This window comes from Ranitomeya imitator, chromosome 5 (genome assembly GCF_032444005.1).
Source record: "Ranitomeya imitator isolate aRanImi1 chromosome 5, aRanImi1.pri, whole genome shotgun sequence".
NCBI lineage: Eukaryota > Metazoa > Chordata > Amphibia > Anura > Dendrobatidae > Ranitomeya > Ranitomeya imitator.
In genome coordinates, this window is record NC_091286.1 from 359,096,156 (window position 1) to 359,240,334 (window position 144,179).

The following is a 144,179-nucleotide window of genomic DNA, read 5'->3' on the forward strand; positions in this document are numbered from 1 at the left end:
TTCGGTTAGGACCTTAAACTTTGTCGCTTGGGTTCATCCATACTAGCAAAGAGTCAATGATGGGCCACATGTTGTAGGAAGTAACAAGCACTAGGTCTCACTGTGCAGGGATATAGAATCCAGCACAAATTAAAGGACACGTTTTTGTCTTTGCTTTGGGCTTCTTATTTTTTCCATGTATGCCTCTGAGCAGCGACAACTTTATTGAATCTCACTTTTCTATCTAACCATAAATGGTCACAAGTAGGGTTGAGCGAAACGGATCGGTAATTTTCATAAGTCGACGACTTTTGGCAAAGTCGGGTTTCGTGAAACCTGACCCGATCCCTGTGTTCGGTCGGCCATGTGGTACGCGACCTTCGCGCCAAAGTCACGTTTCATATGATGCGTTCAGCGCCTTTTTTCAGCCAATGAAGGAGGACGCAGAGTGTGGGCAGCGTGATGACATAGTTCTCGGTCCCCACCATCTTAGAGAAGAGCATGGCAGTGATTGGCTTGCTTTCAGCGGCATCACAGGGGCTATAAAAGGGCGTGCACGCCGACCGCCATCTTACTGCTGCTGATCTGAGCATAGGGAGAGGTTGCTGCTGCTTCGTCAGAAGCAGGGATAGCGTTAGGCAGGGAATATAAACCCCCAAACCGCTTGTCCACTGTCCGACACCACCTTTTCTTTGCAGGGACAGTGGAGTTTTTTTTTTGGTGCATCAGCTCTGTAGCTTATTAGGCTGCCATATAAGGCTCCCTGATAGCTGCATTGCTGTTTGTACGCCGCTGTGCAAACCAACTGCTTTTTTCAAAGCACAAATCCTGTTGTTCCTTCCTTTCTGCACAGCTATCTTGTTTGTTTGTCCACACTTTTGTGTGCAGCAGTCCTTTTTATTGCTGCCTGCCATACTTTTCTGAGATTACTGTAGGGAGATAGTAATTGTAGTACAGTCCTCTTTTTTTATATACTGTATCTTCAAGCCACTTTATGCCCCTGAAACTGTGTTGTGTGAAACAGTGGGCCTGTATTTTTCTGCACTGTCCCACACCTAAAAATTGAGATTCATATTGTCAATCAGTGCTTCTTTGCCTGTCCAGTCTGTTGTATCTGTCAGTCATTTTGTGCCACAGAAACAATACTGTAAAACTGTGGGCCAGATTGATTCACTAGTCTCCCAAAAAAGAAGGGGAGATTAATATTGGCAAATCTGTGCATCTGTGCCAGTCCAGTCTGTGGAATCGGTCTGTCATTTTGTGCCACTGAAACACTACTGTAAAACTGTGGGCCAGAATGATTCACTAGTCTCCCATCCCCCCCAAAAAAGAAGGGGAGATTAATATTGGCAAATCTGTGCATCTGTGCCAGTCCAGTCTGTGATATTGGTCTGTCATTTTGTGCCACTGAAACACTACTGTAAAACTGTGGGCCAGAATGATTCATTAGTCTCCCATCCCCCACAAAAAAGAAGGGGAGATTAATATTGGCAAATCTGTGCATCTGTGCCAGTCCAGTCTGTGGTATCGGTCTGTCATTTTGTGCCACTGAAACACTACTGTAAAACTGTGGGCCAGAATGATTCACTAGTCTCCCATCCCCCCCAAAAAAGAAGGGGAGATTAATATTGGCAAATCTGTGCATCTGTGCCAGTCCAGTCTGTGGTATTGGTCTGTCATTTTGTGCCACTGAAACACTACTGTAAACCTGTGGGCCAGATTGATTCACTAGTCTCTCATCCCCCCCAAAAAAGAAGGGGAGATTAATATTGGCAAATATATGCCAGTTCAGTCTGTGGTATCGGTCTGTCATTTTTTGCCACTGAAACACTGCTGTAAAACTGTGGGCCAGATTGATTCACTAGTCTTCCACCCCCCCCCCAAAAAAAAGGGGGAATTTATATTGGCAAATCTGTGCATCTGTGCCAGTCCAGTCTGTGGTATCGGTCTGTCATTTTGTGCCACTGAAACACTACTGTAAAACTGTGGGCCAAATTGATTTACTAGTCTCCCATTCCCCCCAAAGAAGAAGGGGAGATTAATATTGGCAAATCTGTGCCAGTCCAGTCTGTGGTATCGGTCTGTCATTTTGTGCCACTGAAACACTACTGTAAAACTGTGGGCCAGATTGATTCACTAGCCTCCCATCCCAAAAAAAAAGAAGGGGAGATTAATATTGGCAAATCTGTGCCAGTCCAGTCTGTGGTATCGGTCTGTCATTTTGTGCCACTGAAACACTACTGTAAAACTGTGGGACAGATTGATTCACTAGTCTCCGAAGCCCCCCAAAAAAGAAGGGGAGATTAATATTGGCAAATTGGTGCATCTGTGCCAGTCCAGTCTGTGGTATCGGTCTGTCATTTTGTGCCACTGAAACACTACTGTAAAACTGTGGGCCAGAATGATTCACTAGTCTCCCATCCCCCACAAAAAAGAAAGGGAGATTAATATTGGCAAATCTGTGCATCTGTGCCAGTCCAGTCTGTGGTATCGGTCTGTCATTTTGTGCCACTGAAACACTACTGTAAAACTGTGGGCCAGATTGATTCACTAGTCTCCCATCCCCCACAAAAAAGAAAGGGAGATTAATATTGGCAAATCTGTGCATCTGTGCCAGTCCAGTCTGTGGTATCGGTCTGTCATTTTGTGCCACTGAAACACTACTGTAAAACTGTGGGTCAGATTGATTCACTAGTTTCCCATCCCCCCCAAAAAAGAAGGGGGGATTAATATTGGCAAATCTGTGCATCTGTGCCAGTCCAGCCTGTGGTATCGGTCTGTCATTTTGTGCCACTGAAACACTACTGTAAAACTGTGGGCCAGAATGATTCACTAGTCTCCCATCCCCCACAAAAAAGAAAGGGAGATTAATATTGGCAAATCTGTGCATCTGTGCCAGTCCAGTCTGTGGTATCGGTCTGTCATTTTGTGCCACTGAAACACTACTGTAAAACTGTGGGCCAGATTGATTCACTAGTCTCCCATCCCCCCCAAAAAACAAGGGGAGATTAATATTGGCAAATCTGTGCCAGTCCATTCTGTGGTATCGGTCTGTCATTTTTTGCCACTGAAACACTACTGTAAAACTGTGGGCCAGATTGATTCACTAGTCTCTTATCCCCCCCAAAAAAGATGGGGGGATTAATATTGGCAAATCTGTGCATCTGTGCCAGTCCAGTCTGTGGTATCGGTCTGTCATTTTGTGCCACTGAAACACTACTGTAAAACTGTGGGCCAGATTGATTCACTAGTCTCCCATCCCCCCCAAAAAAGAAGGGGAGATTAATATTGGCAAATCTGTGCACCTGTGCCAGTCCAATCTGTGGTATCGGTCTGTCATTTTGTGCCACTGAAACACTACTGTAAAACTGTGGGCCAGATTGATTCACTAGTCTCCCATCCCCCCCCAAAAAAAGAAGGGGGGATTAATATTGGCAAATCTGTGCATCTGGTCCTGTCTGTGGTATCGGTCTGTCATTTTGTGCCACTGAAACACTACTGTAAAACTGTGGGCCAGATTGATTCACTAGTCTCCCATCCCCCCCAAAAAAGAAGGGGAGATTAATATTGGCAAATCTGTGCTAGTCTAGTCTGTGGTATCGGTCTGTCATTTTGTGCCATTGAAACACTACTGTAAAACTGTGGGCCAGAATGATTCACTAGTCTCCCATCCCCCACAAAAAAGAAAGGGAGATTAATATTGGCAAATCTGTGCATCTGTGCCAGTCCAGTCTGTGGTATCGGTCTGTCATTTTGTGCCACTGAAACACTACTGTAAAACTGTGGGCCAGATTGATTCACTAGCCTCCCATCCCAAAAAAAAAGAAGGGGAGATTAATATTGGCAAATCTGTGCCAGTCCAGTCTGTGGTATCGGTCTGTCATTTTGTGCCACTGAAACACTACTGTAAAACTGTGGGACAGATTGATTCACTAGTCTCCGAAGCCCCCCAAAAAAGAAGGGGAGATTAATATTGGCAAATTGGTGCATCTGTGCCAGTCCAGTCTGTGGTATCGGTCTGTCATTTTGTGCCACTGAAACACTACTGTAAAACTGTGGGCCAGAATGATTCACTAGTCTCCCATCCCCCACAAAAAAGAAAGGGAGATTAATATTGGCAAATCTGTGCATCTGTGCCAGTCCAGTCTGTGGTATCGGTCTGTCATTTTGTGCCACTGAAACACTACTGTAAAACTGTGGGCCAGATTGATTCACTAGTCTCCCATCCCCCCCAAAAAAGAAGGGGAGATTAATATTGGCAAATCTGTGCACCTGTGCCAGTCCAATCTGTGGTATCGGTCTGTCATTTTGTGCCACTGAAACACTACTGTAAAACTGTGGGCCAGATTGATTCACTAGTCTCCCATCCCCCCCCAAAAAAAGAAGGGGGGATTAATATTGGCAAATCTGTGCATCTGGTCCTGTCTGTGGTATCGGTCTGTCATTTTGTGCCACTGAAACACTACTGTAAAACTGTGGGCCAGATTGATTCACTAGTCTCCCATCCCCCCCAAAAAAGAAGGGGAGATTAATATTGGCAAATCTGTGCTAGTCTAGTCTGTGGTATCGGTCTGTCATTTTGTGCCATTGAAACACTACTGTAAAACTGTGGGCCAGATTGATTCACTAGTCTCCCTTCCCCCCAAAAAAAGAAGGGGGGATTAATATTGGCAAATCTGTGCATCTGTGCCAGTCCAGCCTGTGGTATCGGTCTGTCATTTTGTGCCACTGAAACACTACTGTAAAACTGTGGGCCAGAATGATTCACTAGTCTCCCATCCCCCACAAAAAAGAAAGGGAGATTAATATTGGCAAATCTGTGCATCTGTGCCAGTCCAGTCTGTGGTATCGGTCTGTCATTTTGTGCCACTGAAACACTACTGTAAAACTGTGGGCCAGATTGATTCACTAGCCTCCCATCCCAAAAAAAAAGAAGGGGAGATTAATATTGGCAAATCTGTGCCAGTCCAGTCTGTGGTATCGGTCTGTCATTTTGTGCCACTGAAACACTACTGTAAAACTGTGGGACAGATTGATTCACTAGTCTCCGAAGCCCCCCAAAAAAGAAGGGGAGATTAATATTGGCAAATTGGTGCATCTGTGCCAGTCCAGTCTGTGGTATCGGTCTGTCATTTTGTGCCACTGAAACACTACTGTAAAACTGTGGGCCAGAATGATTCACTAGTCTCCCATCCCCCACAAAAAAGAAAGGGAGATTAATATTGGCAAATCTGTGCATCTGTGCCAGTCCAGTCTGTGGTATCGGTCTGTCATTTTGTGCCACTGAAACACTACTGTAAAACTGTGGGCCAGATTGATTCACTAGTCTCCCATCCCCCACAAAAAAGAAAGGGAGATTAATATTGGCAAATCTGTGCATCTGTGCCAGTCCAGTCTGTGGTATCGGTCTGTCATTTTGTGCCACTGAAACACTACTGTAAAACTGTGGGTCAGATTGATTCACTAGTTTCCCATCCCCCCAAAAAAAGAAGGGGGGATTAATATTGGCAAATCTGTGCATCTGTGCCAGTCCAGCCTGTGGTATCGGTCTGTCATTTTGTGCCACTGAAACACTACTGTAAAACTGTGGGCCAGAATGATTCACTAGTCTCCCATCCCCCACAAAAAAGAAAGGGAGATTAATATTGGCAAATCTGTGCATCTGTGCCAGTCCAGTCTGTGGTATCGGTCTGTCATTTTGTGCCACTGAAACACTACTGTAAAACTGTGGGCCAGATTGATTCACTAGTCTCCCATCCCCCCCAAAAAACAAGGGGAGATTAATATTGGCAAATCTGTGCCAGTCCATTCTGTGGTATCGGTCTGTCATTTTTTGCCACTGAAACACTACTGTAAAACTGTGGGCCAGATTGATTCACTAGTCTCTTATCCCCCCCAAAAAAGATGGGGGGATTAATATTGGCAAATCTGTGCATCTGTGCCAGTCCAGTCTGTGGTATCGGTCTGTCATTTTGTGCCACTGAAACACTACTGTAAAACTGTGGGCCAGATTGATTCACTAGTCTCCCATCCCCCCCAAAAAAGAAGGGGAGATTAATATTGGCAAATCTGTGCACCTGTGCCAGTCCAATCTGTGGTATCGGTCTGTCATTTTGTGCCACTGAAACACTACTGTAAAACTGTGGGCCAGATTGATTCACTAGTCTCCCATCCCCCCCAAAAAAAAGAAGGGGGGATTAATATTGGCAAATCTGTGCATCTGGTCCTGTCTGTGGTATCGGTCTGTCATTTTGTGCCACTGAAACACTACTGTAAAACTGTGGGCCAGATTGATTCACTAGTCTCCCATCCCCCCCAAAAAAGAAGGGGAGATTAATATTGGCAAATCTGTGCTAGTCTAGTCTGTGGTATCGGTCTGTCATTTTGTGCCATTGAAACACTACTGTAAAACTGTGGGCCAGATTGATTCACTAGTCTCCCTTCCCCCCAAAAAAAGAAGGGGGGAATAATATTGGCAAATCTGTGCATCTGTGCCAGTCCAGTTTGTGGTATCGGTCTGTCATTTTGTGTCACTGAAACACTACTGTAAAACTGTGGGCCAGATTGATTCACTAGTCTCCCATCCCCCCAAAAAAGAAGGGGAGATTAATATTGGCAAATCTGTGCCAGTCCATTCTGTGGTATCGGTCTGTCGTTTTGTGCCACTGAAGCACTACTGTAAAACTGTGGGACAGATTAATTCACTAGTCTCTCATCCCCCCCAAAAAAGAAGGGGGGATTAATATTGGCAAATCTGTGCATCTGTGATAGTCCAGTCTGTGGTATCGGTCTGTCATTTTGTGCCACTGAAACACTACTGTAAAACTGTGGGCCAGATTGATTCATTAGTCTCCCATCCCCCCCCAAAAAGAAGGGAAGATTAATATTGGCAAATCTGTGCACCTGTTCCAGTCCAGTCTGTGGTATCGGTCTGTCATTTTGTGCCACTGAAACACTACTGTAAAACTGTGGGCCAGATTGATTCACTAGTCTCTTATCCCCCCCAAAAAAGAAGGGGGGATTAATATTGGCAAATCTGTGCATCTGTGCCAGTCCAGTCTGTGGTATCGGTCTGTCATTTTGTGCCACTGAAACACTACTGTAAAACTGTGGGCCAGATTGATTCACTAGTCTCCCATCCCCCCCAAAAAAGAAGGGGAGATTAATATTGGCAAATCTGTGCACCTGTGCCAGTCCAGTCTGTGGTATCGGTCTGTCATTTTGTGCCACTGAAACACTACTGTAAAACTGTGGGCCAGATTGATTCACTAGTCTCCCATCCCCCCCAAAAAAGAAGGGGAGATTAATATTGGCAAATCTGTGCTAGTCTAGTCTGTGGTATCGGTCTGTCATTTTGTGCCATTGAAACACTACTGTAAAACTGTGGGCCAGATTGATTCACTAGTCTCCCTTCCCCCCCAAAAAAGAAGGGGGGAATAATATTGGCAAATCTGTGCATCTGTGCCAGTCCAGTTTGTGGTATCGGTCTGTCATTTTGTGTCACTGAAACACTACTGTAAAACTGTGGGCCAGATTGATTCACTAGTCTCCCATCCCCCCAAAAAAGAAGGGGAGATTAATATTGGCAAATCTGTGCCAGTCCATTCTGTGGTATCGGTCTGTCGTTTTGTGCCACTGAAGCACTACTGTAAAACTGTGGGCCAGAATGATTCACTAGTCTCTCATCCCCCCAAAAAAAGAAGGGGGGATTAATATTGGCAAATCTGTGCATCTGTGATAGTCCAGTCTGTGGTATCGGTCTGTCATTTTGTGCCACTGAAACACTACTGTAAAACTGTGGGCCAGATTGATTCATTAGTCTCCCATCCCCCCCCAAAAAGAAGGGAAGATTAATATTGGCAAATCTGTGCACCTGTTCCAGTCCAGTCTGTGGTATCGGTCTGTCATTTTGTGCCACTGAAACACTACTGTAAATCTGTGGGACAGATTGATTCACTAGTCTCCCATCCCCCCCAAAAAAGAAGGGGGGATTAATATTGGCAAATCTGTGCATCTGTGCCAGTCCAGTCTGTGGTATCGGTCTGTAATTTTGTGCCACTGAAACACTACTGTAAAACTGTGGGCCAGATTGATTCACTAGTCTCTCATCCCCCCAAAAAAAAGAAGGGGAGATAATTATTGGCAAATCTGTGCTAGTCCAGTCTGTGGTATCGGTCTGTCATTTTGTGCCACTGAAACACTACTGTAAAACTGTGGGCCAGATTGATTCACTAGTCTCCCATCCCCCCCAAAAAAGAAGGGGGCATTAATATTGGCAAATCTGTGCACCTGTGCCAGTCCAGTCTGTGGTATCGGTCTGTCATTTTGTGCCACTGAAACACTACTGTAAAACTGTGGGCCAGATTGATTCATTAGTCTCCCATCCCCCCCAAAAAAGAAGGGGGGATTAATATTGGCAAATCTGTGCATCTGTGCATCTGTGCCAGTCCAGTCTGTGGTATCGGTCTGTCATTTTGTGCCACTGAAACACTACTGTAAAACTGTGGGCCAAATTGATTCCCTAGTCTCCCATCCCCCCAAAAAAGAAGGGGAGATTAATATTGGCAAATCTGTGCCAGTCCAGTCTGTGGTATCGGTCTGTCATTTTGTGCCACTGAAACACTACTGTAAAACTGTGGGCCAGATTGATTCACTAGTCTCCCATCCCCCCCCCAAAAAAGAAGGGGAGATTAATATTGGCAAATCTGTGCATCTGTGCCAGTCCAGTCTGTGGTATCGGTCTGTCATTTTGTGCCACTGAAACACTACTGTAAAACTGTGGGCCAGATTGATTCACTAGTCTCCCATCCCCCCCAAAAAAGAAGGGGGGATTAATATTGGCAAATCTGTGCATCTGTGCCAGTCCAGTCTGTGGTATCGGTCTGTCATTTTGTGCCACTGAACCACTACTGTAAAACTGTGGGCCAGATTGATTCACTAGTCTCCCATCCCCCCCCAAAAAAGAAGGGGGGATTAATATTGGCAAATCTGTGCATCTGCGTCAGTCCTGTTAGTGGCATATTTGTCAGCCACTGTCTGCCACTGAAACTGTGTACTGTAATACAGTGGGCCTGATTTTCCCTCCACTCTCACACACCTATAAAGGGAGATTTAAATTCACAACAATTTTGCGTCCACCTCGTAACTGGTTTTACAATACCAAATTACGTTTGTTAGTTTGGTAACATATTTCCAAGAATGAGGAAGTCTGGTGGAAGAGGTCGTGGCCGTGGGTGGTCATTGCCAGCTGGTAATAATGGTAGTGGTGGTGGAGCATCAGGTGATCATGGGAAAAGCAACATTGCACCTAAATCTCGAGGTGTTCAGCCACCGTCATCGTCTGGCTACACAAGGCCTCGAACGCTCCCTTTTCTGGGAGTAGGAAAACCGCTTTTAAAGCCGGAGCAGCAGTAACAAGTTTTGGCTTTCCTTGCTGACTCTGCCTCTAGCTCTTTTGCCTCCTCTTCGGAAAGTGCAAAATATAAAAGCAGCGCGTCGTCAGTGGATGTTCCCGGTCAGGGACAAGTCGCTTCCTTGCGTTCTTCCCCCAGAATAACAGAGAAGGATGCGTTAGGCGACACAACGGGTTACTCCATGGAGCTCTTTACACATACCGTTCCTGGGTTAGAAAGGGAAATTGTTAACAGGTCATGCCCATTACAAGATGAATCGGACATGGAGTGCACAGATGCACAGCCACAGCCAGACTCTTATGCTGTTCCTTTGATTCAGATCACAACATTGCCCTCGCAGTGTACTGATCCAGAATCTGACCCAAATGAGACTATGGAGCCCTTCACGAACGCTATAGCACCGGCTTACACGGTGACACAGAGGAAGGTGCACAGGACATAGAAGAGGAGGTCATAGATGACCCAATTCTTGACCCCGATTAGCAGCCATTGGGGGAACAGGGTGCAGCCGGCAGTAGCTCTGAAGCGGAGGAGGAGGAGCCGCAGCAGGCATCAACATCGCAACAGGTTCCATCTGGCAGGCCAGTATCTGGCCAAAAACGTGTGGCAAAACCAAAACCAGTTGTAGGACAGCGTGGTCATCCGGTTAAAGTAGCTCAGTGTGCAATGCCTGAAAACGTGTCCAATAGTAGGAAGAGTGCAGTCTGGCATTTTTTTAACCAACATCCAAATGATCAGTGCAAAGTCATCTTTAAGAAATGCTCAAGGACCTTCAGCAGAGGTCAGAATGTTAAAAGTCTAAATACAAGTTGCATGCGTAGACATTTAAACACCATGCACTTGCAAGCCTGGACTAATTACCAAACGTCCCTTAACGTTGTTGCACCCTCTGACAATGAAGCTAGTCAGCAACACTACATCCCTTCCCTCACTGTAAGCCCAACGTTTACCACACCACCTGCAGCAAATGTGGAGGTTTCGTCGCAAGGCCAAAGCAGTCAGGGAATCGCCAGGTTCTTGGTAGGAAACAGTGTATGTAGGCCAAAAGCAAGAATACCATCACCAACCCTCTCTCAGTCTGCCATGTCCACCGGCACCCACGCTAGTTCCACCATATGCAGCTCTCCAGTCCAGCTCACCCTACAAGAGACTCTCGTTAGGAAAAGGAAGTACTCATCCTCTCATCCACGTACACAGGGTTTGAACGCCCACATTGCTAGACTAATCTTGTTAGAGATTATGCCCTACCGGTTAGTTGAAAGCGGAGCTTTCAAAGCCCTGATGGACTACGCTGTACCACGCTACGAGATACCCAGTCGACACTTCTTTTCGAGAAAAGCCATCCCAGCCCTCCACCAGCAAGTAAAAGACCACATTGTCCATGCACTCAGGCAATCTGTGAGTAGAAAGGTGCACCTGACAACAGATGCATGGACCAGTAGGCATGGCCAGGGGCGTTACGTGTCCATCACGGCACACTGGGTTCATGTGGTGGATGCAGGGTCCACAGGGGACAGCAATATTGGGACAGTTCTGCCTGGCCCACGGTCTAGGAAACAGTTGGCTGTAGGCGTTCGCCCCTCCTCCTCCTCATCCTCGTTCTCCAGCAGAAGCGAGAGCTCATCCACAGACCGCAGTCGCATGACCACTCCATCCGCAGCTGCCACTGTTGCACACGAGGTGTCCCATTATGGAACAGCTAGTGACAAGCGTCAGCAGGCTGTATTGGCAATGAAGTGTTTGGGCGACAACAGACACACCGCGGAAGTTCTGTCTGAGTTCTTCCATCAAGAAACTCAGTCATGGCTGGGCAGTGTACATCTTGAGGCAGGCAAGGTAGTGAGTGATAATGGAAGGAATTTTATGGCTGCCATAGCCCTTTCACAACTGAAACACATTCCTTGCCTGGCTCACACCTTAAACCTGGTGGTGCAGTGCTTCCTGAAAAGTTATCCGGGGTTACCCGACCTGCTCCTGAAGGTGCGCAGACTTTGCTCGCACATCTGCCGTTCGCCCGTACTCTCCAGCCGTATGCAGAACCATCAGTGATCTTTGAACCTTCCCCAGCATCGCCTAATCATCGACGTTGCAACAAGATGGAACTCCACACTGCACATGCTTCAGAGACTGTGCGAACAGAGGCGTGCTGTTATGTATTTGTAAAAGGATACACATACACAGGCAGGCAGTTGGATGGCAGACATGGAGTTGTCAGGTGTGCAGTGGTCGAAGCTACAAGACCTCTGTCAAGTCCTTCAGTGTTTTGAGGAATGCACACAGCTGGTTAGTGCAGACAACGCCATAATAAGCATGAGCATCCCCCTAATGCATCTGCTGATACAAAGTTTGACGCACATAAAGGAGCAGGCGTCTGCAGCCGAGGACGAGGGAAGCCATGATGACAGTCAGCCATTGTCTGGTCAGGGAAGTCTACTGGACGAGGTGGCGGGCGAAGAGGAGGAGGACGAGGAGGATAATGGGGATGAGTATTTTTTGGATGAGGAAGCTTCTCAGGGGTGCAATAGAAACTGGTGGCGTTGCAAGGCCAAGTTCAGGGTTTTTGAGGGAGGCAAGTGACGTTGATTTGCCCGAAAGTGCTCCTCAACCCAGCACAAGCAGTGAATGCCTTGCGTATCCTACAAAGGGACCCCGCATTATAAAAATGATGACCGATGACGATTACTGGTTGGCCTGCCTCCTGGATCCACGCTATAAGGGGAAACTGCAAAACATTATGCCACATGAGAACCTTGAACAAATATTGGCAACCAAACAAGCAACTCTTGTTGACCGTTTGATTCAGGCATTCCCAGCACACAGCGCCGGTGATGGTTCTCACACGAGCTGCAGGGCACAACAGGGCAGAGGTGTTAGAGGTGCACAAATCAGAAGTGGCGTTGGACAGAGGGGTTTTCTGACCAGGTTGTGGAGTGATTTCGCAATGACCGCAGACAGGACAGGTACTGCAGCATCAATTCAAAGTGACAGGAGACTACATTTGTCCAGTATGGTTACTAACTATTTTTCCTCCCCTATCGAAGTTCTCCCTCACCCGTCATTCCCATTTGATTACTGGGCATCCAAAATAGACACATGGCCAGAATTGTCAGAATATGCATTGCAGGAGCTCGCTTGCCCAGCAGCTAGTGTGCTATCAGAAAGAGTATTCAGTGCTGCTGGTTCAATACTGACCAAAAAAAGGACTCGTCTGGCTACCCAAAATGTTGATGATCTAACCTTCATTAAAATGAACCACTCATGGATTTCTAAATATTTTGCCCCACCTTTCCCGGCTGACACCTAGCTTTCCTTTAAAAATGTCTTGCTTTTGGACTGGTCTTACTGAGTGTTCCAATTTCTCCATTTGCAGCTGCTGTATGTCCAGCATACGACATGTTTACACCTCCCTAAATGGGCTGACTCCCCCCTCGTGGCCGTGGTCTCGCCAATTGGCGGAAGCACCAGTGAGAGTGCCTTTTTTTCTGAAGAGGTGGGTGTGCCCACTTTTGGTCGACGCCACTGGCACCGGGTCCCTCATAGTACAATGAAGTGTCTCTGGTGGTGGTGGCGCGCACCCAACCTCAGACACACCGTTTTAACATTAAGGGCCTTGGGCCAGTACCGCCGAGCATGAGAGAGTGCCCCCCCAGCTCAATCTGTGCTCTACCACTTGCAAAATTATCTGTCAGTGCTCCACCGCTGTTTAGTCTATGCGGTGAAATCCTTCAATGCCTGGCACTGACAATACCAATTTGTTGACATGTATGATGCTACTTAAAATATTCAGTGGCCTTGTCCTACATTTACACCAGTAAATACTTTGCGCCAAATAACAATGTCTGAAAGTCATCAGGGGAGCCCACCCCTGTACCTAAGTATGCCACCCTTTTTTTTGTTTGTTTTGTTTTTTGCGAGACATTAACATCTATGTATTATTTTGGAGTACTAACTGTGTCAGACACTCCTTCCAATTGTCCTCTGCTGACCACACCAATGCTGCCTGTGTACCCCTGGAACCTATTTAAAAGTGCATAGAGCCACCTTTTTTATGTTAGGCCTACTAAGTCTGTCTGCGGTCCCTCCTTCCAATAGACCTCCACTTACCACACCAATGCTGCCTGTGTACCCCTGGAACCTATTTAAAAGTGCATAGAGCCACCTTTTTTTATGTTAGGCCTACTAAGTCTGTCTCCGGTCCCTCTTTCCAATAGACCTCCACTGACCACACCAATGCTGCCTGTGTACCCCTGGAACCTATTTAAAAGTGCATAGAGCCACCTTTTTTATGTTAGGCCAACTAAGTCTGTCTGCGTTCCCTCCTTCCAATAGTCCTCCACTGACCACACCAATGCTGCCTGTGTACCCCTGGAACCTATTTAAAAGTGCATAGAGCCACCTTTTTTTATGTTAGGCCTACTAAGTCTGTCTGCGGTCCCTCCTTCCAATAGACCTCCACTGACCACACCAATGCTGCCTGTGTACCCCTGGAACCTATTTAAAAGTGCATAGAGCCACCTTTTTTATGTTAGGCCTACTAAGTCTGTCTGCGTTCCCTCCTTCCAATAGTCCTCCACTGACCACACCAATGCTGCCTGTGTACCCCTGGAACCTATTTAAAAGTGCATAGAGCCACCTTTTTTTATGTTAGGCCTACTAAGTCTGTCTGCGGTCCCTCCTTCCAATAGACCTCCACTGACCACACCAATGCTGCCTGTGTACCCCTGGAACCTATTTAAAAGTGCATAAAGCCACCTTTTTTATGTTAGGCCTACTAAGTCTGTCTGCGGTCCCTCCTTCCAATAGACCTCCACTGACCACACCAATGCTGCATGTGTACCCCTGGAACCTATTTAAAAGTGCATAGAGCCACCTTTTTTATGTTAGGCCTACTAAGTCTGTCTGCGTTCCCTCCTTCCAATAGTCCTCCACTGACCACACCAATGCTGCCTGTGTACCCCTGGAACCTATTTAAAAGTGCATAGAGCCACCTTTTTTTATGTTAGGCCTACTAAGTCTGTCTGCGGTCCCTCCTTCCAATAGACCTCCACTGACCACACCAATGCTGCCTGTGTACCCCTGGAACCTATTTAAAAGTGCATAGAGCCACCTTTTTTATGTTAGGCCTACTAAGTCTGTCTGCGGTCCCTCCTTCCAATAGACCTCCACTGACCACATCAATGCTGCCTGTGTACCCCTGGAACCTATTTAACAGTGCATAGAGCCACCTTTTTTATGTTAGGCCTACTAAGTCTGTCTGCGGTCCCTCCTTCCAATAGTCCTCCACTGACCACACCAATGCTGCCTGAACTGCTTTTAGTCCACTTTATTATTTGGGCCTATATCTGTGTTTCCTCCTCATCCTGCCCATTGCCCAGCCAGTGCTAGATGAGTCTGCTGGTACATTGACCCAGACCGCTACATTCCCCTTGCACGATACACAGCCAGATTCTGACCCTGCTGAAAGTGAGGTTCCCCTTCCCGCGTACTATACCACCTTACATGGGGACAAAGAGGAAGGTGCAGATGAAAGTGCAGGTTCCATCATCAGGTGGGGGGATACTCATTGTCGACGTCACTGGCCCAGGGCCCCTCATAGTACGCAAAAGTGTCGCTGCCGTGGGAGGCGCCCCCGCCGTGCAAACACACCGCCGTACTTTGAGGGGTTTTGTGCCAGTACCAATGCGAACGAGTGGGCCCCCCCTGCTTGCTCAGGATCACAGCACTTGCAAAGTTGAAATACTTACCTCTCCCTGCTCCACTGCCGTGACGTGGTCCACGTTTCCTGGGCCCACTAAATACTTGAACCAACCATACCACCCACAACTTTAGCCAAATGACCCCCAATTTCCAATGCCTAACTATTATTATAAGGTAAATTAAGATTGACAAGCTTCAGTACCAAGAATGGATGTTTTTGCCATTAAAATGGGCACTGTAGGTGTTTTACTGGCCTCCACTCACTGCCGACTATGCTTCCCCATTGACTTGCATTGGGTTTCGGGTTTCGGTCGATCCCCGACCCCGACTTTTCGCGATAATTGGCCGATTTCACTCGACTCAACTTTTGAGATAGTCGGGTTTCGCAAAACCCGACTCGACCCTAAGAAAGTAAAAGTCGCTCAACCCTAGTCACAAGCAAAAAGGAGTAAACTTGTTTGAGTAGAATTGAATTCTTGAATTTACCAAAAGGGTGTAAATTCCAGAAACCAATTTTTTTGCAATTCAGTCTAGTCTGCATAAATTTTGCAAAATGACTGCCAGCTTTTCGTTGTTTTGCTGAATTGTTGTAACGAACGGAAGTGGAGGCACAGGTGGTGAAGTTCACATTCTTTCTTTTATTGATAAATCTGCGGGACCTCAGGACCACGGTCAGGGGGACTCCGAAGGGGGCGTAACTACGTGAGCCCCAGACACCCGTAGTAAGTCATCTCGAGCACATTAGGACACAACTCCTGTCCAACATGGGCACAAGAGTCTTTCCCAGGGGAAGCTCACCAAGATTAGACTACTTTCACACTAGCGTCGGCCCATCGCATCCTGTGTTAATGCAGCACAACGGGGGCAGCGGATGCATTAGTACAACGCATCCGCTGCCCCATTGTGAGTTGCGGGGAGGAGGGGGCGGAGTTCCAGCCGTGCATGCGCGGTCGAAATGGCGGACACAACGCACCAAAAAACGTTACAAGCAACGTTTTTTGGTGCACGACGGTTGCGACGTGTAGCAATGCGTCGCAATGCTTCACTAATACAAGCCTATGAAGAAAAAACGCATCCTGCAAACAACTTTGCAGAATGCGTTTTTTCTGCAAAACGACGCATTGCGACGTGCGTTGTACGACGCTAGTGTGAAAGTAGTAGCCTTAGGCTATCAGACTGAGGCTATGGGCACCAACCTGGGCAGCTTGATGATGTGCTGCGGTTCTTCCTCAGAATCAGGAGGCAGGAACGCTCTAGAGAGTGCATCGGCTTTAAAATTCTTGTCAGATGGATGAAAATGAAGGACAAAATTAAATCGGGCAAAAAACAAGGCCCAGTAGGCCTGGCGGGGATTCAGCCTCTGAGTAGATTCGAGATAAGCAAGGTTTGTATGATTGGTGAAGATGACAACCTCATGGACTGCTCCCTTGAGGAGATGTCGCCACTCTTGCAGAGCCAATTTGATTGCCAACAATTCTCAATCTTCCAGGAATAGTTCCTTTCAGAAGTGGAAAAGACCTTCGAGAAAAAAACACAGGTTACCATACGACCGGTAGACGACTTCTGGGTGAGAACCGCTCCAGCACCTATGGAGGAAGCGTCAACCTCAAGAGAGAATTGCTTATGCGAGTCCAGTCAATGGGGAACAGGTGCGGAAGAGAAGGCCTGTTTTAGAGAAACAAAATCTTCCTCTGCCTCGAGAGTCCAATCTTTGCCGTTTGTGCCTTTCCGGGTCAAAGCCGAGATGGGTGCTACCTGGGTAGAGAAGTGTGGAATAAATAAACTGTAGTAGTTGGCGAATCCCAGGAACCATTGTATGCCTTTCAGCCCGGATGGACGGGGTCACTTAAGGACGGCGGACACCTTCTCGGGATCCATCTTCAACCGAGTGGACAAAACTATATAACCAAGGAAAGGCAGATAGGATTGTTCAAAGAGGCATTTTTCATATTTGACATAAAGTCTGTTCTCCCTAAGTCTTTGTAAGACCTGATGTACTTGCCTCCCGTGTGAGGCTAGGTCTTCAGCAAAGATCAGGATATCGCCCAGGTAAACATCAAAACAAGAATAAAGCAGATCTCTGAAAATGTCATTTACGAATTCCTGGAAAACTGCAGGTGTATTACTTAGGCTGAATGGAATTATCAGGTATTCGTAGTGTCCATCCCGGGTGTTAAAAGCTGTTTTCCACTCCTCTCCTTTACATATATGAGATGATCTTTCATATTCAGATCATATCCATATGATCTCTCATATCCCTCTGAGATCCAGTTTAGTGAAGATCTTGGCCCCTCTGAGATTATCAAACAACTCTGAAATAAGAGGTAATGGGTACCTGTTCTTTACTGTGATCTGGTTCAGCCCCCTGTAATCAATACAGGGCCATAGAGATCCATCTTTTTTCTTCAAGAAGAAGAATCCTTTCCCTGCCGGCGAAGATGACTTCTGGATAAATCCTCTGGCCTGGTTCTCCTGGATGTAATCAGACATGGCCTGAGTCTCAGCTTAAGAAAGAGGATAGATTCACCCTCGAGGAGGAGATGTTCTGGGGAGCAGATCAATCAGACAGTCATACGACCTGTGCAGATGTAGTCTCTCTGCTTCCTTTTTCCTGAAGACATCAGCGAAAGTGCAGTAAGAGCAAGGAAGACCCAGCAGGGCAGTAGGCTGGACTGGAGGTGGAACAGATTGAACAGGGATGATACACCGGTCTGAGCAGGAGTCCCACCAGCGTGGAACCTCTCCCATTTTCCAATTTAAGACTTGTTCATGCATCCGGAGCCAGCATAGACCTAAAAGCAAGGGGTGAGACAAACCAGGCGACACATAGAAATGGATTCTTTCCGACTGCGTTAGACCTACCCAAAGTTCCACTGGCACAGTCTGGAACCAAACAGGCTGCAACAGATCTGGAAGATGCTGGACTGGTATCAGTCCATGACCTCCTGCTGAAAGAGCTTCCCAGCGGCTCCAGAGTCCAGGTGACAGAGTTCCGAAAATTTTATCATGCCGAAAGACACGGAGACCGTTATTTGCAGTGATAGAGAGAGATGTTCCTTACCTAGGGTAGCCTCTCCTACAGACCTATGCACTGGAGTTTCCCGACTTCTTTGGGCAGGAGCGGATCTGATGCTCTGAACTGCCACAGTAGAAACAGCTCCTTTCCAGGAGACTTGCCTCCTGGCGGTGGTTGGCCATGCTTGCTTAATCCACCTCCATAGCCTCGGGAGAAGAGGATGAAATCAGGAAGGCTGCAGGTTTTGGAGAACTAGAAAGCAGGCGGTAGGGCCTCTTATCACATTTAATCTCCTTGGAGTGTTCCTGTAACTGTAGGTCTATCCGGACTGCCAGGGAAATCAGGTCATCCAGAGTTGTAGGCATGTCCCCTCCTGCCAGCTCATCCTTTACTCTTCCCGAAAGACCTTCCGAGAAGGCGGCCACCAAGGCCTCCTTGTTCCAGGATAACTCAGATGAAAGGGTATGAAATCGAACAGCATACTGAACCATTGTAAGAGCCTCCTGGTGTAGCCGAAGAAGAGCCGAAGCTGTCGATGTGGCACGACCGGGTTCGTCAAAGGTCCTGTGGAATGCTTCTAGAAAACACTGGAGATTAGTAACCAGAGGATTCCCTCTATTCCACAGTGAATTCAGCCAGGCAAGGGCCTCTCCAGCAAGGTGAGACATAATGAAGCCCACCTTGGCCCGATCAGAAGCAAACATATGCCCCAGGAGTTCAAAGCGCAGCGTGCACTGGTTAATGAACCCCTGACACTGGATGAGGTCGCCATGGAAGCAAGTGGGGGCTGCCAGATAAGGACCTTTACTTTCTATGCAACTAGATATCTAGATGCCGGTAGCAGAGACGGGTACAGTCGAATAAATCAGGGAATCCATATGGGTAGACAAGTTGCACAGGTCGTGATCTTGTCTTGTTGATCCCTCAAATGGGTAACCTCTTGACATAGCTCCACGGCCGGAGGTGCCTGGGATCCAGTTGGTTCCATGGCCGGAGCAATCTGTAATGAGTGGAAGCGGAGGCACAGGTGGTGAAGTTCACATTCATTCTTTATTGATAAATCTGTGGAACCTCGGACCACGGTCCAGGGAGCTCCAAAGGGGGCGTAACTAGGTGAGCCCCAGACACCCGTAGTATGTCCCCTTAAACAGGGTCAGAATGGAATGCCTGGAGGACACGGGTGCTACCTTCAATTAGACCCCAGACACGTGGCAGCTGTCCCAGTGGGACAAACGGACAAGCAGAGGTAGCATATGTCATGGAGCTGACTGGTGGATTCTGGGTGTTCGGGTAGGAGCTGACACTGTTGATACTGGTGTTGACCAGAGGGTCGGATGGCTGAATGGCGAAATGTGATGGAACTGGCGTAGACAGAACACACGTTGTCCAGGATAGCCGGGTAGCAGGCAGATCACAGTCTGCGGAGACAGTGTAACTGGATACTGGCAAAACACCGCAGAAGCTAAGCACACACTCACTGAAACCGTAAGCTAGCAACAGAGGATACTTGTTGCTACTGCAGCCTCCTTATGGCAGAGGGGCTTGAAATAGTAATCACTAACATGCCATTGGTCAGAAGTACTTTTGAAAAATGCATGCTGTCTCTTTAAGAGACCGGGAGCGTGTGCACGCGACCTAAGCACTCTACCTGAGGGTCTGCTGGGGGGAAGAGAGGAAGCAGGGGCTGCAGCAGGACAGAGTGAGGACAACTTGGGCAGTTCCTGCACGTTAGACATTCACGTGTAGCAAAATATATTGAAAAAGAAGAAGACAATTAGACATGAACGAATCGATCTGCAGAAGATCAAATTCAAATCAAATTTCCTGAAATCTTCGGTTCCACACAAATTTGAGTAATCTGGGATTCAGCGAAAACTAAAAATTCCCAACACAATTTCACACATGCAGCACACTTAGAGGGCTAATGGTGTCAGGTTTGGCAACGCGAGACTTCCACATAATTCCCTGATGCTATCTGATCACAAGGTGTAGCACTGCCAATCAAGGAGGCTATCACAATCAGTTTAACATATATACGGACAGGACAAGGAGTGCGATGTTATGATTGTACTGTGTTTGGATGGATGGGAGCACTCAGAGCAGACAGCATTGGGATAAAAAAGATACTTAATGCAATTGTAGTGTACTACTTCAGTGCTGATGTGCCAGATTGAAAATGGGAGTAATAGTCCCAGTCTGTGAATAGAAATCTAAAATTTTGGTAATTTACAGTGAACTGATGTAGTGTTTCATCATTACCACTCATTTTAACGGTTGTAGGGGTTTTACTCGGGTGCGACAGGAGGGAAACAGGAGGCTTGTTCTTTTAAAAGTTCATGGTGGTTTTTTGCTTCATAAACCCCAGAAGTAAAATGTGCAAGCACATGCAAAAATGCAAGCAAATGCCTGTTTCCACAGCATTTTTTATCCGCATCATCTTACCCATGATGGCAAAAAAACGCTGCAGCTGCGTGTGCATGCGTTTGTATGCGTTTTTGCATGCGTTTGCATTGTTTGCGCAAGTGATTTCATAATACAATGCTTTTAAAGAAGAATTTCCTTGACACAAGACACACACAATGGGTGTGTCTCATGGGATATCTATATATAGACACACTGCACAGATGAAATCCTCATCTTTTGATGCTGTATCCAGCTGCATGATGGATCTTAGCATGGAGAGCTTCAATCTTAATCATGATTTGTCATTGAAATTGGATTTTACTTTAGCTTGTGAAGAAGAAAGAAGAAGAGAAAGATGGAGAAGACGTCGTCATCACTATTGGCAGCACCCCATCGTTGAAGTCCGAGAGAGCTGTGGAGTCTACCACTCATTGTACACTCAGCTGCGTGAAAACCCTGAGAAATTTTTCGATTACATGAGAATGTTGGAAGAGAGCTTCAATGAATTGCTGCTACATGTCCGAGGATCCATCACCAAGCAGGACACACAACTACATCGAGCAATTCCTGCTGAGGAACGTTTTTTGGTGACCAAAAGGTGCGCAATTTTGAAAAAGAAACACCTAAAAGCCATGTATTGATTCTTTTTCCAATTTTCTGTTCCGCAGATTCCAGGCTACCAGAGAGACCTTATCATCTCTACATTTTCAATTTCACATTGGAGTGTCCACCCTTTCTGGGATTGTTGGAGACACCTGCCGTGCTTTATGTGACGTTCTGCATGAAGAATTCCTCCCCTAACCCACAACTGAACTCTGGCTGGAAAATGGTGCAAAATTTCTGGACATTTTCAATTTTCCAAACTGTTTAGGGGCTGTGGACTTCAAACACATTCGGATTATGAAACCAGCTGGAAGCGGATCCGAGTATTTCAATTACAAAAAATACTTTTCGATTGATCTCATGGCGATTGCAGATGCAGATGGACGTTGGCTCATTTCTTCCCTGTCTCACAACCTTAAACAGCTTTTCAACACTTTCAATTGTCTACTCCGTCTCTCAGCACCTCTCATTTCTGCTGAAGACTTTGCCTCTTTCTTTAAGCAGAAGATTGATACGGTCAGAGAAAGCATTGGCTTGCAGCCCCCAATGCCCCACTTACCTGCTCAACCCTGTTCCTCCAAAAGCAACTTCTCCAGCATGACAGAAGATCAGCTCTCCACCCTCATGTCAAGATCACATCTCACCACTTGCACGCTTGACCCACTCCCGTCCCACCTCATTCCTAACCACGCCATAGTCTTCATCTCAACCCTAACACACCTCTTCAACTTCTCATTTACAAGTGGTTCTTCCCCTCATCCTTCAAGCATGCCAAGATCACATCCATCCTCAAAAAGCCCTCCCTCGACCCATCCTGTGTGTCTAGCTAGCTATCGCCCAATATCTCTTCTCCCATATGCCTCAAAACTACTGGAACATCCTGTCCATCTTGAACTGTCCTCCTACCCCTCCTCCTGCTCCTTCTTTGACCGGTTACAATCAGGCTTCCGACCACATCACTCTACTGAAAGTGCCCAAACTAAAGTCACCAATGACCTACTAACTGCCAAGGGCAAGCGACACTATCCTGTCCTCCTTCCCCTGGACCGGTCTTCTGCCTTTGACTCTATTGACCATTCCCTCCTGCTACAGATTCTCTCATATCTTGGCATCACAGACTTGGACCTATCCTGGATCTCGTCATATCTAACAGACCAAGCATTCAGTGTCTCCCTCTCCCACACCACCTCCTCACCTCGCCCCCTGTCTGTTGGTGTTCCCCAAGGCTCATTCCACCTTCTTCTACACCTTCGGCCTGGGACATCTCATAGAATCCCACAGTTTTCAGTATCATCTCTACGCCGATGACACGCAGATATATCTGGACCCTATCTCACCTCCTTACTCACCAAAATCCCGCAATGTCTGTCTGCTATTTCAGCTTTCTTTTCTGCTCGCTTTCTGAAACTGAACATGGACAAAACAGAATTCATCATCTTTCCCCCTTCTCACTCTACCCCTCCACCAAAGTTATCCATCAATGTCAATGGCTGCTCACTTTCCCCAGTCCCACATGCTCGGTGCCTCGGGGTGATCCTCGACTTTTCCCTCTATCAAGCCTCATATCCAAGCCCTTGCCTCCTCCTGCCGACTCAAACTCAAACATATTTCCCAGATCCGTGCATTCCTTGACCATGAAACCACAAAAATGCTAGTGAATGCCCTTATCATCTCCCACCTCAATTACTGCAACCTCCTACTCTCTGGCCTCCCCTCTAACACTCTGGCACCACTCCAATCCATCCTACATTCTGCTGCCTGACTAATCCACCTGTCACCTCATTATTCCCCAGCCTCTCCTTTCTGCCAAGCCCTCCACTGGCTTCCTATTGTCCAGAGGGTCAAGTTCAAAACCCTTACTATGACATACAAAGCCATCCACAGCCTGTCTCCTCCATACATCTGTGACATTATCTCCCGGTACTTACCCACATGCAACCTTTGATCCTCTCAAGATCTCCTTTTCTACTCCCCTCTTATCTCTTCTTTCCACAACCGCATACAAAACTTCTCATGTGCTTCCCCAAACTCTGAAATTCTCTACCCCAGCACATCAGACTCTTGCCTACCACAGAATCCTTCAAGAAGAACTTGAAGACCCACCTCTTCAGACAAGCTTACAATCTGCAGTGATCCTTAGTCTGCTGAACACCACACAACCAGCTCTACCCTCTCCTAGTGTATCCTCACCCATCCCCTGTAGACTGTGAGCCCTTGCATGCAGGGTCCTCTCTCCTTCTGTGTTATGTTTACTGTGCTTGTCTATATTTGCCGCTTCTCAAAGGTAAAGCGCCATAGAATAAATGGCGCTATATAAATGTATAATAATATAAAAATAATTTGGACAAGGAAATGACTCCCAGACTTTCAAAAACTCAGTCATGGGCCAACATTTGTATGGTAACGATTTCAATTTTCCACAGCCATGACCTCTTCTGAACACTGAAGGACCGCCAATGATGTTTGTTGTGGTTGGGGATGAGGTGTTTCAAATGTGTGCCAACCTCATAAAACCATACTCAAGTCTGGTCTTGAATCACACTAAAAGGATTTACAACTACCGACTGACAAGGGCACGAAGAACTGTGGAGTGTGCCTTTGGATTGCTGGTATCTAAATGGTGCATTTTAGCTACAGCTATCCATCTTAAAATTGAGACAATTGATGACATTGTAAAAGCGTTTGTTTTTATGCACAATTAAATCCTGGCAAAAGAGCGACCTCACCTTATACTTGAGGAACCTGTTAATACTACATTGCAGGATTACCAAGCTCACCCTCTGAGGACTACAGTGGGAGTTGCCCAAATGAGGGATAAGGTGGCTACCTACTTTGTTTCGGATATTGGATGTGTGGCATGGCAAGACGAAATGGTTTAACCGCTAAGTAAAATGTACCTGTAATGTTATGTACCTGTACTGTTTGCTGACTTTAATACTAACACCTTGCCTGTAACTTTAATAATAAACACCTTGACTGTAACACCTGTAATACTTCACTCAACAATACACACATGTTTAAATAAAGAGATAACAAAAACACAGGGAGACAGGTATTGTGAAACAAAATAATTTTTAGTAACAAAAATAAAAACATTTTGAAATTTTAGAAATAAATAAAAAAAGGAAAATAATGGGCTTTACTTTTTGGGTCTGCGGGAGGGAGTTACATTGTGGACCTGGGGGTTGTCGGGCTGTGATGGTAGGCTAGGAGTGATTGGGGAATTTATTAAAAGGGAAGTGGCAGTCCATTGGAGGATTGGGTCAGACACATTGGCAGAGGATACATTGGGGAAGAGGACACATTAGGAGATGAATACAAGTTGGGAGGGATTGACATATTGGATGGAAGAGAACCAAGGGAAGCTGTGGACAGACTTGAAAACAAAGACACATTCGGAGGTGAGGGTGGAGGTGGTGATTAATGTTTCTTCACTACTTTTCTTGTCCTAGCCTTTGTTTTGCTGGTTCCTCAGCATTTTTTTCCTGTTCCTGGGGTGCTGAACTCGGCTGCGTGGTGGAAGTTGAAGGCTGGGCTTCTGCACTCAGATGCGTGGTGTAAGTTGAAGGCTGGGCTGCTGAACTCAGCTGCATGGTGGAAGTTAAAGGCTGGGCTGCTGCACTCAGATGCATGGTGGAAGTTGAAGGCTGGGCTTTTGCACTCAGATGCATGGTGTAAGTTGAAGGCTGGGCTGCTGAACTCGGCTGCGTGGTGGAAGTTGAAGGTTGGCCTGCTGCACTCGACTGCATGGTGTAGATGGGTAATTTAGGAACAGTCCTAATGTCCAGTGGTGGTGGATAGGTCACTTGTTGAGTAGACTTCCTGGCAAGGCATCTGTGGACTTCCTGGAAAGTGTGTTCAATTGAATGAACCCACTATCCAATCTTTCTACAACCGCCTTCATCCCATCCTGGAAGACCGTGAATAAACTCGGTTATGACTGTCCTCTCCCAGGACCTCTGCTGCTGGTGAGCAGACTCAAGTAAAGTAGTGGCAGAGGGCAGAAAGAGGGGAAAACCAGATGAATTAGCTACCTGTTCCCCTGCCTGTGAAGTCTGCCTGGTTGCTCCATCGCTGATGAACGATTAGGAATGGACCTGTTCGTTGGCTGGTCGATGAGAGGTTGCTCCAACAGAGGACGATCCAGGTTATGTGGTGCTGCTCAAGGTTCTGTGTGGAAAATAAATGAAAAACATTAGGGAAAAAAAGTTTAAATAATAGTAAAACAGCACAAAAGATACTCACGTTCACTGAGTAACCGCAGGCCTCAGAAATGAAAGCAGATGATGGTACTTATATTTTCGGGTTGTTTGAGCAGAACCACTTTGAACCCGAATCTCATCTCTCACGTCCATATTGAAGCGATCCTTCATCGAATGCCAATGGACTTTTATTCTCTTCACTGTGAATGGGAAAAAAAGGAAAAAATTTATTGTAAAACAATGCACTTACATTAACAGGTTTACTGCCGCGTCAGACCACATTGCAATTCCTTTCTGGCATGTGGCGTGGCAGGGTCCCAATCAGCTAGCAGCGATCTTGCTACTTCTTCCCAGAGTCGTCGAATCAATGCTGAGTCAGAATGGTGACGATCACGGGGGTCCCAAAACGCTGCTCGCTCTTGCACAGATTGAATTAGTTGGTCGTTATCAATGTCTGATTTGCTTTACTCATGGTATGGAACCTATAAAGAAAGTAAAAAAAGTAAGTAAAACTGAAATGAAAACAAATTCAATTAGAACTCTGATAAAGACTATTTACACCCCATCTTTCCTCCTCAGAAACCTGAGGCTGATGACCTTGGAAAGATTAATTTCCACTTGACTGCTCCTGCTCTTCCACACTGGAAGGTACCTGTAAAGAAAATCCATGATTGACTACATGGGTAATATTGCCAGTCAATACATACCAATTAAGATATCAAATGTGATTACATAATCGGTGTCATGTCCACTCTCGGAAACTTCACTGGAGGACATGTTGCAATAGCAGGCAGCAGTCAAGTGAAACACTAGAAAAAAGAACAGATTAGACAAATTAAACTTGTTAAGAGCCAAACACAATGTAGCCAAAAAAAACCCACAATGGACACCAATACTTACATTACAGGCAGTAGTCCAACAGCACAGCAGTCAGGCAGCACAGAACAAGGACAGCAGTACAACACCAGGACGGACCACAGCACAGCATCAGGACGGCAGCACCAGGAAGGTATCACCAGGAAGGCAGCACAAGGACAGCAGCACCAGGACTGCAGCACCAGGAAGGCAGCACCAGGATGGCAGCACCAGGAAGGCAGCACCAGGAAGGCAGCACCAGGAAGGCAGCTCCAGGAAGGCAGCACCAGGACAGCAGCACCAGGACGGCAGCACCAGGATGGCAGCACCAGGAAGGCAGCACCAGGATGGCAGCACCAGGAAGGCAGCACCAGGATGGCAGCACCAGGACGGCAGCACCAGGACGGCAGCACCAGGAAGGCAGCTCCAGGAAGGCAGCACCAGGAAAGCGGCACCAGGATGGTAGCACCAGGATGGCAGTCGGGGACCAGAGCAGCAAACAGTCTAAAAGGAATTAAAAAAAATTAATACAGAGTACAGACTGCAAAGAAAGACAGACATTTTCGAAGCTTCTATACTTACATAAAAAGTCTTGTGCTTGCATCCAGAGTAATGAAATTACTGTGTCCTCACCCCCTTTTATACCCGTTTGTTTTAGAAGTAGCTGAAACCAGTTCCTGGACATAATCAGTCTGAAGTACCTATGATTATCAAACGTATGCGTACGCATGTCCTTGCATAACAATGCGTTCCCATATACAGTAAAGCGTTGTTTTGACGCACTCCATCAGCAATCATTCGCATTCGCATGGCTGCGCATAATTGACGCCTCAAAAAATGCAACATGCTGCATTCGCCGCACACCTTGAAACAACGCTTGCATACGCATCCGCATGCAAACGCATGTCCTTGCGTACACCATGTTAAAGATATGTATGCATCATGCATGCAGATCTATGCGGATCTACGCTGCTCACAGATACGCTAATCTTAAACCATCCTTAGTGCTTTCATGCACTAGAGAAAATACTCCGGGTTACATCACAGAGACAAGCCATCTCTGTGACATATACCTCCCATCCACCATGCCACCATTAGCCACACTACACTGTGAATTAATACACCCATGATATATGGCAGCACCTTAACCCCTTCCCGACCCATGACGCCACGTAGGCGTCATGAAAGTCGGTGCCAATCCGACCCATGACGCCTATGTGGCATCATGGAAAGATTGCGTCGCTGCAGATCCGGTGAAAGGGTTAACTCCAATTTCTCCCAATCTGCAGGGACAGGGGGAGTGGTAGTACAGCCCAGGGGGAGTGGCTTCACCCCCCCGTGGCTACGATCGCTCTGATTGGCTGTTGAAAATAAAACTGCCAATCAGAGCGATTTGTAATATTTCACCTTCTAAAACTGGTGAAATATTACAATCCAGCCATGGCCGATGCTGCAGTATCATCAGCCATGGCTGGAAACACTGGTCTGCCCCCCCCCACCTCACCGATCCCCCCCCGTCCTCCGATCAGTCCGGTACACTGCTCCGCTCCCCTCCGTCCTCCTGTCCGCTCCCCCGTGCTCTTGTCCTCTCCCCTGTGCTCCAATCCCACCCCCGTGCTCCTATCCAACCCCCTGCACTCTGATCCACCCCCGTGCTCCGATCCACCCCCCTGTGCTCCGATCCATCCCCCCATGCTCCGATCCACCCCCCCATGCTCCAATCCACCCCCCACACTCCGATCCACCCCCCCCTCCCGTGCTCCCCCCCACCCCATAATACTTACCGAGCCTCCCGGGGTCCATCCGTCTTCTCCATAAATGCCGCCATCTTCCAAAATGGCGGGCGCATGCGCAGTGCGCCTGCCGAATCTGCCAGCAGGCAGATTCGTTCCAATGTGCATTTTGATCACTGTGATAAAACCTATCACAGTGATCAAAATAAAAAAAGCAGTAAATGACCCGGGGAGGGGGATCTCCCCCATAGGTAGGGAAAATAAGAAAATAAAGAATTTTTTTTTCCACTAAGTTAGTTAGGAGTTAGAACTAGGGTTAGGGTTACGGTTAGGGTTAGGGTTAGGGTTTCGGTATGTGCACACGTATTCTGGTACTCTGCGGATTTTTCCGCAGCGGATTTGATAAATCCGCAGTGCTAAACCGCTGCGGATTTACGACGGATTTACCGCGGTTTTTCTGCGCATTTCACTGCAGTTTTACAACTGCGATTTTCTATTGGAGCAGTTGTAAAACCGCTGCGGAATCTGCAGAAAGAAGTGACATGCTGCGGAATGTAAACCGCTGCGTTTCCGTGCAGTTTTTCTGCAGCATGTGTACAGCGATTTTTGTTTCCTATAGGTTTACATTGAACTGTAAACTCATGGGAAACTGCTGCGGATCCTCAGTGTTTTCCGCAGCGTGTGCACATACCTTTAGAATTAGGCTATGTGCACACGGTGCAGATTTGGCTGCGGATCCGCAGCGGATTGGCCGCTGCGGATTCGCAGCAGTGTTCCGTCAGGTTTACAGTTCCATGTAAACCTATGGAATACCAAATCCGCTGTGGCCATGGTGCAGAAAATACCGCGCGGAAACGCTGCATTGTATTTTCCGCAGCATGTCAATTCTTTGTGTGGATTCCGCAGCGTTTTACACCTGTTCCTCAATAGGAATCTGCAGGTGAAATCCGCACAAAAAACACTGGAAATCCGCGGTAATAATGATTATTAATTTTTGAGGAAAGAAAACGTATTTATTATTTTCACGGCTCTGCGTTATAAACTTCTGTGAAGCAATTGGGGGTTCAAAGTGCTCACCACACATCTAGATAAGTTCCTTTCGGGGTCTAGTTTCCAAAATGGGGTCACTTGTTGGGGGTTTCTACTGTTTAGGCACATCAGGGGCTCTGCAAACTCAACGTGACACCCGCAGAGCATTCCATGAAAGTCTGCATTTCAAAACGTCACTACTTCACTTCCGAGCCCCGGCATGTGCCCAAACAGTGGTTTACCCCCACATATGGGGCATCAGCGTACTCAGGAGAAACTGGACAACAACTTTTGGGGTCAAATTTCTCCTGCTACCCTTGGGAAAATAAAAAATTGCGAGCTAAAATATCATTTTTGAGAAAAGAAAATTTTTTTTTATTGTCATGGCTCTGCGTTATAAACTTCTGTGAAGCACTTGGGGGTTCAAAGTGCTCACCACACATATAGATTACTCTCATATAAGAAGAAAGGAGCGCACTACCTGGACGTTAGATGCGGGTGAACTTTATTCCAAAAGCATAAAAAACATCTTCACGACCGGGGGTGCTGTGAAAAGAGTGCGGCAAAGCTAGACGACGGCCGTTTCGCGCCCGACCGGCGCTTCAACGGGTCACTGACCGCCGTCGTCTAGCTTTGCCGCACTCTTTTCACAGCACCCCCGGTCGTGAAGATGTTTTTTATGCTTTTGGAATAAAGTTCACCCGCATCTAACGTCCAGGTAGTGCGCTCCTTTCTTCTTATATGAGATTCATCGTGGCTGTTTTCTAGTGGAGTTTCGCACCCAGGACTGGGCTTCGCCTTCAAGACACAGGTGAGCGGTTCCCACAGTATCATTGGCGGTGGTGCCGCCCGGCTGTTTTCTTTTTTGGTTACACATATAGATTAGTTCCTTTGGGGGTCTAGTTTCCAAAATGGGGTCATTTGTGGGGGATCTCCAATGTTTAGGCACACAGGGGCTCTCCAAACGTGACATGGTGTCCACTAATGATTGGAGCTAATTTTCCATTTAAAAAGCCAAATGGCGTGCCTTCCCTTCCGAGCCCTACCATGCGCCCAAACAGTGGTTTACCCCCACATATGGGGTATCAGCGTACTCAGGACAAACTGAACACCAACATTTGGGGTCCAATTTCTCCTATTACCCTTGGCAAAATAGGAAATTCTAGGCTAAAAAATCATTTTTGAGGAAAGAAAAATTTATTTTTTTATTTTCATGGCTCTGCGTTATAAACTTCTGTGAAGCACCTGGGGGTTTAAAGTGCTCAATATGCATCTAGATAAGTTCCTTGGGGGGTCTAGTTTCCAAAATGGGGTCATTTGTGGGAGAGCTCCAATTTTTAGGCACACGGGGGCTCTCCAAACGTGACATGGTGTCCGCTAAAGAGTGGAGCAAATTTTTCATTCAAAAAGTCAAATGGCGCTCCTTCCTTTCCAAGCCCTGCCATGCGCCCAAGCAGTGGTTTACCCCCACATATGAGGTATCAGCATACTCAGGACAAATTGGACAACTACTTTCGTGGTTCAGTTTCTCCTTTCACCATTGGGAAAATTAAAAAATCGTTGCTAAAAGATTGTTTTTGTGACTGAAAAGTTAAATGTTCATTTTTTCCTTCCATGTTGCTTCTGCTGCTGTGAAGCACCTGAAGGGTTAATAAACTTCTTGAATGTGGTTTTGAGCACCTTGAGGGGTGCAGTTTTTATTATGGTGTCACTTTTGGGTATTTTCAGCCATATAGACCCATCAAACTGACTTCAAATGTGAAAAAAATGGTTTTGTAAATTTCGTTGTAAAAATGAGAAATCGCTGGTCAAATTTTAACCCTTAAAACTTCCTAGCAAAAAAAATTTTGTTTCCAAAATTGTGCTGATGTATAGTATACATGTGGAAAATGTTATTTATTAACTATTTTGTGTCACATAACTCTCTGGTTTAACAGAATAGAAATTCAAAATGTGAAAATTGCGAAATTTTCAAAATTTTCGCCAAATTTCTGTTTTTATCACAAATAAACGCAGAATTTATTGACCTAAATTTACCACTATCATGAAGCCCAATATGTCACGAAAAAACAATCTCAGAAACGCTAGGATCCGTTGAAGCGTTCCTGAGTTATTACCTCATAAATGGACACTGGTCAGAATTGCAAAAAACGGCCAGGTCATTAAGGTCAAAATAGGCTGGGTCATGAAGGGGTTAATAGCTGTTCTTTTTTTTACACCATGCCAGCAAGCATGATGTGAAAAACAGTCATTGCAGATTTCACAGCTAACTCTGAATTGAAAGGTTGCTTCAGATTATAAGTGAAAGGGCAATCCCAGTTTTCAGATCCATTTTTTTTCTAAAGAGAAATCTCCCAATTTCTGGAATTTAAACATAAATGTTTATCTACAATAGTGTGCAGGTTGCATGAGCCTCTTTCACAGTTTCAATAGTCTATTTAAATTAGTCTATTGCCTCATATCCATTACTGAGCATGAACACACATGTAACAACTTCAAAACCTTGGGTTTTCGCTTAAATTATATAATTTTTCATTTGGGTTTAAGGTCATTACTTAAAAAAATAAAATAAAAATATTAAAACTACAATAAGAAGTTAAAGTTTTGCAACTGTTTGACTAATCATATAGGAGCCACAAAAATTCTGCCTGTTGTTGATTCATATTACTTTTCATGCATGTACTTACTGTATGTAGTAACCTCTTTATTTTGCATTAAGCTTTGTATGTCAGGCGTAGGAGATTGTTAACTCAAAGATTGGTTAAGCTTGTTAACAAAATTTATATGCAAACTAAACAATTTACCTTTGTCCAAAATGTATGTTATTCCCCTGATGAAGCTGCGGTCCACGCAGCGATACGCATGGGGTTGGCTCCCAGACCATCTGCTTGATCCTTAGGCACATCCCTTCAAGTGATATTATGTACCTCTTTACATAGGCATTTCTTATTGGCCACTGCCACCAATCCTTCCTCTTGGTATACTTTATGCGCTCATATCAAGCTGTCTCTCTTATAACAGCCTTGGCCTTTTACTATTGGTATTTCAGGTACTATCTCCTCATTGTACGCCTTATCTATGATCAGCTCAGGTCTTGATTTTTTTTATTAATATTAATAGACCTTTATTACTGCTGGATTTGCTTGTTGCACGTTCACTACTCCGCCATACGGTGCATCATTATTGTCTCATTTTTTGCTGTATACTGCCATTTTTTTATTTCTCATCGCACTCATAAATGTCATATCGGCATTCGGGGCTGGGACCGGATTGTCATATAGTAACATAGTAACATAGTAACATAGTTAGTAAGGCCGAAAAAAGACATTTGTCCATCCAGTTCAGCCTATATTCCATCATAATAAATCCCCAGATCTACGTCCTTCTACAGAAGCTAATAATTGTATGATACAATATTGTTCTGCTCCAGGAAGACATCCAGGCCTCTCTTGAACCCCTCGACTGAGTTCGCCATCACCACCTCCTCAGGCAAGCAATTCCAGATTCTCACTGCCCTAACAGTAAAGAATCCTCTTCTATGTTGGTGGAAAAACCTTCTCTCCTCCAGACGCAAAGAATGCCCCCTTGTGCCCGTCACCTTCCTTGGTATAAACAGATCCTCAGCGAGATATTTGTATTGTCCCCTTATATACTTATACATGGTTATTAGATCACCCCTCAGTCATCTTTTTTCTAGACTAAATAATCCTAATTTCGCTAATCTATCTGGGTATTGTAGTTCTCCCATCCCCTTTATTAATTTTGTTGCCCTCCTTTGTACTCTCTCTAGTTCCATTATATCCTTCATGAGCACCGGTGCCCAAAACTGGACACAGTACTCCATGTGCGGTCTAACTAGGGATTTGTATCTTTTTAATTGTTTTTATATTCACCTGTTTGCTGTGTCAGTATTAATAAAATCGATTCATATATCTTTTATACTGGAGTGTGCACTTTTAATTAGGTAGTCCATCTCTCCTTTTGGTTCCAAAATGTATGCACAATATGTCTCAGGCAAAGTACGTGGCAGGGCAATACAAGAAGAAACAAATATCACCAATGAGAATGTGATTGCTGCTAGTAGCAGCTCTAAAGGTACCGTCACACTAGACGATATCGCTAGCGATCTGTGACGTTGCAGCGTCCTCGCTAGCGATATCGTCCAGTGTGACAGGCAGCAGCGATCAGGCCCCTGCTGTGCTGTCGCTGGTCGGGGAAGAAAGTCCAGAACTTTATTTGGTCGCTGGACTCCCCGCAGACATCGCTGAATCGGCGTGTGTGACACCGATTCAGCGATGTCTTCACTGGTAACCAGGGTAAACATCGGGTAACTAAGCGCAGGGCCGCGCTTAGTAACCCGATGTTTACCCTGGTTACCATCCTAAAAGTAAAAAAAAACAAACACTACATACTTACCTAACGCTGTCTGTCCTCCAGCGCTGTGCTCTGCACTCCTCCTGCTCTGGCTGTGAGCGTCGGTCAGCCGGAAAGCAGAGTGGTGACGTCACCGCTCTGCTTTCCGGCCGCTGTGCTCACAGTCAGTACAGGAGGAGTGCAGAGCACAGCGCTGGAGGACAGACGGCTGTAGGTAAGTATGTAGTGTTTGTTTTTTTTTACTTTTAGGATGGTAACCAGGGTAAACATCGGGTTACTAAGCGCGGCCCTGCGCTTAGTTACCCGATGTTTACCCTGGTTACCAGCATCGTTGGTCGCTGGAGAGCTGTCTGTGTGACAGCTCTCCAGCGACCAAACAGCGACGCTGCAGCGATCCGGATCGTTGTCGGTATCGCTGCAGCATCGCTAAGTGTGACGGTACCTTAATTTCACCTTAGTGCCGGCAGTAGTACCAAACATAAATCACAATTGGCCTTCATTACCTTTGGTAAATGTATTAGCAAGAGGGAAGTGGGGGGCATAAAGAAATATATTTCCTACCCTTCTTCTCAATCACAGGAGAATGATGTAGCCCCTGACAGCTAATCCATCAGCTGGAGTCAGCGTTCTGCTGAGACCACCTCATGCCCCGTGATATAGAAGGGTTAATAGTTTGCCTTTAAGTGCCTTTTGCCTTTAATTGTTAGAATTACTAGAATCTGTTGATGCAGTAGTCTGATGGTCTCCACTTCAAGGAGACTACCCTTCTTATCATGTATGTTCTCAATAGTCAGTCACAACATGTTATTTGGTACGTGAGAAAATAAAGGTCAGTATGACCCTGGGTGATGGTGGGGGCTACATGAATTGCATTGAGAATTACATTTGTTGTAAATGGTATAAAATATTGCTTCTTGCTCTATTACTTCAGATAAAAGTAACTTGCTCACAGGATATGTGTGAGGTGTCTTTTTGTCTCCAAGCGCGCTTGTAAAATGACGGGCGTAACTCACAATTTGGTCTCACTGGTGATCTGTCAGCTGACATTGGTCAGAACGAAAACAGCTATAACACCCGCAATAACGGTTATTGTACACAGTGTTATGAATGTAACACACGCTCACTCATGGGTAATGGAAAAAGGAAAGACCTAATACAGGGAGATGCCACACGCACACCCAAGCGGTCCCTGTATATAACCAGGGGAAGAGTCCTCAGGGGAGAATTTGCATATTCTTTGATAAGTGAAGAGTCTCCACGAGCTCAAAGAACACTGGATTTTGGCCGTTGCAGCTGAAATTTAGCACATTTTTCACCATTTTGATATCTCTTTAACAATAAGAACATGGAAGAGCCGTTTGGTTAGCTGCATTTCTTGCTACATGTTCACAGACTTACCAGTGGAAAAGCCAAACATCACATGCCAGAAATGCAAACTTGTGTCCCTGTTGGAGGAAAAGTTGCAAAATCTAGAAGAAAGGTTAGCTACATTGAAAATCATTAAGGAAGATGAAGAGTTCTTAGACAGAGCAGAATTATCTCTTCATGTTCAGAAAGAGAAGAAATTCGAAGTACACCTGAAGAAACAGAGGAATGGAAGCATGTGACCCAGAGAAGCAGGAGGATCGAGAGGAATATAGCACCCATACAGCTCAGGAACCAGTACCAGGCTCTCACGCATGAGAACGACAAATAAATACATGAAGATAAGACTTTGCCTACAAAGAACAACCTTGGACGCCCTCTGAGTCCTTCTGGATGGAGAAAGAAAAATGTTGTGAAGAAGAAACGGAGTTGTGGTAATGGGGCATTCCCTGTTGAGAGGATCAGAGGCCACAATCTGCAGACCGGATATAACCTCAAGAGAACTGTGCTGTCTTCCAGGTGCAAAAATTAAAGATGTGTCTGACAGGATATCAGGACTCTTCAGACCTACAGATGACTACCCATTCCTGCCAATACATGTGGGCACAAATGACACCACAAGAAATGACATGGAAACCATCTGCAGTGACTTTGAAAACTTAGGTAAGAAAGTGAAAGAGCTGGGAGCGCAGGTAGTCTTTTCTTCCATCCTCCCAGTGGATGGCCATGGAACAACGAGGTGGAATAAGATTCTGCAGGTGACCAACTGGCTACATCGATGGTGCCATCAACAAGGATTTGGATTTCTGGATCATGTAGTGAATCACCTATACGATGGACTACTTGCTAGAGATAGAGTGCACCTTACAAAGACTGGAAAACATGTATTTGGAAGTCGCCTTGCTACACTCAACAGGAGAGCTTTAAACTAGAACAATGTGTGAAGGGAAGCAAAAGGCCAGAAAAAGCCATACACCTGACTAGGGTTGAGCGAAACGGGTCGTTCATTTTCAAAAGTCGCCGACTTTTGGCAAAGTCGGGTTTCATGAAACCCGATCCGACCCCTGTGTGGGGTCTGCCATACCTGGCTGATATTACTGCAGGGAGATAGTAATTGAAGGACACTCCCTGTTTTTTTTTTTTTTTTTTTGTGGGAGATTAAGATTGACATTTCTGCTAGAGTGCCATCCCTGTCTGTGTCATCTCTCACTCAGTGGGCCATAGAAAGCCTATTTATTTTTTTGCTTGATTTGGGTTATAAAATCTACCTGAAAAAATCACTACATCAATCAGTGGGAGAAAAATATTGGCCTCAGGGCTTGTGTGCCACTCTTGACTCCTGTGTGTGCCATCTCTCACTCAGTGGGCCATAGAAAGCCTATTTATTTTTTTGCTTGATTTTGGTTCTAAAATCTACCTGAAAAAATCACTACATCAATCAGTGGGAGAAAAATATTGGCCTCAGGGCTTGTGTGCCACTCCTGACTCCTGTGTGCATCATCACTCACTCAGTGGGCCATAGAAAGCCCATTTTTTTTTTTGCTTTATTTGGGTTCTAAATTCTACCTGAAAAAATAAATAAATCAATCAGTGGGAGATTAATATTGGCCTTTGGGCTTGTGTGCCAGTCCTAAGCGTGCCATCTCTCTCTCTCAGATAGTGGGCCATAGAAAGCCTATTTATTTTTATTTTTTTTTAATGGGTTTATAAATTTTCCCTGGGAAAAAAAAAAAAAAGTGGGAGATTAATATTGGCCTCTGGGCTTGTGTGCCAGTCCTGAGCGTGCCATCTCTCTCACAAATAGTGGGCCATAGAAAGCCTATTTATTTATTTTTTTTTGGTTTTATAAATTCTCCCTTAAAAAAAAAAGGGAGATTAATATTGGCCTTTGGGCTTGTGTGCCAGTCCTAAGCGTGCCATCTCTCTCTCTCTCAGATAGTGGGCCATAGAAAGCCTATTTATTTATTTTTTTTTTTAATGGGTTTATAAATTTTCCCTGGAAAAAAAAAAAAAAGTGGGAGATTAATATTGGCCTCTGGGCTTGTGTGCCAGTCCTGAGCGTGCCATCTCTCTCACAAATAGTGGGCCATAGAAAGCCTATTTATATTTTTTTTTTTGGTTTTATAAATTCTCCCTTAAAAAAAAAGGGAGATTAATATTGGCCTTTGGGCTTGTGTGCCAGTCCTAAGCGTGCCATCTCTCTCTGTCTCTCAGATAGTGGGCCATAGAAAGCCTATTTATTATTTTTTTTATTGGGTTTATAAATTTTCCCTGGAACAAAAAAAAAAAGTGGGAGATAAATATTGGCCTCTGGGCTTGTGTGCCACTCCTGACTCCTGTGTGCGTCATCTCTCACTCAGTGGGCCATAGAAAGCCTTTTTTTGTTTTATTTGTTTTCTAAATTCTCCCTGAAAAAATCATTTTATTTTCTTTGGCTTCTAAATTCTTCCTGAAAAAATCATTTTATTCTATTTTTTTTTTCCTAAAGTCTCCCTGAAGAAAAAAAACAAAAAAAACAAATCAGTGGGAGATTAATATTGCCCTTTCTGCTTGTGTGCCAGTCTTGACTCCTGGGTGTGCCATCTCTCTCTCTCTCTCTCCAATTGTGGGCCATAGAAAGCCTATTATTTTTTTAGCTTGATTTGGGTTCCAAAATCTACCTGAAAAAATCACTACATCAATCAGTGGGAGATAAATATTGGCCTCTGGGCTTGTGTGCCACTCCTGACTCCTGTGTGCGTCATCTCTCACTCAGTGGGCCATAGAAAGCCTTTTTTTGTTTTATTTCTTTTCTAAATTCTCCCTGAAAAAATCATTTTATTTTCTTTGGTTTCTAAATTCTTCCTGAAAAAATCATTTTATTCTATTTTTTTTTTCCTAAAGTCTCCCTGAAAAAAAAAAAAAAAAAACAAATCAGTGGGAGATTAATATTGCCCTTTCTGCTTGTGTGCCAGTCTTGACTCCTGGGTGTGCCATCTCTCTCTCTCTCTCCAATTGTGGGCCATAGAAAGCCTATTATTTTTTTAGCTTGATTTGGGTTCCAAAATCTACCTGAAAAAATCACTACATCAATCAGTGGGAGATAAATATTGGCCTCTGGGCTTGTGTGCCGCTCCTGACTCCTGTGTGCGTCATCTCTCACTCAGTGGGCCATAGAAAGCCTTTTTTTGTTTTATTTGTTTTCTAAATTCTCCCTGAAAAAATCATTTTATTTTATTTGGTTTCTAAATTCTTCCTGAAAAAATCATTTTATTCTATTTTTTTTTTCCTAAAGTCTCCCTGAAAAAAAACAAAACAAAACAAATCAGTGGGAGATTAATATTGCCCTTTCTGCTTGTGTGCCAGTCTTGACTCCTGGGTATGCCATCTCTCTCTCTCTCTCCAATTGTGGGCCATAGAAAGCCTATTATTTTTTTAGCTTGATTTGGGTTCCAAAATCTACCTGAAAAAATCACTACATCAATCAGTGGGAGATAAATATTGGCCTCTGGGCTTGTGTGCCACTCCTGACTCCTGTGTGCGTCATCTCTCACTCAGTGGGCCATAGAAAGCCTTTTTTTGTTTTATTTGTTTTCTAAATTCTCCCTGAAAAAATCATTTTATTTTCTTTGGTTTCTAAATTCTTCCTGAAAAAATCATTTTATTCTATTTTTTTTTTCCTAAAGTCTCCCTGAAAAAAAAAAAAAAAAAAACAAATCAGTGGGAGATTAATATTGCCCTTTCTGCTTGTGTGCCAGTCTTGACTCCTGGGTGTGCCATCTCTCTCTCTCTCTCCAACTGTGGGCCATAGAAAGCCTATTATTTTTTTTAGCTTGAATTGGGTTCCAAAATCTACCTGAAAAAATCACTACATCAATCAGTGGGAGATAAATATTGGCCTCTGGGCTTGTGTGCCACTCCTGACTCCTGTGTGCGTCATCTCTCACTCAGTGGGCCATAGAAAGCCTTTTTTTGTTTTATTTGTTTTCTAAATTCTCCCTGAAAAAATCATTTTATTTTATTTGGTTTCTAAATTCTTCCTGAAAAAATCATTTTATTTTATTATTTTTTTTTCCTAAAGTCTCCCTTAAAAAAAAAAAAAAAAAATCAAATCAGTGGGAGATTAATATTTACATTTGTGCTTCAGTGACAGTCCTGCGTGTGTGGCATCTCTCTCATTTGTTGCCACTAACAACAGAGTGTGTAACATTGTGCCTGATTTTCGTTGTGGTCTCACTCACCTGTAAAGGGGTAGCTAAATCATACTGAAGTTATAGCTCACCGTGCAATTTGTGTGACAGCAACAAATACCGTTAGTTTGTTTACATTTTTAAAACAATGAGGAAGTATGGTGGAAGAGGTCGTGGCCGGGGGCGTTCATTGTCAGTTGGTAATGAGGGTAGTGGTAGTGGTGGAGCATCAGCTGGTCGTGGGAAAAAAAATATTGCACCTACGTCTGGAGCTGTGGAGCCAGGTTCGTCGTCTGGCTACACAAGGCCTCGAACGCTCCCTTTTCTGGGAGTAGGAAAACCGCTTTTAAAGCCGGAGCAGCAAGAGCAAGTTTTGGCTTATCTTGCTGACTCAGCCTCTAGCTCTTTTGCCTCCTCTCGTGAAACTGGTAAATGTCAAAGCAGCGCGTCGTTAGTGGATGTTCACGGTCAAGGACAAGTCGCTTCCTTGTCCTCTTCAGCAAAAACAACAACAGAGAAGAATGCAGCAGGCGACACAACGGGTTACTCCATGGAGCTCTTTACACATACCGTCCCTGGCTTAGAAAGTGAAGCAGTTAACAGTCCATGCCCATTACAAGTTGAATCTGACATGGAGTGCACTGATGCACAGCCACAGCCAGACTACTATGCTGGTCCTTTGACTCAGACCACAACATTGCCCTCGCAGGGTGCTGATCAAGAATCAGACCCTGATGAGACTATGTTGCCCCATCACGAACGCTATACCACCAACCGACACGGTGACACAGACGAAGTTGCACACGAGCTACAAGAAGAGGTAATAGATGACCCAGTTCTTGACCCCGATTGGCAGCCATTGGGGGAACAGGGTGCAGGCGGCAGCAGTTCTGAAGCGGAGGAGGAGGGGCCGCAGCAGGCATCAACATCGCAACAGGTTCCATCTGCCGGGCCCGTATCTTGCCCAAAACGCGTGGCATAGCCAAAACCTGTTGGAGTACAGCGTGGCCATCCGGTTAAAGCTCAGTCTGCAATGCCTGAAAAGGTATCCGATGCTAGAAAGAGTGCAGTCTGGCATTTTTTTAAACAACATCCAATTGATCAGCGCAAAGTCATCTGTCAAAAATGTTCAACTACCTTAAGCAGAGGACAGAATCTGAAAAGTCTCAATACAAGTTGCATGCATAGACATTTAACCACCATGCATTTGCAAGCCTGGACTAACTACCAAACGTCCCTTAAGGTTGTAGCACGCTCGGCCAATGAAGCTAGTCAGCAACGCAACATCCCTTCCGGCAGTGTAGGGCCACCATTTTCCGCACCACCTGCAGTATCTGTGCAGGTTTCTTTGCCAGGCCAAAGCAGTCAGGGTCAGGGAATCACCAGTTTCGTAGTAGGAAACACTGCATCTAGGGCACCGGTGGCAACAATACCATCTCCCACCGTCTCTCAGTCTGCCATGTCCACCGGCACCCCCGCTAGTTCCACGATCTCCAGCTCTCCAGTCCAGCTCACCCTACATGAGACTATGGTTAGAAAAAGGAAGTACTTAGCCTCGCATCCGCGTACACAGGGTTTGAACGCACACATAGCTAGACTAATCTCGTTAGAGATGATGCCCTACCGGTTAGTTGAAAGCGAAGCTTTCAAAGCCCTGATGGACTACGCTGTACCACGCTACGAGCTACCCAGTCGACACTTTTTTTCCAGAAAAGCCATCCCAGCCCTCCACCAGCATGTTAAAGAGCGCATCATCCATGCACTCAGGCAATCTGTGAGCACAAAGGTGCACCTGACAACAGATGCATGGACCAGTAGGCATGGCCAGGGACGTTACGTGTCCATCACGGCACACTGGGTAAATGTGGTGGATGCAGGGTCCACAGGGGACAGCAAGTTTGGGACAGTTCTGCCTAGCCCACGGTCTAGGAAACAATTGGCTGTAGCCGTTCGCACCCCCTCCTCCACCTCTTCGTCCTCCTGCAGAAGCGAGAGCTCGTCCACAGACCGCAGTCGCACAACCACTCCATCCGCAGCTGCCACTGTTGCACACCAGGTCTCCCATTATGGGGCAGCTACTGGCAAACGTCAGCAGGCTGTATTGGCTATGAAGTGTTTGGGCGACAGCAGACACACCGCGGAAGTTCTGTCCGAGTTCTTGCAGAAAGAAACGCAGTCGTGGCTGGGCACTGTAGATCTTGAGGCAGGCAAGGTAGTGAGTGATAACGGAAGGAATTTCATGGCTGCCATCTCCCTTTCCCAACTGAAACACATTCCTTGCCTGGCTCACACCTTAAACCTGGTGGTGCAGTGCATCCTGAAAAGTTATCCGGGGTTATCCGACCTGCTCCTCAAAGTGCGTGGACTTTGCTCACATATCCGCCGTTCGCCCGTACACTCCAGCCGTATGCAGACCTATCAGCGTTCTTTGAACCTTCCCCAGCATCGCCTAATCATAGACGTTGCAACAAGGTGGAACTCAACACTGCACATGCTTCAGAGACTGTGTGAACAGAGGCGGGCTGTTATGTTTTTGTGGGAGGATACACATACACGGGCAGGCAGTAGGATGGCAGACATGGAGTTGTCAGGTGTGCAGTGGTCGATGATTCAAGACATGTGCCAAGTCCTTCAGTGTTTTGAGGAATGCACACGGCTGGTTAGTGCAGACAACGCCATAATAAGCATGAGCATCCCCCTAATGCGTCTGCTGATGCAAAGTTTGACGCACATAAAGGATCAGGCGTCTGCAGCTGAGGAAGAGGAAAGCCTTGATGACAGTCAGCCATTGTCTGGCCAGGGCAGTGTACAGGACGAGGTAGCGGGCGAAGAGGAGGAGGAGGACGAGGAGGATGATGGGGATGATTATATTTTTAATGAGGAAGCTTTTCCGGGGCCACTGGAAATTGGTGGCGCGGCAAGGCCGGGTTCTGGTTTTTTGAGGGACACAAGTGACGTGGATTTGCCTGAAACTGCCCCTCAACCAAGCACAACCGCAGATTTGAGAACTGGAACTTTGGCCCACATGGCGGATTATGCCTTACGTATCCTCAAAAGGGACACACGCATAACTAAAATGATGAATGATGACGATTACTGGTTGGCCTGCCTCCTTGATCCTCGCTATAAAGGCAAATTGCAAAATATAATGCCACATGAGAACTTGGAACTAATATTAGCAACCAAACAATCAACTCTTGTTGACCGTTTGCTTCTGGCATTCCCTGCACACAGCGCCCGTGATCGTTCTCACACGAGCTGCAGGGGCCAGCAGACCAGAGGAGTTAGAGGGGCAGAAATCAGAAGTGGCGTTGGCCAAAGGGGTTTTCTGACCAGGTTGTGGAGTGATTTTGCTATGACCGCAGACAGGACAGGTACTGCAGCATCAATTCAAAGTGACAGGAGACAACATTTGTCCAGTATGGTTACAAACTATTTTTCATCCCTTATCGATGTTCTCCCTCAACCGTCATTCCCATTTGATTACTGGGCATCAAAATTAGACACCTGGCCAGAATTGGCAGAATATGCATTGCAGGAGCTTGCTTGCCCGGCAGCTAGTGTCCTATCAGAAAGAGTATTCAGTGCTGCAGGTTCAATACTAACAGAAAAAAGGACTCGTCTGGCTACCCAAAATGTAGATGATCTAACCTTCATTAAAATGAACCACAACTGGATTTCGAAATCTTTTGCCCCACCTTGCCCGGCTGACACCTAGCTTTCCTATGAAAAGGTCTTGCCTGTGGACTATTCTGAATGCCTTTTCCAATCTCGTAATTTTCTGCACCTGATTGTCCAGCATACGACATGTTTACACCTCACTAAATGGCCAAACTCCCCACACGGGGCCGTGGTATCGACACTTGGCAACAGCACCCGTGAGAGTGCAGTTTGTCTGAAGAGGTGGGTGAGCCCGCTTTTGGTCGACGGCACTGCCACTGGGTCCCTCCTAGTACAATAAAGTGTCTCTGGCGGTGGTGGTGCGCACCCAACGTCAGACACACCGTTGTAATATGAGGGGCCCTGGGCCTGTACCGCCGGCCACAAGACAGTTTCCCCCCACCCCAGCTCAAACAGTGCTCTACCACTTGCAAAATTATCTCACAGCTCCACCAATGTTTAATCTATGCGCTGACATCCTTCAATGCCTGCCACTGACAATACCATTGTATTGACATTTTTGTTATGTTAGGCCTTCGATGCCTGTCTGTGGTCACTCCTTCCACTAGGCCTCCACTGACCACACCACTGCTGCCCGTGTACCCCTGTAACCAATTTAAAATTGCCTACAGCCATGTGTTATTATTTTAGGCCTTCGATGCCTGTCTGCGGTCACTCCTTCCACTAGGCCTCCACTGACAACACCACTGCTGCCCGTGTACCCCTGGAACCAATTTAAAATTGCCTACAGCCATGTGTTATTATTTTAGGCCTTCGATGCCTGTCTGCGGTCACTCCTTCCACTAGGCCTCCACTGACCACACCACTGCTGCCCGTGTACCCCTGGAACCAATTTAAAATTGCCTACAGCCATGTGTTATTATTTTAGGCCTTCGATGCCTGTCTGCGGTCACTCCTTCCACTAGGCCTCCACTGACCACACCACTGCTGCCCGTGTACCCCTGGAACCAATTTAAAATTGCCTACAGCCATGTGTTATTACTTTAGGCCTTCGATGCCTGTCTGCGGTCACTCCTTCCACTAGGCCTCCACTGACCACACCACTGCTGCCCGTGTACCCCTGGAACCAATTTAAAATTGCCTACAGCCATGTGTTATTATTTTAGGCCTTCGATGCCTGTCTGCGGTGACTCCTTCCACTAGGCCTCCACTGACCACACCACTGCTGCCCGTGTACCCCTGGAACCAATTTAAAATTGCCTACAGCCATGTGTTATTATTTTAGGCCTTCGATGCCTGTCTGCGGTCACTCCTTCCACTAGGCCTCCACTGACCACACCACTGCTGCCCGTGTACCCCTGGAACCAATTTAAAATTGCCTACAGCCATGTGTTATTATTTTAGGCCTTCGATGCCTGTCTGCGGTCACTCCTTCCACTAGGCCTCCACTGACCACACCACTGCTGCCCGTGTACCCCTGTAACCAATTTAAAATTGCCTACAGCCATGTGTTATTATTTTAGGCCTTCGATGCCTGTCTGCGGTGACTCCTTCCACTAGGCCTCCACTGACCACACCACTGCTGACCGTGTACCCCTGGAACCAATTTAAAATTGCCTACAGCCATGTGTTATTATTTTAGGCCTTCGATGCCTGTCTGCGGTCACTCCTTCCACTAGGCCTCCACTGACCACACCACTGCTGCCTGTGTACCCCTGGAACCAATTTAAAATTGCCTACAGCCATGTGTTATTATTTTAGGCCTTCGATGCCTGTCTGCGGTCACTCCTTCCACTAGGCCTCCACTGACCACACCACTGCTGCCCGTGTACCCCTGGAACCAACATCAGAAAATATAAAAATAAGTATTTTGCTTATAAAAAAGAAAATACTGGAGAGATATCAAATGCAGACATTTTAACATTAAAAACAAACACATACAACAAAAATCTGGTACAGTACTAAAAATGGCCACCAGCTACAATAACTTTCTCCTGCAAGTAGTTAACTGAAAGGTTTTTTCAATTTTAAACACAGATATGGCATCCACCGAGTGTTGTCCTGTCGCGTCTTCTTTATATTATTGCCAAGAAGATGCAAAACAATGAAAATAATAAAATCATTATTTACCAAAAAAATAGAGTAAGTCAAAACCACATTGCAAATAAACATTCATTACAAATAAAGAAGCAGGGCGCGTCCGAGGGTGAGTATATACCTAATAAGAATATAATCACCCTCGGACGCGCCCTGCTTCTTTCCGACAGCCTTCCTTCCTAAGAATCAGCCCTTCCGTGGTGTAGAGAGAGGGTTTGTTACACTCCAAGGTGTTCCCCAGGTTGCCTTTCCTGAGCTTCGATCTTCCGGCTCTCGTTTAGTAGTTGTTGGAAACTACGCTGCATTAGGCCTACAAATTGGGTATGGGGTGTAGAGAGATGGTGTGTTACACTCCAAGGTGTTCCCCAGGTTTCCTCTCCATTGCTTCGATCTTCCGGCTCTCGTTTAGTAGTTGTTGGAAACTACGCTGCATTAGGCCTACAAATTGGGTATGGGGTGTAGAGAGATGGTGTGTTACACTCCAAGGTGTTCCCCAGGTTTCCTCTCCATTGCTTCGATCTTCCGGCTCTCGTTTAGTAGTTGTTGGAAACTACGCTGCATTGGGCCTACAAATTGGGTATGGGGTGTAGAGAGATGGTGTGTTCCACTCCAAGGTGTTCTCCAGGTTGCCTTTCCTGAGCTTCGATCTTCCGGCTCTCGTTTAGTAGTTGTTGGAAACTACGCTGCATTAGGCCTACAAATTGGGTATGGGGTGTAGAGAGATGGTGTGTTCCACTGTAGAGAGATGGTGTGTTCCACTCCAAGGTGTTCCCCAGGTTTCCTCGCCAATGCTTCGATCATCATGCTCTCGTTTAGTATTTGTTGGAAACTACGCTGCATTAGGCCTACAAATTGGGTATGGGGTGTAGAGAGATGGTGTGTTACACTCCAAGGTGTTCCCCAGGTTTCCTCTCCATTGCTTCGATCTTCCGGCTCTCGTTTAGTAGTTGTTGGAAACTACGCTGCATTAGGCCTACAAATTGGGTATGGGGTGTAGAGAGATGGTGTGTTACACTCCAAGGTGTTCCCCAGGTTTCCTCTCCATTGCTTCGATCTTCCGGCTCTCGTTTAGTAGTTGTTGGAAACTACGCTGCATTAGGCCTACAAATTGGGTATGGGGTGTAGAGAGATGGTGTGTTACACTCCAAGGTGTTCCCCAGGTTTCCTCTCCATTGCTTCGATCTTCCGGCTCTCGTTTAGTAGTTGTTGGAAACTACGCTGCATTAGGCCTACAAATTGGGTATGGGGTGTAGAGAGATGGTGTGTTACACTCCAAGGTGTTCCCCAGGTTTCCTCTCCATTGCTTCGATCTTCCGGTTCTCGTTTAGTAGTTGTTGGAAACTACGCTGCATTAGGCCTACAAATTGGGTATGGGGTGTAGAGAGATGGTGTGTTACACTCCAAGGTGTTCCCCAGGTTTCCTCTCCATTGCTTCGATCTTCCGGCTCTCGTTTAGTAGTTGTTGGAAACTACGCTGCATTAGGCCTACAAATTGGGTATGGGGTGTAGAGAGATGGTGTGTTACACTCCAAGGTGTTCCCCAGGTTTCCTCTCCATTGCTTCGATCTTCCGGCTCTCGTTTAGTAGTTGTTGGAAACTACGCTGCATTAGGCCTACAAATTGGGTATGGGGTGTAGAGAGATGGTGTGTTCCACTGTAGAGAGATGGTGTGTTCCACTCCAAGGTGTTCCCCAGGTTTCCTCGCCAATGCTTCGATCATCATGCTCTCGTTTCGTAGTTGTTGGAAACTACGCTGCATTAGACTACAAATTGGGTATGGGGTGTAGAGAGATGGTGTGTTCCACTCCAAGGTGTTCTCCAGGTTGCCTTTCCTGAACTTCTATCTTCAGGCTCTCATTAAATTGTGGTTAAACGGAACAACTGCATTTGGCGTACTAGTTGGTTTGGGGCCTACTATCGGTGTCTGCCGCTCCTTGCTGTTCTCCTGGTTTCCTGTCCTGAAATTCCGTTTTCAGGCGCTCGTTAAGTAGTTGTTAATGTTAGACTGCATTTGGCCTACTAGTTGGGTTGGGGCCTACTATCGGTGTCTGCCACTCCTTGCTGTTCTCCTCCACTGAACAAAGCTGTGCCGCCTGTTTACTACTGTTGCCAATTTTGAACTGCATTTCGACTACTTACTGATTTGGGCCTACTCTCTGTGTCAGCCTCTCATTCCAGTTGTCCTCCACTGCAATGCCCCCTGATTAGTCCTGTGTTACCAATTTTGAACTGCATTTAGCCCACTTTATTCTTTGGGCCTATATCTGTGTTTCCTCCTCATCCTGCCCATTGCCCAGCCAGTGATAGATGAGTCTGCTGGTACATTGACCCATAACGCAACATTTCCCGTGCACGCTACACTGCAAGATTGTGACCCTGCTGAAAGTCAGGTCCCCCTTCCCGCATACCATACCACCTTACACGGGGACAAACAGGAAGGTGCAGATGAAAGTGCAGGTTCCTTCATCAGGTGGGGGGAGGAATACTAGTTGGCGACGTCACTGGCACAGGGCCTCTCATGGTACGCAAAAGTGTTGCTGCCGGTGGGAGGCGCCCCCGCCGTGCAAACACACCGCTGTACTTTGAGGGGCCCTGTGCCAGTGCCAATGCCAACGAGTGGGCCCCCCCTGCTTGCTCAGGTTCACAGCACTTGCAAAGTTGAAATACTTACCTCTCCCTGCTCCACTGCCGTGACGTGGTCCAGATTTCCTGGGCCCACTAATTACTTGAACCAGCCCTACCCACCACAACTTTAGCCAAATGACCCCCAATTTCAAATGCCTTCCAATTATTATAAGGTAAATTACGCTTGACAAGCTTCATTAAGAAGAATGGATGGTTTTGACATTAAAATGGGCACTCTAGGTGTTTTCCTGGCCCCCACTCACTGCCGACTATGCTGCCCCATTGACTTGCATTGGGTTTCGTGTTTCGGTCGATCCCGACTTTACGTCATAATCGGCCGATTTCACTCGACCCGACTTTTGAGATAGTCGGGTTTCGCGAAACCCGGCTCGACTCTAAAAAGGTCAATGTCGCTCAACTCTACACCTGACAAATACTATTGAGAACTCTGCTATTAGAAAAGGAAATGAAGAACAAGACAAAAAAATCTAAATAATAAAAATATTGGAGAGTTTCTATGTGAATGCACAAAGCATGGGCAACAAACAAGGAGAATTGGAACTACTAACGCAGGAAAATAAATATGATGTCATTGGAATCACTGAAACTTGGTGGGATGATATACACATGATTAGAATACAAGGCTAGAAGGATACAACTTATTTGCAAGAAACAGATTTGATAAACGAGGAAGGGGTGTCGCATTGTATGTTAGAAAGGCATATATCTGCACAGAGACTGAAGCTTCAGAGACTGGAAGTTCTGTGAAAACTGTTTGGGTAAGAATACAAGTAGAGAACAATAGAAAGGACACCATTGTAGGCATTTACTACAGGCCGGCAGTGCAAACTGAAGATATGAATGAACTCTTTATGCATCAAATGGCCAAGTTCTCCAAAAAAAATGACATAGTTGTCATGGGAGATTTCAACTATCCATACATTTGTTGGGAATCTCTCATGCAAAACTAACAGGTCAATCAAATTCTTATCCTCTCTTGCTGACAATTTTATCTTCCAAAACGTAGGAGAGAAAACAAGGGGATCTGCTACCTTGGATCTAATTCTCATAAATAGGGAGGAAATGGTTGAGGAGGTAAGAGTGGCTGGGACCCTAGGAGGCAGCGACCATGCTATTTTATAATTTTGGATAACTAAAGGAGGAAGACCTGTGAAGACTAAGACGTCAAGGTTAGATTTCAGGAAGGCAGATTTTATGGGACTCAGAAAGAGAATCGGAGGGATCCAATGGCTGGATATCCTTAAGTACATAAATGTCCAAGAAGGATGGGAAATCTTGAAAAATGAGATTCCGAAAGCACAATCGTTAACGTTTCCGAAAAGAGGGAAGAATAGGAAGCATTTAAGAAAACCAGGATGGATGAACACAGTACTTAAACACATGCTAAAAAGGACGAAAAATAAGTTTACCAAATGGAAAGAGGCATATCTAAAGAAGAATATAATGCTGTCTCCAGAACCTCAGAAAAACAGGCAAAGGTGCTTACCTGTCTAGGCCTCAAATCTGTGTAGTCGCCATCTTTACTTGGGCCCACTGCACCATGAGAGTGCATTTGATTTGAAGCCTAGACAGGTAAGCACCTTTGCCTGTTTTTCTGTGGTGTTTTTTCTAGAATAGTGGAGGTTTTTTCCTCCTTTTTTTCCTCCTGTTGTAGTTTTTGCTGTTAGACTAGGACTGGCAAGCGTGAGGACCCTTGACGTGGGTTGCCAGCTTATGTATTGTGGCCATAATATTAACTAATACCTTACATATTTTGATATGTTCTCGTGCACTTTTTTTGCTTTTACTTTTTGAGGTGCAGTTGGGCTCTGATGGCTTTGTAAGTTGTGGCCTCTGTTCACATGGGACGCATTACAGATAGCGCTGGTCAGCCTGCCACATGGCGTTACTAATAGGCTAGGATCCAGTTGCTGTGCATACTCTGTGTGAACACTGCTGCAGATTATTTATTTACACTGGTGTGCCAAGCAGCCATTCCCTGATTGTAGGCTGGCTGTCTTATTTGGTATTATCACACCTGTGTAGTCGCCATCTTTACTTGGTCCCACTGCACCATGAGAGTGCATTTGATTTGAGGCCTAGACAGGTAAGCACCTTTGCCTGTTTTTCTGTGGTGTTTTTTCTAGAATAGTGGATGTTTTTTCCTCCTTTTTTTCCTCCTGTTGTAGTGTCTCCAGAACCTGCAGGGCACAAATCAGTTTACCTAAAGCAGGCAATGGATTAAGGTCTTTGGGGATATGTCAAAAGTAAAAGAAAAGTCAGAGATGCCATATGATTTTTACAGGATGAAAATGATGAAATGGTAAGAAAAGATGTTGAGAAGGACGAACTTTTAAATTCACATTTTGCATCTGTTTTCTCTCAGAAAGAAAATGTAGCATCAACTAATTTTCACTGTCCTATTAAGGGAACAGAAGCATCCAGGATATCTATAAACAGAAAGATAGTGAGGAAACACTTAGCTAATATAAATGAATTCAAGTCTCCAGGTCCAGATGAATTACACCCCAGAGTACTGAAGGAGACAGCAGAAGAAAATTTTGAACCACTCTCCATAATCTTTGAAAATTCTTGGAGAACAGGAGAAGTCCCAGAAGAACAAAAGGAAAGAAAAAAACATCACTTCAAATATGCACACCTCATACATAAGACAAAATAATAGAACATGTTAGAAAAAACATGATTTTTATTGGCACACCAAATTAAAACATAATTAAAAACAGCAAAAAAGCACCCTGTCCATACACAATATTGCAGAAATACCAAATATTGTATACACAAAAAATGCAATCTAATGTGACCAAATAAATGCCAGCCCATGCATCTGTGAATAATTGGGCCTATTTAGAGCAAGCCAAAAGGATCTTCATCAGGCTAGAAAAAAGCCCCAGACAACCACAGTTGTAAAACATAGGATAATATAACCAGGCAAAGCCTAGGTCCATATAATAACCCCTATTTGGCTCATGGGATAAATGTGCTCCCAAGCTGGCTAACTAATCAAAAGAATCCCAAGCAAACCATAAATATGGTACACAAATGCGGAAATATGTTAGGAAAAGCCCCAGAAAATGCTGAGGCTAAATTACCCAGTACAGGATAGTCACCAAACTGAGGCACACAGCTGAGGTATACTGATGAAGCCCTATCAATGAGGGCGATACGCATGGGGCTGCATTGGCCCCTGTCCTTCCTCTTGCCGGCCTCTGTACCTCAGCTTGGTGAAGAAAGAGAGAGGATTCAAAAAGATATAAATAAAGTGGAGCAGTGGGCAGCAACTAACAGAATGAATTTTAACAAATGCAAAGTACTACATCTGGGCAATAGAAATGAAAAAAGCATATGCAGAATGGGAGAAAAAGGGCTAAGCAACAGCACATATGAAAAAGACTTGGATATACTAATAGATCACAGACTGAACATGAGTCAACAGTGTGATGCAGCAGCAAAAGGGGCAAATATAATTCTGGAATGTAATAACAGAAGCATACAGTCTAGATCACGTGAAGTCATTATTGCCCTCTACTCCTCTTTGGTCAGAATTCATCTGGAATACTGTGTCCAGTTTTGGGTGCCACATTTTAAAAAAGACATCAACAAACTGGAGCAAGTTGAGAGAACAGCTACCAGAATGGTGACTGGCCTGCAAACCATGTCCCATGAGGAACATTTACAGGATTTGGGAATGTTTTGCTTGCAAAAAAGAAGACTGAGAGGAGACTTAATAGTTGTCTACAAATATCTCAAGGGCTGTCACATTGTAGAAGGATCATCTTTATTCTCATTTGCACAAGGAAAGACTAGAAGCAGTGGGATGAAACTGAATGGGAGGAGACACAGACTAGATATTAGAAAAAACTTTTTGACAGTTAGGGTGATCAATGAGTGGAACAGGCTGACACAAGAGGTGGTGAGTTCTCCTTCAATGGAAGTCTTCAAACAGAGGCTGGACAGACACCTGTCTGGGATGATTTGGTGAATCCTGCTCTGAGCAGGGGGTTGGAACAGATGGCCCAGGAGGTCCCTTCCAACTCTAACATTCTATGATTCTATGATTCTAAGACCCTAACTGCAAAAGACCCTAAAATGCAATTTAGGGGTTTCTAGGTACCTCCATAGGAACCAGAGGGGAGGCTTCAACACACTGCCAACAGGTGGAAGGGAAAGTGTGCAGGAAGATACAAAACACAAGGGTGAGAAAACTAAAATACATTCATTAAGAATAGAGAGGGGAAGCTATGAAGTGCTAAAAAGTAAACAAAACAAATATAACTGCTCAGAAACCTAAGAGGAGAATGGAAGAGGAGCTGGGAACGAAAACAAACAGACTCACTACAGGAATTCATTTGGTGTTTACCATGCAAGCTAAACTTAAGTCCACCTAAAGGTAGAGACGGCATGGAAAATGGAGAAAATATAAAACAAAACCCAGAATGTGATAGGGCAGACCAAAATGGAAAAAATGAAAAACACCTGTAGAGGAACAAACCAAAAAGGGGAACCATATAGGGATGGGCAAACCAGAATGGTAAAGTTCGGGACCATATCAAATGCATATTGTTCAGTCATACGGTTCCGAACACGGGTTTCCATGGGAAACCCGTATTAAAGTTCAGGTCCAGTTCAGGCTGCAAAAAAAGCATATAATTAATTAATCCGCCAGTATTCACTGCACTCAGCAGTTTTCGGCTTTTTCCGGCAGTGTTCGTGTCGTGATGTCACCGCACGAACACTGGCAGAAAAAGCCGAAGACTGCAGAGTGCAGAGAATACTGCTGGCAGTTAATGAGCTGCCATGGAAGCAGATGCGGCCATGAGACAGTGGGACAGGAGGACACGTCGCTGGACAGGTAAGTATAATTATAATGTTTATTATTAATTTTCTGCTTTTTTTTTACAGCTCCCTTCACCCCATCCCTTATGTGTAAAGTCTGAGTATGGGGTTCGGACACAAGTTTGTGTCATCTCTGGCCCTGAACTTTACAAAAAAACTCGGGCGAACCCGCCAATCCCGATCATCGGGGGTTCGCCTATGACTAGAACCATAAGCATTTGGACAGGGAAGAAAAAGCAAGAGCTCAGATGACAAAGAAACCAACTGTGTAGCAAAAGGTCAGTGGATAGAATGAAACCAATCCGTGACAAACAGTGGAATTTCTAATATATCAATGACACCTGTTTCTGTTCTGCTCCAAATTCCCCAAACCCACAGCACCCTGGAGGCTAAGGAATATAATACACCAGAAAACCTTTTTCCAGTTTAGATTTTGAAAGACATGAACAGTCAGCCTTTGCTCTTGGAAGACATAATACTAGAAAAGAGAAGGACATCACGGTTCTAATGCAAATCTGTGTTGCAAACTCTGCCAGCTAAGGTAGTAAGGACACTATATGTGGTACTAGCACACTGAGGAAGGGCAAACAATAGAGTTAGAAGGCACCTGTCAGCCAAATCTTGGATGAAAATTATGAAAATGATGATAATGATTATTTTGTGTTGAACAAAACTTGGGAACCAAACAGGGGGGATAAGTTATTGAGATCATCACAGGAGGAGGTTTGTGGCATCATACACTGTGTAGGTAACATAGTAACATAGTTATTGAGGTTGAAGAAAGACTTTAAGTCCATCTAGTTCAACCCATAGCCTAACCTAACATGCCCTAACATGTTGATCCAGAGGAAGGCAAAAAAGCGTCATGTGGCAAAGAGTAAGCTCCACATTGGGGAAAAAAATGATTTCCCGACTCCGCATATGACAATCAGACTAGTTCCCTGGAACAACGCCCTATCAAGGAATCTAGTACATACAACCTGTAACATTATACTTTTCATGAATGGTATCCAGTCCCCTCTTAAATTTTAGTAAAGAATCACTCATTACAACATCATATGGCAGAGAGTTCCATAGAGCAGTTCTCACTGCTCTTACAGTAAAGATTCCGCATCTGTTATTATGCTTAAACCTTCTTTCCTCCAGACATAGAGGATGCCCCCTTGTCCCTGTCTCAGGTCTAAGATTAAAAAGATCATCAGAAATGTCTTTGTACTGTCCCCTCATATATTTATACATTGAAATAAGATCACCCCTTAGCCTTCGCTTTTCCAAACAAAATAGCCCAAGTGTTTTATACATTGAAATAAGGTCACCCCTTAGCCTTCGCTTTTCCAAACAAAATAGCCCAAGTGTAATAACCTATCTTGGCATTGTAGACCCCCCCAGTCTTCTAATAACCTTGGTCGCTCTTCTCTGCACCCGCTCTAGTTCAGCTATGTCTTTCTAATACAACAGAGACCAGAACTGTGCACAGTATTCAAAGTGTGGTCGAACTAGTGACTTGTATAGAGGTAAAATTAAGTTCTCCTCATGAGCATCTATGCCCCTTTTAATGCATCCCATTATTGTATTTGCCTTTATAGCAACTGCCTGACACTGGCCACTAAATGTGAGTTTGTCATCCACCCATACACCCAGGTCTTTTTCATTGACGGTTTTGCCCAGTGTTTTACAATTAAGCACATAGTTATACATCTTATTACTTCTACCCAAGTGCATAACTTTACATTTATTCCCATTAAAGCTCATTTGCCATTTATCAGCCCAAGCTTCTAGTTTACATAAATCATCCTGTAATATAAAATTGTCCTCCACTGTATTGATTACCCTGCAGAGTTTAGTGTCATCTGCAAATATTGAAATTCTGCTCTATATGCCCACCTACAAGGTCATTAATAAATATGTTAAAAAGAAGAGGGCCCAATACTGACCCTTGTGGTACCCCACTGCTAACTGCAACCCAGTGCGAGCGTGATCCATTAATAACCACCCTTTGTTTCCTATCCCTGAGCCAGCTCTTAACCCACTTACACATATTTTCCCCTATCCCCATTATTCTCATTTTATGTATTAACCTTTTGTGTGGCACCATATCAAAAGCTTTAGAAAAGTCCATATACTCTACGTCCACTGCTTTCCCTTGGTCCAGTCCGGAACTTACCTCTTCAGACTATTTTTAAGGGGGTCAACACTATCACTTTTCATTTTTTCTTACTGTTTATGTAGTTAAAGAATATTTTGGGATTATTTTTACTCTCTCTGGCAATGAGTCTCTCTGTCTCAATTTTTGGTGCCTTGACTTGCTTTTTACAGAATTAATTTAATTTTCTGTATTTATGTAATGCCTCATCAATACATACTTTCTTTAATATTCTAAATGCTTTCTTTTTGTCACTTATTGCGCCCCTTACAGCTCTATTTAGCCATAGTGGTTTCCTCCTATTTCTAGTATGTTTATTCCCATACAGTATATACTGTGCACAGGTCCTATCCAGTGCTAATAAACTTCTCCCATTATCTTTGTGTATTTCTATGTCTCAGGATATCGTCCCAGTTAATTGCATCAAGATCATCTCTCATCTGTTGGAAATTTGCCCTCCTGAAGTTTAGTGTCCTTGTAACCCCTCTACTATACATCTTATTAAAGGATACATGAAAACTTATTATTTTGTGATCACTATTACCCAAGTGACCCCCAACCCTTATATTTGATAAGCGGTCTGGCCTGTTGGTTAATATTAGGTCTAGCAGTGCCCCCCTTCTTGTTGGGTCCTGAACCAGTTGTGAAAGGTTATTGTCTCTCATAGTTTTCAAAAACCGATTACCCTTGCTGGAACTGCAGGTTTCTGTTCCCCAATCTATTTCAGGGTAGTTGAAGTCCCCCATAATAATGACTTTTCCTTGAGTCGCAGCTTCATCTATTTGCTTTACGAGAATATTCTCCGTTGCTTCCATTGTTTTTGGGGACTTATAACAAACCCCTATCAGTATTTTTTTATTTTTTCCCCCTCCCCTTATCTCCACCCCTAGGGACGCTACATTTTCATTAGATTCACCTATATTATCATGCAGGATGGGTTTTAAGGATGATTTTACATATAGACACACACTTCCCCCTTGCTTATCCGTTCGGTCATTTCTGAACAGACTATAACCCTGCAAGTTACCAGCCCAGTCATGGCTCTCATCCAGCCATGTTTCAGATATCCCCGCCATGTCATAACTATGCTCCAACAACATTAATTCTAATTCCTCCATTTTGTTGGTGAGGCTTCTGGCATTAGTATGCATCCTACCATCCCCCCTCATCTATCCTATTGAGCGTCTGCTCAGTGGGCAGAAGACTCCTTTCCATATTGTCTATGGATCTCAGTGTTGCCAGCTGCACATTTAGATCCAGTATCTTGGCTTCCAAATGCACAATGTGCTCACATCACACACAGCAGTATGCACCCTCGACTGGCTGCTCAAGGATTGCATACATGTGGCAAAAAGTACAGTGGATGGCATTAACAATAGTGGAACACATTTCCTAATAGGGTTTGCACTAGACAGAAACGTTAAATAAAAATAAGTACAAAGTATTAATAAAATACAGACAGCAATTCAGTGATTCCTCCCTTGGAAACTCCCTGAATCCAAAGTCACTGAATCACAAGTCACACACTTACCGCCGTTCGCACGTAAGCTCAGGTCACACTCAGCTCATTCACACTTGCTAATCTGAAGATTTAAAGAGATTTTTTTTCCCTTCAGCAGCAATGCACCTTGCTGTTCAATGCACTTCCAGAGGTGAAGTGCATCAAAAATATCCCATAGCAAATCAGCTTTTCTCGTGGCCAGCTCTGCAGTAGGTAAGACTACACAAACTTTTGGAGGAGGAGGCATTTCCTTGCCTACCCATTCTTAACTCTCTACCTTGATGATCCTACCACAGATACTACGCAGCAATGCCAGCCATACACTTCCTGTCTGCCCACTGTTTTACAGTGCTTGAATGAACGGCAGCTGCCAGGAAACCTAGTCTCAAAAAACAACTCCTAAATTAGGCTAATTTTTAAAAAGGCTTGCGAAAACAAGCTACAACTTCTTCAGATTCGAAACATTATTCCTGTTTTGACTCTTGAAAATAAGGATAATTTTTGGAAGTCTTCATAAAAAGGCTTTGTAATTGCCAAATAATTTTGGGGAAAATTACTTACTTCTGTTTGAGAAGCCAAAACCTCTTCACATTCAAAATAGATAATTAAGATAAGACTTTGCCCACAAAGAACAACCTTAGACGCCCTCAGAGTCCTCCTTGATGGAGAAAGAAAAATGTTGTGAAGAAACAAAAAGTTGTGGTCATGGGGGATTCCCTGTTGAGAGGAAAAGAGGCCGCAATCTGCAGACCGGATATAACCTCGAGAGAAATGTGCTGTCTTCCAGGTGCAAAAATGAAATTTGCATCTGACAGGATATCAGGACTCTACTGACCTACAGATGACTACCCATTCCTGCTAATACATGTGGGGACAAATGACACCACAAGAAACGACATGGAAACCATCTGCAGTGACATTGAATACTTAAGCAAGAAAGTGAAAGAGCTGGGAGCGCAGGTAGTCTTCTCTTCCATCCTACCAGTGGATGGCCATGGAACAAGGAGGTGGAATAAGATTCTGCAGGTGAACAACTGGCTACGTCGATGGTGCCATCAGCAAGGATCATGGAGTGAATTACCTATACGATGGACTACATGCTAGAGATGGAGTGCACCTTACGAAGACTGGAAAGCATGTATTTGGAAGTCGCCTTGCTACACTCATCAGGAGAGCTTTAAACTAGAATAATGTGGGAAGGGAAGCAAATGGCCAGAAAAAGCCATACACCGGACAAATACTATTGAGAACTCTGCTATTAGAAGTGGAAGGGACGAACAAAGACAAAAAAATCTAAATAATAAAAATATTGGAGAAAGAGAAACCAATCACAAACAAAAATGTTTCCATGCGACTGCACAAAGCATGGACAACAAACAAGGAGAATTGGAACTGCTAACGCAGGAAAAGAAATATGATGTCATTGGAATCACTGAAACTTGGTGGGATGATACACATGATTAGAATACAAGGCTAGAAGGATACAACTTATTTGCAAGAAACAGATTTGATAACCGAGGAAGGGGTGTCGCATTGTATGTTAGAAAAGCATATATCTGCACAGAAATTGAAGCTTCAGAGACTGGAAGTTCGGTGGAAACTGTTTGGGTAAGAATACAAGGAGACAACAATGGAAACTACACCATTGTAGGCATTTACTACAAGCCGCCTGTGCAAGCTGAAGATAAGGATGAACTCCTTATGCATCAAATGACCAAGTTTTCCAAAAAATATGACATACTTGGCAAGGGAGATTTCAACTATCCTTACATTTGTTGGGAATCTCTCAGGCAAAACTATCAGGTCAAACAAATTCTTATCTTTTGCTGACAATGTCCTCTTCCAAAAGGTAGGAGAGAAAGCAAGGGGATCTGCTACCTTGGATCTAATCCTCATAAATAGGGAGGAAATGGTTGAGGAGGTAAGAGTGGCTGGGACCCTAGGAGGTAGCGACCATGCTATTTTATAATTTTGGATAATTAGAGGAGGGAAGAACAGTCAATAGCTCAGCAGACAAAGGAACCAACCGTGTAGCAAAAGGTCAGTGGATAGAATGAAACCAAGCCGTGACAAACAGTGGAATTTCTAATACATCAAAGACACCTGTTTCTGCTCTGCTCCAAATTCCCCATACCCACAGCACCCTGGAGGCTAAGGAACACACTACACCAGAAAACCTTTTTCCAGTTTAGATTTTGAAAGACATGAACAGTCAGCCTTTGCTCTTGGAAGACATGATGCTAGTAGTACAGTGTTCATTTTAGTACAGTGTTCATTTTAGGATATGGTCACAAATCAAAGTCAAACATCAGAAATACTCTGTCTGATACCTCATGCTGATACTTGACTCTTAGGCTGGGTTCACACTGAGTTGTGTGAACCCGTTTAACGGACTACGTTACACCGTGGCATAACGCGGTGTAACGTAGTCCGTTAACGCCGCCATTACAAGCAATGGCGAGCGCATCGCTAGCGCACGCCCACAATGGGCATGCGCTAGCGATGTGCCGTCATTGAGTGACGGACCCGAGACGCTGCCTGCAGCGTTTCCAGGTCCGTCACTGCTAGCATGCCGCTAGCGCAGATGGAGCTAGCAGAAGCTCCATCTGCGCTAGTGCTGTGCAAGCGCCGGCACTTGCGTTAGTGCAGTCCGTTTAACGGATATGTTGAACGGACTGCACTAACGTAGTGTGAACCTAGCCTTATACCTGACTTTCACACATGGTCAGAAATTAAATTCAAACATCAGAAATAACATCAGAAATACTCTGTCTGATACCTCATTCTGATACTTGATTCTGATACCTGACTTTCACATATCAAAGTTTTAGGACATGGTCACGAATCAAAGTCAAACATCAGAAATACTCTGTCTGATACCTCATTCTGATACTTGACTCTTATACCTGACTTTCACACATGGTCACAAATCAAAGTCAAACATCAGAAATAACATCAGAAATACTCTGTCTGATACGTCATTCTGATACTTGATTCTGATACCTGACTTTCACATATCAAAGTTTTAGGACATGGTCACGAATCAAAGTCAAACATCAGAAATACTCTGTCTGATACCTCATTCTGATACCTGACTCTTATACCTGACTTTCACACATGGTCACAAATCAAAGTCAAACATCAGAAATAACATAAGAAATACTCTGTTTGATACCTCATTCTGATACTTGATTCTGATACCTGACTTTCCCATATCAAAGTCACAAATCAAAGTCAAACATCAGAAATACTCTGTCTGATACCTGAGTCTGATACTTGACTCTGATACCTGAGTCTGATACTTGACTCTGATACTTGACTCTGATACTTGACTCTGATACTTGACTCTGATATTTGACTCTGATACCTGACTCTGATACTTCACTCTGATACTTGACTCTGATACTTGACTCTGAGGGTATGTGCACACGTCAGGATTTTTTCCTGGCAAAATCCTGAGAATTCTGCCAGAATTTGCGTGTTTTTTGCGCTGATTTTTTGCGGATTTTTAGCGTTTTTTATTTTTATTTTCCGGAATGACCTTTTTGATAGAAATCCGCAAAAAATCCGGAATGCATTCTAAAAGATAATATGCATAATGTTGGCGTTTTTTTTACCGGATTTATAGCGTTTTTATGGCGAAATTCCGCAAAAAAACGCTAAAAATCCTAACGTGTGCACATACCCTGATACTTGACTCTGATACCTGACTCTGATACCTGACTCTGATACTTGACTCTGATACTTGACTCTGATACTTGAGTCTGATACTTGAGTCTGATACTTAACTCTGATACATGAAATTAGTAAAATTAGTAAAATTAGCTAAAATTAGTAACTGGGATCGCTTGAGCTTGTGGTGCAATGGTAAGGCCGACGGCTGAAGTATCTAGACGCAGGATCCGTTTTTTTTCCTCGGGATCCGTTTTTTTCCGCCGGATCGGTTTTATTTTTATGCCGGATCCGTTTTTGTCGGCCGGATCTTTTTTTTCCCGCCGGATCTGTTTTTTCTGCAGGATCCTTTTTTTTTCTCAGGATCCTTTTTTTTTTTGGCGGATCTGTTTTATTCCGCCGGATCTGTTTTTGTCTGCCGGATCCGTTTTTGTCTGCCGGATCCGTTTTTTTTCTGCCGGATCCGTTTTTTTCTGCCAGATCCGGTTTTTTTCGCCGGAACCGTTTTTTTCTGCCGGATCCATTTTTTTCCGCAAGATCCGTTTTTTTTCCGCCCGATCTGTTTTTCTTCTGCCAGATCCTTTGTTTTTACGCTGGATCTGTTTTTTTTCTGCCGGATCCATTTTTTCTGCCGGATCCGTTTTTTTTCCCGCCAGATCCGTTTTTTTCTGCTGGATCCGGTTTTTTTTTCCGCCGGTTCCGTTTTTTACGCCGGGTCCATTTTTTCTGCAGGATCCGTTTCTTTTTCGCTGGATCCGTTTTTTCTGCCGGATCCATTTTTTCTGCCGGATCCGTTTTTCTACACTGGATCCGTTTTTCTGCTGGATCCGTTTTTCTTCTGCCGCATCCGTTTTTTACACTGGATCTGTTTTTTTTCTGCCGGATCCGTTTTTTTTTTTGGCGGATCTGTTTTATTCCGCCGGATCCGTTTTTGTCTGCCGGATCCGTTTTTGTCTGCCGGATCCATTTTTTTTCTGCCAGATCCGTTTTTTTTGCCGGAACCGTTTTTTTCTGCCGGATCCGTTTTTTTCCGCAAGATCCGTTTTTTTCCACCCGATCTGTTTTTCTTCTGCCAGATCCTTTTTTTTACGCTGGATCCGTTTTTTTTCGCTGGATCCGTTTTTTCTGCCGGATCCATTTTTTCTGCCGGATCCATTTTTTACGCTGGATCCGTTTTTCCGCCGGATCTGTTTTTCTTCTGCCGCATCCGTTTTTTTACGCTGGATCCATTTTTTTCTGCCGGATCCGTTTTTTTTCCGGATCCGTTTTTTAAAAAATGGCCGGATCTTTTTTTTCCCGCCGGATCCGTTTTTTTCTGCAGGATCCTTTTTTTTTCTCAGGATCCTTTTTTTTTTTGGCGGATCTGTTTTATTCCGCCGGATCCGTTTTTGTCTGCCGGATCCGTTTTTTTTCTGCCAGATCCGTTTTTTTCTGCCAGATCCGCTTTTTTTCGCCGGAACCGTTTTTTTCTGCCGGATCCGTTTTTTTCCGCAAGATCCGTTTTTTTTCCGCCCGATCTGTTTTTCTTCTGCCAGATCCTTTTTTTTACGCTGGATCCGTATTTTTTCTGCCGGATCCATTTTTTCTGCCGGATCCGTTTTTTTTCCGCCAGATCCGTTTTTTTCTGCTGGATCCGTTTTTTTTTTCGCCGGTTCCGTTTTTTACGCCGGGTCCATTTTTTCTGCCGGATCCGTTTTTTTTTCGCTGGATCCGTTTTTTCTGCCGGATCAATTTTTTCTGCCGGATCCGTTTTTTACGCTGGATCCGTTTTTCCGCCGGATCCGTTTTTCTTCTGCCGCATCCGTTTTTTTACGCTGGATCCGTTTTTTTCTGCCGGATCCGTTTTTTTTTCCGGATCCGTTTTTTTAAAAAATGGATCCGGCAGAAAAAAACAGATCCGGCGGAAAAAAAGAGGATCTAGCAGAAAAAAACGGATCCGGCGAAAAAAAATCGGTTCCGGCAGAAAAAAACAGATCCAGCAAAAAAAAAAACGGTTCCGGCAGAAAAAAAAACTGATCCGGCGTAAAAAAAAAAGGATCCGGCAGAAGAAAAACCTCACTGAGCTCGAGCTTTTTGCCAAGGAAGAATGGTAAGAATTTCAGTCCCTTGATGTACAAAAATGATAGACATACCCCAAGCGACTTGCAACTGTAATCGCAACAAAGCGTGCCGCAACAAAGTGTTAAGTTAAAGGGGCCGAATAATATTGCACACCCCAATTTTCAGTTTTTTTGATTTTCCACAAAAAAAATGGCCAGAAAATTTGTTCAACTTCACAATTGTGTTCCACTTGATGTTGATTCTTCACAAAAAATTTACATTTGTTATCTTTTCCGGGCAGAAAACGCACCTGCGGATTTGTTGCGTTTTTCTGTGCGGTTCCGCAGCATTTTTTTGTGCGTTTTTGCTGTGGTTTTCTTGCAGATTTGCTGCGTTTTTTACCCCTGCGGTTTTCTATAATGGAATGGGTACAAAAACGATGCAGATTCACAAAAAGAAGTGACATGCTACTTCTTTTAAACCGCAGCATTTCCGCAAAGTGTGCACAGCATTTTTTTTTTCTCATTGATTTACATTGTATTGTAAATCAATTGCGGATCTGCAGCGTTTCTGCACTGCACGAAATGCTGCGGATCCACAGAGAATCCGCAACGTGTGCACATACCCTCAAAGAAGCAGCATGTCACTTCTTTTTTGTGAATCTGCAGAGTTTTTGTACCCATTCCATTATAGAAAACCGCAGGGGTAAAAAATGCAGCAAATTCGCAAGAAAACTGCAGCAAAAATGCACAAAAAACGCTGCGAAACCGCACAACAAAGGCGACAAATCCGCAGGTGCATTTTCTGCCAAGAGAGGCAGAATCCGCATCAGAAATTCCTAAGCCTAATCCGCAATGTGTGCACATAGCCTAACAGATGGACAAATCCGTAAATATTATTTTTACCCACGTTTTTAAACTGGCATTTTTGGTTACTTCAGTGCCATACACCTTTCGTAAAGGAAAGAAGTTTTGTTAATAGGAAATTATTCAGCAACAAAATACCATTGTTTATTTTTGTAAAGTTTTAGTCATGTCTGTCTTTATTTCTTTTCTTAAGGAAAAGCTCACTATTTAATCTTCATGACAGCTATTATGTCAATTATCAATCAATCAAATCAATTGTTTTTGTGTCAAGGGGTGGCTCGATGCATATACTTGAAAGAAAGTTAAAAGTTATAGTCTATTGTCATGCTATCTGTTGATTGCTATGATTTTCTTTTTATTTCTTTTCTTTTCATTTCTTTTCTTACACTACTTCCATCTCTTTATTCCCTTTACTTTTGCTTAGGTTGGGTATCTCTTGAAAAAAAAAATTAAATGGGAAGGAGGAAATGTCCCAGAAATGCTACAGTTCATCTTTGTTACAGTCAGAGGATGTAATGACTATAGAAAAAAATTAGAACAGTACGTTAACTCGCAAAACCTTAGAAGAGGTGAAATGTCTGAAGCCCGTCTTTGTTGGGCTGTCGCACAGGCATATCACCACTGCATTTGCAGACAATTTTCCAAAGGCAGCGGGGATGCGTTTACCACAAGGTCATATTCAATAACATTTTTAAAGCATGTATTAGATGTTTTATCATGCAGTAACACAGATGTGCTGTACTTTGAATTTAAAGAAACATGACATGATAGACAAAAGAAGCCTGTAATCTATACATACAGTATTGTGCAAAAGTTTCAGGCAGATGTGGAAAAAAGGTTGCATAGAAAGAATACTTTCAAAAATTGAATAGTGTTGATAGTTTATTTTTTATCAATGAGCAAAATGCAAAGTGAAGAAAAATATAAATCAATATTTCATGTAGTCCCTTTTTTGCCTTCAAAACAGAATCAATTCTTCTAGATACACTTGCACACAGTTTTTTGAAGGAATTCAAGAGATTGCTCCCAACTTCTTGTGAGAACTAACCACAAATCTTCAGTGAATGTATTTTCATGGACAGCCTCAATGATGTTGAGATAAGGACCCTGTTGGTCCATGACATCCCTTCAAGGGCTCCTTGTTCTTCTTTACTTTGAAGACAGTTCTTAAAGGGAACCTGTCAGCAGGATTGTGCACAGTAATCTACAGTCAGTGTCAAGTCTGTGCCATTATACTGATTATAATGATACCTTGGTTGATTAAATCCATCTTTTGGTTGTTGCTTAATCTTTATTTTCAGTTTTGTACTAATGATATGCTCATTCCCTAAGGCAGGCCTGGATGGGGGGTCAGCATGTGGTGCTCTGATTAGATATTCATAATGGAGACTGCTGACAGGTTACTGTTCTCTCAGTGACCTGTCACCTAGTTTGCATAACGAATATCTGTATATACTTAAAAACAAATCTTTCTGCAAGCAGGTGCCAGCAGCATAATCACCAATAATACATTTTATTCATGTTATTCAGTTTGGAGAAAACAAATCGAAAATGGTGCTCGATGCGCCTGCGCAGTAGCTGCTATCGCTGTCTACAGATGTGATCGGATAACTGCTACTGCGCATGTGACGGTGGCGCCATCTTACTGGAGAAGAAAAAATAAATACTCCTCCAAGATGGCACTGGCTGAGCCTGCGCAGCAGCAGCTCAGATATATCCGAGACCTGGCGCTGATGACACAAACATAAGTTTCATAGAGTACTATTAGTACAAAAATGTAAGGATAGTAACACAGGTAATTGTGTGAAAGTAAGTGTAACTGTCTAGGAGCCCTACTTCTACAAGCAACACACAGGAACGAGACCCAACTTGAATTCTCCACATTTCAAAAAATTATTGTCACACACCACTAAAGTTGCATCAATTTCCATAGAGTAGAAACAGACAGTATAATAGGCTTCTGACACCTTCCACTACAGTCAACCCACTAGATGGAAATCCAACTTTGAATCTCCATACTTTAAAAAAATTATTGTCACACACCAAGAGAGTGGCACCATTTTATGCTGAGTTGAAACAGTATCATAGGCCTCTGACACACCTTCCACTACAGGCAACCAACCAGATGGAGACCCAACTTGGAGTCTTCACATAAAAAAAAAATGTTTTTTGTTACATCAGCAGCAGTAGCCACAGCAAGTACAGAAGCCATGACAAAGGTGTTACAGACTACAATAACGCAAGATCAATGTATGACACTAAAAACAAATACATCATCTAGTCTGTGCTGTCTGCAACTGGTGTGAAAAAGTCATTAGAGATCCAAGACTTGTTCATTTCAATGAAAGTTAGTCAATATACACTTTCAGGGGGCAGTAGGATGCACTTATTTGTCAAGACACCACCAGCTGCACTGAACACATGTTTTGAAAGAACGCTGGCTGCAGGGAATGACAAATCCTCCAAAGCGTGACAGACAAGCTCTGGACACTCTTTCATTTTTGAAGACTAAAATGCAAAAGGGTCGAAATTCCTCCTGAGGGCATTGATATTTATCTTGAGATACTCATGCCCCATCGTCTCCCATTATTCACAATGTGTAAGACTTGTGTAGGATACTAGCAGGTGCATAGGATGGAGTCATACCCAGGAGGCAGAGCAAGGGTTAACAGGTTCTTAATATAGGAACAGTAATGGCACAAGCAGGAGGGTAAAGGATGTGATTGGAAGATGGGGAAAGTCAAATGCAATTGAATATAACAGGTTAACTTATCAGTCTCTGTGCGCTGGAGGAAGGTGGCTAGAAGATCCCTTGACGGCGCCACAGGTGGTGTGAGATGTCTCTGATCCGGTCCCAAAGATGAGCAATTCGTTTTTTCCTTGTGCCGACAAATCCTCCGGGTTCATCGGCACGTGATCTCCTGCTTCGTGCACACAGTGGAGTAGAGGTGATGGTCGGCGACACAGAAGAGGAAGCAGAAAGTTCAGTAGGCAAGGTACTTTCAATTAGTAATTCGTGCGTAATGGCCATGGTGCAGGCAAAATCGTATTCATGGAGGGTGAAGACTTCCTTATACTTTTCCAGCAGAGCTTCTACCTGTTGCACCTGAGCGGGTTCGATTTCAGCCAGTTAAGCCCACATTTGTTCCAATATGGATCGGCCCTCATTGATGTAATGTGGTTCTGACACTGAAATGGAGTTCATGGACACAGTCCAGGGGTCTCCAGGTTCTACCTCCAATTGCACTGTTTGAGGGGGCATTACTTCTTCAGGTAGGCTCGTTAGTCGGGCCCCCACACTTCTGGGATGATAGTAATGTCCTGATCTCCTAAGATAATGTACTACATCGGAATGGTCCCTTCCTTACAATGTCCAACGTATGTGCAACCAGGAGTCCCGTGGGTAGCTGTTCAGAAGATGATGGTTCAATTTGGTCCTCAACCCCCTCCAGGGGGAGACAAGTACGAACGGGAAGGGACAGCACTGTTTGTCCTGGTGGAAGAACAATTTTGATGGAGGCCGGGACAGTAACTTTTCCTAACACTACTCCCTCACAGTTAGACTCCTGTACTTGTGCCACTTGAACTAGATGTTGGAAAATTCTTCTCTGTGGTATATGTTGGCCCCACTCTTTCAAAGTCTCGTTAGAGGGGTCCATGAGGAAAAGGCTTCAAAACTCCTTCAGCCCATTCATCCCCAAGGTAACAACGGGTTCAAAATTCATTTCTCTCTGTGTCTGTACCATCCCAGGTCTTACCCACAGATAGACACTTGCATCCATACCACCCCTGCGACCGGGATGGGTAGTTGATTGGCCACCATTTACTTTATCTCAGAACCCCACTGAAGTCGGTTTGCCTGGGGAAAATGTTGCCGTAATAAGCCTCTAGCATCGTTGTCACCTGCGAGCCTGTATCTACCAGGCATCACACTGCACATCTGTCCATTTCTGCCCATAGCAGGGGGCATGTTGACACTAAATTTGCGGGACTTCCACTATTCTTCCTCAACTGTTCTGGCTGCGGGCGGTGTCCCTCCTGCTCGGAGTCCTCTAATTTAATGGGTGGTGAAGCTTTACTCTTCCACGGCGAGTGCACTCCCGTGCAATGTGTCCCCTCTCTACACAATTGTAACAAATAATAAGTCTTGGCCGGCAAAATATTCTGGAGTCACGGTGGGGCTCCAGACCTTCCCTGCCCTCTGGAGGTTTACTGGTTGTCTCTGTTTTTCTCTTGATGTCATCCAGTTCTACCTTCACACTCAGAAGTTCTCTCCTCAGTTCTTCCACCCACTGGGTTTCCACAATGGAATTTACAGACACCCCAAAGCTCTGCACCCTTCCCACTGGGACTGTTACCCCCTGCTCCTGTTCATGCAAGCGTGCCTCACTCCCTATTTCAGGGAAAGTCATTTGAGGGTTCACCCATACACGTTCTCTCAAGGCTTGTTTTGTCAGCACGTCTTGCAAACCAGTCACTAGGAGGTCTCGTAACATTATGTCTGTGGGTCCTACTCCCCTGCTGTCTTTCCTGATAATTACAGTGTGTAGTTCTTGCAATGCATTCATCTATTGGGTCACGGTCTCCCCCTCCTTCTGATTCTACTAAAAAGTCGTGTTCTCAGTTCCCATATGTCTGTGGGGTCCCCGTGAGTCTCCTCAAAGATCTGCAGCAACTTATTAAAGGTATTCCGGTCTCATGGGGTCTGTAACATTACTGAATCCCTGGCTTCTCCTTCCAGGGCCATAATGGCCACCTCAGCCTCCAGCGCAGGGGTCATGGGGTGCATTCTCATCATGCCTCTATGGCGCTCAGTCCAGCTCCAAAGAACACAGTTGCTCCCTGAGAACTTGGGCTGATTGCTCAGCATGGCCCCCAAGGAAAGGCTAGTCCTGGGGCCACCCCCAACTGCTTAATCTGCATCCTACAGACTATGCCAAGTGTAGAATACTAGCAGTTGCGTAGGATGCAGTGATAGACAGGAGGGAGAGCAAGGATTAACAGGTTCTTTATATATAGGAACAGTAATGGCACAAGCAGGGGGGTAATGGATGTGATTGGAAGATGGGGATAATCAAATGCAATAGAATATGACAGGTTACCTTATCAGTCTCTGTGCGCTGGAGGAAGGTGGCTGGAAGATCCCTCAGCAGTGCCGCAAGCAGCGCAAGATGTCCCCAATCCGGTCCCGCAGATGAGCGATGCACTTTCTCCTTGCGACGATGAATCCTCCGGGTTCTTTAGCACGTGATCTCCTGATCCATGCACGCGGTGGAGTAGAGGTGATGGTCGGCGGCACAGAAGAAGAAGCGGAAAGTTCAGTAGGCAAGGCCGCAGTAAAAGCACACAGTCCAGTGGCCACAGCCAAGGCACAGGCCGTCCTTAGCAGGCACTGCAAAGATGGGACTAAGCGGTGCCTCTGTGGTGGAGAGTGGAGCCAAGGTACGTACTCTATCCTGGTCACTACTTGGTGCAGAAGTCTCGCTGGGCTGAGGGTAGGATGTGTCCGCAGTCTGGCTAGCTGGGGGTATAGGCACAGCTAGCGGGCATGGGTCCGTGGAGAGGGAGTTAAGTGTCTCATTACTCATAAACTCGTTCCCCGCCATGTGTTCCGTTTTCCCACTAAAACTGCTATATATGTCGCACCCGCCCCATCAGTCAGATGCCCTGAACTACTCCAGTCAGCAATCTCTTCTCCCTAAAACACTGGTGACAGTCCCGATGGTTCCGACCAAGACACGCAGGAGAGACTCTTAGCTTGGCTCTCCTCCCTACACTTGTACTCTGTTCTGATGGTGCATAGGCTAGTCTAAAACATTTTTGAAATGACTCATAGAAATTTCTTAAGCCACTAACACTGTTGCTGTTCCAGGCATTGGAAGTCTAGAACTGCGATACACACTGTGTGCCTCACTATTGACTTGGGTAAAACCAAGCTTAAGATTGTCTACAAGAGAGTTTCAATGCTCCAGTATGCACGTGTCCCTCTTCAAGGGGGAAGCATCTGGCAAAATTTACTCTTGTACTGTGAATCTATCAGAGTGGCAACCCTGTAGTCAGCGTTATTTCTAGCCCTGAGAATACAGGCATCATGTTAAAGAAAGCGCAGCAAGAAGGCGCTAATGTATCGGGCACTTCCATGAGGTCCAAGTCCATGGTGCGTTAGTGCTGGGGTAACACTCAAGGTTGCTTCCGCCATCCCTTCCCACCAACCATGGACAACAAAGAGGGGATTATTCATTTCCTAAGCAAAGAGGATAGTATTTCAGCTCACCCTTATAGATAGATTCCTCATGGTCCAAAGAAAGTCCGAGCACGGAAAATGTCTCTTCTCAACGTTGAAACTTTGCATGCAAAAAGGAGAAAAATCCAGCTCCGGAATAAAAGTGATAGAATTTATTTCAACATTTTAAAATTGGAAAGCTGCTTACAGATGACGACAGACTGTTTAGATAAGAACTGCCATGCAATCGCTCAAGGTTTAGATAAGAACCTGCCTGTGCGACGATAGTCCAGAACTTTGAGATATTGTTATCCCTTCCGCATCCTCATCTGCTTCCATATCTTCCTCTGGGACCACCACCTCCTTACGCAGACTTTTCAACATGTGCTCCAGCATGTAGATGACCGGAATAATGATACTGATAATGGCATCGACAGTGGTAACCATCTTAGTAGCCATTCCGAAACTGTGTAATAGGATGCAGAGGTCCTTCTTCTGTGCCCAATCTGCAAGCGTGATTTGCTTCACATCTGTACTGCATTTTCCCAGGCTATGAAAAGCACATATTGCCTCAAAGCTCGTCGCTGCCACAGTCACTGCAAAATATGCAGAGTGGAATTCTACCATTCCTGAACATCTCAAATCAAACTGTTAACCGGTCAATTAGAAGACCTCTGTAGCGATGACATCTGTGAGGTGTAGGATTGCCACAAGGTTTGACTGTGATCTCAAAGGTATATTAATTTAAGCACTGCCTGATTGCGGTGTGCCCTGGCTTCGCAGTATGGAGGTGGGGGATTCTTTTTGCACTGTTGGAATGCATGCCTCACTTAGAGAGAGGATGAGGGTGCAGGTGGAGGCCGTAGAGGAGGTGGAGGAGCCAGAAGTGGAGGAGGAAGTGTTAGATACCAAGGTCTGTCCCGCAAGCTTTAAGGATTCCAAGACTTGTGAAGAAGCCCCTTGACCACTTGCCCCCACACCCTCCAGAGTCACACAGTGCCCAGTTAGTGAGATGTAACTCCCCTGCCCATGTTTGCTTGCCCAGGTGTCAGTGGTGAAATGCACATGAGCAGACATAGATTTTTTCAGGGTATGGGTGATGTTGTCTGCGAACTGCTGGTGTAGCGCAGGCACAGCTTTCTTAGAGAAGTAATGACGACTGAACAACTGGTACTGGGGGACGGCGACGGCCATCAACTTTCGCAAATCATCTGCATCCACCAGGTAGAAAGCCAGCATTTCCATGGCCAACAGATTGGGAATGGTGAGTTCAAGCTCTTAGCTTTGACATGTGTAGGAGGAAACATTTGTTTACGTGACCGCAACTGCAGGATCGAGGGCTGCCTGTTGTGCTGAGAGAGGGTAGCATAGGGTGAACAGGACAAATGCTGGACGGTGAGTGATGTGCAATATTGAATAAACTTGGCACTCAGAGGATGGAAATTTGTGAGAAAAAAGTTCCTTTTATAGTGCATTCATTGTAGTTAGTTAAACATTTTTGGTCCAACCAGGGACCTTCGTCAGAACTATATTACAAGAGATTAAGTGAATATACCAAAAAAAAACTAAAAATAAATTAGTCAGAATTCATTGCATGTAACAATATTAGACATAGTGTATAGATAAACTTATAATTTTCAATTTGGAGATTATTTTATAAATCAAATGTCACAAAAGTTTTTGTACAAGGCAGGTTGGATACCCTACTTGGGCACCTCTTCTACTGGTCTATGAGTGCCCTGTATCTAATGTACTGTGAGTGAGGTGCAGGTGGAGATATTATGGGGGATTAAGAAAGATGTTTTGTGCTCAGTGAAGCAAAAACAGCAGGCATCTCCACTTCCCTAACAGCTGACGGGCTTTCATTCACCCCAACTGTAAGGGGTTAAACAAGTTGAGATTCTGCGGCCGGAGACCTGTGTGAGAACACTTTGCACAGTGACAGAGGAGGAAGAAGTAATACAGCCTGCTTGCCCTCTGGTATCTGAGTCTCATCACATTCAACTCAACCCCGGTGACTAACATTTGGTGACGAAGGACTAGATTCTGCTCGGACCCTACCATGGATCTAACATTAAAAAATTTGAAGCATCGGTGTAGATGCTTTCCTCCACTGGATTCTACAATTCTTCAGAGTTGTCCTTTGATGTGCAATTGCGTAGAATTTGTGAACAGCTCTGCAGAATCTACCATCAGTATTCCCCCATAGTCAGTTGGGCATTTGTAAATTTGGGATGCGGAGGGAAAAGGGTGACTGGGTGTCAACTCTGATTTTTACTGTGTGTGATGTTAAGGTGGAGGAAAAGGAGAAGAGGCCACTTTACAGCGCTTGCCATCCAATCGAGCACATGCTCTTTCTGAGCCTCATCTATAAGGCGTACCGCTGTGCGGCTGCCAAGGAAAGGGAGTTGAGTAGTCCATCCAGGAATAGATATTGTTAGTTGTCTTTGGATAGGATGAGATGTTGTATGTTCAGTTGAGCTTTCATTAACATTACCAAGTAACCCATGTACACATCGAACATCAATATATACATATTAATCCAGTTGACCTAAAGCCAAAACAAGCTTGGTCACATTCCGTAAACTAATCATACCAACAAAAGCCATGTAGAAAAATGACACATGGCTCATGGAATGCAAATATATCAAATTTATTAATAGTTACATAAACATAAATAATAATACCAGAATACCTCAAAATGCAACAAAACACCGAATTGCTAGGGCATAACAATATTGCTAGCTCAATGCTACATCTTGCTACTATTGACCAATCTATATATACATCACACAGCCTGCTGCTTACAATAGTGGCCCTTACCACCTCAGCATTAACTTAAACCAATTGGACCATCTGGACCTAAAAGGAAGAAGTGCTGGAGGAACACTACAGTACTAGGACTAATATGTTTAAAGTCAATAGACCAGGCAAGACTCTATCGCATAAATAAACAAACATACGTGTATTTACCAGTGGTTTGCCTTTGCCTCGGTGAATGTCCCACCCCGACGCGCGTTTCGCCTGTTCTTCTTCCGGGGGCCCCCGAGGCAAAGGCAAACCACTGGTAAATACACGTATGTTTGTTTATTTATGCGATAGAGTCTTGCCTGGTCTATTGACTTTAAACATATTAGTCCTAGTACTGTAGTGTTCCTCCAGCACTTCTTCCTTTTAGGTCCAGATGGTCCAATTGGTTTAAGTTAATGCTGGGGTGGTAAGGGCCACTATTGTAAGCAGCAGGCTGTGTGATGTATATATAGATTGGTCAATAGTAGCAAGATGTAGCATTGAGCTAGCAATATTGTTATGCCCTAGCAATTCGGTGTTTTGTTGCATTTTGAGGTATTCTGGTATTATTATTTATGTTTATGTAACTATTAATAAATTTGATATATTTGCATTCCATGAGCCATGTGTCATTTTTCTACATGGCTTTTGTTGGTATACATCGAACATCAAGCCTATTCCCCCTTCCACCACAGCCTAGCTTTTCCCCACTCATACTGTATGTAGTCTTCTCCTCTTGTAAACTGCTATTTCACAAACTTGGGCCCACAGCTGTCAGTTACCTGTCACTAAATGAACAAAAATGATTTATTTTCTTATAGAGTGTTCCTGAACAACATTGTTATATGTAACAATTTTTAAGTGGAAATCTGGCCTTCTAATGTGTCACTGAAACACATTTTTATCACAAACGATTTGGATTAGCTAATTTGTAGCTGCACTCCAATATTAGGCTTAACAATTTTTAAGTGGAAATCTGGCCTTCTGATTTGTCACTGAAACACAGTTTTATAACAAACTATATGGATTAGCTAATTGGGCCTCCTGACGGCACCCCAATATTAGGCCTAACACCACATATGTATTTTTTATTTTTTTAATTATCTTTATTTTGAATGGGGAAAAGTGGGGTAATTTGAACTTAATGTTTTTTGGGGGTAAGTTTTTAATATTTTTTAAAAAACTTTTTTTCATTGTTTACTTTATTTTTTTAATTTTCTTATGGGACTTGAACCTGCGATCATCTCATTGCTTATACTAAATAGTGCAATACCACACGACTGTTGTTTATAGTGAAAATCATGGTTTACTTTGATACCTAGTCACAGGCTGTGTTTCAAGGAAGTTCTGTAATGATAATCACAGAGATATTTAATAATCCTTCTGGCTGTTATAGCAATCTATCGATGACCCTTGATCATGTCACAGGATATCCATTAGGTGCACAGAATATCGGTGTGAGGTTAATGCCATTGTCAGAGGTTGACAGCTGCATTTAAGTGAGAAAGTCTGCTAGAGGCAGATCCTGACTGCAACGCAGTCATTACCTGCTGAGTATGTGGCAAGCTCACCCCGTGAGCCCATGCCATACACAGACTACTGAATTACTCCGTATATGAATGTCAATCCTGTTGATTTTTCATTTTGGCATTTTCTTTTCGCTTACCTTATTCCAACAGTCATAACTTTTTTATTTTTCTGTCAACATACTCATATGAGGGAATATTGTTTGTATGAAAATGTGTAGTTTTAATTGCCTGGGAAACAGTAAAAGTGGGTAAAATTCCCAGTACAGTAAAATTAATTAAAAAATGCAATTCAACCATAGTTCTTTGGCATTTGTTTGCGGTGTAGTAAAAACAGTCTACTGAACTTGTTCCCAGGTCAGTATAATTACAGGGATACAAAACGTGTAAGTAGGGTTGAGCGAAACGGGTCGAACATTTTCAAAAGTCGCCGACTTTTGGCAAAGTCGAGTTTCATGAAACCCGATCCGACCCCTGTGCGTGGTCGGCCATGCGGTACGCGACTTTCGCGCCAAAGTCGCGTTTCAATGACGCGAAAAGCGCCATTTCTCAGCCAATTAAGGTAAACGCAGAGTGTGGGCAGCGTGATGACATAGGTCCTGGTCCCCACCATCTTAGAGAAGGGCATTGCAGTGATTGGCTTGCTGTCTGCGGCGTCACAGGGGCTATAAAGGGGAGTTCCCGCCAACCGCCATGTTACTGCTGCTGATCTGAGCTTAGGGAGAGGTTGCTGCCGCTTCGTCAGAAGCAGGGATAGCGTTAGGCAGGGTCCATTAACCACAAAACCGCTTGTGCTGTAGCGATTTCCACTGCCCAACACCACCTTCGGTGTGCAGGGACAGTGGAAGCTCCTTTTTTTTTTTTTTCCTCAGCGCTGTAGCTCATTGGGCTGCCCTAGAAGGCTCCCTGATAGCTGCATTGCTGTGTGTACGCTGCTGTGCAAACCAACTGCTTTTTTCAAAGCACAAATCCTCTTGTTCCTTCCTTTCTGCACAGCTATCTTGTTTGTTTGTCCACACTTTTTATTTAATTTGTGCATCAGTCCACTCCTTATTGCTGCCTGCCATACCTGGCTGAGATTACTGCAGGGAGATAGTAATTGAAGGACAGTTCCTTTTTTTTTTTTTTTTTTTTTTTTTTGTGGGAGATTAAGATTGACATTTCTGCTAGAGTGCCATCTCTGTCTGTGTCATCTCTCACTCAGTGGGCCATAGAAAGCCTATTTATTTTTTTGCTTGATTTGGGTTCCAAAATCTACCAGAAAAAATCACAACATCAATCAGTGGGAGAAAAATATTGGCCTCAGGGCTTGTGTGCCACTCCTTACTCCTGTGTGTGCCATCTCTCACTCAGTGGGCCATAGAAAGCCTATTAATTTTTTTGCTTGATTTGGGTTCTAAATTCTACCTGAAAAAATCAATAAATCAATCAGTGGGAGATTAATATTGGCCTTTGGGCTTGTGTGCCAGTCCTAAGCGTGCCATCTCTCTCTCTCTCAGATAGTGGGCCATAGAAAGCCTATTTTTTTATTATTTTATTGGGTTTATAAATTTTCCCTGGAAAAAAAAAAAAAGTGGGAGATTAATATTGGCCTCTGGGCTTGTGTGCCAGTCCTGAGCGTGCCATCTCTCTCACAAATAGTGGGCCATAGAAAGCCTATTTATTTTTTTGGTTGATTTGGGTTCATAATTCTACCTGAAAAAATCAATCAATCAATCAGTGGGAGATTAATATTGGCCTTTGGGCTTGTGTGCCAGTCCTAAGCGTGCCATCTCTCTCTCTCAGATAGTGGGCCATAGAAAGCCTATTTATTATCATTTTTTTTATTGGGTTTATAAATTTTCCCTGGAAAAAAAAAAAAGTGGGAGATTAATATTGGCCTCTGGGCTTGTGTGCCAGTCCTGAGCGTGCCATCTCTCTCACAAATAGTGGGCCATAGAAAGCCTATTTATTTTTTGGGTTGATTTGGGTTCCTAATTCTACCTGAAAAAATCAATCAATCAATCAGTGGGAGAAAAATATTGGTCTCAGGGCTTGTGTGCCACTCCTTACTCCTGTGTGTGCCATCTCTCACTCAGTGGGCCATAGAAAGCCTATTAATTTTTTTGCTTGATTTGGGTTCTAAATTCTACCTGAAAAAATCATTAAATCAATCAGTGGGAGATTAATATTGGGCTTTGGGCTTGTGTGCCAGTCCTAAGCGTGCCATCTCTCTCTCTCAGATAGTGGGCCATAGAAAGCCTATTTATTATTATTTTTTTTATTGGGTTTATAAATTTTCCCTGGAAAAAAAAAAAATGGGAGATTAATATTGGCCTCTGGGCTTGTGTGCCAGTCCTGAGCGTGCCATCTCTCTCACAAATAGTGGGCCATAGAAAGCCTATTAATTTTTTTGCTTGATTTGGGTTCCAAAATCTACCTGAAAAAAATCACTAAATCAATCAGTGGGAGATTAATATTGGCCTCTGGGCTTGTGTGCCACTCCTGACTCCTGTGTGCGTCATCTGTCACTCAGTGGGCCCTAGAAAGCCTATTTTTTGTTTTATTTGTTTTCTAAATTCTCCCTGAAACAATCATTTTATTTTCTTTGGTTTCTAAATTATTCCTGAAAAAAATCATTTTTTTTGTATTTTTTTTTCTCTCAAGTCTCCCTGAAAAAAAAAAAAAAAAAAAAATCTGTGGGAGATTCATATTGCCCCTTCTGCTTGTGTGCCAGTCTTGACTCCTGGGTGTGCCATCTCTCTCTCTCTCCCCAATTGTGGGCCATAGAAAGCCTATTAATTTTTTTGCTTGATTTGGGTTCCAAAATCTACCAAAAAAAATCACTAAATCAATCGGTGGGAGATTAATATTGGCCTCTGGGCTTGTGTGCCACTCCTGACTCCTGTGTGCGTCATCTGTCACTCAGTGGGCCCTAGAAAGCCTATTTTTTGTTTTATTTGTTTTCTAAATTCTCCCTGAAACAATCATTTTATTTTCTTTGGTTTCTAAATTATTCCTGAAAAAAATCATTTTTTTGGTATTTTTTTTTTCTCTCATGTCTCCCTGAAAAAAAAAAAAAAAAAAAAATCTGTGGGAGATTCATATTGCCCCTTCTGCTTGTGTGCCAGTCTTGACTCCTGGGTGTGCCATCTCTCTCTCTCTCCCCCCAATTGTGGGCCATAGAAAGCCTATTAATTTTTTTGCTTGATTTGGGTTCCAAAATCTACCTGAAAAAAATCACTAAATCAATCAGTGGGAGATTAATATTGGCCTCTGGGCTTGTGTGCCACTCCTGACTCCTGTGTGCGTCATCTGTCACTCAGTGGGCCCTAGAAAGCCTATTTTTTGTTTTATTTGTTTTCTAAATTCTCCCTGAAACAATCATTTTATTTTCTTTGGTTTCTAAATTATTCCTGAAAAAAATCATTTTTTTTGTATTTTTTTTTCTCTCAAGTCTCCCTGAAAAAAAAAAAAAAAAAAAAATCTGTGGGAGATTCATATTGCCCCTTCTGCTTGTGTGCCAGTCTTGACTCCTGGGTGTGCCATCTCTCTCTCTCTCCCCAATTGTGGGCCATAGAAAGCCTATTAATTTTTTTGCTTGATTTGGGTTCCAAAATCTACCAAAAAAAATCACTAAATCAATCGGTGGGAGATTAATATTGGCCTCTGGGCTTGTGTGCCACTCCTGACTCCTGTGTGCGTCATCTGTCACTCAGTGGGCCCTAGAAAGCCTATTTTTTGTTTTATTTGTTTTCTAAATTCTCCCTGAAACAATCATTTTATTTTCTTTGGTTTCTAAATTATTCCTGAAAAAAATCATTTTTTTGGTATTTTTTTTTCTCTCAAGTCTCCCTGAAAAAAAAAAAATCTGTGGGAGATTCATATTGCCCCTTCTGCTTGTGTGCCAGTCTTGACTCCTGGGTGTGCCATCTCTTTCTCTCTCCCCAATTGTTGGCCATAGAAAGCCTATTAAATTTTTTGCTTGATTTGGGTTCCAAAATCTACCTGAAAAAAATCACTAAATCAATCAGTGGGAGATTAATATTGGCCTCTGGGCTTGTGTGCCACTCCTGACTCCTGTGTGCGTCATCTGTCACTCAGTGGGCCCTAGAAAGCCTATTTTTTGTTTTATTTGTTTTCTAAATTCTCCCTGAAACAATCATTTTATTTTCTTTGGTTTCTAAATTATTCCTGAAAAAAATCATTTTTTTGGTATTTTTTTTTCTCTCAAGTCTCCCTGAAAAAAAAAAAAAATCTGTGGGAGATTCATATTGCCCCTTCTGCTTGTGTGCCAGTCTTGACTCCTGGGTGTGCCATCTCTCTCTCTCCCCAATTGTGGGCCATAGAAAGCCTATTAATTTTTTTGCTTGATTTGGGTTCCAAAATCTACCAAAAAAAATCACTAAATCAATCAGTGGGAGATTAATATTGGCCTCTGGGCTTGTGTGCCACTCCTGACTCCTGTGTGCGTCATCTGTCACTCAGTGGGCCCTAGAAAGCCTATTTTTTGTTTTATTTGTTTTCTAAATTCTCCCTGAAACAATCATTTTATTTTCTTTGGTTTCTAAATTATTCCTGAAAAAAATCATTTTTTTTGTATTTTTTTTTCTCTCAAGTCTCCCTGAAAAAAAAAAAAAAAAAAAAATCTGTGGGAGATTCATATTGCCCCTTCTGCTTGTGTGCCAGTCTTGACTCCTGGGTGTGCCATCTCTCTCTCTCTCCCCAATTGTGGGCCATAGAAAGCCTATTAATTTTTTTGCTTGATTTGGGTTCCAAAATCTACCAAAAAAAATCACTAAATCAATCAGTGGGAGATTAATATTGGCCTCTGGGCTTGTGTGCCACTCCTGACTCCTGTGTGCGTCATCTGTCACTCAGTGGGCCCTAGAAAGCCTATTTTTTGTTTTATTTGTTTTCTAAATTCTCCCTGAAACAATCATTTTATTTTCTTTGGTTTCTAAATTATTCCTGAAAAAAATCATTTTTTTGGTATTTTTTTTTCTCTCAAGTCTCCCTGAAAAAAAAAAAAAAAAAAAAATCTGTGGGAGATTCATATTGCCCCTTCTGCTTGTGTGCCAGTCTTGACTCCTGGGTGTGCCATCTCTCTCTCTCTCCCCAATTGTGGGCCATAGAAAGCCTATTAATTTTTTTGCTTGATTTGGGTTCCAAAATCTACCAAAAAAAATAACTAAATCAATCAGTGGGAGATTAATATTGGCCTCTGGGCTTGTGTGCCACTCCTGACTCCTGTGTGCGTCATCTGTCACTCAGTGGGCCCTAGAAAGCCTATTTTTTGTTTTATTTGTTTTCTAAATTCTCCCTGAAACAATCATTTTATTTTCTTTGGTTTCTAAATTATTCCTGAAAAAAATCATTTTTTTGGTATTTTTTTTTCTCTCAAGTCTCCCTGAAAAAAAAAAAAAAAAAAAAATCTGTGGGAGATTCATATTGCCCCTTCTGCTTGTGTGCCAGTCTTGACTCCTGGGTGTGCCATCTCTCTCTCTCTCCCCAATTGTGGGCCATAGAAAGCCTATTAATTTTTTTGCTTGATTTGGGTTCCAAAATCTACCAAAAAAAATCACTAAATCAATCAGTGGGAGATTAATATTGGCCTCTGGGCTTGTGTGCCACTCCTGACTCCTGTGTGCGTCATCTGTCACTCAGTGGGCCCTAGAAAGCCTATTTTTTGTTTTATTTGTTTTCTAAATTCTCCCTGAAACAATCATTTTATTTTCTTTGGTTTCTAAATTATTCCTGAAAAAAATCATTTTTTTGGTATTTTTTTTTCTCTCAAGTCTCCCTGAAAAAAAAAAAAAAAAAAAAATCTGTGGGAGATTCATATTGCCCCTTCTGCTTGTGTGCCAGTCTTGACTCCTGGGTGTGCCATCTCTCTCTCTCTCCCCAATTGTGGGCCATAGAAAGCCTATTAATTTTTTTGCTTGATTTGGGTTCCAAAATCTACCAAAAAAAATAACTAAATCAATCGGTGGGAGATTAATATTGGCCTCTGGGCTTGTGTGCCACTCCTGACTCCTGTGTGCGTCCTCTCTCACTCAGTGGGCCCTACAAAGCCTTTTTTTTTTTTTTTTCCTAAATTCTCCCTGAAACAATCATTTCATTTTATTTGTTTTATAAATCCCTTTTAAAAAAAACAAACACAAATCAGTGAAAGATAAATATTTACATTTGCGCTTCAGTGACAGTCCTGCGTGTGTGCCATCTCATTTGTTGCCAACAACAACAGAGTGTGTAACATTGTGGCTGATTTTCGTTGTGGTCTCACCCACCTGTAAAGGGGTAGCTAAATCATACTGAAGTTATAGCTCACCGTGTAAGTTGTGTGACAGCAACAAATACCGTTCGTTTGTTAACGTTTTTAAAACAATGAGGAAGTCTGGTGGAAGAGGTCGTGGCCGGGGGCGTTCATTGTCAGCTGGTAATGAGGGTAGTGGTAGTGGTGGAGCATCAGCTGGTCGTGGGAAAAAAAATATTGCACCTAAGTCTGGAGCTGTGGAGCCAGGTTCATCGTCTGGCTACACAAGGCCTCGAACGCTCCCTTTTCTGGGAGTAGGAAAACCGCTTTTAAAGCCGGAGCAGCAAGAGCAAGTTTTGGCTTATCTTGCTGACTCAGCCTCTAGCTCTTTTGCCTCCTCTCGTGAAACTGGTAAATGTCAAAGCAGCGCGTCGTTAGTGGATGTTCACGGTCAGGGACAAGTCGCTTCCTTGTCCTCTTCAGCAAAAACAACAACAGAGAAGAATGCAGCAGGCGACACAACGGGTTACTCCATGGAGCTCTTTACACATACCGTCCCTGGCTTAGAAAGTGAAGCAGTTAACAGTCCATGCCCATTACAAGTTGAATCTGACATGGAGTGCACTGATGCACAGCCACAGCCAGACTACTATCCTGGTCCTTTGACTCAGACCACAACATTGCCATCGCAGGGTGCTGATCAAGAATCAGACCCTGATGAGACTATGTTGCCCCATCACGAACGCTATACCACCGACCGCCACGGTGACACAGACGAAGTTGCACACGAGCTACAAGAAGAGGTAATAGATGACCCAGTTCTTGTCCCCGATTGGCAGCCATTGGGGGAACAGGGTGCAGGCGGCAGCAGTTCTGAAGCGGAGGAGGAGGGGCCGCAGCAGGCATCAACATCGCAACAGGTTCCATCTGCCGGGCCCGTATCTTGCCCAAAACGCGTGGCAAAGCTAAAACCTGTTGGAGGACAGCGTGGCCATCCGGTTAAAGCTCAGTCTGCAATGCCTGAAAAGGTATCCGATGCTAGAAAGAGTGCAGTCTGGCATTTTTTTAAACAACATCCAATTGATCAGCGCAAAGTCATCTGTCAAAAATGTTCAACTACCTTAAGCAGAGGACAGAATCTGAAAAGTCTCAATACAAGTTGCATGCATCGACATTTAACCACCATGCATTTGCAAGCCTGGATTAACTACCAAACGTCCCTTAAGGTTGTAGCACCCTCGGCCAATGAAGCTAGTCAGCAACGCAACATCCCTTCCGGCAGTGTAGGGCCACCATTTTCCGCACCACCTGCAGTATCTGTGCAGGTTTCTTTGCCAGGCCAAAGCCGTCAGGGTCAGGGAATCACCAGTTTCGTAGTAGGAAACACTGCATCTAGGGCACCGGTGGCAACAATACCATCTCCCACCGTCTCTCAGTCTGCCATGTCCACCGGCACCCCCGCTAGTTCCACGATCTCCAGCTCTCCAGTCCTGCTCACCCTACATGCGACTATGGTTAGAAAAAGGAAGTACTTAGCCTCGCATCCGCGTACACAGGGTTTGAACGCACACATAGCTAGACTAATCTCGTTAGAGATGATGCCCTACCGGTTAGTTGAAAGCGAAGCTTTCAAAGCCCTGATGGACTACGCTGTACCACGCTACGAGCTACCCAGTCGACACTTTTTTTCCAGAAAAGCCATCCCAGCCCTCCACCAGCATGTTAAAGAGCGCATCGTCCATGCACTCAGGCAATCTGTGAGCACAAAGGTGCACCTGACAACAGATGCATGGACCAGTAGGCATGGCCAGGGACGTTACGTGTCCATCACGGCACACTGGTTAAATGTGGTGGATGCAGGGTCCACAGGGGACAGCAAGTTTGGGACAGTTCTGCCTAGCCCACGGTCTAGGAAACAATTGGCTGTAGCCGTTCGCACCCCCTCCTCCTCCTCTTCGTCCTCCTGCAGAAGCGAGAGCTCGTCCACAGACCGCAGTCGCACAACCACTCCATCCGCAGCTGCCACTGTTGCACACCAGGTCTCCCATTATGGGGCAGCTACTGGCAAACGTCAGCAGGCTGTATTGGCTATGAAGTGTTTGGGCGACAACAGACACACCGCGGAAGTTCTGTCCGAGTTCTTGCAGAAAGAAACGCAGTCGTGGCTGGGCACTGTAGATCTTGAGGCAGGCAAGGTAGTGAGTGATAACGGAAGGAATTTCATGGCTGCCATCTCCCTTTCCCAACTGAAACACATTCCTTGCCTGACTCACACCTTAAACCTGGTGGTGCAGTGCTTCCTGAAAAGTTATCCGGGGTTATCCGACCTGCTCCTCAAAGTGCGTGGACTTTGCTCACATATCCGCCGTTCGCCCGTACACTCCAGCCGTATGCAGACCTATCAGCGTTCTTTGAACCTTCCCCAGCATCGCCTAATCATAGACGTTGCAACAAGGTGGAACTCAACACTGCACATGCTTCAGAGACTGTGTGAACAGAGGCGGGCTGTTATGTTTTTGTGGGAGGATACACATACACGGGCAGGCAGTAGGATGGCAGACATGGAGTTGTCAGGTGTGCAGTGGTCGAAGATTCAAGACATGTGTCAAGTCCTTCAGTGTTTTGAGGAATGCACACGGCTGGTTAGTGCAGACAACGCCATAATAAGCATGAGCATCCCCCTAATGCGTCTGCTGATGCAAAGTTTGACGCACATAAAGGATCAGGCGTCTGCAGCTGAGGAAGAGGAAAGCCTTGATGACAGTCAGCCATTGTCTGGCCAGGGCAGTGTACAGGACGAGGTAGCGGGCGAAGAGGAGGAGGAGGACGAGGAGGATGATGGGGATGATTATATTTTTAATGAGGAAGCTTTTCCGGGGCCACTGGAAATTGGTGGCGCGGCAAGGCCGGGTTCTGGTTTTTTGAGGGACACAAGTGACGTGGATTTGCCTGAAACTGCCCCTCAACCAAGCACAACCGCAGATTTGAGAACTGGAACTTTGGCCCACATGGCGGATTATGCCTTACGTATCCTCAAAAGGGACACACGCATAACTAAAATGATGAATGATGACGATTACTGGTTGGCCTGCCTCCTTGATCCTCGCTATAAAGGCAAATTGCAAAATATAATGCCACATGAGAACTTGGAACTAATATTAGCAACCAAACAATCAACTCTTGTTGACCGTTTGCTTCTGGCATTCCCTGCACACAGCGCCCGTGATCGTTCTCACACGAGCTGCAGGGGTCCAGCAGACCAGAGGAGTTAGAGGGGCAGAAATCAGAAGTGGCGTTGGCCAGAGGGGTTTTCTGACCAGGTTGTGGAGTGATTTTGCTATGACCGCAGACAGGACAGGTACTGCAGCATCAATTCAAAGTGACAGGAGACAACATTTGTCCAGTATGGTTACAAACTATTTTTCATCCCTTATCGATGTTCTCCCTCAACCGTCATTCCCATTTGATTACTGGGCATCAAAATTAGACACCTGGCCAGAATTGGCAGAATATGCATTGCAGGAGCTTGCTTGCCCGGCAGCTAGTGTCCTATCAGAAAGAGTATTTAGTGCTGCAGGTTCAATACTAACAGAAAAAAGGACTCGTCTGGCTACCCAAAATGTAGATGATCTAACCTTCATTAAAATGAACCACAACTGGATTTCGAAATCTTTTGCCCCACCTTGCCTGGCTGACACCTAGCTTTCCTATGAAAAGGTCTTGCCTGTGGACTATTCTGAATGCCTTTTCCAATCTCGTAATTTTCAGCACCTGATTGTCCAGCATACGACATGTTTACACCTCACTAAATGGCCAAACTCCCCACACGGGGCCGTGGTATCGCCACTTGGCGCCAGCACCCGTGAGAGTGCAGTTTGTCTGAAGAGGTGGGTGAGCCCGCTTTTGGTCGACGGCACTGCCACTGGGTCCCTCCTAGTACAATAAAGTGTCTCTGGCGGTGGTGGTGCGCACCCAACGTCAGACACACCGTTGTAATATGAGGGGCCCTGGGCCTGTACCGCCGGCCACAAGACAGTTTCCCCCCACCCCAGCTCAAACAGTGCTCTACCACTTGCAAAATTATCTCACAGCTCCACCAATGTTTAGTCTATGCGCTGACATCCTTCAATGCCTGCCACTGACAATACCATTGTATTGACATTTTTGTTATGTTAGGCCTTCGATGCCTGTCTGTGGTCACTCCTTCCACTAGGCCTCCACTGACCACACCACTGCTGCCCGTGTACCCCTGTAACCAATTTAAAATTGCCTACAGCCATGTGTTATTATTTTAGGCCTTCGATGCCTGTCTGCGGTGACTCCTTCCACTAGGCCTCCACTGACCACACCACTGCTGCCCGTGTACCCCTGGAACCAATTTAAAATTGCCCACAGCCATGTGTTATTATTTTAGGCCTTCGATGCCTGTCTGCGGTCACTCCTTCCACTAGGCCTCCACTGACCACACCACTGCTGCCCGTGTACCCCTGGAACCAATTTAAAATTGCCTACAGCCAGCCCAATTTTTTTATTTTAGGCCTTCGATGCCTGTCTGCGGTCCATTCTTTCAACTACTACTACACTGACCAGGTCACTGCTGCCCGTGTACCCCTGGAACCAATTTAAAATTGCCTACAGCCATGTGTTATTATTTTAGGCCTTCGATGCCTGTCTGCGGTCACTCCTTCCACTAGGCCTCCACTGACCACACCACTGCTGCCCGTGTACCCCTGGAACCAATTTAAAATTGCCTACAGCCATGTGTTATTATTTTAGGCCTTCGATGCCTGTCTGCGGTCACTCCTTCCACTAGGCCTCCACTGACCACACCACTGCTGCCCGTGTACCCCTGGAACCAATTTAAAATTGCCTACAGCCAGCCCAATTTTTTTATTTTAGGCCTTCGATGCCTGTCTGCGGTCCATTCTTTCAACTACTACTACACTGACCAGGTCACTGCTGCCCGTGTACCCCTGGAACCAATTTAAAATTGCCTACAGCCATGTGTTATTATTTTAGGCCTTCGATGCCTGTCTGCGGTCACTCCTTCCACTAGGCCTCCACTGACCACACCACTGCTGCCCGTGTACCCCTGGAACCAATTTAAAATTGCCTACAGCCATGTGTTATTATTTTAGGCCTTCGATGCCTGTCTGCGGTCACTCCTTCCACTAGGCCTCCACTGACCACACCACTGCTGCCCGTGTACCCCTGGAACCAATTTAAAATTGCCTACAGCCAGCCCAATTTTTTTATTTTAGGCCTTCGATGCCTGTCTGCGGTCCATTCTTTCAACTACTACTACACTGACCAGGGCACTGCTGCCCGTGTACCCCTGGAACCAATTTAAAATTGCCTACAGCCATGTGTTATTATTTTAGGCCTTCGATGCCTGTCTGCGGTCACTCCTTCCACTAGGCCTCCACTGACCACACCACTGCTGCCCGTGTACCCCTGGAACCAATTTAAAATTGCCTACAGCCATGTGTTATTATTTTAGGCCTTCGATGCCTGTCTGCGGTCACTCCTTCCACTAGGCCTCCACTGACCACACCACTGCTGCCCGTGTACCCCTGGAACCAATTTAAAATTGCCTACAGCCAGCCCAATTTTTTTATTTTAGGCCTTCGATGCCTGTCTGCGGTCCATTCTTTCAACTACTACTACACTGACCAGGGCACTGCTGCCCGTGTACCCCTGGAACCAATTTAAAATTGCCTACAGCCATGTGTTATTATTTTAGGCCTTCGATGCCTGTCTGCGGTCACTCCTTCCACTAGGCCTCCACTGACCACACCACTGCTGCCCGTGTACCCCTGGAACCAATTTAAAATTGCCTACAGCCATGTGTTATTATTTTAGGCCTTCGATGCCTGTCTGCGGTCACTCCTTCCACTAGGCCTCCACTGACCACACCACTGCTGCCCGTGTACCCCTGGAACCAATTTAAAATTGCCTACAGCCAGCCCAATTTTTTTATTTTAGGCCTTCGATGCCTGTCTGCGGTCCATTCTTTCAACTACTACTACACTGACCAGGGCACTGCTGCCCGTGTACCCCTGGAACCAACATCAGAAAATATAAAAATAAGTATTTTGCTTACAAAAAAGAAAATACTGGAGAGATATCAAATGCAGACATTTTAACATTAAAAACAAACACATACAACAAAAAACTGGTACAGTACTAAAAATGGCCACCAGCTACAATTACTTTCTCCTGCAAGTAGTTAACTGAAAGGTTTTTTAAATTGAAAACACACATATGGCATCCACCGAGTGTTGTCCTGTCGCGTCTTCTTTATATTATTGCCGAGAAGATGCAAAACAATGAAAATAATAAAATCATTAATTACCAAAATAATAGGGAAAGTCAACACCACATTGCAAATAAACATTCATTCCAAATAAAGAAGAAGGGCGCGTCCGAGGGTGAGTATATACCTAATAAGAATATAATCACCCTCGGACGCGCAATGCTTATTTCCAACAGCCTTCCTTCCTAAGAATCAGCCCTTCCGTGGTGTAGAGAGACGTTGTGTTACACTCCAAGGTGTTCCCCAGGTTGCCTTTCCTGAGCTTCGATCTTCCGGCTCTCGTTTAGTAGTTGTTGGAAACTACGCTGCATTAGGCCTTCAAATTGGGTATGGGGTGTAGACAGAGGGTGTGTTACACTCCAAGGTGTTCCCCAGGTTGCCTTTCCTGAGCTTCGATCTTCCGGCTCTCGTTTAGTAGTTCTTGGAAACTACACTGCATTAGGCCTTCAAATTGGGTATGGGGTGTAGAGAGAGGGTGTGTTACACTCCAAGGTGTTCCCCAGGTTGCCTTTCCTGAGCTTCGATATTCCGGCTCTCGTTTAGTAGTTGTTGGAAACTACACTGCATTAGGCCTACAAATTTGGTATGGGGGAAACATTGGCGCATCTGTGGTCCCTCCTTCCTCTAGGCCTCCACTGACCTGTCTACTGCTGCCCGTGTTCCCCTGGAACCAATTTTAAATTGCCTACAGGCAGCCCAATTTATTATGTTAGGGCTTCGAAGCCTGTCTGCGGTCCCTCCTTCCACTAGGCCTCCACTGACCTGTCTACTGCTGCCCGTGTACCCCTTGAACCAACATCATAAAATAAAATAAAAAGTATTTTGCTTATAAAAAAGAAAATACTGGTGAGATATCAAATGCAGACATTTTAACATTAAAAACAAACACACAACTAAAATCTGGTACAGTACTAAAAATGGCCACCAGCTACAATTACTTTCTCCTGCAAGTAGTTAACTGAAAGGTTTTTTAAATTGAAAACACACATATGGCATCCACCGAGTGTTGTCCTGTCGCGTCTTCTTTATATTATTGCCGAGAAGATGCAAAACAATGAAAATAATAAAATCATTAATTACCAAAATAATAGAGAAAGTCAACACCACATTGCAAATAAACATTCATTCCAAATAAAGAAGCAGGGCGCGTCCGAGGGTGAGTATATACCTAATAAGAATATAATCACCCTCGGATGCGCAATGCTTATTTCCAACAGCCTTCCTTCCTAAGAATCAGCCCTTCCGTGGTGTAGAGAGACGTTGTGTTACACTCCAAGGTGTTCCCCAGGTTGCCTTTCCTGAGCTTCGATCTTCCGGCTCTCGTTTAGTAGTTGTTGGAAACTACGCTGAATTAGGCCTTCAAATTGGGTATGGGGTGTAGAGAGAGGGTGTGTTACACTCCAAGGTGTTCCCCAGGTTGCCTTTCCTGAGCTTCGATCTTCCGGCTCTCGTTTAGTAGTTACATAGTAACATAGTAACATAGTTAGTAAGGCCGAAAAAAGACATTTGTCCATCCAGTTCAGCCTATATTCCGTCATAATAAATCCCCAGATCTACGTCCTTTTACAGAACCTAATAATTGTATGATACAATATTGTTCTGCTCCAGGAAGACATCCAGGCCTCTCTTGAACCCCTCGACTGAGTTCGCCATCACCACCTCCTCAGGCAAGCAATTCCAGATTCTCACTGCCCTAACAGTAAAGAATCCTCTTCTATGTTGGTGGAAAAACCTTCTCTCCTCCAGACGCAAAGAATGCCCCCTTGTGCCCGTCACCTTCCTTGGTATAAACAGATCCTCAGCGAGATATTTGTATTGTCCCCTTATATACTTATACATGGTTATTAGATCGCCCCTCAGTCGTCTTTTTTCTAGACTAAATAATCCTAATTTCGCTAATCTATCTGGGTATTGTAGTTCTCCCATCCCCTTTATTAATTTTGTTGCCCTCCTTTGTACTCTCTCTAGTTCCATTATATCCTTCCTGAGCACCGGTGCCCAAAACTGGACACAGTACTCCATGTGCGGTCTAACTAGGGATTTGTACAGAGGCAGTATAATGCTCTCATCATGTGTATCCAGACCTCTTTTAATGCACCCCATGATCCTGTTTGCCTTGGCAGCTGTTGCCTGGCACTGGCTGCTCCAGGTAAGTTTATCATTAACTAGGATCCCCAAGTCCTTCTCCCTGTCAGATTTACCCAGTGGTTTCCCGTTCAGTGTGTAATGGTGATATTGATTCCTTCTTCCCATGTGTATAACCTTACATTTATCATTGTTAAACCTCATCTGCCACCTTTCAGCCCAAGTTTCCAACTTATCCAGATCCATCTGTAGCAGAATACTATCTTCTCTTGTATTAACTGCTTTACATAGTTTTGTATCATCTGCAAATATCGATATTTTACTGTGTAAACCTTCTACCAGATCATTAATGAATATGTTGAAGAGAACAGGTCCCAATACTGACCCCTGCGGTACCCCACTGGTCACAGCGACCCAGTTAGAGACTATACCATTTATAACCACCCTCTGCTTTCTATCACTAAGCCAGTTACTAACCCATTTACACACATTTTCCCCCAGACCAAGCATTCTCATTTTGTGTACCAACCTCTTGTGCGGCACGGTATCAAACGCTTTGGAAAAATCGAGATATACCACGTCCAATGACTCACCGTGGTCCAGCCTATAGCTTACCTCTTCATAAAAATTGATTAGATTGGTTTGACAGGAGCGATTTCTCATAAACCCATGCTGATATGGAGTTAAACAGTTATTCTCATTGAGATAATCCAGAATAACATCCCTCAGAAACCCTTCAAATATTTTACCAACAATAGAGGTTAGACTTACTGGCCTATAATTTCCAGGTTCACTTTTAGAGCCCTTTTTGAATATTGGCACCACATTTGCTATGCGCCAGTCCTGCGGAACAGACCCTGTCGCTATAGAGTCCCTAAAAATAAGAAATAATGGTTTATCTATTACATTACTTAGTTCCCTTAGTACTCGTGGGTGTATGCCATCCGGACCCGGAGATTTATCTATTTTAATCTTATTTAGCCGGTTTCGCACCTCTTCTTGGGTTAGATTGGTGACCCTTAATATAGGGTTTTCATTGTTTCTTGGGATTTCACCTAGCATTTCATTTTCCACCGTGAATACCGTGGAGAAGAAGGTGTTTAATATGTTAGCTTTTTCCTCGTCATCTACAACCATTCTTTCCTCACTATTTTTTAAGGGGCCTACATTTTCAGTTTTTATTCTTTTACTATTGATATAGTTGAAGAACAGTTTGGGATTAGTTTTACTCTCCTTAGCAATGTGCTTCTCTGTTTCCTTTTTGGCAGCTTTAATTAGTTTTTTAGATAAAGTATTTTTCTCCCTATAGTTTTTTAGAGCTTCAATGGTGCCATCCTGCTTTAGTAGTGCAAATGCTTTCTTTTTACTGTTAATTGCCTGTCTTACTTCTTTGTTTAGCCACATTGGGTTTTTCCTATTTCTAGTCCTTTTATTCCCACAAGGTATAAACCGCTTACACTGCCTATTTAGGATGTTCTTAAACATTTCCCATTTATTATCTGTATTCTCATTTCTGAGGATATTGTCCCAGTCTACCAGATTAAGGGCATCTCTAAGCTGGTCAAACTTTGCCTTCCTAAAGTTCAGTGTTTTTGTGACTCCCTGACAAGTCCCCCTAGTGAAAGACAGGTGAAACTGTACAATATTGTGGTCGCTATTTCCTAGATGCCCAACCACCCGCAGATTTGTTATTCTGTCAGGTCTATTAGATAGTATTAGGTCTAAAAGTGCTGCTCCTCTGGTTGGATTCTGCACCAATTGTGAAAGATAATTTTTCTTGGTTATTAGCAGAAACCTGTTGCCTTTATGGGTTTCACAGGTTTCTGTTTCCCAGTTAATATCCGGGTAGTTAAAGTCCCCCATAACCAGGACCTCATTATGGGTTGCAGCTTCATCTATCTGCTTTAGAAGTAGACTTTCCATGCTTTCTGTTATATTTGGGGGTTTGTAACAGACCCCAATGAGAATTTTGTTACCATTTTTCCCTCCATGAATTTCAACCCATATGGACTCGACATCTTCATTCCCTTCGCTAATATCCTCCCTTAAAGTGGACTTTAGACAAGACTTTACATAGAGACAAACCCCTCCTCCTCTCCGATTTTTACGATCCTTTCTAAACAGACTGTAACCCTGTAAGTTAACTGCCCAGTCATAGCTTTCATCTAACCATGTCTCGGTTATTCCCACTATGTCAAAGTTACCTGTAGATATTTCTGCTTCTAGTTCTTCCATCTTGTTTGTCAGGCTTCTGGCGTTTGCGAGCATGCAGTTTAGAGGATTTTGTTTTGTTCCAATCTCCTCACTGTGGATTGTTTTAGAAATGTTCTTACCTCCCTTCTGAGTATGTTTTCCTGGGTCGTCTTTGTACGAGTCTAATGTTTTTCTTCCCGTCCCCTCTTCTTCTAGTTTAACGCCCTCCTGATGAGTGTAGCGAGTCTTCTGGCGAATGTGTGTTTCCCAGGTTTGTTGAGGTGTAGTCCGTCTCTGGCGAGGAGTCCATCATACCAGTAATTCACACCGTGGTCCAGGAATCCAAATCCTTGTTGTCTGCACCATCGTCTTAGCCAGTTGTTTGCATCAAGGATCCTGTTCCATCTCCTGGTGCCATGCCCATCTACTGGAAGGATAGAAGAAAAAACTACCTGTGCATCCAGTTCCTTTACTTTCTTCCCCAACTCTTCAAAGTCCTTGCAGATTGTCGGTAGGTCCTTCCTTGCCGTGTCATTGGTGCCAACATGTATCAGAAGAAATGGGTGGACGTCCTTGGAGCTGAAGAGCTTTGGTATCCTATCGGTCACATCCTTGATCATCGCACCTGGAAGGCAGCATACTTCTCTTGCAGTTATGTCCGGTCTGCAGATGTAGTTCTTGGAAACTACACTGCATTAGGCCTTCAAATTGGGTATGGGGTGTAGAGAAAGGGTGTGTTACACTCCAAGGTGTTCCCCAGGTTGCCTTTCCTGAGCTTCGATATTCCGGCTCTCGTTTAGTAGTTGTTGGAAACTACACTGCATTAGGCCTACAAATTTGGTATGGGGGAAACATTGGCGCATCTGCGGTCCCTCCTTCCTCTAGGCCTCCACTGACCTGTCTACTGCTGCCCGTGTTCCCCTGGAACCAATTTTAAATTGCCTACAGGCAGCCCAATTAATTATGTTAGGGCTTCGAAGCCTGTCTGCGGTCCCTCCTTCCACTAGGCCTCCACTGACCTGTCTACTGCTGCCCGTGTACCCCTTGAACCAACATCATAAAATAAAAAAAAAAGTATTTTGCTTATAAAAAAGAAAATACTGGTGAGATATCAAATGCAGACATTTTAACATTAAAAACAAACACACAACTAAAATCTGGTACAGTACTAAAAATGGCCACCAGCTACAATTACTTTCTCCTGCAAGTAGTTAACTGAAAGGTTTTTTAAATTGAAAACACACATATGGCATCCACCGAGTGTTGTCCTGTCGCGTCTTCTTTATATTATTGCCGAGAAGATGCAAAACAATGAAAATAATAAAATCATTAATTACCAAAATAATAGAGAAAGTCAACACCACATTGCAAATAAACATTCATTCCAAATAAAGAAGCAGGGCGCGTCCGAGGGTGAGTATATACCTAATAAGAATATAATCACCCTCGGACGCGCAATGCTTATTTCCAACAGCCTTCCTTCCTAAGAATCAGCCCTTCCGTGGTGTAGAGAGACGTTGTGTTACACTCCAAGGTGTTCCCCAGGTTGCCTTTCCTGAGCTTCGATCTTCCGGCTCTCGTTTAGTAGTTGTTGGAAACTACGCTGCATTAGGCCTTCAAATTGGGTATGGGGTGTAGAGAGATGGTGTGTTCCACTCCAAGGTGTTCCCCAGGTTGCCTTTCCTGAGCTTCGATCTTCCGGCTCTCGTTTAGTAGTTCTTGGAAACTACACTGCATTAGGCCTTCAAATTGGGTATGGGGTGTAGAGAGAGGGTGTGTTACACTCCAAGGTGTTCCCCAGGTTGCCTTTCCTGAGCTTCGATCTTCATGCTCTCGTTTAGTAGTTGTCGGAAACTACGCTGCATTAGGCCTACAAATTGGGTATGGGGTGTAGAGAGAGGGTTTGTTACACTCCAAGGTGTTCCCCAGGTTGCCTTTCCTGAGCTTCGATCTTCCGGCTCTCGCTTAGTAGTTGTTGGAAACTACGCTGCATTAGGCCTTCAAATTGGGTATGGGGTGTAGCGAGAGGGTGTGTTACACTCCAAGGTGTTCCCCAGGTTGCCTTTCCTGAGCTTCGATCTTCCGGCTCTCGTTTAGTAGTTCTTGGAAACTACACTGCATTAGGCCTTCAAATTGGGTATGGGGTGTAGAGAGAGGGTGTGTTACACTCCAAGGTGTTCCCCAGGTTGCCTTTCCTGAGCTTCGATCTTCCGGCTCTCGTTTAGTAGTTCTTGGAAACTACACTGCATTAGGCCTACAAATTGGGTATGGGGTGGAGAGAGATGGTGTGTTACACTCCAAGGTGTTCCCCAGGTTTCCTTGCCATTGCTTCGGTCTTCCGACTCTCGTTTAGTAGTTGTAGAAAAGTACAATGCATTAGGCCTACAAAATGGGTATGGGGTGGAGAGAGATGGTGTGTTACACTCCAAGGTGTTCCCCAGGTTGCCTTTCCTGAGCTTCTATCTTCAGGCTCTCATTAAATTGTGGTTAAATGGAACAACTGCATTTGGCGTACTAGTTGGTTTGGGGCCTACTATCGGTGTCTGCCACTCCTTGCTGTTCTCCTGGTTTCCTGTCCTGAAATTCCATTTTCAGGCTCTCGTTAAGTAGTTGTTAATGTTAGACTGCATTTGGCCTACTAGTTGGGTTGGGGCCTACTATCGGTGTCTGCCACTCCTTGCTGTTCTCCTCCACTGAACAAAGCTGTGCCGCCTGTTTACTACGGTTGCCAATTTTGAACTGCATTTCGACTACTTACTGATTTGGCCCTACTCTCTGTGTCAGCCTCTCATTCCAGTTGTCCTCCACTGCAATGCCCCCTGGTTATTCCTGTGTTACCAATTTTGAACTGCATTTAGCCCACTTTATTCTTTGGGCCTATATCTGTGTTTCCACTTCATCGTGCCCATTGCCCAGCCAGTGATAGATGAGTCTGCTGGTACATTGACCCATAACGCAACATTCCCCGTGCATGCTACACAACAACATTGTGATCCTGCTGAAAGTCAGGTTGCTCTTCCCGCATACCATACCACCTTACACGGGGACAAAGAGGAAGGTGCAGATGAAAGTGCAGGTTCCTTCATCAGGTGGGGGGAGGAATACTAGTTGGCGACGTCACTGGCACAGGGCCTCTCATAGTACGCAAAAGTGTTGCTGCCGGTGGGAGGCGCCCCCGCCGTGCAAACACACCGCTGTACTTTGAGGGGCCCTGTGCCAGTGCCAATGCCAACAAGTGGGCCCCCCCTGCTTGCTCAGGATCACAGCACTTGCAAAGTTGAAATACTTACCTCTCCCTGCTCCACTGCCGTGACGTGGTCCAGATTTCCTGGGCCCACTAATTACTTGAACCAGCCCTACCCCACACAACTTTAGCCAAATGACCCCCAATTTCAAATGCCTTCCAATTATTATAAGGTAAATTACGCTTGACAAGCTTCATTAAGAAGAATGGATGGTTTTGACATTAAAATGGGCACTCTAGGTGTTTTCCTGGCCCCCACTCACTGCCGACTATGCTGCCCCATTGACTTGCATTGGGTTTCGTGTTTCGGTCGATCCCGACTTTACGTCATAATCGGCCGATTTCACTCGACCCGACTTTTGAGATAGTCGGGTTTCGCGAAACCCGGCTCGACTCTAAAAAGGTCAAGGTCGCTCAACTCTACGTGTAAGGTTTGGTTTCATATTTTGTGCCACCATTTACTGAGATCCACACATTTTTTTCCCATGAACGGGTGTAAAGGCTTATTTTTTGGTGCGCTGAGTTGATGTTTATATTGTTACCATTTTAGAATCCATGCAGTGTTTTTACAGATTTTCATTGCATCTTTTGGGTAAGTATGGCGCTGAAAAACACCAATTCTAGTGTGTCCATTGTTTTACATATTGACATTCACCATATGGAATGAATATTTTCATATGTTATGGTATGTTATTACTAATACCAGTGAGATTACATACAAAATAGTTTTTATTTGTTACAGTTTGTTACTTACATTTGCAGAAAATGGAAGGCGATTTAAACTTTTATATTTAAAAAAAAATATTTTGTAATTGTTTTTACCTCTTTTACCCATTCCTTTCAGGGAAATCTGAATCCCTGAATTCAATACTAGGCGATACTATTGGATGGGCTTCATAGGAATAATACAAATGCAAACATGTAGGCTCTCAGAAAGCGTCCAGCAGCAATAGTACACTATTAACATCCCACAATAACGTAATGCAGAGGGCTGATGGGCTCTGAACTGTGGATGACCATTTTGGATACTTTTTAAATACTGCTGCCATGCTTGAGCTAATTTTGATCACATCAGATACTCTTGGGTGATGACTATGAAATCCAGCCAGCAATCATGCTATGAGAAGCATGAAGTGCTTTTGAGCCTACTCCATTTAGTAATAGCACATGTATGGTGGGCATTGATAAGGGATTAATCCTGATAGAATTGTCAATTTATAAATACAATTTATAAAATTGTATTTATACAATTTTGGACCATATTAAAGGGAATCTATCAGCATGATGTCACGCCCCAAACTATTTGTATGCACATGTATCTCTTTCAAAGACAAGTCCAGTAATACCTTTCCATGGCTGGTCAGTTCCTCCATTACAGAAAAATCAGTGTTTGAATTGATATGCAAATTAAGCTGTAGATCTGAAGCCTCTGCTGCTTCCTTCTGATTGGCTGACTGCTCCCAACAATTCTGACAATTTCTTACAAATGTTCCTCAATGTAAAATACTACTACACACCATCTACAGTACATAATGTCATCCAAATATTTAGAGATTCCGAAGAAATTTATGCACACAATAAACAAGACTGACGGTTAATATTGGATGCCCATGATTTACAGGCCCTCAGGCGGTACTGCATTAAGTACAAGCATTTGCTGGTCATGTAAATAATTCCATGGACTCTGGAATAACTCCAGAGATCATTGTCTATGAACACAATTTGCCATGCAATCCACAAATGCAAGTTAAATGTATATTAAAAGAAGCCATGTATCAACACAATTCTGAAACACTACTGTCTTCTCTTACCCAAAACTCATTTAAAATTAACTGATGTAAAATTGAAATTTATTATGTTGTCAGATTAATCAAGATTTGAAAACACTTTTGTTAAAATTGAAATTTGTTATGTTGTCAGATTAATCAAGATTTGAAAACACTTTTGTTAATAATGGACTCCATGCCCTGAATATTTAAGAGGAGAGGGACCATCCAACTTAGTTTCAGCCAACAGTTAAAAATTCAGCATCTCTGATGTATGGAGAGACATTAGTGCCTATGGAATGGGCAGATTGCACATCTTGAAAGGCACTATTGATGCTGAACATTATACATAGGTTTTAGAATAACATATGCTTCATCCAGACAATGTTTATTTCATTGGAGGCCAAACATATTTCATAATACTTCCAAAATTATATATAATAGTATAAGGGAAACAAGTCAAAATCATATAACTACCCTAACTATAAAATCACTTTTTATTATTAAAAACCAAGGCCAACTCACGTGACAAAAAATGCAAACAAAATAGTGCTCAACACAAGAAAAAAACAAAAACCTAATGGGGAAAGCTAGATAACCCTAGCTGCCAGACTACAGTTGCCCCTTCCTATCTGCGGAGGTTGACGCCCTAGGGGGAACGTTGTGGCGCCCCCGCTCCACGATGGCTGACCCTGCAGGCCCTCATATGTCCTACAGCCACTAGTGAGCCTCTACCCACATTCTAAAGGGTCCTCTGCCACTAAACAAAGAGCAAACCTGTGCTAGGGAAAATCTAGGTCCCCAATCTTAGTAAAAACATAGTATGAACACATAGCGAAATATATAGAGATCAATGATCCCGCTAAGTCAATGGACAGTACTAATTCCAGAATGTACAAGAGGATAAAAATAAATGGAATATTTGAGTACTCATCCTATAGATATATATCAGCGGTGATCCATCATTTGCCGTAGCTGGTTAGCGCCTCAACGCGTTTCGCCTCTCTGGGCTCATCAGGAGGCCTGATACCCCGATACTCAGTGTCATATTTGATGATAGATAGCTATCAAATATTCCATTTATTTTTATCCTCTATGCAGATGATACGGGGTATCACCAGTTGGTCTGGTTTTCATTAATTGCATGTATCTATTTGTACATTCTGGAATTAGTACTGTCCATTGACTTAGCGGGATCATTGATCTCTAGCACAGGTTTGCTCTTTGTTTCGTGGCAGAGGACCCTTTAGAATGTGGGTAGAGGCTCACTAGTGGCTGTAGGACATATCAGGGCCTGCAGGGTCAGCCATCGTGGAGCGGGGGCGCCACAACGTTCCCCCTAGGGCGTCAACCTCCGCAGATAGGAAGGGGCAACTGTAGTCTGGCAGCTAGGGTTATCTAGCTTTCCCCATTAGGTTTTTGGTTTTTTCTTGTGTTGAGCACTATTTTGTTTGCATTTTTTGTCACGTGAGTTGGCCTTGGTTTTTAATAATAAAAAGTGTTTTTATAGTTAGGGTAGTTATATGATTTTGGCCAAACATATTTCAGCAAGACAATGCTAAACCACATGTCGTATCCATCACAACAGCATGTCTTTGCAAAAGAAGAATTCATGAGATGAACTGGTGAACTGGCTGCCTGCAGTCCAGACCTTTCACCAAAATAAACATTTAGTGCACTGCAGAACCGTTAAGCAGCTCGAATCCCACATCAGACAAGAATGGGACAATATTCCTCTCCCAAAACGCCAGCAATTGGACTTCTCACTTCTCAGATGCTTACAGACTGTTGCAAAAAGAAGAGGGAAAGCTACACAATGGCAAACATGGTCCTGCCCCATCTGTTTTGAAATGTGTTGCTGACATCAATTTCTAAATTTTTTTCAAAATAAATAGAAAAATGTCTATCACCTTCTGATCTGTGTCCTATGTTCTCTTGTGAATAAAATATTGCTGAAAGAAATTTCCAAATAATCAAATCATTGCATTCTTATTTTCTTTACATTTCACACAGTGTCCCAGCTTTTTGGAATTGGTGTACTTTAGATTGATTGCTTCATTGATTACATAATGTTTAGTTTTTAAAAGTAGTTTACATTGCCACTCAAACGGTTACAACAGTTATTAAAGACATGTAGGCTTACGTCATTGCTAAGACATTCAGCATTACATAATTTGCTGAACAAATTATGATGACACTTGAATGGCAAAAAAGAAAACCCTTTTATATGTTACTTGGTTAATTGAGATCACTTTTCAAATCGTAATGACTTATAATATATGATGTGTTAAGGACAAATCTTTTAAAATTTTAATTTGCCAGGTTTTATGTTGATTAATTTTTCTCTAAAAAAGTGTATTTATATCTACCGTATATACTTGAGTATAAGCCGAGATTTTCAGCCCCAAAAAATGGGCTGAAGGTGCCCCTCTCAGCTTATACTCGAGTCATGGTCAGCGGGTGAGGGGGAGCGATGACTGTCAAATATTCACCTGCTCCCGACGCTCCTGACGCGGTCCCTGCATGTCCCACAGTCTTCGGGCGCAGCAGCTTTGTCCCCAGTTCAGCGGACACTGGTACCGCTCATTAAAGTAATGAATACGGACTCCACTCCCATAGGGGTGGAGCCGCATATTCATTACTGTATTGAGCGATACCATGTGACCGCTCACTACAGGAAGAAGCTGCCGCACCCGGAGACTATGGGACATGCAGGGACCGTGTCAGGAGCCCCGGGAGCAGGTGAGTATTTCATATTCACCTTTCCATGTTCCACCGATGCTCTGTCTTCAGCGTCCTCGGCACTGGCTGTTCAGGTCAGAGGGCGCGATGACATATTAGTGTGCGCGCCGCCCTCTGCCTGAATAGTCAGTGCGGAGAGACGGGACGCTGAGGAGCAGCGGGCAGCGACGACAGGTGAGTATGTCATTTTTTTTAGTGCAGCAGTAGCAGCAGCAGCAGCATTACATGTGGCACAATGTTATATGGAGCATCTATGGTGCCATAAAGAACTGCATGGAGCATTATATGGGTATCTGTGGGGCCATAAAGAACTGCATGGAGCATTATATGGGGCCATAAAGAACTGCATGGAGCATTATATGGAGCATCTATGGGGCCATAATGAACTGCATGGAGCATTATATGGGGCATCTATGGGGCCATAAAGAACTGCATGGAGCATTATATGGGGCATCTATGGGACCATAAAGAACTGTATGGAGTATTATATGGGGCATCTATGGGACCATAATGAACTGCATGGAGCATTATATGGGGCATCTATTGGGCCATAATGAGCTGCATGGAGCATTATATGGGGCATCTATGGGGCCATAAAGAACTGCATGGAGCATTATATGGGGCATCTATGGGGCCATAATGAACTGCATGGAGCATTATATGGGGCATCTATGGGGCCATAAAGAACTGCATGGAGCATTATATGGGGCATCTATGGGGCCATAAAGAACTGCATGGAGCATTATATGGGGCATCTATGGGGCCATAAAGAACTGCATGGAGCATTATATGGGGCATCTATGGGGCCATAAAGAACTGCATGGAGCATTATATGGGCATCTATGGGGCCATAAAGAACTGCATGGAGCATTATATGGGGCATCTATGGGGCCATAATGAACTGCATGGAGCATTATATGGGGCATCTATGGGGCCATAAAGAACTGCATGGAGCATTATATGGGGCATCTATGGGGCCATAAAGAACTGCATGGAGCATTATATGGGGCATCTATGGGGCCATAATGAACTGCGTGGAGCATTATATGGGGCATCTATAGGGCCATAATGAATTGCATGGAGCATTATATGGGGCATCTATGGGGCCATAATGAACTGCATGGAGCATCAATTAAACTTTTGCATTATATACGGTCTGGGACACTCTTCTTCACTGCTACAATTGTGCAACACATTAACCCTCTCTCAGGGGCAACTGATCTGACAGGCGCAGCTCACTTAGTTTCATTTCTCTATGTTCAGTGGTTTGTCTGGGAAACACCCTCCTCCCAGTACCTTCATAACTTTAAAGGCTGTGTGAAACCTGAGAAGCCTCTTGTGCTGCAGAGCTGCAGGAGATCAGATATCAGTGTTTTGGCTTCTCAGGCTCATTGCCCCTGAATGCGTCACACCTTTGACGATTAGAATTTGATGTTTTTATTCATCCCAATTGTTTTTCTAGCTTGTTTTATGAATAGCTAGTGCTAAATTTGTGGATTTGTCATAGAAGGTTTTGTTAGAAATAAGAGTGTGCTTCTCAGGCACGTTGCGCCCTAACACATATTCTCTCTCTTGCTTCTGCTTTTCTTATGAAATGGCGAGGAGAATATTTGACTTGTCCAATGCCCTTCATGTTGAGCAAGTGCAAAATATACTGCTTGATGATGAGACAGACCCCTTACAGCTAGAAGATTTAGGGGAAGAAAGTGACATTGATTCAGAAGATGATGTGGAAGAATGTCCAGATGTGTCTGATACAGATCAAGATGGAGAGAGTGAGGAGGATGCTCAAGACATAGAAACATATTACTTTTCTGGTTATTAAACATTTTTTTTACACCTGATTATGTGTATTCTCATTTATTACATTCCTATTAAGGTAACTGATGACTTTTAGAGCATTGAAATTTTTAAAAAAGGAAAATATAGCCAATTTTCTAGCCTGTGCCAGACAGGCGCAATGCCCCTAAACTCGTTGCCCCTAAACTCACAATGCCCCTAAACCCTAACCTGACGGAGGGTTAATCTCTGTAGTTTTTGTCCAATGTTTTAACCCCTTCCCGACCTGTGACACAGCGTATGCGTCATGAAAGTCGGTGCCAATCCGGCCTGTGATGCATATGCTGTGTCACAGAATGATCGCGTCCCTGCAGATCCGGTGAAAGGGTTAACTCCCATTTCACCCGATCTGCAGGGACAGGGGGAGTGGTAGTTTAGCCCAGGGGAAGTGGCTTCACCCCCCCGTGGCTATGATCGCTCTGATTGGCTGTTGAAAGTGAAACTGCCAATCAGAGCGATTTGTAATATTTCACCTATTATAACTGGTGAAATATTACAATCCAGCCATGGCCGATGCTGAAATACCATCGGCCATGGCTGGAAACATTGATGTGCCCCTACCCCACCCCACCGATCGCCCCCCCAGCCCCCCGATCTGTCCTTTACACAGCTCCACTCCCCTCCGTCCTCCTGTCCGCTCCCCCCCGTGCTCTTGTCCGCTCACCCCCATGCTCCAATCCCACCACCGTGCTCCAACCACCCCCCTGCAGTCCGATCCACCCCCACTGCAGTCCGATCCACCCCCCGGTGCTCCAATCCACCCCCCCGTGCTCCGATTCAGCCCCCCCATGCTCCGATTTACCCCCCATGCTCCGATCCACCCCCCGTGCTCCCCCCCACCCCATCATACTTACCGAGCCTCCCGTGGTCCGTCTGTCTTCTTTCCTTGGCGCCGCCATCTTCCTTGGCGCCGGCCGGCAGATTCGTTTCAAGTGCATTTTGATCCCTGCGATAAAACCTATCGCAGTGATCAAAATAAAAAAAAATACTGAATGACCCCCCCTCCTTTGTCACCCCCATAGGTAGGGCCAATAATAAAATAAAGAATTTTTTTTTTCTTCCACTAAGGTTGGGGTAAGAACTAGGGTTAGGGTTAGGGTGTTAGGAGTCGAGTTCCCTCTGCTGCACAGGGGGAATCTCGATCCGTCTCCGCTGCGGTCTCCCATTCTTCTCCAGCCGCAGTGGAGTCTGCTCAGCAGGGACGTCAATCCCAGCGTCTCGCTCAGTCTGACTCTGTGCAAAGAGTTACTGCTGCTTTTCCTGCTTCTGCCATTGAAGCCAGTGCTGGGCAGCGGCGAGTGGACGTTTCTGGATCTAAGTCCTGCTTTTCTCTGTCTGAGCATGCCCAGGGCAGGATCTCCCGTTGGAGATCGAGGGTCACATGCTCAGGTACTGCAGCACATCCCATTGGTCCTTTTGGCAGGTCCTGAAAGGGCAAAACTTCTGTAGCTGTTTCCTGTGCTGCAGCTATATAAACTGCGCATGACCGCACGGCCATGCGCTAGTATTGTCTTGTAAATATGTGTGTGTGTTGTGAGTGAAAGTCGCTCTTTAAATAACCCTCCCTATTGAATGTTTGCTATCTAGCGCCCGACTTATCCAACAGCACGTAACACACATTACAGCTACCAGTTGCTGTGTCCGCCTGTACGGCGCCGTGCGCTTGCTCTGCGCTTTCCTAACCCAAGCCTGGGTGGTTAGTGGCGTCCGTCAGTGCGGCACCGCACGCACTCTTGAGCCTTTATATTATTATTTAGTTTCCTTACACACCCAGTTGCGGTGTTGTGCCAGCAAGTGTCTAATCGGACTTTAATCCTAGTTGGGGTTGAGTTCGCTGACTTCTTGCTCGCGCTCTATGTGCGGTACCGCGGTCCTGTGATGCAACAGGATCGCTTCCTTCACGCAGGGTGAAGTTAACCCATGCGTGTATACTTATAGTACCGCCATATAGTCCGTCTTACTAGCAGCAGGGTTTTACCTGCACGGTGGACCTCGGACTGCGAACGCACCTAGTTCCATTTCATCTTGTACTTGGTGTGTTCCGCCAGTCCTTAACATAGGGTTAGGGTTTGGGCTAGGGTTAGGGTTAGGGCTAGGGTTAGGGTTAGGACTAGGGTTAGGGCTAGGGTTAGGGTTAGGGCTAGGGTTAGGGCTAGGGTTAGGGTTTCGGTATGTGCACACGTATTCTGGTCCTCTGTGGATTTTTCCGCTGCAGATTTGATAAATCCGCAGTGCTAAACCGCTGCGGATTTATGGCAGATTTACCGCGGTTTTTCTGCGCATTTCACTGCAGTTTTACAACTGCGATTTTCTATTGGAGCAGTTGTAAAACCGCTGTGGAATCCGCAGAAAGAAGCGACATGCTGCGGAATGTAAACCGCTGCATTTCCGTGCAGTTTTTCTGCAGCATGTGTACAGCGATTTTTGTTTTCCATAGGTTTACATTGAACTGTAAACTCATGGGAAACTGCTGCGGATCCGCAGCGTGTGCACATACCTTTAGAATTAGGCCATGTGCACACGGTGCGGATTTGGCTGCGTATCCGCAGCGGATTGGCCACTGCGGATTCGCTGCAGTGTTCCATCAGGTTTACAGTACCATGTAAACCTATGGAAAACAAAATCCGCTGTGCCCATGGTGCGGAAAATACAATGCGGAAACGCTGCGTTGTATTTTCCGCAGCATGCCAATTCTTTGTGCAGATTCCGCGGCGTTTAACACCTGTTCCTCAATAGGAATCCGCAGGTGAAATCCGCACAAAAAACACTGGAAATCCACGGTAAATCCGCAGGTAAAACGCAGTGCCTTTTACCCGCGGATTTTTCAAAAATGATGCTGAATATTCTCACACGAATCCGCAACGTGGGCACATAGCCTTAGGGTTAGGGTTGAAATTAGGGTTGTGGTTAGGGTTAGGGGTTTGTTGGGGTTAGGGTTGTGGTTAGGGGTGTGTTGCGGTTAGGGTTGTGATTAGGGTTATGGCTACAGTTGGGATTAGGGTTAGGGGTGTGTTGGCGTTAGAATTGAGGGGTCACCAAACGCAACATGGCGCCACCATTGATTCCAGACAATCTTGTATTCAAAAAGTCAAATGGTGCTCCCTCACTTCCGAGCCCCGACGTGTGCCCAAACAGTGGTTTACCCCCACATATGGGGTACCAGCATACTCAGGACAAACTGCACAACAATTACTGGGGTCCAATTTCTCCTGTTACCCTTGTGAAAATTAAAAAATGCTTGCTAAAACATCATTTTTGAGGAAAGAAAAATTATTTTTTATTTTCACGGCTCTGCGTTGTAAACGTCTGTGAAGCACTTGGGGGTTCAAAGTGCTCACCACATATCTAGATAAGTTCCTTGGGGGGTCTAGTTTCTAAAATGGGGTCACTTGTGGGGGGTTTCTACTGTTTAGGCACACCAGGGGCTCTGCAAACACAACGTGACACCCGCAGACCATTCCATCAAAGTCTGCATTTGAAAAGTCACTACTTCCCTTCTGAGCCCCGACGTGTGCCCAAACAGTGGTTTACCCCCACATATGGGGTATCAGTGTACTCAGGCGAAACTGGACAACAACTTTTGGGGTCCAATTTCTCCTGTAACCCTTGGGAAAATAAAAAATTCTGGGCTAAATAATTATTGTTGAGGAAAGAAAACGTATTTATTATTTTCACGGCTCTGCGTTATAAACTTCTGTGAAGCACTTGGGGGTTCAAAGTGCTCACCACACATCTAGATAAGTTCCTTTGGGGGTCTAGTTTCCAAAATGGGGTCACTTGTGGGGGGTTTCTACTGTTTACCACATCAAGGGCTCTGCAAACGCAACGTGACGCCCGCAGAGCATTCCATCAAAGTCTGCATTTCAAAACGTCACTACTTCACTTCCGAGCCCCGGCATGTCCCAAACAGTAGTTTACCCCCACATATGGGGTATCACCGTACTCAGGAGAAACTGGACAACAACTTTTGGGGTCAAATTTCTCCTGTTACCCTTGGGAAAATAAAAAATTGCAGGCTAAAAGATCATTTTTGAGAAAATATTTTTTTTTTATTTTCATGGCTCTGCGTTATAAACTTCTGTGAAGCACTTGGGGGTTAAAAGTCCTCACCACACATCTAGATTAGTTCCTTTGAGGGTCTAGTTTCCAAAATGGGATCATTTGTGGGGGATGTCCAATGTTTAGGCACACAAGGGCTCTCCAAACGTGACATGGTGTCCGCTAATGATTGGAGCTAATTTTCCATTTAAAAAGCCAAATGGCGTGCCTTCCCTTCCGAGCCCTGCCGTGCGCCCAAACAGTGGTTTACCCCCACATATAGGGTATCAGCGTACTCAGGACAAACTGGACAACAACATTTGGGGTCCAATTTCTCCTACTACCCTCGGCAAAATAGGAAATTCCAGGCTAAAAAATCATTTTTGAGGAAATAAAAGTTATTTTTTATTTTCATGGCTCTGCGATATAAACTTCTGTGAAGCACTTGGGGGTTTAAAGTGCTCAATATGCATCTAGATGAGTTCCTTGGGGGGTCTAGTTTCCAAAATGGGGTCATTTGTGGGGGAGCTCCAATGTTTAGGCACACAGGGGCTCTCCAAACACGACATGGTGTCCGCTAACGATCGAGATAATTTTTCATTCAAAAAGTCAAATGGCGCTCCTTCCCTTCCGAGCCTTACCATGTGTCCAAACAGTGGTTTACCCCCACATGTGAGGTATCGGTGTATTCAGGAGAAATTGCCCAACAAATTTTACGATCCATTTTATCCTGTTGCCTATGTGAAAATGAAAAAAATGAGGCTAAAATAATTTTTTTGTGAAAAAAAAGTACTTTTTCATTTTTACGGATCAATTTGTGAAGCACCTAGGGGTTCAAAGTGCTCACTATGCATCTAGATAAGTTCCTTGGGGTGTCTAGTTTCCAAAATGGGGTCACTTGTGGGGGAGCTCCAATTTTTAGGCACACGGGGGCTCTCCAAACGTGACATGGTGTCCGCTAAAGAGTGGAGCCAATTTTTCATTCAAAAAGTCAAATGGCGCTCCTTCCCTTCCAAGCCCTGCCGTGCGCCCAAACAGTGGTTTACCCCTACATATGAGGTATCAGCGTACTCAGAACAAATTGTACAACAACGTTCGTTGTTTAGTTTCTCCTTTTACCATTGTGAAATAAAAAAAATTGTTGCTAAAATATAATTTTTGTGACTAAAAAGTTAAATGTTCATTTTTTCCTTCCATGTTGCTTCTGCTGCTGTGAAGCACCTGAAGGGTTAATAAACTTCTTGAATGTTCTTTTATGCACCTTGAGGGGTGCAGTTTTTAGAATGGTGTCACTTTTGGGTATTTTCAGCCATATAGATCCCGTAAACTGACTTGAAATGTGAGGTGGTCCCTAAAAAAAATGGTTTTGTAAATTTCGTTGTAAAAATGAGAAATCGCTGGTCAAATTTTAACCCTTATAACTTCCTAGCAAAAAAAAATTTTGTTTCCAAAATTGTGCTGATGTAAAGTAAACATGTGGGAAATGTTATTTATTAACTATTTTGTGTCACATATCTCTCTGGTTTAACAGAATAAAAATTCAAAATGTGAAAATTGCGAAATTTTCAAAATTTTCGCCAAATTTCCGTTTTTATCACAAATAAACGCAGAATTTATTGACCTAAATTTACCACTAACATGGAGCCCAATATGTCATGAAAAAACAATCTCAGAACCGCTAGGATACGTTGAAGCGTTCCTGAGTTATTACCTCATAAAGGGACACTGGTCAGAATTGCAAAAAACGGCAAGGTCTTTAAGGTCAAAATAGGCTGGGTCATGAAGGGGTTAAAGCATTCTCTCCCTATCTCTTTTGGCTGAGCTATGAGCATTGATAACATCTAACTTTCCTAAATCACCCTTGTGAGGCACCGGTAGCAGTGAAGAGGCAACGACCCACAAAGTTCAAACATAAAAGTCTCTTTAGTGCATTATCTTCACACAGAAAAGGTTCCAAGCCTATAACCTAAATGTACATAACTTCAGTGTACATTATCAGTGTTCAGTTCGCACCAGTTCACAGCAATACATATAATATGGCTTTAGATTTGCCATCCCTAAACAGGCCACACTTCCCTTGTCCAGTTTCCCTGGGTGACCACACGCCATATTACCGTCTCCATACACAGCCTCATATGTTGCAGATACTACACACGCCAGCCTTCCTCTGACTAGTTCTCGTGGGTGTCCTGGATTGCTGTATCACAGTCTCTTTACTCACACAGCCGTACGCAGCCCAGGATATCCTCTGGATAGCAGCCGGGCACCATATCCACCTGTTTGTAATCGTTACACATGCTAGTCCTCTTTCGAGCACAGGACATCCACCTCCGGGCACAGAACTGTCCACATCCGAGACCGGTACCATGGACAACATGCATCTCTGTATACGCTGCGGGTGCCAGGCTATTCAGCTGCCCTGGGTGCTGGCTCCGCTGGCCTGTGCCGCCATGCATTCAACCAGCGCTCTGCAGGCCTCTGCTCTGTCCCCCAGCAAACACCAGTCTGACACTGAGATTGCACATCCCCTGACACCTGACACACACATAACCCTTACTGCAGAGCTTTTAACACACACAAATCTGTGGCCTTCAGCCACATGGAAAACCCATACCGGAAATCCATGACTCCCATGCACACCTATGGACTTCATCCATCTACAAGCATAACCTGGGGAGCACACACAGTGACCTCTACCTGTGACAGGAGTCACTGCCTCACATTGCAATCACAGCTATACCTGCGACTGCCATGCACACCTATGGCCTTAATACGCCTCTGTGCGCATTCTGGGAAGCACAAACAGTGCCTCCTAGCTGCAACAGGGGCCACAGCCTCACATGTCCTCCCCCTGTTCATACCTGTGGGGTTGAACAGTTGTTACCCCATATGGGCACAAGATAGGGCATCCGTATGATGCTGTGTCATCCCCGTCCAAAACAACATTTTCAGATTCTCCTGCCAACCCCTCTAGGGGGAACCTATCGGGATTATACTCTTACTCTAATTTGGTGACCCCTATGGCAGGTATCAACATTTTCGGGTTCTACGCCCAACATAGTACATAAACACATTCTCTGCTGCAACTGCCGCTCCTGCTGCTGCAGAACCTCTTGCTGTGCAGACTTTGTGGACCCACCGATCCACAGCAAATCTTCGTAACCCCACCGCGTTACTATCAAAAGTCTTCAAATCATGGCTCCGCCGAGCCACAGCAAGCTGTCTTGAAAATTTTTTTCCAGCAGATTTTGCACAATGCTATGCAGCACGCTCTGGGGTATGCATCAGTTCACACTGCCCGCATTCTCCACCATATGTGAGGCACCGGTAGCAGTGAAAAGGCAGTGACCCACAAAGTTCAAACATAAAAGTCTCTTTAATGCATTATCTTCACACAGAAAAGGTTCCAAGCATATAACTTAATTGCACATAACTTCAGTGTATATTATCAATGTTCAGTTCACACCACTTCATAGCAATACATATCATATGGCTTTAAATTTGCAGCCCCTAAACAGGCCACACTTCCTTTGTCCCAGTCCCCATACACACAGCCTCATATGTTGCAGACATTACACACGCCAGCCTTCCTCTGACTTGTTCTTGTGGGTGTCCTGCATTGCTGTATCACAGTCTCTTTACTCACACAGCCGTACATAGCCCAGAAAATCCTCCGGATAGCAGCCTGGCACCATATCCACCTGTTTGCAATTGTTACACATGCTAGTCCTCTTTCGGGCACAGGACATCCACCTCCAGGCACAGGACTGTCCACATCCGAGATGTAACAACTCTGCTGGCATCACGGCATGGCCTCACATCTCTCACACTATCTTACCCACTGCTCCAGGCCATGATGTGGTTTCTGTTTCTTGCCAGCTCCATGTTCTGTGTCTCTGCTCTCTGCATGCCTCATGGCTATGTGTATAGGGGGCCGGCGCCTGAACTCTCTGGTTCTTATAGGAATCAGGTGCATCTGTTTAATCAGTTCCTGACCAATTATCAAGAGGCCTCCTGTATATAGTGCAGCTCCACCCTGTGGTCTGGGCCTGTGCAATGTGTTAGCTTAGTTAGTGTTTAGCTGCTGAGTTTGCCTGGCCTTGCTCTGAGTTACTCCCTGTCTGGAGGCTTTTCTCTGTGCTATTGCCTTGATCTTGTAGTCCGCCCTCCAGGAGGCAGAATATCCTGGTCCCTGTGTCTTTGTCCCTGTGTTTTGTTCCATTGCCTTGTCTGTACTTTGTCTTTTCTCGGTTTCCTTGTCTGTGGCTTCCTTCCCTGCTTTGTCTTTCCTTGTGTTCTCAGTCTGCTTACACTCCGCACTCTTGCGGCTCTGCACTCAGACCTTGCTTCGCACTCTCTGGCTTTGCTCTGTGGCTCCGCTCTTTGCGGTTCTATCTGGCTCCGCCTCCTGTGTTTCTGCACTTGGCTACGTCTCTGCTCTTGGCTCCGCCTCCAGCGTCTCTGCTCTTGGCTCCGCCTCCAGCGTCTCTGCTCTTGGCTCCGCCTCCAGCGTCTCCGCTCTTGGCTCCGCCTCCAGCGTCTCCGCTCTTGGCTCCGCCTCCAGCGTCTCCGCTCTTGGCTCCGCCTCCAGCATCTCCGCTCTTGGCTCCGCCTCCAGCGTCTCCGCTCTTGGCTCCGCCTCCAGCGTCTCCGCTCTTGGCTCCTCCTCCAGCGTCTCCGCCCTTGGCTCTGCCTCTTGCGGCTCCGCCCTTGGCTCTGCCTTCTCCTTCTCTTCTCTTAGTTCCACCTTCTACCTGTTTCTCATACCTGCCTGCAGACCGGTCCCTACCGGTTCTTCCTATGTTCCAGCCGAACCTGCCTGCCTACCAGAGAGCCAGTCGTGTCCGCCTGCCCGCCAGTGTCTGTTGTACCCGTCTGCCTGCCTGTGTCCCAGCCGTGCCCGCCTGTCAACCATAGTGCCAGCCGTGCCCGCTCCGTTCCTTAGTGGGATCAGCAGCTACAGCCAGACATCACCCTGGGGTGGCACCTGGTAGCTTCCTATTGCACAAGTCTGACCTCACCATCAGAGGCTCCAGCGAACACCTAGGAAGCTACTTAGTCATGCCCCTTCCAGGGAAGTTTGGTCTGTGGTCCAATGGGGCCACACCCCCGTATGCCCGCGCCAACCAGTCTGGGCGCGTGCGTGACACGAGACCAGTACCATGGACAACTTGCATCGCTGTATACGCTGCGGGTGCCAGGCTATTCAGCTGCCCTGGGTGCTGGCTCTGCAGGCCTGTGCCTTCATGCACTCAGCCACTGCTCTGCAGGCCTCTGTTTTGCCCATCAGCCCACACCAGTCTGACACTGAGGTTGCACCTCACCTGACACCTGACACACACATACCCCTTACTGCAGGGCTTGTAACACACACAAACCTGTGGCCTTCTGCCATATGGAAAACCCAGACCAGAAATCTGTGACTCCTATGCACACCTATGCACTTCATCCATCTGCGTGCACAACCTGGGGAGAACACACAGTGACCCCTACCTGTGACAGGAGTCACTGCCTCATTATTGCAATCACAGCTACACCTGAGACTGCTAGGCACACCTATGACCTTCATACGCCTCCGTGCGCAGTCTGGGGAGCACAAACAGCGCCCCCTAGCTTTTTATTCAGGCTATGATAATCCATCCTGATTAGCTCCACTAAGCAATGTTATGCATCTGCAAGTAGGGTTGAGCGACCTTTACTTTTATAGGATCGGGTCGGGTTTCACGAAACCCGACTTTTTCAAAAGTCGGGTCGAGTGAAATCGGCCGATCCTATAAAAAAGTCGGGGTCGGGGTTGGCCGAAACTCGAAACCCAATGCAGTGCATTGGGTTTCCAATGGTTCCCATGGTCTGAAGGAGCGGAAACTCTCCTTCAGGCCCTGCGATTCATATTTAAGTGTAAAATAAAGAATAAAAATAAAAAATATCGCTATACTTACTCTCTGACGCGCCCTGTACTAACCGGGAACCTTCTTTCCTTCAAATCAGCGCTTTCAGGACCTTGCGGTGACGTCGCGGTGACGTCGCGGCTTGTGATTAGTCACGCGACCGCCCATGTGACCGCCGCGCGACCAATCAGAAGCCGTGACGTCACCGCGATGTCACCGAAGGTCCTGGAAGCGCTGATTCTTAGGAAGGAAGGCTGCCGGAAAGAAGCAGGGCGCGTCCGAGGGTGAGTATATGCCTAATAGGAATATACTCACCCTCGGACGCGCCCTGCTTCTTTCCGGCAGCCTTCCTTCCTAAGAATCAGCGCTTCCAGGACCTTCGGTGACGTCGCGGTGACGTCACGGCTTCTGATTGGTCGCGCGGCGGTCACATGGGCGGTCGCGTGACTAATCACAAGCCGCGACGTCACCGCGACGTCACCGCAAGGTCCTGAAAGCGCTGATTTGAAGGAAGGAAGGTTCCCGGTTAGTACAGGGCGCGTCAGAGAGTAAGTATAGCGATATTTTTTATTTTTATTCTTTATTTTACACTTAAATATGAATCGCAGGGCCTGAAGGAGAGTTTCCGCTCCTTCAGACCATGGGAACCATTGGAAACCCAATGCACTGCATTGGGTTTCGAGTTTCGGCCAACCCCGACCCCGACTTTTTTATAGGATCGGCCGATTTCACTCGACCCGACTTTTGAAAAAGTCGGGTTTCGTGAAACCCGACCCAATCCTATAAAAGTAAAGGTCGCAATCACAAGCCGCGACGTCACCGCGAGGTCCTGGAAGCGCTGATTCGAAGGAAGGAAGGTTCCCGGTTAGTACCAGGGTGCGTCAGAGGGTAAGTATAGCGATATTTTTTATTTTTATTCTTTATTTTACACTTAAATCTGAATTCCGATACTAATTCCCGATATCTTAAACATATCGGGAATCGGTATCGGAATTCCGATTCCAGATTCAGAAGATCGCCGACTTCATGGCCGACCCCACACAGGGGTCGGGTCGGGTTTCATGAAACCCGACTTTGCCAAAAGTCGGCGACTTCTGAAAATGGCCGACCCGTTTCGCTCAACCCTATCTGCAAGATATTATGCGGAACCTTGGGTGGTTGCACCTAAGGTGATGTCAGCCATCTGCAGCTGCTGCAATGTTTTTCAATATATAAAAAGACAGCAGGCATGTTTTTTTCAATTTGCGCAAATTGAATTCCAAGTTGTTTGAATTCACTGGGACATGTGAATTTTATAACATTTGACTCAAATTTAATTGGCAACAAACTGATTTACTTCTCTTCACTTAATATGCAAGAAATTACAGTATATGTTTTCTAAAGAATTTCAACTGCCTTCTGGTCAGTATGAGCGTTAGCATCTTTCATCATCAAGGTGTTAAAGGGAAACTGACAGATGATATATGCTTCCCAAACTCATGGCAGTATGTAACAGCGACTGCCTGAACAATCAAAACAATCATAGACAGAGGCTTGTCAGTAACTGTAAGCAGGCAGGAGAAGCTGCCAGGGACCTGCCTGTGTCACTAGCCACTCACATGCCTTGGTCCCTAGTAGAGTTGAGCAGATTTGTTTGGGTCCCTGCTTATTCGGCAAGCTATAGTGCTTACCGAATAAGCTATAGCGGGAACCCGCTATACAAGATGGAAGAACTAGAAGCAGAAATATCTACAGGTAACTTTGACATAGTGGGAATAACCGAGACATGGTTAGATGAAAGCTATGACTGGGCAGTTAACTTACAGGGTTACAGTCTGTTTAGAAAGGATCGTAAAAATCGGAGAGGAGGAGGGGTTTGTCTCTATGTAAAGTCTTGTCTAAAGTCCACTTTAAGGGAGGATATTAGCGAAGGGAATGAGGATGTCGAGTCCATATGGGTTGAAATTCATGGAGGGAAAAATGGTAACAAAATTCTCATTGGGGTCTGTTACAAACCCCCAAATATAACAGAAACCATGGAAAGTCTACTTCTAAAGCAGATAGATGAAGCTGCAACCCATAATGAGGTCCTGGTTATGGGGGACTTTAACTACCCGGATATTAACTGGGAAACAGAAACCTGTGAAACCCATAAAGGCAACAGGTTTCTGCTAATAACCAAGAAAAATTATCTTTCACAATTGGTGCAGAATCCAACCAGAGGAGCAGCACTTTTAGACCTAATACTATCTAATAGACCTGACAGAATAACAAATCTGCAGGTGGTCGGGCATCTAGGAAACAGCGACCACAATATTGTACAGTTTCACCTGTCTTTCACTAGGGGGACTTGTCAGGGAGTCACAAAAACATTGAACTTTAGGAAGGCAAAGTTTGAACAGCTTAGAGATGCCCTTAATCTGGTAGACTGGGACAATATCCTCAGAAATGAGAATACAGATAATAAATGGGAAATGTTTAAGAACATCCTAAATAGGCAGTGTAAGCGGTTTATACCTTGTGGGAATAAAAGGACTAGAAATAGGAAAAACCCAATGTGGCTAAACAAAGAAGTAAGACAGGCAATTAACAGTAAAAAGAAAGCATTTGCACTACTAAAGCAGGATGGCACCATTGAAGCTCTAAAAAACTATAGGGAGAAAAATACTTTATCTAAAAAACTAATTAAAGCTGCCAAAAAGGAAACAGAGAAGCACATTGCTAAGGAGAGTAAAACTAATCCCAAACTGTTCTTCAACTATATCAATAGTAAAAGAATAAAAACTGAAAATGTAGGCCCCTTAAAAAATAGTGAGGAAAGAATGGTTGTAGATGACGAGGAAAAAGCTAACATATTAAACACCTTCTTCTCCACGGTATTCACGGTGGAAAATGAAATGCTAGGTGAAATCCCAAGAAACAATGAAAACCCTATATTAAGGGTCACCAATCTAACCCAAGAAGAGGTGCGAAACCGGCTAAATAAGATTAAAATAGATAAATCTCCGGGTCCGGATGGCATACACCCACGAGTACTAAGAGAACTAAGTAATGTAATAGATAAACCATTATTTCTTATTTTTAGGGACTCTATAGCGACAGGGTCTGTTCCGCAGGACTGGCGCATAGCAAATGTGGTGCCAATATTCAAAAAGGGCTCTAAAAGTGAACCTGGAAATTATAGGCCAGTAAGTCTAACCTCTATTGTTGGTAAAATATTTGAAGGGTTTCTGAGGGATGTTATTCTGGATTATCTCAATGAGAATAACTGTTTAACTCCATATCAGCATGGGTTTATGAGAAATCGCTCCTGTCAAACCAATCTAATCAATTTTTATGAAGAGGTAAGCTATAGGCTGGACCACGGTGAGTCATTGGACGTGGTATATCTCGATTTTTCCAAAGCGTTTGATACCGTGCCGCACAAGAGGTTGGTACACAAAATGAGAATGCTTGGTCTGGGGGAAAATGTGTGTAAATGGGTTAGTAACTGGCTTAGTGATAGAAAGCAGAGGGTGGTTATAAATGGTATAGTCTCTAACTGGGTCGCTGTGGCCAGTGGGGTACCGCAGGGGTCGGTATTGGGACCTGTTCTCTTCAACATATTCATTAATGATCTGGTAGAAGGTTTACACAGTAAAATATCGACATTTGCAGATGATACAAAACTATGTAAAGCAGTTAATACAAGAGAAGATAGTATTCTGCTACAGATGGATCTGGATAAGTTGGAAACTTGGGCTGAAAGGTGGCAGATGAGGTTTAACAATGATAAATGTAAGGTTATACACATGGGAAGAGGGAATCAATATCACCATTACACACTGAACGGGAAACCACTGGGTAAATCTGACAGGGAGAAGGACTTGGGGATCCTAGTTAATGATAAACTTACCTGGAGCAGCCAGTGCCAGGCAGCAGCTGCCAAGGCAAACAGGATCATGGGGTGCATTAAAAGAGGTCTGGATACACATGATGAGAGCATTATACTGCCTCTGTACAAATCCCTAGTTAGACCGCACATGGAGTACTGTGTCCAGTTTTGGGCACCGGTGCTCAGGAAGGATATAATGGAACTAGAGAGAGTACAAAGGAGGGCAACAAAATTAATAAAGGGGATGGGAGAACTACAATACCCAGATAGATTAGCGAAATTAGGATTATTTAGTCTAGAAAAAAGACGACTGAGGGGCGATCTAATAACCATGTATAAGTATATAAGGGGACAATACAAATATCTCGCTGAGGATCTGTTTATACCAAGGAAGGTGACGGGCACAAGGGGGCATTCTTTGCGTCTGGAGGAGAGAAGGTTTTTCCACCAACATAGAAGAGGATTCTTTACTGTTAGGGCAGTGAGAATCTGGAATTGCTTGCCTGAGGAGGTGGTGATGGCGAACTCAGTCGAGGGGTTCAAGAGAGGCCTGGATGTCTTCCTGGAGCAGAACAATATTGTATCATACAATTATTAGGTTCTGTAGAAGGACGTAGATCTGGGTATTTATTATGATGGAATATAGGCTGAACTGGATGGACAAATGTCTTTTTTCGGCCTTACTAACTATGTTACTATGTTACTATGTAACCCAGATACCTGGAGTGCGCCGACTGATAAGCGCCGCAGCTGCATGTGTCGCGGCTGTATCAGAGTCACAACACATGCATGGAGAGCCTGTGTGTCAGCTGATCAGTCGGCATGCTCCATGTATCCAGGTTCCCACTGTAGCTTATTCGGTAAGCGCTATAGGTTGCCGAATAAGCAGGGACCCAAACATATTCGCTCAACTCTAGTCCCTAGCAGCCATTAAAAGCTGCATATTTTTTTCTAAAATGCCGTGATTGTGCAGCCAGTGTATGATATATGCTGCCCACAGTTTGTGCCGCATGTATCACCTGTCAGGTTTCCTTTAATTACATTTACTGTTGGTGCAGCCAAAGGAGGTACAGTATTTCTTATAATTTTATTTTAGACTTTGCATTAAAGATGAATGTTACTTTAATATAACAATAACCAACAGTAGCAGATGTTACATTTCTTTCCATAGCAGAATGAAAAGGTAAGTGCGTTATTTAATTAAAAGCATGCTGTTCTGTGTTTCTGGCTTAGAAATACTTCCTACAGCATTCTTCAACATACATAAAAGACTCGTATAAATAGGCAAAGTTTTCTTTTTACAAAATCATTAAGTAAATAGATTAATTTCTAACAGGTTCGTTATGATACTCACCTCCATAAGATTGCATGCAGTCTTCTTTCATCTTAGCTTTTCCTGATATCAACATTTGTGGAACCTTCCCTAAAACAACCAGAATTTCTATCAAAATCTTTTCAGTAAATTTTAAATGATCGGATTGCACATTGTCCGACTTTTAAGTATTTTATTTGTTTAGTGTTTTAGTTAAAGGTTGCAGAGTAAATGAAATGTCACATATCACTGTGCAAACATGCCAAAATGTACTCTTTGCAAATTTACATTCAGGCTAGATCTTCACAGTGACTTTGGCTATGACACATGTCAAGCCGCAGAAGTTCACAAGATATCACAGCTATATTGCATTGCTTTAAAAGTCAATGTGGCTTCATTGCAACCCCCAGGGTGCTGTGACCAAAACAAGAAAGTTCTAAAAAATCCAACCATGTTGTACTTTATGCAACTTGCTTAGGATCACAACATATTGATTTGTATTGCACTGTGATGTAGCAGAGACACGCAGCAAACAATGGCCACATGACATGTGTCAAGACTAAAGGAACTCTGTAGCCCTAGAGCAAGACTAACCTGGCATCTGCTTCCAATTAGATGTGGGGAAAGTTCGATAGGTAGTATATCTACAAAAATACTATTATCCTGGACTACAGGAGGCTACTGCCAGAGACTGTCACCTCAGCTTACCATTCAGCATGGTGCGTCACACCTGGACAGTAGAGTTGCCATGGCATACATACCATGTCCAGTGAGTATCTTAAAATAATTCAATAAATTTGAAGTTTTTCAGCATGGGATACCTGTGCATGATACCCCCTGTGCATGTCTTGTTAGCCTAGATGATTAAGGGGAATCTGACAGCAGGTTTTTGTTATAAAATCTAAGGACAACATAAGGTAACAGATGAAACATAGGTTTCAGGGATTTGTCACTTAAACTGGGTGTTGTTGTTGCCATACAATCAGTGTTTTACCACTTGGAAATTATCACTGTTAGAATCTGTTTTGTTTTGACCATCCGCCATCTTGTTGTGGTTTTCTGGCTGCTGGTCTTTTTCCCCTGGTGCTGGGTTGTCTTAGGTCAGGTGATTGTATCACCCTTTATTACCCAGCACCTGCCTCCCATTCCTTGCTGGACAACAGTGTTAATCTGCTAGAGTTCTGGTTAGGTGCTGTGATAGCTTTCTGTGTTTGATATTGTGCAGTTCTGGGATCTCTGGTCCTGCTATTTTTAGTTTCTGTTTTCAGTTGGTTTCTGCAGCCATCTCTGTATTTTCTATTAGGAGGTGACCCGTTTTTATACCCAGTCCTTAAATTTTTCAGGGACCTCCTTCCCCTATCTATAGTTCTTCTCTGAGATTAACCTAGGATCATTGGTGGGTCTATTCGCAAGGAATTAGTCGCCCACTCCATCGTAGGGTATCAGCCTAGTCTCAGTGCAGGGTCAGTTTTCCCTCTTCTATCCTAATTCTGTGTTTCAGTTCCGTAACAGTCACTGCCTTGACTGTAGCTCCAGTGAGTCCTTACCTGACCACGCCCCCCATCTCAGATAAGCAGCTCACTGTCAATAGACAGTGTACGCAGAGAGCCTGATGGTGGCATGGTTAGCTTTCTCAGCTCTGCTTCATGCTATATCTAAAAACTCTGTGTCATAACTGCTGCACCTAGTAAACTAAGTGATACTGGTAAAAAGACTATAAACATAAGGATGAATGACTTCGGGGAGATCAAAACATCCAACACCGCAGAGACACCATCACGTGTTTCTCAACGCAGCGATCCAGAAACATTTTACCAGGCACTGCTCCTAATAGCCAGTTTCCTACTCCACACTGATGAGGGGCAAATACCCCAAAACAGCTGTCTGTGGATGGATACCATGTTTTGGCATAGGTGGTTTTCCTTTTGGATGCTGCTCTTACCGTGGTTGTTCCTTCCCTTGGAAAGACCTGGCTATCTATTGCTTGCGTTGAGAAACACATGATGGTGTCTCCGCGGCTTTTCTACATGCATTTGCATATTTCCCATAAGGGATGGGGGCAGTGTTCTGGATCACTGTGTTGAGAAACACGTGATGGTGTCTCCGCGGTGTTGGATGTTTTGATCTCCCCGAGGTCATTCATCCTGATGTTTATATCATTGTAGGGAGATTGAAATTGTACTACAGACCGCTGACACGACAGGTAGTGCTGCATCGATTCAAAGTGACAGGAGACAGCATTTGTCCATTATGGTTATGAACTACTTTTCCTCCCTTATCGATGTTCTCCCTCACAGGTCATTCCCCTTTGATTACTAGGCATCTAAAATAGACACCTGGCCTGAATTGGCAGAATATGCATTACAGGAGCTTGCTTGCCCTGCTTCTAGTGTGCTATGAGAAAGAGTCTTCAGTGCTGCTGGTTCAATACTGACCGGAAAAAGGACACGTCTGGCTACCCAGAATGTTGATGATCTAACCTTTATTAAAATGAACCAATCATGGATTTCAAATTATTTTGCCCCACCTTCTCCTACTGACATGTAGCTTGCCTGAAAAATGCCTTGCTTTTGGCCTCCTCTTACTGACTTCTCCAATTCCGCCATTTGCAGCTGCTGAATGTCCACCATAGGCCATTTCTTTACCTCCCTAAATGGGCTGACTCCCCCCACAGGGCCGTGGTCACTACTTGGCGCAAGCACCCATGCGAGTGCCGTTTGCCTGGACAGGTGGGTGCGCCCACTCTTGGGCGACAGCACTGGCACAGGGTCCCTCATAGTACAATGAAGTGTCTCTGACAGTGGTGGTGTACAACCAACGTCAGACACACTGTCGTAATATGAGGGGCCCTGTGCCAGTACTGCCGCCCACAAGAGAGTGTTCCCCCCAGCTCGAACAGTGCTCTACCACTTGCAATAGTTACATCTCCCTGCTCCACCACTGTGTAGTCTGTGCTGTTAAATCCTTCAATGACACTGCCAATACAAATTTGTTGAAATGATAGATGATAGTTAAAATATACAGGGGCCCTGGCCTCCATTTAGACCAGTTAATACTTTGTGCCTACTACCACTGTCTGCTACTCAGTAGAGGAGCCCACCCCAGTACTTAGCTATGCCGCCTGTTTAGTCCTGTTACCAATTTTGCTTTTAGCCTACTTTTGTATTTGGGCCTACTAACCGTGTCTGCGCCACTCATTACAGTTGTCCTCCACTGAACAAAGCTAGGCCACCTGTTTAGTCCTGTTACCAATTTTGAACTGCATTTAGCCTACTTTATTATTTGGGCCTATATCTGTGTTTCCTCCTCATCCTGCCCATTGCCCAGCCACTGCTAGATGAGTCTGCTGGTACATTGACCCAGACCACTACATTCCCCTTGCACTCTACATAGCCTGAATCTGACCCTGCTGAAAGTCAGGTTTTCCTTCCCGCATACTATACCACCTTACACGGGGACAAAGAGGAAGGTGCAGATGAAAGTGCAGGTTCCTTCATCAGGTGGGGGGGCATACTCGTTGGTGACATCACTGGCACAGGACCCCTCATAGTACGCAAAAGTGTCTCTGGCAGTGGGAGGCGCCACCCACCTTCAAACACACCGCCGTACTATGAGAGGCTCTGTGCCAGTGCCAAGTGCCAACGACTGGGTCCCCCCTGCTTGCTAAGGATCACAGCACTTGCAAAGTTGAAATACTTACCTCTCCCTGCTACATCGCCGTGATGTATTCCGCTTTTCCTGGGCCCATGAAAATCTTGAGCCAGCCCTACCCCCCCACAACTTTAGCCAAATCACCCCGTTTTCAATGCCTAACTATTATTATAAATTAAATTAAGTTTGACAAGCTTAAGAAATAAGAATTGATGTTTTTGGCATTAAAATGGGCACTGTAGGTGTTTTCCTGTCCTCCACTCACTGCCAACTTTGATTCCCAATTGACTTGCATTCGGTTTCGTGTTTCGGTCGGCCCCCGAATTTTCGAAATAATCGGCCGATTTCACCCAACCCGACTTTTGACAAAGTTGGGTTTCGCAAATCCCGACTCGATCCTGAAAAAGTAAAAGTCGCTCAACTCTATTTGTTATATCTTTTTTTTTACAGTATATGGATTTTATAAAAAAAGGCACAGTAAAGTCTTATGGATGTCTATGAAGTCGTATCAAAGTCTATCGTTGGAGTTATCAACTAGGTTATTCACACAGAAAGTGTATATTCTTTGTGACTTTTAGCAGATGAATTTAAAAGAAACATTTTTGTACAATTGCAATGGAGATTCTGAGACATCTAGTGGATACTATAACAGAATTCAACACACATGGTTATATAAATTAGTATGGCTGCTAGTTTTTCAAAAAGATGTATAATGCCTACTGTATAAGGCTTCATCTAATGTTTAAAAATGTTGGTTTTCTGATCTAGAATTTATTTTTTCATCATCCATTTTAAAATAGACTAAACAGACTACTGACCTACTTACAGTATAGGAAAAGTATGTCAGAATATTCCCAGCTACAGCCATTTCAAATTTAATTTTCTGTACAGATTATCAATATGTCATCAGCTTTCTGGATTAGGAAAAAGTGTCCGCTTTGTATGAAAATCTGCATGACTGCAGCTCATCCTCATTTAAAGGAAATCTCTCAGGATAAGTTGGCTCTTATAATGTCGAGGATCATTGCACTAGCTGGAAATCGACCCATGATCTTTGTTCATCTCCATTTACATGCAGATTTGTCAATTTTCACAGTGATGAAATATCCATATGCCATGAGGAAGGTATGTTTTAGGTTTTAGGTTGTTCTTTACTATCCTACCCAGCAATGTAATTAGTTTGGTGACCCTGTGATGACAGGATGTTATTTTACTCTTTGACTGCATATGAAAAAATAAGAGCTAGTACAGTTTCTATGTAGAAGGCCCTCATGCTGTGCCCAATTACTCAAATGCTGAGCCTGCATCAGGCAATAATTATAATTAACATTACAGACAAGATTTTTAGACCATTAAAAAATAAGTAACTCTCTGCTAAAACTCCACGAACACATGTTAACAGTGATCTGAGTTAATGACATCAAGGAAAATAAATAAATTGTCATTAAACCCGCCAACAAAGGTGGATCCATAATTAATATGGATAAGTTTTATTATGTCAAAGAAACATATTCATAGCTTAATGACAGGAAAACTTTTACTCTTGTGTCTGGAGATCCTACTTTTGAAATTGCTAGAGAGATAAAATCTATAGTTAAATAATTCAAAGATCAAGGTACTATTGATAACAAATTAAGTGAATTATCATCCCATTACTTCTGTTTTATATAAACTTCCTGAAATTCATAGCAACCTCACTTGGCCTCCCGGTTGACCCATAGTTTCCTCTACAAACTCATTACTGTCACTAATTTGAAAACTACATGCAGAAATTGGCACATGCGAGATCAACATGCCTTAGTCTTGGAATCTCACTGTGCTAAAGTGCAGACTAGCAGGCCTCACCGACCACACCTGCTGCTGCTTCTTCCTCCTCTGACACTGTGTCAATTGCTCTCGCACAGGTGTCCGGACACAGAAACTACACTTGTTTACTCTCTACAGTCGGGGTGAGTGAGAGCCAGTCAGCTGTTACAGAAGTAGACTTGCCTGCTATTTTTGTGTCACCTAGGACAACACATCTTTCTCCATCCCCCATAAAATCTTCGCCTGCATCTCACAGTCCAGCAGTTTGTCCTGTTCAACCTACTCCTCCCGCTCTCAGCACAGCAGCCAGCCCTCGGTCCCGCAGTTCTATCTACGTAAAAGAATGTTTCCTCCTACACATGCAAAAGCTAAGAGCTTGAACTCAACCATCTCCAATGGCCACAGAAATGCTATTGGCCTTGAAAATGCTGCCTTTCTGCCTTGTTGATACAGATGGTTTCAGAGAGTTGGTGGCCATCGCAATCCCCCAATACCAGCTGCACAGTCACCATTACTTCTCTAAGAAAGCTGTGCCATGTCACAGACAACATCACCCATTCCCTGAGAAAATCTATGTCAGCCAATGTGCATTTCACCACTAACACCTGGACGAGCAAACATGGGGTGTTACATCTCTCTGACTGGGCACAGAGTGACTCTGGTGGCTGTGGGGGGCAGGTGGTCAAGGGGCTGCTCCACAAGTCATTGAATCCCCAAGGCTTGCATGACACACATCTGTATCTAAAACTTCCTCCTCTGCTCCTGGGTTCTCCACCTCCTCTATGGCCCCCACCTGTGCCCTCAATCTCTCCCTTAATGAGACAGGTGTTCCAACAGTGCAGAATCCCTCCCACCCTTGTACTGCGCAGCCAGGGCTCAAAACAGTCAGGCAGTGATAAAATTGTTATGCATTGGAGATTGCAGTCACACAGCTCAAGAGTTGTGGACAACTATCCAGAACAAGTTAGAGAAATGGCTGTCTTCACAGAACCTGGAGCCAGAGAAGGCCGTGTGCAATAGCGGTGCAAACCTGATGGTGGCCTTACATCAGGGCAATCTCACACACATGTCTTGCATGGATAACATCCTCAACCTGGTGGTGCAGCAATTTTTCTGCCACTATCCCACTGCTACAGAAAGCAAGATCGCTGTGTGCTCTCTTCCGACGATCGCACACTGCAGTTCATCAACTTGCATCACTAGAGGTTTTTGGGCCTACCGGTTAACCATTTGATTTGCAATCTACCAACAAGGAGGAATTCCACTCTGCACATGTTTTGCAGTGACTGTGTCAGCAATGACGAGCTCTGGTGTAGTATGTCCTTTTGCATAGACTGTGCCATTGCAGAATGAATGTGGTGCAAATCACCCTTGTGGAGTGGGCACAGATAAAGGACCTCTGCACCCTTTTGCACAGTTTTGAAATGGCTGCTAAATTGGTTAGCACTGACGATGCCATCATCAGCATCACTATTCCGGTCATCAACATTCTGGAGGACACTTTTAATTGTCTGCATGAGGAGGTGGTCGGGAAACAACTGCCAAATATAAATTCGGCACAAATATGGCACATTTGGATTCGTGATCAGAAACACGAGCAAAATTTTGTAAAACCTGTAAAAATCGGAAAAATTAATTAAAAAAGTGCTGGAAAATATGTGCGTTGCCACAATAGTATTTTCAGCACTTTTGCTACAATAATAGTGGTGTATCATGTGCGTGTGGCACGTGTTTGATGAGGAAAGGGTGTTTGCTTTGCCGAGCTCAGAGGCGAGACATGCTTGTAAACACATTTTTTTTCTTCCTAACATTATGTATGCACATTGCTGCTAGCCAATCGGGCAGTAGAAACATCCACAATGTCCTAACACAATGGCTTGTGTCATTGGCTGCTGAAATCGCATGTCGCTCTCCATATAAAGAGCAGACATCTTGCTTTAGCATCATTTTGACAGTGTAAGAGCGCAGGGAAGCTGCTGCTGATCCTTGCACTGTTTGCAGCTAGAATTTAGGTAGTTAGCTAGGTGTTTTTTTTCTTTCTCAGATAGTTTAGCTAGGTAGTGTCCTGTGTGGCTGTGAAATTGACATTTCGGCAGTATATATTTTTTTGCTATTAGTTAGGTCCACAGACAAACACAGCAGGGCACATTTCATTCAAGTGTGTTGTGCACAGTTACTGTTGTGCTCCATGCACGAGTCTACCGTTCTAAGTCTTATATTTTCACTAGCTAAATGTGAAACAGCATGCCATATCATACTTTGTCATTTAGTGCTGTGGCAACATTGTTCTGAGATTTATGGTGCTACTTCACAAGTCTCTGAATCTCCAAGGCTTGTCAGACAAACCTCTATACTTCACACTTCCTCCACTGCTCTGCCTCCTCCACCTCCTCTAGGGCCTCCACCTGTGCCCTGTTGTACATGCCATCCATTCAAACCTGTGTCCCCTACCAGGAGCCCATCCATTCTAGCCTGGGTCCCCTACCAGGAGCCGATCCATTCTAGCCTGCGTCCCCTACCAGGAGCCCATCCATTCTAGCCTTGGTCCCCTACCAGGAGCCCATCAATTCTAGCCTGGGTCCCCTACCAGGAGCCCATCCATTCTAGCCTGGGTCCCCTACCAGGAGCCCATCCATTCTAGCCTGTGTCCCCTACCGGGAGCCCATCCATTCTAGCTTGGGTCCCTTACCAGGAGCACATCCATTCTAGTCTTGGTCCCCTACCAGGAGACCATCCATTCTAGCCTGGGCCCCCTACCAGGAGCCCATCCATTCTAGCCTGGGCCCCCTACCAGGAGCCCATCCATTCTAGCCCGGGTCCCCTACCAGTAGCCCATCCATTCTAGCCTGGGCCCCCTACCAGGAGCCCATCCATTCTAGCCTGGGCACCCTAACAGGAGCCAATCCATTCTAGCCTGGGTCCCCTACCAGGAGCATATCCATTCTAGCCTGGGTCCCCTACCAGGAGCCCATCCATTCTAGCCTGGGTCCCCTACCAGGAGCCCATCCATTCTAGCCTGGGTCCCCTACCAGGAGCCCATCCATTCCAGCCTGAGTCCCCTACCAGGAGCCCATCCATTCTAGCCTGGGACACCTACCAGAAGTCCATCCATTCTAGCCTGGGCCCCATACCAGGAGCCCATCCATTCTAGCCTGGGCCCAGTACCAGGAGCCCATCCATTCCACCCCTGTCCCCCTACCAAGAGCCCATCCATTCTAACCTGGGCCCCCTACCAGGAGCCCATCAATTCTAGCCTGGGCCCCCTACCAGGAGCCCATCCATTCTAGCCTGGGCCCACTACCAGGTTCCCATCCATTCTAGCCAGGGCCCCCAACCAGGAGCCCATCCATTCTAGCCTGGGTTCACTACCAGGTTCCCATCCATTCTAGCCTGGGTCCCCTACAGGAGCCCATCCATTCTAGCCTGGGCCCCTACCAGGAGCCCATCCATTCTAGCCTGGGTCCCCTACGAGGAGCCCATCCATTCTAGCCTGGGTCCCCTATGAGAAGCCCATTCATTCTAGCCTGGGTCCCTACCACGAGCCCATCCATTCTAGCCTGGGTTCCCTACCAGGAGCCCATCCATTCTAGCCTGGGTTACCTACAGGAGCCCTTCCATTCTAGCCTGGGTCCCCTACCAGGAGCCCATCCATTCTAGCCTGGGCCCCCTATCAGGAGCCCATTCATTCTAGCCTGGGCCCCGTACCACGAGCCCATCCATTCTAGCCTGAGCCCCCTAACAGAAGCCCATCCATTGTAGCCTGGGTCCCATACCAGGAGCCCATCCATTCTAGCCTGGGTCCCCTTCCAGGAGCCCATCCATTCTAGCCTGGGCCCCCCACCAGGAGCCCATCCATTCTAGCCTGCACCCCCTACCAGGAGCCCATGCATTGAAGCCTGGGTCCCATACCAGGAGCCCATCCATTCTAGCCTGGGTCCCCTACCAGGAGCCCATCCATTCTAGCCTGGGTCCCATACCAGGAGCCCATCCATTCTAGCCTGGGTCCCCTACCAGGAGCCCATCCATTCTAGCCTGGGTCCCCTACCAGGAGCCCATCCATTCTAGCCTGGGTCCCCTACCAGGAGCACATTCATTCTAGCCTAGGTCCCCTATCAGGAGCCCATCCATTCTAGCCTGGGACCCCTACCAGGAGCCCATCCATTCTAGTCTTGGTCAACAACCAGGAGCCCATCCATTCTAGCCTGGCCCCCTACCAGGAGCCTATCCATTCTAGCCTTGGTCCCTATCAGGAGCCCATCCATTCTAGGCTGGGCCCCCTACCAGGAGCCCATCCATTCTAGCCTGGGTCTCCTACCAGGAGCCCATCCATTCTAGCCTAGGCCCCCTACCAGGAGCCCATCCATTCTAGCCTGGGACCCCTAACAGGAGCCCATCCATTCTAGCCTGGGCCCCTTGCCAGGAGCCCATCCATTCTAGCCTGGGCCCCCTACCAGGAGCCCATCCATTCTAGCCTGGGCCCCCTACCAGGAGCCTATCCATTCTAGCCTGGGTCCCTATCAGGAGCCCATCCATTCTAGGCTGGACCCCCTGCCAGGAGCCCATCCATTCTAGCCTGGGCCCCCTGCCAGGAGCCCATCCATTCTAGCCTGGGACCCCTACCAGGAGCCCATCCATTCTAGCCTGGGTCCCATACCAGGAGCCCATCCATTCTAGCCTGAGTCCCCTACCAGGAGCCCATCCATTCTAGACTGGGTCCACTACCAGGAGCCCATCCATTCTAGCCTGGGTTCCCTACCAGGAGCACATTCATTCTAGCCTGGGTCCCCTACCAGTAGCCCATCCATTCTAGCCTGGGCCCCCTATCAGAAGCCCATCCTTTCTAGTCTTGGTCAACTACCAGGAGCCCATCCATTCTAGCCTGGGCCCCCTACCAGGAGCCCATCCATTCTAGCCTGGTTCCCTACCAGGAGCCCATCAATTCTAGCCTGGGTCCCCTACCAGGAGCCCATCCATTCCAGCCTGGGTCCCCTACCAGGAGCCCATCCATTCTAGCCTAGGCCCCCTACCAGAAGCCCATCCATTCTAGCCTGGGACCCCTAACAGGAACCCATCCATTCTAGCCTGGGCCCCTACCAGGAGCCCATCCATTCTAGCCTGGTCCCCCTACCAGGAGCCCATCCATTCTAGCCTGGGCCCCTACCAGGAGCCCATCCATTCTAGCCTGGGCCCCCTACTAGGAACCCATCCATTCTAGCCTGGGCCCCCTGCCAGGAGCCCATCCATTCTAGCCTGGGACCCCTACCAGGAGCCCATCCATTCTAGCCTGGGTCCCCTACCAGGAGCCCATCCATTCTAGCCTTGGTCCCTTACCAGGAGCCCATCCATTCTAGCCTGGGTCCCCTACCAGGAGCCCATCAATTCTAGCCTGGGTCCCCTACCAGGAGCACATTCATTCTAGCCTAGGTCCCCTACCAGGAGCCCATCCATTCTAGCCTGGGACCCCTACCAGGAGCCCATCCTTTCTAGTCTTGGTCAACTACCAGGAGCCCATCCATTCTAGCCTGGTCCCCCTACCAGGAGCCCATCCATTCTAGCCTGGTTCCCTACCAGGAGCCCATCAATTCTAGCCTGGGTCCCCTACCAGGAGCCCATCCATTCCAGCCTGGGTCCCCTACCAGGAGCCCATCCATTCTAGCCTAGGCCCCCTACCAGAAGCCCATCCATTCTAGCCTGGGACCCCTAACAGGAACCCATCCATTCTAGCCTGGGCCCCTACCAGGAGCCCATCCATTCTAGTCTGGTCCCCCTACCAGGAGCCCATCCATTCTAGCCTGGGCCCCTACCAGGAGCCCATCCATTCTAGCCTGGGCCCCCTACTAGGAACCCATCCATTCCAGCCAGGGCCCCCTAACAGGACCCCATCCATTCTAGCCTGGGCCCCCTACCAGGAGCCCATCCATTCTAGCCTGGGTCCCCTACCAGGAGCCCATCCAATCTAGCCTTGGTCCCTTACCAGGAGCCCATCCATTCTAGCCTGGGTCCCCTACCAGGAGCCCATCCATTCTACCCTGGGTCCCCTACCAGGAGCACATTCATTCTAGCCTAGGTCCCCTACCAGGAGCCCATCCATTCTAGCCTGGGACCCCTACCAGGAGCCCATCCATTCTAGTCTTGGTCAACAACCAGGAGCCCATGTGAAACAGCATGCCATATCATACTTTGTCATTTAGTGCTGTGGCAACATTGTTCTGAGATTTAAGGTGCTACTTCACAAGTCTCTGAATCCCCAAGGCTTGTCAGACAAACCTCTATATTTCACACTTCCTCCACTGCTCTGCCTCCTCCACCTCCTCTAGGGCCTCCACCTGTGCCCTCTTGTACATGCCATCCATTCAAACCTGTGTCCCCTACCAGGAGCCCATCCATTCTAGCCTGGGTCCCCTACCAGGAGCCGATCCATTCTAGCCTGCGTCCCCTACCAGGAGCCCATCCATTCTAGCCTTGGTCCCCTACCAGGAGCCCATCAATTCTAGCCTGGGTCCCCTACCAGGAGCCCATCCATTCTAGCCTGGGTCCCCTACCAGGAGCCCATCCATTCTAGCCTGTGTCCCCTACCGGGAGCCCATCCATTCTAGCTTGGGTCCCTTACCAGGAGCACATCCATTCTAGTCTTGGTCCCCTACCAGGAGACCATCCATTCTAGCCTGGGCCCCCTACCAGGAGCCATCCATTCTAGTCTTGGTCACCTACCAGGAGCCCATCCATTCTAGCCTGGGCCCCCTACCAGGAGCCCATCCATTCTAGCCTGGGCACCCTAACAGGAGCCAATCCATTCTAGCCTGGGTCCCCTACCAGGAGCCCATCCATTCTAGCCTGGGTCCCCTACCAGGAGCCCATCCATTCTAGCCTGGGTCCCCTACCAGAAGTCCATCCATTCTAGCCTGGGCCCCATACCAGGAGCCCATCCATTCTAGCCTGGGCCCAGTACCAGGAGCCCATTCATTCCACCCCTGTCCCCCTACCAAGAGCCCATCCATTCTAACCTGGGCTCCCTACCAGGAGCCCATCAATTCTAGCCTGGGCCCCCTAACAGGAGCCCATCCATTCTAGCCTGGGCCCACTACCAGGTTCCCATCCATTCTAGCCAGGGCCCCCAACCAGGAGCCCATCCATTCTAGCCTGGGTTCACTACCAGGTTCCCATCCATTCTAGCCTGGGTCCCCTACAGGAGCCCATCCATTCTAGCCTGGGCCCCTACCAGGAGCCCATCCATTCTAGCCTGGGTCCCCTACGAGGAGCCCATCCATTCTAGCCTGGGTCCCCTATGAGAAGCCCATTCATTCTAGCCTGGGTCCCTACCACGAGCCCATCCATTCTAGCCTGGGTTCCCTACCAGGAGCCCATCCATTCTAGCCTGGGTTACCTACAGGAGCCCTTCCATTCTAGCCTGGGTCCCTTACCAGGAGCCCATCCATTCTAGCCTGGGCCCCCTATCAGGAGCCCATTCATTCTAGCCTGGGCCCCGTACCACGAGCCCATCCATTCTAGCCTGAGCCCACTAACAGAAGCCCATCCATTGTAGCCTGGGTCCCATACCAGGAGCCCATCCATTCTAGCCTGGGTCCCCTTCCAGGAGCCCATCCATTCTAGCCTGGGCCCCCCACCAGGGGCCCATCCATTCTAGCCTGCACCCCCTACCAGGAGCCCATGCATTGAAGCCTGGGTCCCATACCAGGAGCCCATCCATTCTAGCCTGGGTCCCCTACCAGGAGCACATTCATTCTAGCCTAGGTCCCCTACCAGGAGCCCATCCATTCTAGCCTGGGACCCCTTCCAGGAGCCCATCCATTCTAGTCTTGGTCAACAACCAGGAGCCCATCCATTCTAGCCTGGCCCCCTACCAGGAGCCTATCCATTCTAGCCTTGGTCCCTATCAGGAGCCCATCCATTCTAGGCTGGGCCCCCTACCAGGAGCCCATCCATTCTAGCCTGGGTCTCCTACCAGGAGCCCATCCATTCTAGCCTAGGCCCCCTACCAGGAGCCCATCCATTCTAGCCTGGGTCCCTATCAGGAGCCCATCCATTCTAGGCTGGACCCCCTGCCAGGAGCCCATCCATTCTAGCCTGGGCCCCCTGCCAGGAGCCCATCCATTCTAGCCTGGGACCCCTACCAGGAGCCCATCCATTCTAGCCTGGGTCCCATACCAGGAGCCCATCCATTCTAGCCTGAGTCCCCTACCAGGAGCCCATCCATTCTAGACTGGGTCCACTACCAGGAGCCCATCCATTCTAGCCTGGGTCCCCTACCAGGAGCACATTCATTCTAGCCTGGGTCCCCTACCAGTAGCCCATCCATTCTAGCCTGGGCCCCCTATCAGAAGCCCATCCTTTCTAGTCTTGGTCAACTACCAGGAGCCCATCCATTCTAGCCTGGGCCCCCTACCAGGAGCCCATCCATTCTAGCCTGGTTCCCTACCAGGAGCCCATCAATTCTAGCCTGGGTCCCCTACCAGGAGCCCATCCATTCCAGCCTGGATCCCCTACCAGGAGCCCATCCATTCTAGCCTAGGCCCCCTACCAGAAGCCCATCCATTCTAGCCTGGGACCCCTAACAGGAACCCATCCATTCTAGCCTGGGCCCCTACCAGGAGCCCATCCATTCTAGCCTGGTCCCCCTACCAGGAGCCCATCCATTCTAGCCTGGGCCCCTACCAGGAGCCCATCCATTCTAGCCTGGGCCCCCTACTAGGAACCCATCCATTCTAGCCTGGGCCCCCTAACAGGACCCCATCCATTCTAGCCTGGGCCCCCTACCAGGAGCCCATCCATTCTAGCCTGGGTCCCCTACCAGGAGCCCATCCATTCTATCCTTGGTCCCTTACCAGGAGCCCATCCATTCTAGCCTGGGTCCCCTACCAGGAGCCCATCCATTCTAGCCTGGGTCCCCTACCAGGAGCACATCAATTCTAGCCTGGGTCCCCTACCAGGAGCCCATCCATTCCAGCCTGGGCCCCCTAACAGGACCCCATCCATTCTAGCCTGGGCCCCCTACCAGGAGCCCATCCATTCTAGCCTGGGTCCCCTACCAGGAGCCCATCCATTCTATCCTTGGTCCCTCACCAGGAGCCCATCCATTCTAGCCTGGGTCCCCTACCAGGAGCCCATCCATTCTAGCCTGGTTCCCTACCAGGAGCCCATCAATTCTAGCCTGGGTCCCCTACCAGGAGCCCATCCATTCCAGCCTGGGTCCCCTACCAGGAGCCCATCCATTCTAGCCTAGGCCCCCTACCAGAAGCCCATCCATTCTAGCCTGGGACCCCTAACAGGAACCCATCCATTCTAGCCTGGGCCCCTACCAGGAGCCCATCCATTCTAGTCTGGTCCCCCTACCAGGAGCCCATCCATTCTAGCCTGGGCCCCTACCAGGAGCCCATCCATTCTAGCCTGGGCCCCCTACTAGGAACCCATCCATTCCAGCCAGGGCCCCCTAACAGGACCCCATCCATTCTAGCCTGGGCCCCCTACCAGGAGCCCATCCATTCTAGCCTGGGTCCCCTACCAGGAGCCCATCCAATCTAGCCTTGGTCCCTTACCAGGAGCCCATCCATTCTAGCCTGGGTCCCCTACCAGGAGCCCATCCATTCTACCCTGGGTCCCCTACCAGGAGCACATTCATTCTAGCCTAGGTCCCCTACCAGGAGCCCATCCATTCTAGCCTGGGACCCCTACCAGGAGCCCATCCATTCTAGTCTTGGTCAACAACCAGGAGCCCATGTGAAACAGCATGCCATATCATACTTTGTCATTTAGTGCTGTGGCAACATTGTTCTGAGATTTAAGGTGCTACTTCACAAGTCTCTGAATCCCCAAGGCTTGTCAGACAAACCTCTATATTTCACACTTCCTCCACTGCTCTGCCTCCTCCACCTCCTCTAGGGCCTCCACCTGTGCCCTCTTGTACATGCCATCCATTCAAACCTGTGTCCCCTACCAGGAGCCCATCCATTCTAGCCTGGGTCCCCTACCAGGAGCCGATCCATTCTAGCCTGCGTCCCCTACCAGGAGCCCATCCATTCTAGCCTTGGTCCCCTACCAGGAGCCCATCAATTCTAGCCTGGGTCCCCTACCAGGAGCCCATCCATTCTAGCCTGGGTCCCCTACCAGGAGCCCATCCATTCTAGCCTGTGTCCCCTACCGGGAGCCCATCCATTCTAGCTTGGGTCCCTTACCAGGAGCACATCCATTCTAGTCTTGGTCCCCTACCAGGAGACCATCCATTCTAGCCTGGGCCCCCTACCAGGAGCCATCCATTCTAGTCTTGGTCACCTACCAGGAGCCCATCCATTCTAGCCTGGGCCCCCTACCAGGAGCCCATCCATTCTAGCCTGGGCACCCTAACAGGAGCCAATCCATTCTAGCCTGGGTCCCCTACCAGGAGCCCATCCATTCTAGCCTGGGTCCCCTACCAGGAGCCCATCCATTCTAGCCTGGGTCCCCTACCAGAAGTCCATCCATTCTAGCCTGGGCCCCATACCAGGAGCCCATCCATTCTAGCCTGGGCCCAGTACCAGGAGCCCATTCATTCCACCCCTGTCCCCCTACCAAGAGCCCATCCATTCTAACCTGGGCTCCCTACCAGGAGCCCATCAATTCTAGCCTGGGCCCCCTAACAGGAGCCCATCCATTCTAGCCTGGGCCCACTACCAGGTTCCCATCCATTCTAGCCAGGGCCCCCAACCAGGAGCCCATCCATTCTAGCCTGGGTTCACTACCAGGTTCCCATCCATTCTAGCCTGGGTCCCCTACAGGAGCCCATCCATTCTAGCCTGGGCCCCTACCAGGAGCCCATCCATTCTAGCCTGGGTCCCCTACGAGGAGCCCATCCATTCTAGCCTGGGTCCCCTATGAGAAGCCCATTCATTCTAGCCTGGGTCCCTACCACGAGCCCATCCATTCTAGCCTGGGTTCCCTACCAGGAGCCCATCCATTCTAGCCTGGGTTACCTACAGGAGCCCTTCCATTCTAGCCTGGGTCCCTTACCAGGAGCCCATCCATTCTAGCCTGGGCCCCCTATCAGGAGCCCATTCATTCTAGCCTGGGCCCCGTACCACGAGCCCATCCATTCTAGCCTGAGCCCACTAACAGAAGCCCATCCATTGTAGCCTGGGTCCCATACCAGGAGCCCATCCATTCTAGCCTGGGTCCCCTTCCAGGAGCCCATCCATTCTAGCCTGGGCCCCCCACCAGGGGCCCATCCATTCTAGCCTGCACCCCCTACCAGGAGCCCATGCATTGAAGCCTGGGTCCCATACCAGGAGCCCATCCATTCTAGCCTGGGTCCCCTACCAGGAGCACATTCATTCTAGCCTAGGTCCCCTACCAGGAGCCCATCCATTCTAGCCTGGGACCCCTTCCAGGAGCCCATCCATTCTAGTCTTGGTCAACAACCAGGAGCCCATCCATTCTAGCCTGGCCCCCTACCAGGAGCCTATCCATTCTAGCCTTGGTCCCTATCAGGAGCCCATCCATTCTAGGCTGGGCCCCCTACCAGGAGCCCATCCATTCTAGCCTGGGTCTCCTACCAGGAGCCCATCCATTCTAGCCTAGGCCCCCTACCAGGAGCCCATCCATTCTAGCCTGGGTCCCTATCAGGAGCCCATCCATTCTAGGCTGGACCCCCTGCCAGGAGCCCATCCATTCTAGCCTGGGCCCCCTGCCAGGAGCCCATCCATTCTAGCCTGGGACCCCTACCAGGAGCCCATCCATTCTAGCCTGGGTCCCATACCAGGAGCCCATCCATTCTAGCCTGAGTCCCCTACCAGGAGCCCATCCATTCTAGACTGGGTCCACTACCAGGAGCCCATCCATTCTAGCCTGGGTCCCCTACCAGGAGCACATTCATTCTAGCCTGGGTCCCCTACCAGTAGCCCATCCATTCTAGCCTGGGCCCCCTATCAGAAGCCCATCCTTTCTAGTCTTGGTCAACTACCAGGAGCCCATCCATTCTAGCCTGGGCCCCCTACCAGGAGCCCATCCATTCTAGCCTGGTTCCCTACCAGGAGCCCATCAATTCTAGCCTGGGTCCCCTACCAGGAGCCCATCCATTCCAGCCTGGATCCCCTACCAGGAGCCCATCCATTCTAGCCTAGGCCCCCTACCAGAAGCCCATCCATTCTAGCCTGGGACCCCTAACAGGAACCCATCCATTCTAGCCTGGGCCCCTACCAGGAGCCCATCCATTCTAGCCTGGTCCCCCTACCAGGAGCCCATCCATTCTAGCCTGGGCCCCTACCAGGAGCCCATCCATTCTAGCCTGGGCCCCCTACTAGGAACCCATCCATTCTAGCCTGGGCCCCCTATCAGGACCCCATCCATTCTAGCCTGGGCCCCCTACCAGGAGCCCATCCATTCTAGCCTGGGTCCCCTACCAGGAGCCCATCCATTCTATCCTTGGTCCCTTACCAGGAGCCCATCCATTCTAGCCTGGGTCCCCTACCAGGAGCCCATCCATTCTAGCCTGGGTCCCCTACCAGGAGCACATTCATTCTAGCCTAGGTCCCCTACCAGGAGCCCATCCATTCTAGCCTGGGACCCCTACCAGGAGCCCATCCATTCTAGTCTTGGTCAACAACCAGGAGCCCATCCATTCTAGCCTGGCACTCTACCAGGAGCCCATCCATTCTAGGTTGGGCCCCTACCAGGAGCCCATCCATTCCAGCCTGGGTCCCCTACCAGGAGCCCATCCATTCTAGCCTAGGCCCCCTACCAGGAGCCCATCCATTCTAGCCTGGGACCCCTAACAGGAGCCCATCCATTCTAGCCTGGGCCCCTACCAGGAGCCCATCCATTCTAGCCTGGTCCCCCTACCAGGAGCCCATCCATTCTAGCCTGGGCCCCTACCAGGAGCCCATCCATTCTAGCCTGGGCCCCCTACCAGGAACCCATCCATTCTAGCCTGGGCCCCCTAACAGGACCCCATTCATTCTAGCCTGGGCCCCCTACCAGGAGCCCATCCATTCTAGCCTGGGTCCCCTACCAGGAGCCCTTCCATTCTAGCCTTGGTCCCTTACCAGGAGCCCATCCATTCTAGCCTGGGTCCCCTACCAGAAGCCCATCCATTCTAGCCTGGTCCCTCTACCAGAAGCCCATCCATTCTAGCCTGGGCCCCCTACCAGTAGCCCATCCATTCTAGCCTGGGCCCCCTACCAGGAACCCATCCATTCTAGCCTGGGCCCCCTAACAGGACCCCATCCATTCTAGCCTGGGCCCCCTACCAGGAGCCCATCCATTCTAGCCTGGGTCCCCTACCAGGAGCCCATCCATTCTAGCCTTGGTCCCTTACCAGGAGCCCATCCATTCCAGCCTGGGTCTCCTACCAGGAGCCCATCCATTCTAGCCTGGTCCCCCTACCAGAAGCCCATCCATTCTAGCCTGGGCCCCCTACCAGTAGCCCATCCATTCTAGCTTGGGTCCCCTACCAGGAGCCCATCCATTCAAGCCTGGGCCCCCTACCAGGAGCCCATCCATTCTAGCCTGGGACCCCTACCAGGAGCCCATCCATTCTAGCTTGGGTCCCATACCAGGAGCCCATTCATTCTAGCATTGGTCCCCTACCAGGAGACCATCCATTCTAGACTGGGTCCACTACCAGGAGCCCATCCATTCTAGCCTGGGTCCCCTACCAGGAGCACATTCATTCTAGCCTGGGTCCCCTACCAGTAGCCCATCCATTCTAGCCTGGGCCCCCTACCAGGAGCCCATCCATTCTAGTCTTGGTCAACAATCAGGAGCCCATCCATTCTAGCCTGGGACCCCTAACAGGAGCCCATCCATTCTAGCCTGGGCCCCCTACCAGGAGCCCATCCATTCTAGCCTGGTCCCCCTACCAGGAGCCCATCCATTCTAGCCTGGTTCCCTACCAGGAGCCCATCCATTCTAAGCTGGGCCCCTACCGGGAGCCCATCCATTCCAGCCTGGGTCCCCTACCAGGAGCCCATCCATTCTAGCCTAGGCCCCCTACCAGGAGCCCATCCATTCTAGCCTGGGACCCTTAACAGGAGCCCATCCATTCTAGCCTGGGCCACCTACCAGGAGCACATCCATTCTAGCCTGGGCCCCCTACCAGGAGCCCATCCATTCTAGCCTGGGCCCCTACCAGGAGCCCATCCATTCTAGCCTGGGCCCCCTACCAGGAGCCCATCCGTTCTAGCCTGGTCCCCCTACCAGGAGCCCATCCATTCTAGCCTGGGTCCCCTACCAGGAGCCCATCGATATTAGCCTGGGTCCCCTACCAGGAGCCCATCCATTCTAGCCTGTGTCCCCTACCAGTAGCCCATCCATTCTAGCCTGGGTCCCCTACCAGGAGCCCATCCATTCTAGCCTGGGTCCCCTACCAGGAGCCCATCCATTCTAGCCTGGTCCCCCTACCAGAATCCCATCCATTCTAGCCTGGACCCCCTACCAGGAGCCCATCCATTCTAGCCTGGGTCCCCTACCAGGAGCCCATCCATTCCAGCCTGAGTCCCCTACCAGGAGCCCTTCCATGCTAGCCTGGGTCCCCTACCAGAAGCCCATCCATTCTAGCCTGGGCCCCATACCAGGAGCCCATCTATTCTAGCTTGGGCCCAGTACCAGGAACCCATCCAATCCACCCTGGTCCCCTAACAGGAGCCCATCCATTCTAGCCTGGGCCCCCTGCCAGGAGCCCATCCATTCTTGCCCTGGCCCTCTACCAGGAGCCCATCCATTCAAGGCTGGGCCCCCTGCCAGGAGCCCATCCATTCTAGCCTGGGACCCCTGCCAGGAGCCCATCCATTCTAGCCTGGGACCCCTACCAGGAGCCCATCCATTCTAGCCTGGGTCCCATAACAGCCCATCCATTCTAGCCTGAGTCCCCTACATAGGAGCCCATCCATTCTAGACTGGGTCCACTACCAGGAGCCCATCCATTCTAGCCTGCGTCCCCTACCAGGAGCACATTTATTCTAGCCTGTTCCCCTACCAGTAGCCCATCCATTCAAGGCTGGGCCCCCTGCCAGGAGCCCATCCATTCTAGCCTGGGACCCCTGCCAGGAGCCCATCCATTCTAGCCTGGGACCCCTACCAGGAGCCCATCCATTCTAGCCTGGGTCCCATAACAGCCCATCCATTCTAGCCTGAGTCCCCTACCAGGAGCCCATCCATTCTAGACTGGTCCACTACCAGGAGCCCATCCATTCTAGCCTGCGTCCCCTACCAGGAGCACATTTATTCTAGCCTGGTCCCCTACCAGTAGCCCATCCATTCTAGCCTTGGTCCCCTACCAGGAGCCCATCCATTCTAGCCTTGGTCCCCTACCAGGAGCCCATCCATTCTAGCCTGGGTCCCCTACCAGGAGCCCATCCATTCTAGCCTGGGTCCCCTACCAGGAGCCCATCCATTCTAGCCTGGGCCCCCTACCAGGAACCCATCCATTCTAGCCTGGGCCCCCTAACAGGACCCCATCCATTCTAGCCTGGGCCCCCTACCAGGAGCCCATCCATTCTAGCCTGGGACCCCTACCAGGAGCCCATCCATTCTAGCCTGGGTCCCATACCAGGAGCCCATCCATTCTAGACTGGGTCCACTACCAGGAGCCCATCAATTCTAGCCTGGGTCCCCTATCAGGAGCACATTCATTCTAGCCTGGGTCCCCTACCAGTAGCCCATCCATTCTAGCCTGGGCCCCCTACCAGGAGCCCATCCTTTCTAGTCTTGATCAACTACCAGGAGCCCATCCATTCTAGCCTGGGCCCCCTACCAGGAGCCCATCCATTCTAGCCTGGTTCCCTACCAGGAGCCCATCCATTCTAGGCTGGGCCCCTACCAGGAGCCCATCCATTCCAGCCTGGGTCCCCTACCAGGAGCCCATCCATTCTAGCCTAGGTCCCCTACCAGGAGCCCATCCATTCTAGCATGGGACCCCTAATAGGAGCCCATCCATTCTAGCCTGGGCCCCTACCAGGAGCCCATCCATTCTAGCCTGGTCCCCCTACCAGGAGCCCATCCATTCTAGCCTGGGCCCCTACCAGGAGCCCATCCATTCTAGCCTGGGCCCCCTACCAGGAGCCCATCCATTCTAGCCTGGGCCCCCTACCAGGAACCCATCCATTCTAGCCTGGGCCGCCTAACAGGACCCCATCCATTCTAGCCTGGGCCCCCTACCAGGAGCCCACCCATTCTAGCCTGGGTCCCCTACCAGGAGCCCATCCATTCTAGCCTTGGTCCCTTACCAGGAGCCCATCCATTCTAGCCTGGGTCCCCTACCAGGAGCCCATTCATTCTAGCCTGGTCCCTCTACCAGAAGACCATCCATTCTAGCCTGGGCCCCCTACCAGTAGCCCATCCATTCTAGCCTGGGCCCCCTACCAGGAGCCCATCCATTCTAGCCTGGGCCCCCTAACAGGACCCCATTCATTCTAGCCTGGGCCCCCTACCAGGAGCCCATCCATTCTAGCCTGGGTCCCCTACCAGGAGCCATCCATTCTAGCCTTGGTCCCTTACCAGGAGCCCATCCATTCTAGCCTGGGTCTCCTACCAGGAGCCCATCCATTCTAGCCTGGTCCCCCTACCAGAAGCCCATCCATTCTAGCCTGGGCCCCCTACCAGTAGCCCATCCATTCTAGCTTGGGTCCCCTACCAGGAGCCCATCCATTCAAGCCTGGGCCCCCTACCAGGAGCCCATCCATTCTAGCCTGGGACCCCTACCAGGAGCCCATCCATTCTAGCTTGGGTCACATACCAGGAGCCCATCCATTCTAGCCTGGGTCCCCTACCAGGAGACCATCCTTTCTAGACTGGGTCCACTACCAGGAGCCCATCCATTCTAGCCTGGGTCCCCTACCAGGAGCACATTCATTCTAGCCTGGGTCCCCTACCAGTAGCCCATCCATTCTAGCCTGGGCCCCCTACCAGGAGCCCATCCATTCTAGTCTTGGTCAACAACCAGGAGCCCATCCATTCTAGCCTGGGACCCCTAACAGGAGCCCATCCATTCTAGCCTGGGCCCCCTACCAGGAGCCCATACATTCCAGCCTGAGTCCCCTACCAGGAGCCCATCCATGCTAGCCTGGGTCCCCTACCAGAAGCCCATCCATTCTAGCCTGGGCCCCATACCAGGAGCCCATCCATTCTAGCTTGGGCTCAGTACCAGGAACCCATCCATTCCACCCTAGTCCCCTAACAGGAGCCCATCCATTCTAGCCTGGGCCCCCTGCCAGGAGCCCATCCATTCTAGCCTGGGCCCCCTACCAGGAGCCCATCCATTCTAGCCTGGGCCCCCTACCAGGAGCCTATCCATTCTAGCCTGGGTCCCTATCAGGAGCCCATCCATTCAAGGCTGGGCCCCCTGCCAGGAGCCCATCCATTTTAGCCTGGGCCCCCTGCCAGGAGCCCATCCATTCTAGCCTGGGACCCCTACCAGGAGCCTATCCATTCTAGCCTGGGTCCCATAACAGCCCATCCATTCCAACCTGAGTCCCCTACCAGGAGCCCATCCATTCTAGACTGGGTCCACTACCAGGAGCCCATCCATTCTAGCCTGCGTCCCCTACCAGGAGCACATTTATTCTAGCCTGGTCCCCTACCAGTAGCCCATCCATTCTAGCCTGGGTCCCCTACCAGGAGCCCATCCATTCTAGCCTTGGTCCCCTACCAGGATCCCATCCATTCTAGCCTGGGTCCCCTACCAGGAGCCCATCCATTCTAGCCTGGGTCCCCTACCAGGAGCCCATCCATTCTAGCCTGGGCCCCCTACCAGGAACCCATCCATTCTAGCCTGGGCCCCCTAACAGGACCCCATCCATTCTAGCCTGGGCCCCCTACCAGGAGCCCATCCATTCTAGCCTGGGACCCCTACCAGGAGCCCATCCATTCTAGCCTGGGTCCCATACCAGGAGCCCATCCATTCTAGCCTGAGTCCCCTACCAGGAGCCCATCCATTCTAGACTGGGTCCACTACCAGGAGCCCATCCATTCTAGCCTGGGTCCCCTACCAGGAGCACATTCATTCTAGCCTGGGTCCCCTACCAGTAGCCCATCCATTCTAGCCTGGGCCCCCTACAAGGAGCCCATCCTTTCTAGTCTTGGTCAACTACCAGGAGCCCATCCATTCTAGCCTGGGCCCCCTACCAGGAGCCCATCCATTCTAGCCTGGTTCCCTACCAGGAGCCCATCCATTCTAGGCTGGACACCTACCAGGAGCCCATCCATTCCAGCCTGGGTCCCCTACCAGGAGCCCATCCATTCTAGCCTAGGCCCCCTACCAGGAGCCCATCCATTCTAGCCTGGGACCCCTAACAGGAGCCCATCCATTCCAGCCTGGGCCCCTACCAGGAGCCCATCCATTCTAGCCTGGTCCCCCTACCAGGAACCCATCCATTCTAGCATGGGCCCCTACCAGGAGCCCATCCATTCTTGCCTGGGCCCCCTACCAGGAGCCCATCCATTCTAGCCTGGGCCCCCTACCAGGAGCCCATCCATTCTAGCCTGGGCCGCCTAACAGGACCCCATCCATTCTAGCCTGGGCCCCCTACCAGGAGCCCATCCATTCTAGCCTGGGTCCCCTACCAGGAACCCATCCATTCTAGCCTTGGTCCCTTACCAGGAGCCCATCCAATCTAGCCTGGGTCCCCTACCAGGAGCCCATCCATTCTAGCCTGTTCCCTCTACCAGAAGCCCATCCATTCTAGCCTGGGCCCCCTACCAGTAGCACATCCATTCTAGCCTGGGCCCCCTACCAGGAGCCCATCCATTCTAGCCTGGGCCCCCTAACAGGACCCCATTCATTCTAGCCTGGGCCCCCTACCAGGAGCCCATCCATTCTAGCCTGGGTCCCCTACCAGGAGCCCATCCATTCTAGCCTTGGTCCCTTACCAGGAGCCCATCCATTCTAGCCTGGGTCTCCTACCAGGAGCCCATCCATTCTAGCCTGGTCCCCCTACCAGAAGCCCATCCATTCTAGCCTGGGCCCCCTACCAGTAGCCCATCCATTCTAGCTTGGGTCCCCTACCAGGAGCCCATCCATTCAAGCCTGGGCCCCCTACCAGGAGCCCATCCATTCTAGCCTGGGACCCCTACCAGGAGCCCATCCATTCTAGCTTGGGTCACATACCAGGAGCCCATCCATTCTAGCCTGGGTCCCCTACCAGGAGACCATCCATTCTAGACTGGGTCCACTACTAGGAGCCCATCCATTCTAGCCTGGGTCCCCTACCAGGAGCACATTCATTCTAGCCTGGGTCCCCTACCAGTAGCCCATCCATTCTAGCCTGGGCCCCCTACCAGGAGCCCATCCATTCTAGTCTTGGTCAACAACCAGGAGCCCATCCATTCTAGCCTGGGACCCCTAACAGGAGCCCATCCATTCTAGCCTGGGACCCCTACCAGGAGCCCATCCATTCTAGCTTGGGTCACATACCAGGAGCCCATCCATTCTAGCCTGGGTCCCCTACCAGGAGACCATCCATTCTAGACTGGGTCCACTACCAGGAGCCCATCCATTCTAGCCTGGGTCCCCTACCAGGAGCACATTCATTCTAGCCTGGGTCCCCTACCAGTAGCCCATCCATTCTAGCCTGGTCCCCCTACCAGGAGCCCATCCATTCTAGCCTGGTTCCCTACCAGGAGTCCATCCATTCTAGGCTGGGCCCCTACCAGGAGCCCATCCATTCCAGCCTGGGTCCCCTACCAGGAGCCCATCCATTCTAGCCTGGGCCCCCTACCAGGAGCCCATCCATTCTAGCCTGGGACACTTAACAGGAGCCCATCCATTCTAGCCTGGGCCACCTACCAGGAGCACATCCATTCTAGCCTGGGCCCCCTACCAGGAGCCCATCCATTCTAGCCTGGGCCCCTACCAGGAGCCCATCCATTCTAGTCTGGGCCCCCTACCAGGAGCCCATCCATTCTAGCCTGGTCCCCCTACCAGGAGCCCATCCATTCTAGCCTGGGTCCCCTACCAGGAGCCCATCGATTCTAGCCTGGGTCCCCTACCAGGAGCCCATCCATTCTAGCCTGTGTCCCCTACCAGGAGCCCATCCATTCTAGCCTGGGTCCCCTACCAGGAGCCCATCCATTCTAGCCTGGGTCCCCTACCAGGAGCCCATCCATTCTAGCCTGGTCCCCCTACCAGAATCCCATCCATTCTAGCCTGGGCCCCCTACCAGGAGCCCATCCATTCTAGCCTGGGTCCCCTACCAGGAGCCCATCCATTCCAGCCTGAGTCCCCTACCAGGAGCCCATCCATGCTAGCCTGGGTCCCCTACCAGAAGCCCATCCATTCTAGCCTGGGCCCCATACCAGGAGCCCATCCATTCTAGCTTGGGCCCAGTACCAGGAACCCATCCATTCCACCCTGGTCCCCTAACAGAAGCCCATCCATTCTAGCCTGGGCCCCCTGCCAGGAGCCCATCCATTCTAGCCTGGGCCCCCTACCAGGAGCCCATCCATTCTAGCCTGGGCCCCCTACCAGTAGCCTATCCATTCTAGCCTGGGTCCCTATCAGGAGCCCATCCATTCAAGGCTGGGCCCCCTGCCAGGAGCCCATCCATTCTAGCCTGGGCCCCCTGCCAGGAGCCCATCCATTCTAGCCTGGGACCCCTACCAGGAGCCCATCCATTCTAGCCTGGGTCCCATAACAGCCCATCCATTCTAGCTTGAGTCCCCTACCAGGAGCCCATCCATTCTAGACTGGGTCCACTACCAGGAGCCCATCCATTCTAGCCTGGGTCCACTACAGGAGCCCATCCATTCTAGCCTGGGTCCCCTACCAGGAGCACATTCATTCTAGCCTGGGTCCCCTACCAGTAGCCCATCCATTCTAGCCTGAGCCCCCTACCAGGAGCCCATCCTTTCTAGTCTTGGTCAACTACCAGGAGCCCATCCATTCTAGCCTGGGCCCCCTACCAGGAGCCCATCCATTCTAGCCTGGTTCCCTACCAGGAGCCCATCCTTTCTAGGCTGGGCCCCTACCAGGAGCCCATCCATTCCAGCCTGGGTCCCCTACCAGGAGCCCATCCATTCTAGCCTAGGCCCACTACCAGAAGCCCATCCATTCTAGCCTGGGACCCCTAACAGGAGCCCATCCATTCTAGCCTGGGCCCCTACCAGGAGCCCATCCATTCTAGCCTGGTCCCCCTACCAGGAGCCCATCCATTCTAGTCTGGGCCCCTACCAGGAGCCCATCCATTCTAGCCTGGGCCCCCTACCAGGAACCCATCCATTCTGGCCTGGGCCCCCTAACAGGACCCCATCCATTCTAGCCTGGGCCCCCTACCAGGTGCCCATCCATTCTAGCCTGGGTCCCCTATCAGGAGCCCATCCATTCTAGCCTTGGTCCCCTACCAGGAGCCCATCCATTCTAGACTGGGTCCACTACCAGGAGCCCATCCATTCTAGCCTGGGTCCCCTACCAGGAGCACATTCATTCTAGCCTGGGTCCCCTACCAGTAGCCCATCCATTCTAGCCTGAGCCCCCTACCAGGAGCCCATCCTTTCTAGTCTTGGTCAACTACCAGGAGCCCATCCATTCTAGCCTGGGCCCCCTACCAGGAGCCCATCCATTCTAGCCTGGTTCCCTACCAGGAGCCCATCCATTCTAGGCTGGGCCCCTACCAGGAGCCCATCCATTCCAGCCTGGGTCCCCTACCAGGAGCCCATCCATTCTAGCCTAGGCCCACTACCAGGAGCCCATCCATTCTAGCCTGGGACCCCTAACAGGAGCCCATCCATTCTAGCCTGGGCCCCTACCAGGAGCCCATCCATTCTAGCCTGGTCCCCCTACCAGGAGCCCATCCATTCTAGTCTGGGCCCCTACCAGGAGCCCATCCATTCTAGCCTGGGCCCCCTACCAGGAACCCATCCATTCTAGCCTGGGCCCCCTAACAGGACCCCATCCATTCTAGCCTGGGCCCCCTACCAGGAGCCCATCCATTCTAGCCTGGGTCCCCTATCAGGAGCCCATCCATTCTAGCCTTGGTCCCTTACCAGGAGCCCATCCATTCTAGCCTGGGTCCCCTACCAGGAGCCCATCCATTCTAGCCTGGTAGCCCTACCAGAAGCCCATCCATTCTAGCCTGGGCCCCCTACCAGTAGCCCATCCATTCTAGCTTGGGTCCCCTACCAGGAGCCCATCCATTCTAGCCTGGGCCCCCTACCAGGAGCCCATCCATCCTAGCCTGGGACCCCTACCAGGAGCCCATCCATTCTAGCCTGGGTCCCCCACCAGGAGCCCATCCATTCTAGCCTGGGTCCCCTACCAGGAGCCCATCCATTCTAGCCTGGTCCCCCTACCAGAATCCCATCCATTCTAGCCTGGGCCCCCTACCAGGAGCCCATCCATTCTAGCCTGGGTCCCCTACCAGGAGCCCATACATTCCAGCCTGAGTCCCCTACCAGGAGCCCATCCATGCTAGCCTGGGTCCCCTACCAGAAGCCCATCCATTCTAGCCTGGGCCCCATACCAGGAGCCCATCCATTCTAGCTTGGGCCCAGTACCAGGAACCCATCCATTCCACCCTGGTCCCCTAACAGAAGCCCATCCATTCTAGCCTGGGCCCCCTGCCAGGAGCCCATCCATTCTAGCCTGGGCCCCCTACCAGGAGCCCATCCATTCTAGCCTGGGCCCCCTACCAGTAGCCTATCCATTCTAGCCTGGGTCCCTATCAGGAGCCCATCCATTCAAGGCTGGGCCCCCTGCCAGGAGCCCATCCATTCTAGCCTGGGCCCCCTGCCAGGAGCCCATCCATTCTAGCCTGGGACCCCTACCAGGAGCCCATCCATTCTAGCCTGGGTCCCATAACAGCCCATCCATTCTAGCTTGAGTCCCCTACCAGGAGCCCATCCATTCTAGACTGGGTCCACTACCAGGAGCCCATCCATTCTAGCCTGGGTCCACTACAGGAGCCCATCCATTCTAGCCTGGGTCCCCTACCAGGAGCACATTCATTCTAGCCTGGGTCCCCTACCAGTAGCCCATCCATTCTAGCCTTAGCCCCCTACCAGGAGCCCATCCTTTCTAGTCTTGGTCAACTACCAGGAGCCCATCCATTCTAGCCTGGGCCCCCTACCAGGAGCCCATCCATTCTAGCCTGGTTCCCTACCAGGAGCCCATCCATTCTAGGCTGGGCCCCTACCAGGAGCCCATCCATTCCAGCCTGGGTCCCCTACCAGGAGCCCATCCATTCTAGCCTAGGCCCACTACCAGAAGCCCATCCATTCTAGCCTGGGACCCCTAACAGGAGCCCATCCATTCTAGCCTGGGCCCCTACCAGGAGCCCATCCATTCTAGCCTGGTCCCCCTACCAGGAGCCCATCCATTCTAGTCTGGGCCCCTACCAGGAGCCCATCCATTCTAGCCTGGGCCCCCTACCAGGAACCCATCCATTCTGGCCTGGGCCCCCTAACAGGACCCCATCCATTCTAGCCTGGGCCCCCTACCAGGTGCCCATCCATTCTAGCCTGGGTCCCCTATCAGGAGCCCATCCATTCTAGCCTTGGTCCCCTACCAGGAGCCCATCCATTCTAGACTGGGTCCACTACCAGGAGCCCATCCATTCTAGCCTGGGTCCCCTACCAGGAGCACATTCATTCTAGCCTGGGTCCCCTACCAGTAGCCCATCCATTCTAGCCTGAGCCCCCTACCAGGAGCCCATCCTTTCTAGTCTTGGTCAACTACCAGGAGCCCATCCATTCTAGCCTGGGCCCCCTACCAGGAGCCCATCCATTCTAGCCTGGTTCCCTACCAGGAGCCCATCCATTCTAGGCTGGGCCCCTACCAGGAGCCCATCCATTCCAGCCTGGGTCCCCTACCAGGAGCCCATCCATTCTAGCCTAGGCCCACTACCAGGAGCCCATCCATTCTAGCCTGGGACCCCTAACAGGAGCCCATCCATTCTAGCCTGGGCCCCTACCAGGAGCCCATCCATTCTAGCCTGGTCCCCCTACCAGGAGCCCATCCATTCTAGTCTGGGCCCCTACCAGGAGCCCATCCATTCTAGCCTGGGCCCCCTACCAGGAACCCATCCATTCTAGCCTGGGCCCCCTAACAGGACCCCATCCATTCTAGCCTGGGCCCCCTACCAGGAGCCCATCCATTCTAGCCTGGGTCCCCTATCAGGAGCCCATCCATTCTAGCCTTGGTCCCTTACCAGGAGCCCATCCATTCTAGCCTGGGTCCCCTACCAGGAGCCCATCCATTCTAGCCTGGTAGCCCTACCAGAAGCCCATCCATTCTAGCCTGGGCCCCCTACCAGTAGCCCATCCATTCTAGCTTGGGTCCCCTACCAGGAGCCCATCCATTCTAGCCTGGGCCCCCTACCAGGAGCCCATCCATCCTAGCCTGGGACCCCTACCAGGAGCCCATCCATTCTAGCCTGGGTCCCCTATCAGGAGCCCATCCATTCTAGCCTTGGTCCCCTACCAGGAGCCCATCCATTCT